The sequence below is a fragment of the Ruditapes philippinarum genome, unplaced genomic scaffold (assembly GCF_026571515.1).
Source record: "Ruditapes philippinarum isolate M1 unplaced genomic scaffold, ASM2657151v2 ctg1759_1_1_1_1, whole genome shotgun sequence".
In the NCBI taxonomy this organism is placed as follows: Eukaryota; Metazoa; Mollusca; class Bivalvia; order Venerida; family Veneridae; genus Ruditapes; species Ruditapes philippinarum.
The window spans coordinates 410,668-527,371 of record NW_026856458.1 but is presented as its reverse complement, the minus strand read 5'-3'; the positions used below and the strand labels follow the sequence as shown (position 1 = coordinate 527,371).

The following is a 116,704-nucleotide window of genomic DNA, read 5'->3' as shown; positions in this document are numbered from 1 at the left end:
AGGTATAGGTTAGTGTTTAATAATATGTATTAACAAAAATAATTGGTCAAGCCTGCCTGCGGCAGGCGACCAATTATTTTTGTTAATGCATATTATTAAACATTAACCTATTTAATGATCAACATTATTTTTTTCACAAAAAACAAGGCATTTCTCTAAATCACTGATAGCTCCGCCCTTTCGCTCTACAAGATGTCTACACCTTGTCAAGTTTCTAACATTTCACATTTAGATAAACTAAATAAATGGCCCTTTCAACATATAATCAGGCACATTTTTACTGAAATGTCACAGAATTTATACCTTTATCTACAGTAAGACTATCATGTTTCTATAAAATATCTGAAGAGGAAAACGATGCAATTAGGTGCAAACAATGGAGTTAATGAAAAGTGTATATCCTTTTAAAATAAATGGAAAATGTGAGAAAAATACATTAAAGATTATAAATTGATACAAATTCGTTATTAGCTTCAAGTTATTCACTAACATTTAAAATCCCTATTGATTTGCTCATTTGAAAAACAGTTATTTTTTTAATTTTTTTCTGTGTATCAATTTAGGTTTACAGGTGGGGGGGGTCCATTTACAATGAGTTTTCCAGCAAAAAAATGTAATCATTGTATTCTTAATATCAATGATTGTTAATGCAGTTCATTCCTATCAAGTGAAAATTATTTTTTTTGGAAAATATAAAGTTTATAACACTCTATATTTATAACAGACATTTATCTTAGAGTTAAAAGGATATGAAAAAGTTACTATGTAATCATTTGTCTCTGCGTGCCTAACATGTATTATCTATGTAATAAATCAATTGATTGTATACTCACATTTAGAAACACCTGACCTCAACTAACTTTTTTTATGTTGGCATTGTTTTGCTAACCTTCACATTTTACAAATCAAAGTGTAAACCATACCTCTAACTCCTCCCTAATATAATGCATTATTGAAATTTGTTAGACTGGTTAGACGACATATTAAGTGAATTTTATTTAGTTAGTACACATTAACCAAAGTTAGACTTAGCAGAAATTTGAAAAATACTACAATTTGATTGGACAAAAAATAATGTTGATCATTAAAAAGCAGGACTGCAATTGGCATAATTATATTTACCAATTTTAAAACTCGTAGGGGGCGGGGAGGGTCAAAAACATCGTTAAATTTCCGCTGGGGCTATGGGCTGGGGGTGATCAATGATAAATATTAACGCTGGGGGCATTGTGTCCTGGTTGGAAAATGTCCCTGTTATAGGAGAGGTGCTCTGGTTAATGTATACAACATAATATGGTTTACTTACATACATAAACATGTTTATCTATTACCCTTGCGGCACATTCCCTTTGAAGTGTTACAGGCCAGACAGCAGTCTATCCTTATTTACGTAATTTTCCGCATTTATCGTGTCAATTTTCATACATTAGGTATAATAATCGTGCATGCAAAATAAATGCTTAAACTTAAGTTCTTTTCAACAACTACTGCTCATTTGCTATTTATAATGCAAAGCGAATGCCGCAAGCAAAATAATGTTACTAATTTTGATTGAATATTTAAAAGGACATTCACTCGACATTGAACTGAATGCACCAAGATAAATAAAGTTTCTTTTGAATTGATGTTATAAAAAATATGAAGTATATGGAAAATGACGTCATTTACGTAAATGATTATTGAATAATAATGATGTTGATTGCCATGATGAGGATAATGATGATGATTGCCATGATGATGATGATTGTGGTGATGATGATGATGATGATGATAATAGTTGCGATTATAATGAGTGTGGTGATGATGACGATGATGATGATGATAATAGTTGCGTTGATGATAAGTGTGGTGATGATGATGAGTGTGGTAGTGGTGATGATGATGAGTGTGGTAGTGGTGATGCTTATGTTTGATGTTGATGATGATGATAATGGTTGCGATGATGGTGAGTGTGGTGGTGATGATGATGATGATGGTGAGTGTGGTGGTGATGATGATGAGTGTGGTAGTGGTGATGCTTATGTTTGATGTTGATGATAATGGTTGCGATGACGGTGAGTGTGATGGTGATGATGATGATGATGATGGCAACGATGATGATGAGTGTGGTAGTAGTGATGATTATGTTTGATGTTGATGATAGTGGTTGCGATGACGGTGAGTGTGGTGGTGATGATGATGATGAGTGTGGTGGTGATGATGATGATGAGTGTGGTGGTGATGATGATGATGAGTGTGGTGGTGATGATGATGATGACAACGATGATGATGAAGATCCTGCAACTAAATAAATGATGAATTTCAGTTAAAATGTTTAACGCTGTATTTATAACTACATGTACTTGAAAGTACTTGAAATAAAAGTATGAAAAATATACTATGTATTAGAAATCAGTATATCAGAGGTTGTTTCTTTCACCAAAAACAGCTGTTGTGTTTTGTTCAATTATGTGTGAAGTAAACAAATAAAGCATATTATAATTAAAGAGTACGTTTACCTCACAATTCGTGCATATTTAAGGATTTAGCTCCAAACATATATACCGGAATACGGTATTTAGTGTGGTGCTCCAGTCAATGGTGTCAAGAGGAGTAACCTATGTAACATTGTTTTATTTGTGTTTGCAAGATTTGTTTCCCTTTAAACTTGAATATAACTACACGGATAAATCTCTGTGACACAGATGCCCTTGATGATATACAAACCGTTCGATATTTGTATTAAAATGAGAAAATTCAGTTCATGTCAGTTATATAAATTAACTGACACATTTGCACTGGTACATCAAGAGAAAAGAAAATGTAACATATTGATTTGTTAAAACTGTCCTGTTAACACTAGCATAAAATTTTAAGTCATGCGTTTAAACATTATTTTTTTAAATTTTTTTTTGCTTCACAGTAACTGGCAGGACAGTCCTCCTATAAATTATATTATTTCATTACCGTAAACTTGAAATAGTTATATTGTGACCATTCTTCATGCTTTACTAGAACAAGTCGGCCAACCTGTATAACTATTTTGCGGCATATTTTTTTCCCCACTAGGGTTTTAATCAGATACAAAATTATACAGGAGGAAACTAAACACGTATATGCAGTCATCGTCAATAGTAACCTCGGTCCACCCCTCCCCTCCCCCCGCGGAGAAGAACGGATTCGGTGGAAAGAAACAGGCTGCATTTTACATTCCGTCCACCTTCCCGTACCGCCGGGAAAATCTGTTGGCTTCTGTTTTTTGCGCAAGAATGGCTTGGGGTATTTCCAACGAGGTTTTAACGACGATTTTTTTTTCATGAGAGAGGGTGCAGAGATTTTGTGAAAACATATGTCTGGTTTATACATAACTGCATATCAAGAGGTTACAAGTTTTATCCCCGTACTAATTTTACAAATTTTAGGCGACACTTGAAACAAAGACCACTAAAGAGTCGTCTGAAGAAAGAATTAAGTCGCCTATATACGTTTCTAGTAGCTACAGTGAGACAAAATACACCACGCACGCTTTTTCGAAGTATTAAAAATGTACATGTACGTGCATAAAGGATTATATCGATACTGTTAATTGCTATTTGATTCTTTATTAAAGGGATACTTTCAAAATACCTTTATGAAAGAAATATACTTGTATATTTATCTAACAGGGAAAGGCACACGCATGAACAGTTAAAACCCGACTTAAAAGGTAACCATTATAATTATACTACTTAAAATGAAAAAAAAGAAATAGAAAAAAACACATAGATATAGCTTTATTATACTGTGTAAAGGTTGTGTATATAGATGGGTAGGATTTTGATTTTTGCCCTTCAGATATTCGTTTCTTTTCACACCAGCGTTCATGAAAATATGTAAACTATTCCTTCTCTTAAATGGCACTTGGTAAGTTGGCAACGAGCGGTACTTTAACAAGAACTTAAAAAGTCATGATCAAGGTCAAAGTTTTCGGACGAAAACCGGAAACGCTACTATGACTTAAATAATACATCTAATTTGAGCCGCGTCACGACAAAACCAACATAATGAGTTTGCGACCAACATGGATCCAGACCATCCTGCGCATCCGCGCAGTCTGATCAGGATCCATGCTGTTCGCTTACAAACCCTATAACAAGTAGAGAAACTGATAGCGAACAGCAGGATCCATGCTGTTCGCTTGCAAACCCTATAACAAGTAGAGAAACTGATAGCGAACAGCATGGATCCTAATCAGACTGCGCGGATGCGGATGGTCTGGATCCATGCTGGTCGCAAACCCATTATGTTGGTTTTGTCGTGACGCGGCTCATTTGTTTTTTCGACACAAAAAACGAGCTAAAGGTCATGCTGGATATGTAACCGGTCACTTGCGGAGAAATTAGTCATTACTGGTTAGTTATCCATTAAATCCCGGAAGATTAACCGACCTCCGACATAATGTTCAAAATGTGTTGAAAATGATGTTTATTAAACTTACCAAACTTTTAACTTACCAAACAAACAAACTGGTCCTTATAGGACACAGTAGGTCACGAAACTTTCAAAAGTATATACATGTACCAGGGGTGCGTTTCATAAAGAATCGTAAGTCTAAAACATAAGACTAAAGTTAAGACTGGAATAAAATTGTATTGCACTTAATGGCGTTTCAAGAAACTCTCCTAAGTCTTGTACCTAGGAAAAGTCATAACTCAGTTTGTACTTAGGACTTTTCGTGAAACGCAGTTTTATCCTTCTTTTGCTCTTACGACTTAAAATCGGTCCTAAGATTTTTTATGAAACGCAACCGTGATTTCAGACCAAAATTTAAAACAACACACGTGTATTATGTTTAATTCTCATTTATGCAATTTTAACATTTTACATAAACTTTTCAAAAATTAACAATATGAAATCTTGTTTCTCCATTTATATGTGATAGATATAATAATATATATAATGCAATGTATAACATTTCGTACATGAGTAAGAAAAAAAAGTACAATTACTAGCTGATAATAAATTTCAAATGCCATTTATCAATATATTGTGTAGAGTGTGTAGAACATGTTTAGTGGGCATACACATATTTAGCGTTTTAATTACATTTTATTTCATTAATTTGAAGTTTAAGGCATAAGGGCATAACACATAAACATTCTTTGCCAATTCATGCATCAGTCCCCCCACCCCCCCCCCCCCCCGAGAAGGACGTAGTAAGGCGGCGGAACGGACGTTTTACCTTCCGTCTCTCCCAGTAACGCCCGGACAATGCGGTGGCTTTTGTTTTTGCGCCAAAATGACTGGGGGTTTTCCAACGGGGTTTTAGCGACGATTTAACCAGTAAACAAGGGCGTGACCTATAATCTAAGTCCATGTTGGCTTTTCCCCGTGGGTGGGGGTCATGCTTACGGTAGAATGCTGCATAACTATTAACCAATAAAATTTGTCGTTATAAAAGCACACAACTTTAAAATGCATTCAGACAAGCTTAACAAGTAACGCTGGATGGCTGTCAAAGGCTTACAAAAATATGTTTAGTTACAAAACCAACACCTTTGGCACTCTTACATACTGTTCTCCTGTGTTTTAAATATAATCTCAATTGATGGGTTTCCATTTTGTTTAAAATTCAACAATTCAACACGTCAGTTAAGAACAGCCATCGTAAGTGTTCATCATATCACACTAAAAGGCCCAATTTGCCCCAGAAAAACTTTACTTTAAATTTCTCAATAGCATTTTTGTAATTGTAGCCCTATTGTGAATATGTTTATTAAATTAAATTTTAACAATGAGAACCCAAAAGAAAGCGACCGGTAGGGAGCGCCTATTTGTTGTTAATTGTTATAATCTTCACTACCTTGCTTCAATAAGTAGTGACAGTGATTAACTGTTTTGTACGGAAGTCAAAATACTAATTTGTTTACATTTTGATAATTTCATGACTAAATAATTTTACATTTAATGCTACTTTCTTTAAATGATAAGCACCCGACATGCTTTAAAACCATACTTTAACCGTTATAAAACTCTCGTTTGTTCTTTCATAAACAAGTAAAAATTCATTTCTGTGACATGAACCTTAAAAAGTTGATTCAGCACATACAGGCAGTTATGAAAACTACTCTTTGAATTATTCAAATCTAAGTACAGTCAAACTTCTGTATACATGGTATAAGACCACCTCCGAGTAAATACCACCCTGCAAATAAATACCACTCCATGATAAACCTTCATTGATAAAAGTACAACAGCTTAAACTCCAAATTAAGACCACCTTGTCTATAAAGGTCATTATGATCTTCCTTTAGATGGCCTTTACTTACGTGTTTGACTGTATTTTGAAAATTGGAATCCCTTTGCCAGCTTATGAGCTGTTCTCACTTTAAACCTTGGCAACGTTATCATAGGTAAGAATTAATTTGTTAGTGTTTGTTATTCCAGATATTAAATGTATATTAGTGCTCTCATATTTCATACATATAAACAGGAGTGGCAAACGCAATGAAGTCTTGTCCTTTATGATTATTCTCCACCCCTACCGTTCTTACACGTTCCATTACATACATTAATTACATACGTACATATTTTAACAAAATATAAGAGTTGAATATCAATAAATATTGCACCGTGATAACTCACGATTTCTTCATTAAACCCCATATACCATTGTCCACATATGTTCATGATATTTTGGCCCTTTATTCCTTTTATTGTCTAATAACAGCACACGATATTCTCCAGTATTACATGAGTACACTGGGGTCAGCTTGAAGACTCGCTGTCAATTTCAACATGTGAGTTGAGAATACCGTCCAGGTATAAAGTAGAGATCCTGCGTAAATCACATAAAATTTCTACAGCTTTTGCAAAAATAATTGTCCCATCACCATGGCTCAAAATCAATTGACATTTTAGTGCGATACATAAATCCGTCTCCATGGATTCAAGAGCAACATTGTGCGCAAGACCTTCACGATCTGAAAGAAAATCACATGAATAATTAAAGACAAAACGTAACTACACAAGACAGCCATGATGGCCCTAGTTCGCTCACCTAAGATTCATGCAAGAAAATGGTAAAGCCAATAACATTGTAACATTGGGTTTGTCTTTGTTTTTCTCTAGGTCGCGTGATCTTTAAAATATTTATAGTTATAATAACATTGTCTACGTCTGTTGCACTCTGTGAATTGTAAACTTACGCATAATTTTCACAAAATTAAATCTTAAAATACAGAAGGTGCATGTTAAGGTGAACCTTACTAAGTCACATGTTGCAATATGGACCAGATCAGACTTCACGGGTGTGCTAACTGGCCTAGCTCTATACCTGCGGCAAATACTAATCACTTTTGCGTCCAGCAGTTCCAGGGTTTTTAAAAGGTGGTGAAATATTTATGTATTCATTTATCAAAAGACTGAAGAAAAGGCATACATGCTTACCTGGACAGAAGAGCACAATAGCAGACAAAAGTGAAAGTTCTACGTCTGTAAAATTTAGCTTTCGAAGTTTTCCGATCACGCTGCAAATGTCTCTGAACATATTCCCTAGTAGTCCTATATCGTCCAACTTGTCTTTGCGGACAGTTATATTCAATTTATTGCTCACAAAATTGTCCTCTTCCAATTCCATATATAACGAGTCATTAATGGTTGAAATTTCTAAAATTCCACTTTTTATTAGTAGTCTTTGATCGTGTTCGGTTAAAGATTTGAACAAGGGAATTTCTTTAGCGAACGCTGTTATAAATCGAACAGTTCCCGGTAAATACCGGAAGTACAAATGTTTGGCGTCTGACTTTTCCTGAATGATTATCTGAAAATAAAACAACATAAAAAAGTAACAGGGTGAAAAAAAAACTGTTTGAAATCGTAAGAGATTCAAACTTTAATCTTAATATAACTATTCCATCAAGTTTTATCTTCAACAAAATAAATCATTTTGTACTAATTAATTCAAGTGTGTTCTTTTTAAAACTGTTTATGAAATATTTGGCTAGTAAACACAATTCTGTACCCATATTTAACACAGATTTTTACTACCATCATCATCGTTATATGAACTATGCGATCTGAACTAATGGCATTCTCTTTAGTTCAAGAAAACAAAAATACAAAAGGAACTTTTTAAATATTTAGTTTTTGTAAATCAGAATCTGTCAAATTATGTTTAACATACATTTTTATCAGTGAATAATGCAGCAAAATCATCAAAATCCTCGCAAGCTTTCCTAAATGCTGCATGCACTGTAAGTACCATTTGTTCGGTTCGAACCTGCCGGTCCAGGTCCGTGGTGGAGTCTCTTGGCATGTACATAAAACTCGTCTTCGCTGGTCTGTCTTTCTTTGGGCACCTGCCGAGTCGCACAGCTGTAATAAAAAGGATATTGTATATTTTATATTCATCTGATTACTATACTCAAGCAACCATTGCCTTTTTTTTTATAAATGTAAACATACATTTATTAATCCTTTTCTCAACAACCTCAACAACTTAATAATTCTAACAATATTTGAGCCGCGTCACAGTGGGTTTGCGACCAGCATGGAATCAGACCAGCCTGCGCATCCGCGAAGTCTTATCAGGATCCATGCTGTTCGCTAATATGTTCGCTATCAGTTTCTTTACTTGTTATAGAGTTGGTAAGCAAACAGCATGGATGTGCAGGCTGGATCCATGCTGGTCCAAAACCCATTATGTTGGTTTTGTCGTGACGCGGCTGATTTGTATTCAAATCTAAGAAAACATTAAAAAATAGGAAAATGTCAGACGTAGAGGGCGCCACCTCTCTATTCCTACCTTCGTGTGACATGCCCACGGAGATACATTTTTGAAGACGACAATACTGGCATCGATTCCTGCTGATTCTCATGATTAAACAACCTTTCGGATTCTCGCAGGCTTTATATTCCATTTTCTGTCGGACAGTACGTCTAAAGAATCCCTAAAAATAGGCAAAACACAGAGATAAAATATGAATAAAAGCTTAACCGTATAACTTTCAACCTCCTGAAATTGTGAAATGGGTTTGCTCATCTTTAAATTTGGGAAAGTCCATTCAAAGTTAAACGGATTTAAATATATAATATATAAGTACAAATATTGAGAAATTGAGTTTCCATACAGTATAGAGCCTGGTCAGACTGAACGCAATAATTATTGTTCGTTCGGACTAAAGTTTAAGAATTGAAGATTAAGTTTCTACTATACAATATTTAAATAAGCATTGCATTAAAATAAATCAATAACCATTAAAGAAGATTTTAAATTTTAATGGGGCGTCCGTGGCCGAGTGGTAAAGTGGTTAAGATTGACTTCAAACCACTTGCCCCTCACCGCTGTGGGTTCGAATCCCACCAGGAACTTTGGGTTCTGGATATCAAGCTAGCTTACGGAAAGTCGGGAATTTTTGCTCAGGTGCCCGTTCGTGCCTGAAATAATGCCTGAAACGGCACCACAAAGGAGTACCTGGGGTTACTGGTAATAAGTTAAAGACCTGATACCCTCTTACCTTACAGCCTTCACACGAGAAGACCCCATAGTGGAATCCAGACGATTTATCCCCACACACTCGACACAGTATATGTTCATTGTTGCCTGAGCCGTATTTTTCTGAAGACAAAAATTGAGTCGCGTCACGACAAAATCAACATAATGGGTTTGCGACCAGCATAAATCCAGACCAGCCTGCAATACCGCACAGTCTGATCAGTTTCCATGCTGTTCTCACCCAAAATCTATATCAAGTAGAGAAACTGATAGCGAACAGCATGGAACCCTGATCAGACTGCGCGGATGCGCAGGCAAGTCTGGATCAATGCTGGTCGCAAACGCATTACGTTGGTTTTGTCATGACGCGGCTCAAATGATTGACACAATAAGACTTTAAAAATATATTTTACAAACTCTTGATAACAGAGAAAGATACTCGTAATTGAATTAACATCGATTTTTTGTGCGACTCTTAGCCGATTTAGCGTTACAACGCTTTTCATTTTCTGGTCGCTTTGTGCAATAAAATGATTATTCTTAAAAACGGGGAATAGAGAAAAACCTGAAAATTTGCACACAAGTTATCGGTCCAGACGTTCATCAATTTGTACACAAATCACGGGCCCGGTGCGTATAAATGCCTTAAGTAGTGAGTCCCTATAATGTTACAATAATTCTTAGTGGTTGAAAACATATTTCGGTCAGTGAGATTGTTCCATTTTTCAAATTCTGTGGGAAATTTGGTTTATTTAATCAGCGACAACTCATTTTATACATGTACAATCACATTAAATCAGCGCATCCTATATCATAACCGCACATAATTACTGATAAGTTCAGCCACTTAGTAAGTGAAGGTGTTTGCTTGGTCAGCATTTATTCCGCAAAATATGTCGCCCGACTGTGCTAGTTCAGACAGGTTCAATTTTATTAATGCTGACGGACAAACGCAAACCTATGCTTGGAGAAGTTACTATATAATTCTTGCAACAACATAATTTAACTGTTTATAAACATATAAAAATCACAAGGTATTAGCTATATACCTTTTAAGATAAAACTTAATCACAGATTCTACAGGATCTGAAATGTGAGCTGCAATACATAATGGTCACCTTACCAAGACTTAGTTACTATTAGTTATTTTATCCCATTCTTAAAATGTAGTGCATATATAATACACCATTATGGCATATTGTACTACTTTATCATGAACTTGCGGTGGTAACTGGACCATTACAATTGATCTACATAAAGTACACTTGTAATGTCAAAGAGTCATTTATCGGTTAATATACCACAGGTAGACTTGTCTTACTTAAAACCAAGAGCTGTTTAAAAATATAAAAGATAAAAAAAACAATCATGGGCGCACGTAGTACAGATGTATCTAGTTTGTTTTTAACAGAACCAAACAGAACAAAGTACTAGTTAAATTGACCTTCATATATTTAAAGCAGCACGCCTCCAGGTGATTCATGCTAATTTTCATGAAAATTTGAAGTATAATATTGTTAAGTTACCAAAGGAAAGCAATTTACACATTATCAATGGCACTTACAACCTATGTAAATTACTATAAAGATGTCAAAATATGCAAAAAGAGCCCTTACTCCGTTAGTAACGTAGTAGAAATATAGTTATTAATACTGAAATATTCGGTCATTAATCGCACATAACATGTAAATTTTTACTAGAATTTTGAGTCTTTATACATTCCTAAAATCATTATACATTTGATTTTTTGATTTTATCGAAATATTTTTGCTCATCTGGAGGCTAAAGCTTTAAAACGATTTAAGTGTTTGAAATGTGTTGTGCCCAATAGAATTGAAGTATTCTAAATGAATCATAACACATTTACTTCGGTTAATCGGCTAAATCTAATCAGTCTGGTAAATCGACAGTTTTCACCGTTCTTGACCGATTTAATTTTCTAAATACCTACTAATAAACACTGACCTAAACTTTAAACTGATTGGGCAATAGAACTTTATTGATTGATAAGTGTTCAAAAAATAAATTGGTCAAGAAAAGCTTCACCTTTCGATCAATTTAATTTCGTAAATTCCTAATTTTTAATTTCGTAAATTTTTAATCATGAATAGTTTCAAATTCTTTATATAAATAGTCTGATTACTGGACAGCTTCAAAGAGTACAATTTATGACCTAGTGCGGGGTGATACACTATTTGGAGTGCAAATGAAAGTTGGTCACTAAATAAAGTAGGTCAGATATTAAGAACGTGAATAAAGTCTGTACTAAACACACGATATTATACATGTTAGCTATTGTAGATAGGGAAAAAAATAGATTAAAGGCCCATTAATTATGCCTCAGAAATGATTTTTAATATCTCTCAACAAAAGTGTATTTTCTTACTCAGTGGCCAATTACCTGACCCATATTTTTCATCTGTTGCTTTTTAGCAATGAATACAGTGACATTGAATTAGAATTGTGTATGGAAGTCAAAATAATACTTTGTTTACATTTTGCTATTTTTATGACAAAGTATTTTACATTTATGGCTACTTTCATCAGATAACAAGCATTTAACATTCTTTTGTTGGCCATTATTTCAACATTATAAAACTCATGCTTGTTTTTTTTCTAAAGAACTAAAATGAATTTGTCTCTGGGCATAAAAGGCCTTTAAAAATAATCATTAATGCTATTTTGCATTCTTTCCCCTATCAATTTTGAAGTTTTAACCTCAGATAAAAGAAAAAAAGGAACAATCCCAACATAACGTAATGCATTTGAGCCGCGTCACGACAAAACCAACATAGTGCGTTTGCGACCAGCATGGATCCAGACCAGCCTGCGCACCCGCGCAGTCTGATCAGGATCCATGCTGTTCGCTATCAGTTTCTCTACTTGTTATAGATTTTGGTAAGCGAACAGCATGGATCCTGATCAGACTGCGCGGATGCGCAGGCTGGTCTGGATCCATGTTGGTCGCAAAGGCACTATGTTGGTTTTGTCGTGACACGGCTCATTTAAAGATTTATTTGGTAAACTCACCCTTTTTCTTCGGCTTTTCAGACATCGCAGTTTGGATGTTAAAAAGAGTTCCAGCAACCATTGTTAGCAATTACAAGGCTCTGAAATAAACAAACACAATCTTTTCATTAATACAAATTCAATACTAATTTGTTTAAAGACGAATATTTAATATATTTTAATCTTTATTCCAGTAAATGGTCGCCTGAAAAAATATATTGATAAAATATTCCATTTTGAAAGGGAAATAATTATGTGCACAAAATGCGTAAAAAGAAGTATTGATTACCTCCCTTGTATTACGCATAACGACTAAATCATCAAATAAACTTTTTTTATTTTTCAAACAATTTACAATATCAAAATTCAATGTCAAACTGGATTGACCAAAATAGATAATATTGTCTCATATGTTATTAAATTCGATTTCCGTCTAAACTAAAATATACTTAAATGGTTCGAAACATTCCACTTTCTACTCAAATGAAACATCATTCAATCAGATGACAGCTATGATATAATCTTTTTTGTGTGTGTGTGTTAAAGCACACTTCCTGAATATTTCAATACAAAAGTTTCATCACTTACATTCGACGCAGACAAATTTATCAAACGTTTCAGAAACATATTCCTTATAACCTTCAGAAGTGCATTTTACATTATTTATTCGGAATGCGTCAGACTTTTGCAATCCATAACTGTCTCGTAAACCTATTTCAAGAATCAAAGGACGTTCACGTCTTACATTAGAATTTCCATGTATATACACGCAACGATGCCTAAACCACGTGACCTTTTCAAGGTCTGCGTTGGGAAGAAAACAAAATGTGAAGTCGCCCAGGTTTCTATTTGATCTTTAACAAAATTCCATTATTTTAATGGGATAAAATGTAGAGTCCGCTCAGTCAAGTGAGTAGCCAATACATAGAAGGTCAGGATCCATGCTGTTCGCTTACCAACTCTATTACAAGTAGAGAAACTGATAGCGAACAGCATGGATCTCGATCAGACTGAGGTGCAGGCTGGTGTGGATTCATGCTGGTCGCAAACCCATTATGTTGGTTTTGTCGGGACGCGACTCATTTTTTCCCTTTACTGTTCTTTTCTTTATATTCTTTAATCTTCATCGGCGTGTAAAGTAATTTTGTATTATTTTTACATATTAACAAATGTATATTATATTATCATAGAAAAAAAATGACACCAGACTTGTGGGCGCCGTACAATATATAAATCAGCATAATTCATAGCATAAAAGCTAATATTTCCTTTTCTGTTGTAATAATTTTAATTATAAATAATGGCGAAAACTTCTTGAAAAATGGTACATAAAGAAAATTGTGGTTAAGTAAGTTTTAATTTTGAGTTAAAAGTAGTTATTTGCACCCATACATTTGTATATTTATCTTTTAATGTTTTAAATAACGAAACCTATCACACTAAAGGGGATTGGTCTACAACTCCTACATTTTCATTAAAGGGGATTGATCTACAACTCCTACATTTTCATTAAAGGGGATTGATCTACAACTCCTACATTTTCATTAAAGGGGATTGATCTACAACTCCTACATTTTCATTAAAGGGGATTGGTCTACAACTCCCACATTTTCATTAAAGGGGATTGATCTACAACTCCTACATTTTCATTAAAGGGGATTGATCTACAACTCCTACATTTTCATTAAAGGGGATTGGTCTACAACTCCTACATTTTCATTAAAGGGGATTGGTCTACAACTCCTACATTTTCATTAAAGGGGATTGATCTACAACTCCTACATTTTCATTAAAGGGGATTGATCTACAACTCCTACATTTTCATTAAAGGGGATTGATCTACAACTCCCACATTTTCATTAAAGGGGATTGATCTACAACTCCCACATTTTCGTTAAAGGGGATTGGTCTACAACTCCCACATTTTCATTAAAGGGGATTGATCTACAACTCCCACATTTTCATTTAAGGGGATTGATCTACAACTCCCACATTTTCATTAAAGGGGATTGGTCTACAACTCCCACATTTTCATTAAAGGGGATTGATCTACAACTCCCACATTTTCATTAAAGGGGATTGGTCTACAACTCCCACATTTTCATTAAAGGGGATTGGTCTACAACTCCCACATTTTCATTAAAGGGGATTGATCTACAACTTACATATGTAAACTAATAGACGTCTATCGTTTCAATATCACTATCAAACATATTCATAAATATATTGTTGTAGTGAACATTTATATAATTAATAATAATATTGCATAGTAGAAAATGTATTTTCCGCAATACAGATCAGAACAGAACAGAACATACTCTTTATTTGGAAGACACAGATTACAAAATATTGAATTTTGCAATAACATGTTCGTTTATTTTTTAAAGACTCATCTAGATACTGTACAATATAATACAACAAATAAACGTATCATAAGAACATTATATAGCCATTCTATATATATACAGAATTACAAGAGACTACAATTGTATAAAGCACATAAAAATATATAGCATTTTATAACAAAGACAATTTACATAACAGAATCTCTAATCGTATGTTAAACAAAGGTATGAATAAAGCAGTACGACTTTGTAGTAAAAAGAGAAGCACTTATGTCATATAAAATAAGTTAACTGATAAGCATCTTTTCCTTATTTAAAACATGTGTGCAAATTTATAAACACGATTATAAGGAAAAAACTTACAAATAAATCAATTATACAATAAATATTGCTTATGGGTATTGTTATGACTATATTTGTATTTCTTATAGAGATACCTGATCTTACATTCAAAAATAGTGTGTCATTTTTTCTATTATTATTTTTTCTTATGAATGGCGTTTTCATATTTTATCAATGTAATTCGACTGAAATAAAAGTTGTCTGTGGATGGACATATAATTTATAGTGAAACGTAACTAAAATTGGTAGATTTGGTGTTAATGATGAGAAAAAAAGAAAAAAGGAAACCAAAATATGAGAAAAGGGAAAAGAATGAAGAAGAAAAATCCATAGATATGTAATATCAGACCACGTATATCACGTTGACAAAATCATTATAATATGAGCCGCGTCACGACAAAAACAACATAATTGGTTTGCGACCAGCATGGATACAGACCAGCATGCGCCTCCGCGCAGTCTGATCAGGATCCACGCTGTTCGCTATCAGTTTCTTTACTTGTTATAGGGTCTGTAAGCGAATAGCATGGATCCTGATCAGACTGCGCGGATGCGTAGGCTGGTCTGGATCCATGCTGGTCGCAAACACATTATGTTGGTTTTGTTGTGACGCGGCTCATTATGTAATTATTTCGTGTCATGTGTGATTCTGAATATTATTAACACAATTATTAATTGTTTATCAGACATTTCATTATGAAGCAGGTCCCATTAAAACTAAACTTTCTACATTTTACCCAAGGTTCATGCTATTCTTTTAACAAAACTATGTATAACCTGACAAAGAAAATATTTGGGCAGGAGCTCACAATATTTTATTTCAGTCTTTAAGTCATAAAATTTATTAATAAAATAATATATATAATGATATGTAGCATAGATATGAAATATATATACTTCAAAGTTATATATAAATATATATTTTAAGAAAACTCCAATTGTTAACACAGATGGCGATGATACATTAATAATTATATAAAAAAATATATAATAATTTACATTATACAGATGTGTTTATAATGATTGAAATACAACTATTACTACTATTACAAATAATAATTTATCATCACCATTATCATCATCATTGTTATTATTATTACTATCATTATAATAATAATAATTATTATGATTACATTATATAATTATCATTACTATTGTAATCGTTTGTTATCATTTACATTATTTTAAGATATTCTAATTTTAATTATCGTTGTTATTGTTGTTATTATTATAATCATTATTCTTATTATTACATTATAATTACTTTTACAAGTTTTATTGTTATTTTTGCTATTATTATTTTCAATAATAATAATAATAGTAATAATAATAATAATAACAATTAATAATATTATTATTATTATTATATTATTATAATTATTATTATTATTATGTTTTTTTGTAATTATCTTTATTACTTTTTATCATTATTACATTCATTTTTATGTTTATTATAATATTATAATTATCGTAATCATTATTATAATTATTATTTTTACATATATTAATATTTTTCATAATTAAAACATAATAATTTTAACTGCCATTATTTATTATTATATAATTATTATTATTACATATATTAATATTTTTTATAATTAAACAAAATAACTTCCATTATAATGATTATTATATTATTTTTATTATATTAAAATTATAAATGAATGTAAGAGTGAATTACGAATATTAAATATATACATACACGAAATTTTAGGATAATAACTGGACATTTTTAATTCTTTATTATAAAATTTATCTTTACATCTCAATATATTATATATATATATTTAAATATTCAGAAAGGTTAGTAATTAATAGGATAATATAAAATACATTTGATGTCCATATAAATATGTCATGTATGCTTATTTTTTCTTTTAATTGCTCTTTAAATAAATATTCTTTATGTGTAAGTAAAAATAATACAACATAAAAGTTTAGATATAAATAATTGTATAATAAAATGCATGCTAAATGAAGACAGCATTTTTACATACTTATTATTTCTAACTATACTGAATAGCAGTAATAAAATTAAACGAGAAAAAAGATTGTCTTCTTATATCGTTAATATATATGTGGTAGCTAAGTTTTCATCAAAAATTATTTAAAAATATATATAAATAAATAGACGCTGAACCTACTTCTAACTGACTGTACCTTTTTTGTTAAAATGATCTGTAAAAATTTAAGAGAAATGATCGTTTTAATGAGCATCTGTTTATACTGAAAAAAAACACAGGGAAAAACAAGAAAAATCAAAAAAAAAAAAATCACTACCATGTGTAACTAAATAAGTTTTACAAAGAAAAAGAAAAAATATAACAGATTTGTTTTTCTCAATCACAATTTCTCGAAAGGCTTTTCCCCTGTTTCGCATTGTAATTCAAACACGTATTGCCAACAAATGGTTGCGTCAGGTTACGACATCCTACACCAAACAACATTATATAACAAATATATAATTGCTCGTATTCACCAGTAACACCAAATTTTAAATTCAACATATAATTTATCATGCTCATCTGTGGGTAAAAAACTTTCATTGCCAAAATTTATTTAAATGAAGGAAATTCTTGCTCAATATGTCTAATTTGAATAAGAAAAGGTATAAAGTTTGTTCTAAAAGATGGATTTCCTATTACTTGTCAAGTTATATTAATAATAAAAGAGACTAATAATATTATCAGTATTATTTAGCATAATATATATTTCAAACTTTGATGTAACCGTTCCACAGAGGAATATGGATGATTTTAAACGTTAGCGTTACAAAAACTTTAAGATGTCGTTTAATACTCTGAAAAACGATTCACAATTAAGCAATTCTATTTATTTATTAAAAATTCTATTGTTAGCTTTAATTCAATAAAATTCTATTTTGATTTATTTGTTCTTTAAAATACAAAATATCAACATATCACATAAAAGATTACAAATAACGTTTTACGTCGAAACAAAAAAAGTGCGCAACTTTAATTACTTATCCAATTATACTTACTAAACACCGAAGTTTGAACCCGGGCATACTTTCAAATTTCCTTAAACAGCATGGCATCCAGCGTTTGATAACATTAGAATAGCCCACAAAGTACATCAAACTTTTTATATTGCAAAAAAAAAGACAATATACGAGTTAGTATACGCATATCCTAGATTATAGATACACCTATTTTGTGCCTGTCCGATATCTATTATCAGTGTAGTTTAAACATTTAGCATATAGTGCACTTTATTCCCATTACACTAATTCGTTAACAATTCAATATTGTATCTTTGTTACGCCCCATGTTACAAAGAGACGCCCTTTTTCGCGCCAAAAAAATATTTGTTCGAATTAAAACTTTTCTATAGACTGCATTCTTCATAAAAACATATAAAGCATTATGCCATTTTTTTTACTGAAAGTGCATGACTAAAGATGTACACTTTGAACGGTACTTTTCATGTATCTAAAGTATGATACCATAAAAGCTCCCATCTCCATTTCTGAAACAATTTATCCAAGGATTTTGTTAAGATTTAATAATTACGCGGAGTTACGTAGTTAAGACCTCTTAATTCCTCATGCATAGTTTCAATATGAACACTTTTCAGAAGAAAATGCAAAACAGTATCATTTATATAGACCGCGATTGAAATTTTATTAATGACTTTTAAAATATATGGTTTATATCTCATGCGCTGGAAAAACACACATACAAGGTATGGCTTTTATTGAGTAATTTTGGGTTTGTATTTTTTAAACAGCATCAACAAAACTTAAATCAAAGACAAGTTTGTGAGATGCAAACTCATTATACGCTCGTAGGACCGAAACGCAACTTTTCGGCGCTTTCCATCATATCATAAATTTACGAATCATTGGCGTGGAGCTTTCGTAACAAATCGGTCATTTCCATGTAAGAAAAGATTTTGGTGTAACAAATATTGCATACGGAAAATAATCAAACATTCTAAATCACTACGAATTTTTTGATAAATTGATGTAAACCTTGATATAAATACTTATTCAGATCATAACAAAGCAATCGCAGCTAAAATATCTTTTTGACTCATCTTTTCTTTGTGTTTCATTTGGCTGCTGCATGTTAATGGCGAACATTATTTAAAATATACATTCCTTGATAATGTACAAACAAGTTTGCTTTTATGTTAATTTTTCACAAGTAAATTTTGTCTAGGAAAGGGGACAAATCGTTTTTGAAATATCATAATACATCATTAAATATGGTAATGTTAAATCACAATGCCTGGTGGGTTTATTTTTAGTCAAAGACATAAAGCTTGACGGGATAACTCCTATTTTGAACAATGAAGGCCTAATGCATGACATTTGGAGCATTTTCTACATTTGCATTGTATTATCTAGCAAGTATTTTGCAACCAACAATGCAGAGCTTCATGTATATAGATGCGGTAACCTCGGGCTAGTATTTAGGTCAAAAAGTATCAAATATATTTTCAAAAAAACCCGGTTACTCATTGGCCAGGTTTGTGTGTGTTTTTATATAGCCTTGTCTGGGCTAATGCTCTATCAGGACGACACCTAGACGAATACTTTGTGGAACACTCAGGCGTAACAAACATGTGAACAAACCACATGCTGCAGCATGTTTTTGAAGACAACTTTTATTATTGCTTTCTCAGTCCCATACAGAAATCATACATAAAGTTATAACGAAATTTGCTAGTTTGCTCGCCTTACATTTTGCATGTGCCTTTATTGAAAAAAAACTTATTATTTCTACAGCGATTCGTCAGTGTGTGTATATGAGTTTATTTATACTTGCCAACGGCTGCCCATATGGGCGAGTCTTCAAGAAGAGTATTAGTCATTTTATATTTTGGAGGATAGTGCAAGATACAGATACAGAAAGATGTCCTAATTTCATAAGCTTATCCTGGTTCTTCAACGTGCCAAGACTTAGTGTTTAAGCAAGTCATACACGGGACCTCGATTTAAAGTGTCATCTGAAAGACTGATTGGTAATTTTAGTTGGCCAGCCCGAGTATCGAACCCACAATGTTGAGATATAAGTCTGACCCTCTAACCGGGCTGGCGATTCGTCAGTAATTGTTGTACAAGCCATTTATGTGATCAATAAGAGTTTCAAGTATCTGGTATATTATATTCTTATTATGGTCAAACTGCTGCAAAATAACCACCGTATTCTAAGGAATTTCCATAAAAAAGTCGCCGCATCTTAAGACAATCGAAATTAAATTCATTTCGCTAATACTAAGATCAAAATTTGATATCCCTTTTAATCTGCGAGAGTTATATATTGAAAATCTATTTTCATGTTCATTATCGTTTTCACCGTCATCATCACCATCATCATAATCATCGTCGTCATTATCATCTTTGTAAAGCTTCTTTTATCTTTAAATTTCATATTCAAGATAAAAATATTGAATGCTATTATTGTATTCAAAAGGGTAGCGTTGTGAACAATTTGCAAGGTCTCTATTTAAATGCAATCTCTAAACCGTTTTTATTACCATGTGACCTTCTCTATTGGTTCATTCTTGTACTAAATTACAAGACAAACAAAAAGCGCATTGAAAAAGATATATTAACGCAAACTAAATAAATTGTTTTACATATGTTCAGTATATAATACATGTTCATGAACAAAGGGAGGAAAGAAAACATGACTAGTACGGATAAATATCTCAAATCCAAATGACGTCACATGTTTTTCCCCCACGTCATATTCAACACTGACGTTCTTTTTTTTCATTAAAAATAACATATCCTAAACATATACTATTTCTTTTTACGATTAAGTTTTTGAAATTATATTTTGTTCAGTGAGAGAGATCTATTTTCAATTTCGGTTTTCTCAAATTGTTTGGTTATTCGCCCAGGTTATAAGGCAGTGTTCGTTCGCAAGAAAGTAACGCTCTCTTTCAACTTCTTTTTATTTAGTTCCGCCCATTGCACACAAGCATACTTTTACTTATACGCCGCTTTTCATGGAATGGCACTACTGTGTCACATTGAAGGTTCCATGATAACCGCCGTATGAACACATCTGCGGATGTTTCTAAATTCAAAATTTCACCATTTTCGTGTTAAATGTTGACTTCTGCTTAAGCCGGTGCTAGGGGGCGTGGACGGTAACTTGCACTTTCCTTTACCGTCCATGAACAGGCTCAATCAAACCGAGCCTGCAACATTTTCAAGTTTGCCGTGTTAGGCTTTCTTTAGGGATTCTGTATTTCTCTATTTCTGTAACCTTTGTCTATACCTGATTTAGATTGTTATCAGTTGGAAAAAATCGGACATTTCAACTGTTTAAAATTAGGCACATGGAAGCCGCCATTTTACCATGTGACTGAAAGTAGTTCCAATATGTCGCCTTATAATGTCAGAGGTCATTTGCCAAGCATAATAGCCGAGTTAGTTGGCACATTAATTTATTACATAAGTATAAGTATATAAATTAATCGACACTAAGATCAACTATCCCACTGACATCGCATTGAATCGATGTATCGTACATACAATTCGGAACACCTTGACCTTTATTCCTATTCATCTCGGATTCTATATGGAATAAAAATAGTTCTACCTTGTGACCTTTAATGTGAACAATAGCAGAGGTTATAATCTTTTTTTAGCAACAAGTTACGTTCACATCTTCCATGGGATATACTTTGATCTGACAGTTAGAATCAATTTTAAAATACGCATGACATACCACTATAACCAAAATCTAGGTAAAATATGATAAACAAGATCAACAAGAAAAGGCGGCGTTCCATGAACGTAGCCCCCACCCGACCCAGTAACAAGAGCCAGTGGCAAGGTGCCCAGGAGGACCCCAAACAATAAACAGGACAGGGCACAAGGCAGAGCACGGGCAGGCAAACCATTGTACTTCCTGTTTCTACAAAAATAAATGACTAGTATATAAAAACGTAGTTCTTATCCGAAGATTGAGGGAAGGGCCGGTATGTTGCGAGATTCACCAAAAGAGGTTTGTTTTTGATAAGTCAGCATAAATTATCTTGAATATGTCGCACGGGTGGGCCGCTCATGACATTTTATTTTATTCAATTTAAATGGGCTATTTCCATAAATTTAAAATAAGGAATTAACAACCCCTACACAAGATTACGAAAGACCGGTAGGGCCATTTCAACTTCACGAATTCCCGATCCATCATCATGAATTCACAACTTTAACTTCATGAATTCCCGTTTTCAACATACGGAATTCATGAATTCACGATTTCAACTTCATGAATTCACGATTTCAGCTTCATGAATTCAACTTTTTGAATTCACGATTTCAACTGCATGAATTCACGAGTTCAGCTTCATGAATTCACGATTTCAACTGCATGAATTCACGATTTCAACTTTACGAATGACTACAACCGTTCAGTGTATAAACGCGTAAACATGTGGTAACTCAGCTTCTAACATATGTGACTTTATTGAGACATATCTATATAGATATAACTATATAAATCTACTAAATAAAAAAATAGATAAATGAGAAGTGCGCAGGTACTTAATTAATTAAATAGAGTCAATAAAACAAAAGTACGAATTTAACTTGACGATCTAATTCGTTGTATTTAAAGCGTATCCAAATTTATCCACCGCGCACAAGAAACAAATATTTTTACATGTTGCACCTGATAAGCTATTTTATTGTGCATATACCCGATTTTTGCACCAAAGAACTTTGACCTTAAATAACCTCTAATTTCTTTCCTAGAAGAACGATTTCAATTCCTAGTATTGATACTATATTAAGCAATAACCTGACCTACTTTATCAAACGCTTCGCGTTGATAGGCCGATATTTACTTACTCGTGGTATGGGCATAGCCTATATTTACTGATGCAATAAGGTAGTAAAAATTTAGCGCGCGTTAGATTATTTCATGTTTAAAGTAAGTTAAAATTGAATGACACATTTTTATCGCTTTAACAAGCAAAATAAAAGGTAAATATTCTTAATCTGCATACACAAGTGCATGTCTAGAACTTTTTTTTAATGACTTAAAGTCAACATAGATCTATGCCAAGGTTGAATGTAAAATTGTCAAATAAGGTATGATAAAAGTCATAAAAGCTTAAAGACAAGGTCGTTATCATGTACGAAAAGAATACAAAAACCAAAACAACAACAACAACAACAACAAAATAACACCCACACACACGCACGCACACACACATATAAAAAAACACGCACTAAAACAAAAAAAAAAATCCGAAAAACAAACAAAAACGATAAAATAGATCTACAAAAAGGCAGGGCAACGTTTGCGCATGCCGCAAAACTTAAGGAGATTGAACATTTATAATTAAAATGAAACACTTTTTTCTGACAAAGAGTGATCCGAGAAACACATAAATAAATTAAAATAATGTTCAAAGCAAAAAGAAAAAAGAAGAAAAAAGTTGCATCTTCTTGGGCTTGAACCCATGCCCCTCAGTTTCAATGCAGTTGCTTCAAAGTGGCGGTAACGCATTTATAGGTGGTTCATACTCGGAATCTCTCGCCGATATCCAAGCATAATATGACGCATTTTGCGATTTTGATTGTAATTAAAATATAACTAGCGCTATATATCTATACTTTCTTTAATCAACACTTACATATTGTGCAAACGATAGTCTTAACCTTAGCTTTGAAATGCCTTACTTGTTTTAGCCTTGGAAAAAATGCTACACCAAATAGATCTAATGTAAATTAAAAATTAATGTATTGGATTTGTACCGCTATATATTAAAAACTTTAGAAATCAATATTTTACTTGCTCCTAAAGAAATTGAAATCAAAATTTATTTAAATTAGTAAGTTTAGTCCATGTGACCTTGAAATTAACCTCGGTGACTTCATATCGGCAGTGCACCTGCACGGTATCTAGGTTACATGTACTAATTAAATGCCTCAGATATCGCTATAAACGGTCAATGGCGACATGCTTAAGGTTGAAATTGAAAGCGGAAGAAGAAAAAAGTTTTGTTCGGATTTAAACAATCTATAACAAATTTTGATTGACTTTTAAGACCCCTATCAGTGAAAAAAAACATTCTGTTTACTTAAGGCTTTAACAAATGAATGGGTGACTCATCCAAGGCAATGCCTTTTTAACAAGATTTGACGAAATTAATGAGCTTACAAAATGCACTTAAATTGTTCAGTTCAATATATAGCTTAGCCTATGCACTGAACTCCCAACCTACATTTTCCAAAGTGAAGTTACAATTTTTGTGACGCCTTCTACAGAGTAGCGGCGACATAGAGGGATCACTTCTCCGTCAACCGTCAGTCCGTCTGTCACAAAGTTGTCCGGACTACTATTCAAAAAGTGCTGGTGCAATTTCATCCAAACTTTATAGGCAAGATCGATACCAAGTCTACTTTTGCATATACAGTAAATAAAACCAGTTAAGACCACCACCGGGACTTGGGTCTATTTTAGTAATTTTGTATGAACAAACAGTATGTTTCTTAAGTCACAAATACAATATTATGACACTATAAAAGTGTGCTATGATATTTAATTTTATGAGAGGAAAACATCTCTTATAAGTATCTGGATAATTTTATATCTATAAATATACTTGATATAGGTGGACTTCCACTCGTAATTTGTATCGATTTAGTCATCAACTCGTATTGTTTGGTTTTATTAACCTGTCAATTACATACTGATTACACGGTCGTTGCACACAGTATATTAATCTTCGGTAGATGTTCGGTAAATGCCGTGAGATGTACGCGGTACGATGGAATTTAATTTAATTTGTATCTCTAAACTAAGTGTACTCATCGTTATAGCGCAATAGGGTAAATCACGAGTTTATAATCTAAGTGCCACACGTGTTTTAAGTTCGAGGCCGCGTTGGTCCATGTTTTTTTCTTATTAATACTTTCAACATTATTGAATCTATATATGATTATTTTATGTTGTTCGTTTTTTTATTATGTTTTACTTAATTTTGTTATGTATATACTCTTTTTAAATTACATGTTTTTTAAGAATTCATGTTTAAAATTAAAACGGATTAAAATCAATAAATGTCTTTTCAATGCCATAAAACACACTACAAATCTGTTCCGTTAAAATATACTGCAAAAATAAAGAAAGAGTACTAAAACAATGGCAACAGTAAGAATCGAACCACATACCTCTCAATTATCAGGCATTGTCTTTACCGACTGTCCTATTGTGAATTAACGAAAACCTTCACATTAACCTGGCGTGACTTTCAATCCATGACTAATATACTCCACATTAATTCTCGTAAACTACACGGACCGAACCGAAGTGGGATCGAATATTTAAATGAGTCCTATGATGTATTCATAATTGACAGGTCAATAAAATCAGACTATAGCATCAAATTACTTTTTGTTTACAAGCGTAGGTTAGATCCGTTGTGTATTTCGAGTTTCCTATCCGAAGTTTGACGGAAAGGTCCGAGATGATGCGACTGGCAAGCGACACAATTGATCGTCGAATAAAGAGCGTTTTTTGTGAGGATGACAGAAATACAGTAATTGATATACACTTTCGATAATTTTCACTATTTTCAGAATCTGTTGTGGTCTTAATATATTTTCAATATGGAATCTAATATAGTCTTACTATATTTTCACTGCCTTTGTCTTGTCATATTTCAAGCGTGGGATCTGCTGTGGTCTTATCATGTTTCCAGTGCAGACTCTGCTTTGGTTTTAATCTATTTTCAGTTCAGATTATGCATAGTATTATATGTAGAAATAGAATTTGCTATGTTCTTATCAAATTTTCAATAAGATATTTTTTTAGTAAATTTCTATTGAATATGCTATTTAGTTATCATATTTTTAATGCACAATCTTCTATTGTCTTATCATATTTTCAGGTCGGAATCTGCTATGGTTTTATTATATTTTCAGCACAAAATATGCTATGGTCTTATTATATTTTAAGTACAGAATCTGCTAAGGTCTTATCATATTTTCAGTACGGCATATAAACGGAATTCAATATGACCTTATCATGTGTTCAGTACGGACTTCGATATGGTCTTCTTATATTTTCAGTATAGAATTTGCTATGGTTTTATCATATTTTCAGTACGGAATCTGTTTTTATCATATTATATTTCCAGTACGGAATTTTTTATGGTCTTATTATATTTTCAGTACGGAATTCGATATGGTCTTATCATATTTTCAGTACGGAATCTGCTATGGTCATATCATATTTTCAGTACGGAATTCGAAATGGTCTTATTATGTGTTCAGTACGGACTTCGATATGGTCTTATTATATTTTCAGTATGGTATTTGCTATCGTTTTATTACATTATTACATTTTCAGTATGGAATGTGCTATGGTTTTATTATATTATCAGTGCATAATCTGCTATGGTCTTACTATATGTAAAGTACGGACTCACCTAAGGTCATATAATATTTTCAGTACGTACTTCGATATGGCCTTATCTTATTTTAAGTACAGAATCAGCTAAGGTCATATAATATTTTCAGTACGGAATTCGATATGGTCTTATTATATTTTCAGTATGGAATTTGCTATGGTCTTATTACATTTTCACTATAAAATTTGCTATGGTTTTATTATATGATCAGTATTCGATATGGTCAAAGTACTATTTACTATGGTCTTACAAGTATATACTTAAAGAGTCTTGAACCCGTGAACTGCATATTTTCAGTACGGAATCTGCTAAGGTCATATAATATTTTCAGTACATAATTCGATATGGTCTTATTATATTTCAGTATGGAATTTGCTATGGTCTTATTACATTTTCAGTATAGAATTTGCTATGGTTTTATTATATGATCAGTGAGGAATTTGCCATGGTCTTATCATATTTTCAGTACGGAATCTGCTTGGTCATATTATATTTCCAGTATGAAATTGTCTATGGTCTTATCATTTTTTCAGTACGGGATTCGATATGGTCAAAGAACTATTTTCTATGGTCTTTCAAGTATAGATATAGATAAAGAGTCTTGAACCCGTGAACTGCATTAAGTTTGTGCACTGCACGGAACCAGTTACTTAATATTATCATTAAGTCTATTGTTTTTAAAGAAAATGTGTTTTCGGATGTACAATGTATTTACCTAGACACGAAAACAATAACAACATAAAAACAATTATTCCTTAATAGCAGATAAATACTTATCAACATAGTTCAACTGTTTAATAGACTTAAGTAATGCCACACTCTGCAAATCGCATAAAGGGATATAATAATATAATACAGAATAATTTTGATATTGAATAAAGAAAATGTTAATATGTGCTCTTTGGCTTGCAAATACTGGCATACTATGATATGCCTTGATGCATTCTTACTGGTGTTATTTTCCATTTCTGTTCTTGCATTGATACTCCGATCAATCACACATGGATGCTGATTCAATCTAATCATAATTTAGAGGTTCTTTTTTTAGATGTAAAGCAAACGTAAACTAGAACTCCGCGAGTCGGAGAACAATATATTTAAGGAGAAATGGCCTGGACAAAAATGAAATTTGAAAATCAACAAAGGGCAATAAATCTAAAAAATAAGAAATGCAGAGCAGCAGTTTCTTTGCACTGCACTTCTTATCAATAAGATCAATCATCCTATTAAGTTTCAAGTCTAAACCTTTTGTAATTTATGAGAAATGGCCTGGACAAAAATAAAGTTTGAAAATTAAAAAGGGCAATAACTCCAAAAATAAGAAATGCAGAGTATCAGTTATTGGGCACTGCACATCTTCTTAATGCGATCTATAATCCTATGAAGTTTCATGTCCATAGCTTTTATCACGGGGGAGGAAGTGTTACACGAAGGATGGAGTTCTTATGATAACTTGTTTGGAGTTCTTATGATAACTGTCACGGAGTTCCTGGAAAACGTTACGGATTTCTGTGGAAAACTTTTCTATATACTTGGAGAACTCGCCTAAAAAAAGGTTATTTTTAACTTTAAATGGGGAGTTTGAGGTGCTAAATTAAACTTTGATAATTAAGCTTGCCCTACATATTGTATTATGTTTCAGAACAAATCTTTTAGTCCATATTTCGTCGCCGTTTAAAAAAAATCTGGAAGTTTTGAGAAAAATTTCCAAATTACTTGCTAATTCGTACATATTGACCTTTTCATTTGTGATCTTCTTCGTTGCTATACATAATCACCTATTTATAGTGGAGAGTTGCAAACATAAAGCCCGGGCTAATAAATGTATACCCGATTTTTCAAATGTTACGGAGTTCTTGTGATAACTCAAAATATGTCCTGGAGTTCTTATGATAACTTTTGTTACTGCCAGTGTGCTCTTGTGCTAAATTACGGCACGTTTAAGCGTATTTTATTAGTCAGTAAGTGTGTAAATCATTATGAAGCATAGTACGCTTATCATTTGCACAAAAATTTGGTTATATAACGTTGGCTTTGATCGTGTTTTAGTTCCTAATTAAATTTGTGCGAAATCATATTGACATTATAAAACCCAACGAATGCACTAAATGTTTCTGTGTACGGAAGCTTCAAAGGGTCACCTCTTACGCGATCTTTTGTGAGAAGATTTACGCAAGTGGAAAAAAATAAGGCGCAAAGGCATGATATTGTCAGTGTTTTCGCAAAAAAATAATTCGAATAAACGAGAAATTTTTAGCTAATTGGCCAAATTTTTTGTTGCAAGAAACAGAAACATTGCACATGACGAGTAATATTTTGACGAGAAATTAATAAAAGGTCTTTTTCGAAAAACATGTAGACGCAATACGTGATACATTTCACTTTCTCGATAAAAATTATGACTCATTACCTAATACATAACACCTTGTCGCAAAAACTTTTGATGCATTACTCTAAAACATTTCATTTGATGAAAATATTTTTTGCGCAATTCCTAAAGTGTAGTCTGGTTTTCGTTATATTTTTGTCGAGAAATGACATAATTATATTAAGATACACAGCAGCGGTAATTTTGCACGACCGTAGGGAGTGCTTTATTATCCACGTGAGAACAAGTGCATATTTTATCATACCCGATAAATAACCCTTTTATTAAATAATTATTTCAAAATAGTATACTGAGTTAAAAATAAAACCTTCATTGTTGAAATATTTTTAAAGATGTCTTTTAATAATGTAAATGTTTGGTTTGATTCAATATCTAGCCAACATGAGAACGTCAACGCGCACATTTGATAACAACGTTCATGTGTGAGTTGTGTGTAATGTCTCTGGACACGATGTGCATCTAACACAACGGATATAACTTGATTACACACCGTATATTATTAGTTATAAAGATTGATGACAGGTTATATGGCCATATATAAACGGTTGTTTGTAAATATAATCCGAGCCGCCAAAGGAATCTTAAAGTCGAAAAATATAGGAAGTTTGAAATCATAAAATTACTGTGAGTCTGTCACGACTTTAAATACTAGATTTTTTAAAAAAAAATCAGTTTCACGGAGCTAGTGATCAGTATATTGCTTTTAATATTTGTGTCCATCTACTAGCCCCTTACCTTTTGGGTTCGAATCCCACAAGATACTTAATATTCTCTTTTACATGAGGAAGATACTTTAACTAATTTACGGAACGTCACTTGTTTTATTCAAGTTCCCGTGTCTGAAATAATATGCGGAGAGGCACCTGAGGTCTTTCTCCACCAGTAAGACTGAAAAGTCACAATTAATGTTCCTGACGTAAAATCCGACAAAAATCTATTTGTATCAGACTGCTTATTTTGTATATATTGTTGTAAGTACTAGCGTTATCCAATTAGAATATCAACTTGGTTATTTTTAGGTTATATAAATACAAATTTATTTTAGTTCTGTCGTTTTGGAAGCTCGATGCGTGATAAGACACTGGAACTGAAAACCAACCAGTACTAAGCAATGATTGTAAAATTATTTGCTTACAGTAAAAACGACTTGCCACTGACTGGGTACGAACCCACGTGGCCAGCAATCGTTAGATTACTAGTCTGACGAGTTAATCATTGGACCATACCACATCTAACTTGATTATTTAAATGAAGTCTCATTAATAATCTTATTACGCACATTCAATGTGTTCGATGATATCAAGACCCAATAAAACAATAAATGATTATAATTCGGTCATCTACGATACATGTACGCGTGTGTGTACGTGTGTGTGTGCGTTTATGTATAATTGTGTTTGTGCCACAGGCAAAAAAATATGAGATCACTTCCATTTCCTTTCTGCAGGCCTTATCAGTTTGCCACGGCTAGCCGCTATTCATACTGAATAACGCAATAGAATACATGTGTATAACCTAAAAGTCCGTGACCATCTACATACTTGCCCATGCTTGAACTCCACCTAAATACCTTATGACCAAATGGCTCAAAAATGATATCAATGTCAGTCATAATAGATGTTTATGATTTATGAACTTCAATTTTTCCAAATAGTGTTAAATATAACATATTTGATTTAGATTTGCTACACAAAATACACTAGTTAATATACATTAGTTTACCTACGTCTGGCATATCATTTTACCTGCCACGCGAGGAATTAATTACCGCGATACCATGCCATACCTTAAGCTTTTTTTTTCTAAAACACATTCACCCCTTCAGACTACATACCGGCAAAGTCTTGCAGAAATGAGATGCATAATATAACCAGTGGAGATCTTCTATCTACATGTACTTTAGTTAGAACTTATTAATACTTTTGAAAACAAGGCTTTTTTACATTAAACTGCTACTGGAATCCATGCTAAAACCACTGAAAATGCGATTGAATTTGTTTGTGTTGAATTAATGCGCAACAGTTTCCTATTACATCGCTATTACATCGCTTGTTGCCATTTAAAAATACGAACCAAAGTAATAAGAATCATATTATATTATTATTAACATCTAAGTAAATCATCTAATCACCAGTCTGTCAGGTTAGACCAATAAGTAAAGTGTCTGTCATTCTCCTTCGCTTTTTTCTAGATGATTTAAGTTAAAAAAACATATTAAACTGGTGATAAAACGAATATGTATTTTTGTTTTTCATTTAGCAACCATATGTGAAAGATTCAATTAAAATTTAGATAATTATTTTTATACTGCGTGTTAGCCTTAATCTACAAAACATGTTTTATAGACCTGTATTATAGGTATTATACTATCTATGTATCACAATTTGATTAGTTTTATAATTTCATTGATGTAAACAAATCTGATTAGCTTTTCGCTCTTCTTGTTTTTTTCTTTTCTTTCATTGGAAGTAAAAAATAATTATTATGACCAGTTTAATATGATTTTGAACTTCACCTAAATCATATAACGGCGCCACAATGTCCGGCGTCCGTCCGTTTGTGAGTCAACAGAACTGCTGAGCCAATTTCATCCAATTTTTACAGGTATGTTCTTGCTATGTATCTCTGCTAAATGTGCTCAAAAATTGATTGAATACTATGCAGAACTCTGGTTACCATGACAACCAATAGCAAAAATCTTAAAACCTTCAACTCAAGAACCAGAAGATCTGGAGCTTAGATATTTGATATGTCGCATTGTCTGGTGGACTTCTACGAAGCTTGTTCAAATCATGTCTCTGAGAGTCAAATGATTCCCACAATAGGGTCTCTTAGTTTTGACATAGAATTGTTTAGGGAAAATTCAAAACTCCAAAAGAGCTGCAGTTTATATTTCTGATATGAAGGACTTTCAGGCGGACCTCTACCAAGTTTGTTCAAATCATGACCCCCGGGGTAAAATGGGGTCACTTAAGTTTATAGACTTATACAGGACAAACGTCAAATATTTTCTTCTCCAGAGGAACAGGGTGTAGCATTTTCTAGTTGAAGTCTACTACGTTTGTTCAAATCATGATCCCTTGGGTCAAACTGACCACACCTGAGAGTCACATATATTTCCGATAGGAAAAAAAATGTTCACTTCATCACCAAAGAAGCTACAGCTAAGATATTTGATAAGAGTATCATTGCAAAGTAAATCTCTGTTAAGATTGTTCACATCATGGCTCGATGGGCAAAAATGACCACACCACAGACCGCTGTCGTCTGAAAACTTAAACATTTGTCATAATCTTGTTACACCTCTACTCCCTAGACACAACATCACTATGGACAAAACCTTGAAAATAATCCATATGAAGGTGACCATCTTGACTTTAAATTTTCTTGACCGTCACTGTCAACATTTCAAATTTACAAATATCTTTGATATAAATTAGTTTATTTTAGTCTTACTTCAACAAAACAATCTTATGGAGTAATATAAATCTGGTATTGGCTGACTTGAAGCAGCCAGGTAAGCGGTTATTTAGGGCCATCATGACCCTCTTGTATTTCATTTTGTCTTCACAATGTCGTCATTTAACTTCGTAAGTCATTGATTTTTTAGGGGAGACAAGTTTTTTTCTCAAATAAAAAAAAGAAAATAACATATTGAAAAACAGCATCTAGTTTCATTAGGAATCATTTACAGTGCTTTAAAATGTGCTGAAAACAATAAAATGTCTCAAATCAGTCATAACTTATAATCGTGCTCATAAAATTAAAAAGGCTATTGGTATTTTGCGGAACGGAACGGAACGGAACAAGGTTTGAGGCACCCTATGGGATATAACTGCAATGCTACAAAATATGGTCTGAAAATTATTAAATCTTCAGTAATGAATAAAAAAAACTATCAAGCTGAGTTGCATAATATAATAGCATAAATTCACTTAATAAATAATATTAGTTTTATTTAAAAAATAAATTTACCAAGTTCCGTTCCTTTCTGTTAAATACCATTACCTATATGGGTATTGGTACTTTGCGGAACGGAACGGAACCAAGTAAAACTATATCACATAAATGTGTTACCTCAGTTTAATATATGAACCCCTGTAATTTCCAACACTATCGACAAAGATTTGTCCCTGAAAACACCTAATACAAGCATGAATATTCGTACTACAAATCACCTAAGGTACATGTATAGCTGCAATTGTACAAAATTTGGGAAACCAGCACCTATGAATAAAACTATTATGCTTAGTTCCATAATACTATAAATTCACTTAATTAAGTAATAGAAAGAGCACCGAAACACGAGGCTATCTGATTTGTACGAGGGGGCGTAGCCCCCGAGTATTAATCAGATTGCCGAGTGTTTTGGTGTTCTTTCTCTTTTGTATCATAGTCAAACATAAAAGCACGTTCCCTGTTGTCACAATATGAAACCCCGGCAAAAATGAACCAATGAACGAACATCTGAATATGACATTTCTGTCGCTTTCCCTTTCTCTGCCGTCAAAATATGTAAACCCCAGCAAAAATGAGCCAATCAATGGGCATGCTCTGGAGTGCGGGTAACTAATACCCGCACTCCAGTTAACGCACTGTGCATGTACATGTATACGATTTAACCCTGACACATTTTCAACAGAAAGGTCTCCAAACTATGATACAAGCTATTTAAATAGTCTTATTAAAATATAAAGTTATCCTGTTCCGTTCCGTTCCGTTAAATACCATAACCTATATTGGTATTAATACTTTGCGGAACGGAACGGAACGAACAAAAAGATATCAATTCATCTGCAACCTCAGTTTAATGTGACCGCCTGTAATTTCCAACACTATCGACAAAGTTTTGCCCTATGAAAACGCCCTATAGATACATGAATATTCGTACTTCAAATCACCTGTGATGCATGTATAGCTGCATTTGTGCACAATTTGGGTTAAAAATTATAAAACCACCACCTATGAATAAAACTATTATGCTTAGTTCGATAATATTATAAATTCACTTAATTAAGCTATTTTAATAGTCTTATTAATATATAAATTTATCATGTTCCGTTCCGTTCCGTTGAATACCTATATGGGTATTGGTACTTTGCCGAACGGAACGGAACGAACAAAAAGATATCACATTCATCTGCAACCCCCCCCCCCCCCCTGTAATTTCCAACACTATCACTATTCTTCCGCAACCACAGTACAATCTGACCAGCTGCAAAATCCAACACTATCGCTGAAAACGCCCAGAAGATAGACGGTGTATAGCCGCAATTTTACAGATCAATGCTTAAAATTAATCTCATTTATAATTCTGGCGAAGAGCGTTCAATTTTAGGAGCCTTAGTGTCTGTCTTGTGTGATATAGAACTATGTCCAGCGAGTATTTTTTTAATTTCGGAAGAAAAAAATGTCGCAAGGGGCAATATATGGTGAATAAAAAGGGTGCAGTAAAACTGTCGCTACCTTGAAGGTCAAGGTTACAGCATGACCTTGCAGCAAAATCGTATCCAGCCCATAACTTCGTTATTTGAAGTAGGATTTTACAACTATTTCACAGAAATGATCACCATATTGAGACAATGTGTTGCGCGCAACATTTGGGTTATTTTACACTTTTAACTTTGTCTGTGACATTACTCTGACACTACCTTCCTGTGTCCAAAACCTGTTCGGGGAGCATCACCCGGTTCAACCGGCTCTTGTTTTACCAATGTCTCATATTCACAAGGAACATACCATAGGTGAATCTTTAAGTTTGTTGTCTCTGTGTTCATTGTAAAGTCTTGTATTTATATATTCTTGATAAAGTTAAATATTTTTAAACTTCATCACAAGTCATTGCAATGACTTGACAACAATTTTTTACATTTACAATAATTATATAACTATATTTACAATTTTTTGACAATTTTTCTGTCCACAACTGAATGAATGGGTGAACATTTTTTGAAATATTGTTACTCAGACAAGAATTTTAGCCAGGAGAATTTGTGTTTAATAAACACGTTCTTGTTAAATTCTTAACGTGCCACTAGGTGCTACTTCTTTATTATGCCACCGCAGCATCTGTAATGCGGTGGCATATAACGATTCACCTGTGTGTGTGTTCTATAGATTATATAGTGAATTTAAAAAATCTTCTTATGAAAAACCACTGGTCCAATTTCAACCAAACTTGGCAGGATTGATTCTTGGGTGAAGGGCTTCCAACGTTGCTCAAAGAATTTCATTCCATGCAGAAATCTGGTTGTCATGGGAACCAAAAGGAATTAAAAGAATAAATTTAAAAATCTTCTTGTAAAGACCAACAAGGACTAGAGATATTTTGCATACGGCATTGTCTGGTAGACCTCTACCAAAATTGTTCAAATTTTAGCCCTTGGGTCAAAATTGGCCCCACCCTGGGGGTCATTGATTTTCACTATGTACATATAGTAAAAAATTAAAAAAATCTTATTGTCTGAAGGTACAAAGCTTCGAGCTTTGATATTTGGTATATGATATCATCTATAGGTAATCTACCAAAGTTGTTCAAATTTTGCCTCTGGTGTCAAAGTTAGCCCCGCCCCGGGGGCCATGGGTTTTCCATTTATGTATATAGTAAAATCTTAAGAAATTCATCTTCTTGAAATTGACAAATGCTAGAGGTAAGATATATTGCATGAAACATTGTGTAGTGAACCTTTAGCCAGATTGTTCAAATTATAGCCCTGGGGTCAAAATTGGCCCCACCCAGGGGGTCATTGATTTTCAGTCACTATGTACATATAGTAAAAAATTATAAATCTTATTTTCTGAAGGTAAAAGGCTTAGAGCTTTGATGTTTGCTTTATAATATCAGCCATTAGGTCCTCTACCAAAGTTGTTCAAATTTTTTTGCCCCTGGTGTCAAAATTGGCCCTGCCCGGGGGAATTGATTTTCATTATGTACACATAGTTAAACAAATGTTTTCTGAATTGGAGAAAGCTACAGCTTAGATATTTGACATGAAAAAATGTTGTTTGGTGGACCTGTATCAAGATTGCTTGAATTAAACCCTGGGGTCAAAATTTTGCCTTGCCTGAGGGGACAGTGACCTATTTTCTTGTCCTCTGATGTACAGCCATGAAATGTGGACTATATGCAAAGTTTAAGTTGTAAAATTGTACTGTGATATCAGGTGAACTAGATTTTGATGATGTGACCTACATGTACTTTCTTGTCCTTTGATGTGCAGTTATGAAATTTGAACCATGTGCACAGATTAAGATATAAAGTGAACTTTGTAATCAACTGGCGTAGATTTTGACAAAGGGTCTTACTGTGCTGGCCTTTGATGTACAGTCATGGAATTTTGGCCATGTGAAATATGACCGTCACCACCAAATTCACTAGACTCAACTGCATTGATAGATTTCTACTCTGATCTTTCATTTGAATTTTGAATAACAATCGATTTAACCACTAATCTGATAATAAGAGTTAGATAGGTCGGTGATCTATACATTATGGCAATCTTGAATTGTATAGAAACAAAAAAAATTGTTCCTACATTACTATTTAGTGTTGTACATGTATTAATGCGGTGGCATAGCATTTTTCACAATTGCAATCTTGTTTAGAACTGATTTAAATTTTAATATAACAGACGCCATGTGTTAAAATTCTGAAGGTAAAGTTAGTATCTCACTTTTACAAGTTCTTAATTTCAAACATCAATTCGAATATTAATTTCCAATCAGTAATTTTAAAGTTACATTTTTGTTTGATGTGTGATGGCAAGTAATGCCAATATTTTAAAGTAACTACAAAGTCTTAATTTTTAGTATGCTCTGTATTTTATTCTCATATCTTTATTGTAATAAAACAGAAACAAAGTATATAAACCTGAGTCTTAGTCTTAACTAGGTGAAGAAAAGAAAACCAGTCTTATCCAATTAGTAATTTTCTTTGATGTATGATGGCAGGCAATGCCAAAATTTGAAAGAAGCTACAAAGTCTTAATTTTTAGCATGCTCTGTATTTTATTCTCATACCTTTATTGTGATAAAACAGAAACAAAGTATATAAACATTTTGTTGAGTCTTAGTTTTAACTAGGTGAAGAATAGTAAGTCAGTCTTATCCAATTAGTAATTTTGAAGTTACATTTTTCTTTGATGTATGATGGCAGGTAATGCCAAAATTTTAAAGTAGCTACAAAGTCTTAATTTTTAGTATGCTCTGTATTTTATTCTCATATCTTTATTGTGATAAAACAGAAACAAAGTATATAAACATTTTGATGAGTCTTAGTCTTAACTAGGTGAAGAATAGAAAGTCAGTCTTATCCAATTAGTAATTTTGAAGTTACATTTTTCTTTGATGTATGATGGCAGGTAATGCCAAAATTTTAAAGAAGCTACAAAGTCTTAATTTTTAGTATGCTCTGTATTTTATTCTCATATCTTTATTGTGAAAAAACAGAAACAAAGTATATAAACATTTTGATGAGTCTTAGTCTTAACTAGGTAAAGAATAGAAAGTCAGTCTTATCCAATTAGTAATTTTGAAGTTACATTTTTCTTTGATGTATGATGGCAGGTAATGCCTAAATTTTAAAGTAGCTACAAAGTCTTAATTTTTAGTATGCTCTGTATTTTATTCTCATATCTTTATTGTGAAAAAACAGAAACAAAGTATATAAACATTTTGATGAGTCTTAGTCTTAACTAGGTAAAGAATAGAAAGTCAGTCTTATCCAATTAGTAATTTTGAAGTTACATTTTTCTTTGATGTATGATGGCAGGTAATGCCAAAATTTTAAAGTAGCTACAAAGTCTTAATTTTTAGTATGCTCTGTATTTTATTCTCATATCTTTATTGTGAAAAAACAGAAACAAAGTATATAAACATTTTGATGAGTCTTAGTCTTAACTAGGTAAAGAATAGAAAGTCAGTCTTATCCAATTAGTAATTTTGAAGTTACATTTTTCTTTGATGTATGATGGCAGGTAATGCCTAAATTTTAAAGAAGCTACAAAGTCTTAATTTTTAGCATGCTCTGTATTTTATTCTTATACCTTTATTGTGATAAAACAGAAACAAAGTATATAAACATTTTGTTGAGTCTAAGTCTTTACTAGGTGAAGAATAGAAAGTCAGTCTTATCCAATTAGTAATTTTGAAGTTACATTTTTCTTTGATGTATGATGGCAAGTTCTGCCAAAATTTTAAAGTTACTACAAAGTCTTAATTTTTAGTGTGATCTGTATTTTCCTTTTATATTTTTATTGTAATGTAACAGAAACAAAGGTTTCGTATATATAAATATTTTGTTGATTTTTAACCTTATATATATTAGGAATAGAAAATAAGTTTTCTTTAATTAGTGCCTTTGATGTTACAATTTTCTTTGATGTATGTTGGTTTGTTCTGCAAAAAAATTAAAAGTCATAAACTTTTTATGCGATCTGTTATATTTTATTTGAAATAAAACTAGAAATCATTCTTTGTTGTATTGTTTAGAAGTTGCATTGTCAGCATTGTTTTGAAACCAATTTGGAATTCATAAAAAGCTAGTATCCGGGTGTGTCTTATGTAATAACATTAAAGCCCTGGCATGGACAATGAAATAGTTAAGAGGTTTTAAGATTTGACATTGAATTGTGACTGTAAATTCTATTAAGTTATTTTTTATGACAATTTTATCATACAGAACCAATTTTCAGTTCTACTTTTTTCTAACCTTTTATCATAACAGTCAGGTTGTGATTTCCATTGCAGTCCAAAACTTTATTGTTGGTCAAATTTTTAGCTCGACTATTCGATAAGAATAAGAGCTATTGTAGTCACCCGAATGTTGACGTCGGTGTAACCACTTATGTTAAAGTTTTTGTAATACCTCAAATATTTTCAATGTCCATTGACATATGGCTTTGTACCTTTACACATTTGTTCAACATCATGACCCCAACCTGTAGACAGGAGGAGGTAAGTGTATCAAGCATTTGTACAGAATTATGCTCCTTTTTTAACTTAGAATTTACATTAAGGTTTGCATACCACCTCAAATATTTTTATATTCTATTGAAACAAGTTGAAATTGTATACTCTTCTTTGAGAGCATAATAGGACTCTCTCCAAGGCCTATAACTGTAACGTGTATTAAAGAAAATTTCCATTCGTTATTAACACATAAAATTTTACATTTTCAAGGCCCTTTTACTATCAAGCATTAAGAATAGTCGAGCGTTGCTGTCCTACCGACAGCTCTTGTTTATTACGGAACCTATTGCTTTTATATTTGGACATCCTTTTGCACAAAATCTTTAATTATGATCCATAAATGACACGGTTCTTCAAAATTGATTAAAAATAGATTCAACTTTCTTATCGAGATGAAATCAAAATGACGAGGCAGGTCCTTTAAACCCTATATTCTATATCAATCATTAGCACATATTTTCTTGATGATGTGTGGTAACAGAAAATTTTAATTGGTATCAACCTTCAAATACATGTATAATAAATAATAATATAAACTTAATTTATAATTATGTATACCTTCAGTTGCCTTTATAGTTTTTCTTTAAGACCGCCTTTAAATATGACCTTGACACCTAAATGACATTGATCGTCTTGGTCATTTTTACCTCGACTTTAAAAAAAAAACAAAACAGTAGAGGTATTGTTATAGTCCTGGCGGCGCTGCCGTCTGCAAACTGGTACCTAGATCATAACTTTTTGAGTTCTTGGTATATTGTCTTCATACTTGGCCACACCAATTCTTGGGACAAGACCTTTCAGAAGACTACACTACCCTTGACCTTTATTCATAAATGACCTTGATCTTCAAGGTCAAATGTCCAAATTTTGCTTGTTCTTGCTGTTATTGGCTGTTACTTTGTCATTTTGGATCGATTGTCTTCAAACTTGAAAATAATAATCTTCAAGGATAGCCCTTTTAAATAATCAGACAGACCATGACCTTCACTTATAAATGACCTTGACTTTGATTAGTGCATTACATGACCAAATATATTTATTGGTGTGTATGTACGTACGTACGTACGTACGTACATACATACATACATACATACATACATACATATTTTCTTCTGTAATACACATGCGGATATATATATGGACAGGATTCATACAAACAAAATTATAAAAAGGAAACGTTAAGATTTGTGAAAACATTTCTTTGTTTGCTTTCAGAAAAAGTAAAAAGTCGAGAGTTGCCCCGCCCGGCGGTGGCTCTGGATTTAATTTGTCCTAAATGGTCCATAATTTTATTAATAGATCGATTTGATTCATAAATCTGAGTTTGACCTATGATTGACCCTGTTAACTCAGCTTGTGGTCATGTTTTGTTTTCCTATCGATATATATTTGCGTAAGAAGCAGCCTTAAAGTTAGCAGTCGAGCTGCCCAGTGGCCTAGCATGGGGGAAATACATATCATATAGCCACAAAATAGTTTAAGAATAATGTTATGTATCAAAAATGCCTTTCTCAGACTATAAGAAGAGATGTGGTTCATCGGTTTCAAAGGAAACAACTCATAGCAGCCTTACGTTAACTGCCTGGCAGTCTAAGTACTAGAGGTGTTCTGTTGTGTGCCGACTGGTGCTTCGGGTGGCTGCAAGGCGCCACAATATTGTTATGTCTGGAGCAACATGAGGGGCTGTCTGCACTGTAAAGTTTCTAGTGACTTCCGATGACATTTGTGCAGAGCGTTTTTATTTTCAAAAGCGACCTACATTAAATTCAATTTAAAAACTAACATGTGACTTTTACCACCATTTGACATTGACAGTCTTTTCGTGGACAGATGTGTAAGACATGATGCGTTCCTTTGTTATTTTATCCTCCAGAAGGGGCATTTTGACCTTTCAATCTGTCAGTGCTATAAATTATAAATAAAAAACTGTTTGCAAACCAAGCACTTTCAAAGCACGGGAAAAGTTTGATAGTTTCAGGTGTCTAAAGGGTCGATATGCAACAGTGAAAGCATTCACCGTAAGGAATGAACTGTCTTTGTTTAGTAAAAACAGTTTTGCAAATAATTTCGTCTTATTACGGTGACTTTATAAACAAAGCTGTGTATACTAAATACTAATTTAAAATGTTTTATTGTGGACATGCAGAAGTCGTTCCTACCATTTCCTATTACGTGTCTTTTAATTTTTTCCAATATAAAATTATTGGGCCTTACAAACATAAAGAAATACCTTAGGGTGTCATTATTAGATTTTCAGCTGAGCATTACGTTGGCTTGACAGGTTTGACAGATTAAGTGTTCACTTAAGCTCTGGTATACCTCTAGGTAAAATCTACAAGTGTTAGGTTGCTTTGAACTGCTTATAAACTATAATCTTTATTTGATTGAATTATGTATTAATAAAAAGTAAGTTTCGTATGTCAAGGAAAATAAAATGGGTTATTCATCACATTAAAATATAACTCTAGTCTGTAACATATTATCACCATAAAAAGTTTGAAAACAATACTTTTCCGTTTTTATTTAATACCTCTACAAATGTGACAAATTGACATTAGATATGTTTCGATATTCTTAATCTATCGTTACCTTACAAATTATCAGATATATGTACACAAATGAAATAATTTTAGGGAAATTAACACATTTCGATTCCATAACATTTTAACAATTATCAAATATACATGTATTTGCATGTGCATAATACAGACATAATAAGAACAACTCCACGTGGCCTATTTACTACCGTTGTCATATACCCCATGAAATGTGTCCCACTCACTAAAAACCTAATTCTGTAGTAATCGACTATGAAGCGATGATAATATGTTTTGATAAACATCGCTTGCTTGTTCTGCAGTGTTCAGTTGTTGAAAGAAATGTGCATTTAACCCCATCCAATTTTCACTCAACTGCAACAACCATGGATAGGTGGTTCCTCGGTATACACCCGCACCAGATTCTCCAATTCTTCTTCAGAACAATTTATTGCAAACGAACAATCTGTATAACCAAACATCCTTGGCTGATAATACATCATGTTGGGTTTACCTGTTACAGTCTCGCAATAAGTTTGTGCCCGAATCGTATGTATATTCCAGGATTTCTTAAAACTGTCAAGATGATTTTGAATGAGAGGCATAAAACAAAGTCTGAGGCATTCGATATGCAACTGATCGGTATTATCAAATAGGTTTTGATCAATCAAATCTTTAAAGAAGTTCCTCCAATAACAAGTAAAGTTTCTCGAGAGGAAACTCCAAAGCATTTCAATTCCTTGATTTGCAGTTGATCTCCCAACAGAAACAGAATTGTACCCTGACATGCTATCAGTATGTGACATTCTAAGTGCGATCTGAAGGTTCTCTAATGTACAGTTTTCAGTCCCTGCATCAACCCTTACCATTCTTGGTACATGACCACGTTTCTTTACATGTTGCATGAAATAAAATGCAATTAAAGCAGGGTTTTAATTTGATGGTGCAGCTCTCAACCATAGAATTTTTCGGGAAAATCCATTTATAGCTCCATGAATTAATATTCCAAATGGTTTTAGTTTGTCATATCCGTCGACATGAATTACGAAGTTTGGGCCTCGATTGAAATATTGTCTACGTCTTAATCGTCTTGCTTTCCTGTTGACTACTCCACAAGAGTCTAACGCCTTAAGACAAATCCTCACTGTATTTTGATGTGCTCTGATTCCATATCTCAAAAAAGCATTCTCCATGCTGCTCTGTAACCTAGTTCAGAATAACCCTCTCGATGTAGCTGCACTATTCCACGAGCAATTTCCTCTGGGTTGCTTTCTTCACGTCTACGTAAGTTTAAACGTCGTATAATTCTTTTTATTTTAGTTTTGGAAACTACAATATGGTGAACAAACCAGCCATTTTCGAATGCGTATAACCAAGATTGAAGTATTTTTGGACAGTATCGTGTAGGCTCAGCTCATCTCGTAGCATACCATAAGACAACTTGATATGAATTGCCACAAGAAGTATCTGAAAGTAATCAAATAGCAAAGTAAATTATTAGAATTTTTCACTGAATACAACAACATTAAATAGCAACATGCCTCCAGGTTCTTGCTTATTCTTATGAAATTTTTAAAAATGTATCTAAAAGTAAAGTTTTGTAAAATGAACAAAGAAAGTCATTTATACATTGCAAACGGCATGTACAATCCACGTTTATAATAAAAAAGACGTCAAAATATACAAAAAAAAATCTCTTACTGCGTTACTAACGCAGTACTAGTGATTAATACTGCAAAAACAGTCATTAAACGCTCATAACATGTAAATAATTACTTAACTATTAAATCTTCTTACTTTTTAAAGATCTTAATAAATTTTTCCAAAGATTCAATTTCTTGAAATATTTTGGCTCATGTGGAGGCGTCATTCAGTACTTTTGCAAAGAATATTATCTATTTCTATTAATATATGTAAAATAAAAGATTACGACTAACGACAACAACGATGACTACGACGACGACGCATAAGACTAAGACGACTATTAATATAAATACTACTTCTACTACTTAACTACTCTTACTACTTTGGCTACTACTATCACATGTACTTCTACTTATTATTACCTACTTCAGCTACTACTACTACTGCTGCTACTGCTACTTATACTGCTTCTACTTCTTAGGCAATTACTACTACTACTGCTGCTACTTATACTACTTTTACTACTGCTGTTCCTACTACTACTACTGCTGCTGCTGCTGCTGCTGCTGCTGCTGCTGCTAGCAATACTAGGACCAATACTACTGCAACGTTGAATGGCGCTTTTCCAATTATCGGGGTATTTTAGGGGGTTTAAAACAACAACAACAACAACAACAACAATCGACTCTTTCAAACAACTATGTAAATAATAACACACATCACTATGAACTTTCTTAAACACAACTTTTTAAACCGTTTGGAACATCGAATGCGAAATATTTTTGAATGCATGTACCACCCATAAAGATATTTACTCAAAACAATGTTCGTTATCAAAGTCGGAGTAACAGGAAGTATTCGAAAAGATTTGCTTATTATGGAACTGGATGTAATAAATTTTAGTAATCAGTTATTTCATTATGTCATTTCCTCGAAGTACTCGAAGTACTAGAAATGCATAATTTTAGTCCGGAATGCGTCACGGTACGCTGATTTGGGTATACTAGTAGGCAGATCCAAGATTAGTGTCTGTCTTTTATCATATAGAACTATTTCCAGCGGTTTTTATTAGTGTTTTTTTTATTTCTATTAATTTCGGAAGAACAAAAAGTCGCAAGGGGCAAGGTATGGTGAATAAGTAGTGTGCAATAAAAATGTTACCTTTCTTCTGTATAATGGCAGATAATGAGCTTGGGCATTGTGTAGAAGTATATTTTTGAAACCGGTTCATGGCGGCCGTGTTTTAAAAGTATCTTTTCATTTCTTCAATACTGCATTTTTATTGTACTTTCTAGTGAATTGCAACATGTTCACAAGAGAAGAAAATTGCATACAACAAAACATTTGCACTCAAGAAGCGTTTTAGCAATAACATGCCTGTTGGTAGCTTTGCAGCCAATATTGTATTTCCAATTGTTCGTATGGTTCAAATAAATGCACCCAAATTTCATTCATATTATTACATTTGCAAATTACTTTTTATCATATTTTGGTAAACTGTTCCAAGCATAGTATTATGTAAAACAAATTATCATAATTTGTTGATTTTGTTTTCAAAGTCACTGTGACCTTGACCTTCACCCGACATAATCCATTGTATAAAATGATCTACCTTACATTGAGATTCACTTTCTGACAAAGTTTAGTCAAAATCAAAGCAAAAATGAAAACGCTAGAGCGGTAACGCCAACTTTGTTTACGGAAGATGGACGGCGGAAAAATTGACCACAAATGCTCATCCTGTTACGTGGCAGGTGAGCTAACACATTATGAAATTTGACCTTGATATCGGTATGACCTTGAAAGGTAAACATATTAGTGATGATATTACATAACTTTTTTTTTATTGAATTTTGTATTATTTTCAAAACTTACCTCAATAAACACGTTTGGCAAAACCTCCATATGGAATTTCTTTAATATGACATTGTACTGGCAATTAAATTCTTTATAATGAAACAGAGATATGCTTTGTTAAGTACTTCATTGGTTACTGTTGCCAGTCGCAATACAACTAGTATATTAAGTACTTTGATTTTACTTTTAATGATATCATATATATTGATAATTATGCATCCTTTTTTCTGAAGTAAATACTAAGGTTAATTAAGATTCCTAAAAATGCTGTGTTTGGTAAGTGTTTATCCTGTTATTGCATGCTTACAATCATTTTAAACCATTTTTTAGGGAGGAGGCCCACATAAATTTTAAGGTAATTTAAGAATACTGTTAAGTCTGGATGAACAAATAAATTGGAGTAATATAGTTATTTTGTCGTTTTAGCATTTTTATGCCCCCGAAGGTCGGCATATAGTAATCGCACTGTCCCTCTGCCCGCCCTTCCAAACGTTTGTCGGATAATCATGTCCGCGCTTTAAGGGGCGATTTCAGTGAAACTTCACAGGATTGTTTGTCACCAAATCTAGTTGTGCATACTTTATTGGTTTTCCTCTTGAATCTTTTTTTGCACAGATATGGCCCCTTTCTGGTCATTTTTCGAGTAAAATAAGCTTGTCTGTGCTTCATCAGGAAAACTGAGGAGTGATTCCAGTGACACTTCACAGGAATGTTTGTCACTATGCCTAGTTGTGCATAGTATCTTGATTTTCCGCTTGAATCTATTTTGGGACAGTTATAGCCCCTTAATGTTCATTTTTTGAGTAAAATAAGCTTGTCCGCGCTTCATCACCAAAGCAGAGGGGGGGGGGGGAGATTATTCACAGAATTGTTTGCCACCAAGCCTAGTTGTGGATTGTTCCTGATTTCAGTAAATTAACTTTGCCACTTGGAAAATTTCAGTGAGCATTTATAAAATTGTTTGCATGCCAAGTATAGTTGTGCATTGTGCCATGATTTTGTACATGATTTTTTTTCGCACAGTTCTGGGCCCTTAATGATGATTTTAAGTGAAAATTGTTTAGACTATTATAGGAATGATATTTATCAAAGGAGGTCGGGTATATATAACCAGTATTTTGGCATATATTGAGGATTTTATGCCAGAGCTTCCTATCGGGGGCATAAGTCACTTCAGTGACAGCTCCTGTTTAAGAATTTGTTTCCGTGGATTAAAATGCAAAATGAGGTAGGGAATGGCAACCGTAAATCACTGACTATGAAATAAGCTATCATGAAAAGCCAAATGAGTGAGAATCTAACAAAGCGTGTAATACGACATGTACCTACTTAGACTGATACTTGCTGGGCTGCTACAACCACCGCCGCCAGCACCGCCACTTCTACAACTCCTATTACGACTAATTGTAATACTACTAATAATGACGATGATAAAAATTATAACATCATACCAATACTGTTAGAACTTTCTCCATGACTTCGACAAATACCTGCTGTAGTCTTGAATATCACAATTTTATTAAAACTTATTTAACGAAATAATAAGCCATCGTATGCAAAACGGAAGACGATCTCGACAAAATTTATAACGAAAAGCGGAATACACTTTAGGCATTGCGCAAACTTTTTTTCATCAAATGAAATGTATTATGGTAATGCATCAAAAGTTAATGCGAGAAGGTGAAATGAATTAGGTATTGCGTCATAATCTTTTTCGAGAAAGTGAAATGCATCATGTATTGCCTCTATATTTTTTTCGAAAAACACCTTTTATTAATTTTTCGTCAAAATATTAATCGTTATGTGTAATGTTTCTGTTTTTGCAAGAAAACATTTGGCCAATTAACTCAAATCTTCTCGTTTATTCGAATTATTTTTTGCGAAAACACTAAAGATATCATGCCTTTGCACCTTAATTCTTTCGACTTGCGTAAATCTTTTCATAAAAGATCGCGTAAGAGGTGACCCTTTGAAGCTTCCGTATCTGTGTATACTGTTCGTCAACAAAAGTTTTATGTCATAAGTTTCCGCAAAATGCAACATTGAGGTCATGTGGCGAAATTAAAACACGATCATTCAATATATCTGGGGAAGACATGAAACTGCTTTGGTGTACAGTCTACATAGGATAAACAGGTGCTAAGCTATCTTCAGGAACGACCGCCTCCATGGTCGAGGGGTTTGAGTCGATGACTTCTAATCCAGTTACCTCTCTGGCGTGGGTTCGATGCTTTTATTTGCGTTAATCGTTAAGTATGTATGTAATATTTCTTACTTGTATGTAAATATTACATACTTAGCGATTAACACATAAAAGTATATGTCGTGCTCGTGCCTATGTGTTAAAAAATGAGAGGGTACATGTGATATGAAAATTCAAATGAAGAGTGGTAGCCCGTGCCGCTGCAAAACCGAAAGTAGGGTGTTTTTATGAATTTTTCATTTATTTTTGACAATATACTGCCATTTGTCCGAATATGATATGTATATGAACATATTAAATATGTGTGATGATGCAAATATAATCAAGCCAAAGGTTCATTTCAGCCCGAAAAATATGTCGATGTGATGGGCGAGGCAAGACATGTCGATTTTTTTGTAGCTTATTGTGAATTTGCAGTACATGAAAAACGTGCACATGGCAAATCAGCACATAAATAAAACATTCTAGTGTTCCGTGGTATACATCTTTTCTACGTGTCATACCTCCTTTCCTTATTACAATGAATTTTTACTGGATTGTTATCCATCGCTGGTTTGTTTTTAGCAGAGAATGACCTGTGCATGTTCGAAGAGGGTACCGTTGAGCAGATTTTCGCAAAGAGGGTACCTATGGATATGCACCGTGTAGTTGGGCTTCCCTCAAGAAGCGGCTAAGTAAATTGTATCATTATATACCATGTATCGTAAATAACCTGGATATCCTTCACACCCATGCACCCGAAATGTATGATCTTTTTATGCATAAAAATCAACCGATTACTACCGATCTCATCGACAAATTTGCACGTGCCCTACGGGTTCGAGCGAAAGAAGTTCGACAATATATTTTTGTAATCAATTACAGCAAAAGTTGTTGCAAAATTTCCACAAGGACTCCAACTTTGATAAGAAAAAATGTATGCAATAATATTCCGCAATATGGGGATTTCTGTACGTCACATGATGCTACGTTGGATTTAATAGAGAAAGGAACAAGGTCGATAAACGGCATGAACGTACGGTGACTCACATATATTATTAAAGACTTACTTCTTATTGTCATATCATTGTCATAGAACTTTATACGTTTCTATGACAAAAAACTGATACCTTTTTAGAAATTGAAATACCCGTTGAAACATAAAGACGACACCCACCTCATTAGATTTAGATAAAAGTAGTGCATACTACCTCCTATTTTGCTGAAAACCATTTACATGCATACCGATAGCATAGTTACTTAATGTTCTCTAAAACTGCCAGGAATAATGTATATATGACGAAATCATGATTCAAAAGCGCTTTTTTATCCTGTAAGTAAATGCTCTACATCAAGTATGTTTACAGTCATTCCAATAAAATAATAAAAAAAAAAAACCAAAAAAGACCAAAACAAACACAAAAAAACACAAGAAACGGAGGTATGAAAAAATATCTCTTGAACTGAAAAACACGATCAAAACCAACGTTATACGAGGGCTGTCCGGAAAGTTCATAGACAAGGCTATAAAATTATAACAAACAGTCATATCAATATGATGATTGAATATTTTGCAAAAGTATTTATTTGCTACATATTTCTAAATTAAAAGACTAATAAAATAAATATCTGTAAAGCGCCGATCACTATGGCAACATGATCAACGAATCACGGAGCACTTTGATTTCATAACGATAGCTACTCGAATAATAAGTTGCTAAAAGTTGTAATTTTAACGCATAATCTCTTTTTAATTTTGTGGCATCATAAGATACTATTACATAGTATTTAGTGTAAATTATGACGTCATACGTAAACAAACAGCTTGTAAAAGACGATTATAGGCAATGAAGGTGCGTAAATTTTGTGTTGGACGGAGCAACATAATGATATTTAACTTCATAGCAACGCTTATATGGCGCCAACTTCAATTTTAATCTTTATCTTTAAAAACAAAATCAACCATAAAATGTTTAAGGCAACTTGTGTTTAAATGTCAAACAAGATTAAGAAGCGGTGATGACAGGATGTCGTATAAGAAACGCTCTAGACGACCAAAAGTAGCATGGCCGAAATAATGTAGATTGCGTTACAATTTTTGAAAAAGGCAGACATCTCACACACTGGGAACCAGTGACATCTTTGATTTTAAATAATAATTTTGAATATGAAATACATGAAGTAATAGCAAAGGAACATTACATGTATTAAGTATACGCCAGACAGGTACCATGGCTATTGAAATAAAAAGAAATTGAATAGTTGGTAAACATGACGTTAATTTGACGCCGTTGACGCTGTCAAGGTGCGCCATGACGATGTATATATGTTGTATGTAAATATTGTTAAAATACAAACGTTAGTCACAGTTCAATAATATTTGATAAATGTGTTTGCTAGATATGTATATTTATGCTGACAAAATTTGTACAGCGTATGTATTGTTATACAATAAAAAATGAAGATGTATATGAACTTTCCGGACATCCCTCGTATAACCAAATTTTTGTGCCAATGATAAGCGTACTATGCTTCATAATGATTTACACACTTATTGTCTAATAAAATACGCTTAAACGCGCCGTGATTAAGCACAAAAACACACTGGCAGTAACAAAAGTTATCATAAGAACTCCAGGACATATTTTGAGTTATCGCAAGAACTCCGTAACATTTGAAAAATCGGGTATAAATTTATTAGCCCGGGCTTTATGTTTGCAACTCTCCATAATAATTAGGTAATTAAGTATAGCAACGAAGAAGATCACAAATGAAAAGGGCAATATGTACGAATTAGCGAGTAATTTTGAATTTTTTCTCAAAATTTCCAGATTTTTTTTAAACGGCGACGAAATATGGACTAAAAGATTTGTTCTGAAACAAAATACAATATGTAGGGCAAGCTTAATTATCAAAGTTTAATTTTTTCACCTCAAACTCCCCATTTAAAGTTGAAAATAACCATTTTTTAGGCGAATTCTCCTAGTATATAGAAAAGTTTTCCACAGAAATCCGTAACGTTTTCCAGGAACTCCGTGACAGTTATCATAAGAACTCCAAACAAGTTATCATAAGAACTCCATCCTTCGTGTAACACTTCCTCCCCCGTGTTTATACTTTAGGAGAAATGGCCTGGACAAAAATAAAGTATGAAATTTAACAAAGGGCAATAACTCAAAAAATAAGAAATGCAGAGTACCCGTTCTTGTGCACTGCACTTCTTCTTAATGAGATATATCATTCTATGAAGTTTCATGTCCATAGCTTTTATACTTTAGGAGAAATGGCCCGGACAAAAATAAAGTATGAAAATTAACAAAGGGCAATAACTAAAAAAATATGAAATGCAGAGTACCAGTTTTTATGCACTGCACTTTTCCTTAATGAGATCTATCATCCTATGAAGTTTCAAGTCAATAGATTTTATACTTAAAGTTAACCCTTATATCCGTGTTCAAATAGGTTTATGCACGTAGCTGTGCAAATGCATCGTACATGTTGGTACACCCAGTTTGACATGCAATAATAATTTTCTCGTTCAAGAAAATTACGTAGAGGTACACGTAAATAAAGTTTTTTTTTGTGAAATTATAATAAAAACATTTATTTGATGTCTAATATAACTAATCCGAACACTGAAATAATATCCTTTAAAGCGGCCTTTAGCTTTTCTAAAGGGTTATGAAATTTTTAGTTATACCGTTTCATAAAATTGTAAAATCAACTGAATTCATTGGAAAATAAAATTTGCCGGTGATTTAATACATAAATAATATGTAAAACCTCTCCATACCTCTAAACTAACGGTCCACTCTAGATATATTTTAATAAATAAAGTGGACGATTCGTTTCCGGTTGTGCTATTTTTAGAAACTTACGTCACTGACCCGTTATAAATACCTCTCGGGGTAGGCTTTACAGTGATGATGACGATGCACTTTTCCAAGATAAAATTACTGAAATACTTAGTTGGAAACAACCTGAAATTGTGTCGTTGTTTTTTTTAACTGAAAACTGCTTTAAGAAAGAACAAATCGCCGTCAATGACCTACACATATATTTGTGCCATGTTGGGTTTCGGGTTCAGCAATAACCGATACCTTACATGTATGACTGTATCAACCAAGCGGAGCCTGCATTATCTTCAGCAGGCAGTCCAGTAAAAATTTCCCGTATTTCCCCTCGTTTCAGTCAAATAAAATAAAAATATGTTCCTTTTAATGAACACAATTTTGTTATGTCTGTTACACAACAACCCGTTTTTCCAATACAAGAAATCCTTCAGAAGTTATTTATATATAAATAACAACATACCAGAGAAAACATTCGCTCTATCAAGTACATTTCTCCAGTCATCATAAAATGGTGTCGTGACCTTTATCGAAGGTCTGGAAAAGGTGAATAACCGCTGAACATTTAATCAACGCTATGACCGGGTTAGAATGCCGCGACCTCGTCGAAAATAAACACTTCTATTTACCTAGCGAGTTTATAGAGACATATCAAGGTATCTTTTAATCGGCTGATATATTAAATGACCTTTTTATATACAACTCAAGGGGAGAACAACAAAAACAACCTGGCATAAAGATACAAAATATATTAATACTTTGCGCGTTGTAAATGTATATAGTCGATTTTGAGTGGCGTTAATTTAATGCCTTGTCTACAGGAATTATATGACAGACATAAAACTGCAACGTTAAAAAATTATATCAAGTCTGATGATCATATAATATACAAGAGTCTGTGACATTTACCGACCACCTGTGTTTCCAGCGTTTACTCGACATAAATTTGCCTTTAAAGCCGCGTGCCTTTAGTTGAGCCAAAATATTCCAAGAGTATCAAACTTGATTAAAAGTACTCAGGTGTTAAGAAAAGTGAAATGATTCATTATTGTAATAATAAGTTACACGTTATATGCGATAAAATACTGATTTTTTTGCAGTATTTATCACCATATTTCTAATGCGTGACTAACGCTGTAATAACTACTTTTGCATAGTTGGTACCTCCTGGGTACTTTACGTGAATAAGTTCCATTGACTGTTTTTGTTCACTTCACAATATTGTTTTAAATAAATTTTCAAAACTTTCATGAAAAATAACCACGAACATGGGGGCGTGCTGCCTTAAAGTTTACTTTTATAATATCGTTTACAAGTTAGTAGTAATATTAATCTGAAGCAATGTTGAAAGTTATTAATAATTTCATAAACAACTCATTTATATTTTTCTTGTCCCCGAAATGATACATACAGTACAAATATCAAATATTGTTTTCAGATATATAGAAATTTCATATCTAGGATGTGTACCAAATCTAGCGATAACAGTCACTTTTACACTTATTATCAAGTGATAAAACAAATATATGCTGGTAAGTTAAAATCGGTGAACGGGTTAAAACTTAATTTACTGATTAAATTACATAAAATATCCATGATACCTTCCACATGAATACAAAATGTTTCTATCTAATTTTTCGTTAAGCATGCGTGTTAACGCGAAAAAGGGGAAAACCAACAAGCAAATATAAAGAAAAATAAAAGCACAATAATTTTAAAACAAATAAATTGCTTGCCAGAAAAATTTGATATTTCATAATAATCCTAACCCCGCTAAAACTCTTAAATAGATTCGCCCATCTTCCAATCAGGACATTTAAAAATGCAATGTATATATGTGTATATATAATGACAGAATAGCGAGTATTGCAGACAATGATATTCGGTCTGTGACATCAGGCGGCACAGACACGTGCAGACAAATCCTGGTCTGCACAGGTCACGTGCATGGAAGTATCTGTTAAGCGTTAAACAAACCGAAAGAACAGTTTTAATCGCTGGTGTAAATTTCAGCTTACGTCATTTAAAAAACACAGGGTCATTCATATGTATCGAATGATCCTGGGTAAAAAAAATGCAAATTTTAAACAATTTCTTCCGACATGTATATATAGCAATGTGTACATGCAATTTCATTTTTTTCTGTTTAAATCTAACGTTCTTTTGCTTCGCGCCATCAAAATTGCGAAATAAAGAATATATTCAACACTTTTCATATTTCGCATAAACTTTACGCACATTTAAAATGGCCTATAAGTCTTCTATGAATAAGATAAATCTAAAATAGCTTTGACCAACCTCATTTTATTCCAAATTATTGAGCAGAAAACTGGACAGCGTCTTTCCAATATCAGCTGTAAAGTGCTCTTATAACCTACATAGAGTTTGTTTACGTCTTTAGTAACAGCGGTCAGTGACTTCTGACCATTGAAGAAGTCATGACCGCGGTCACTTTGTTATGTTACATAGTTCTATATTGATATATTTAGCCTACCATATCGTTCCATTTCTGCACCTTTTATTGTCATACAACAAGGTTATTCATGACAGATTTATTCTACTCTTAATTCATTTGGTGCATAAATACGTTTGTCCGTGCCCGTTCGTTCACCCGTTCGTCGATAGCAAATGTAAAACAGACGATATGTCTCGGATTTGTCTTCTTATTCCGCGTCACTATGGATACAAACGAATATATATATATATATATTAAGAGATACTTTATTTAAGCTATTTTCAAAACGCGCGACTGCAAAGTTATCGGTTTTCATTATCACAGAATCTCGTCGTTTCTCGTTCCTTCAGTATATGTACTTTAAGAGATCTTTGCGAAACGTCTAGCCTTGGCGAAAATGTCAATACCAAACAATTTTATATAAAATTCATATCATGACATATTTACATAATGTTAAGGTGTCTTCTTTATGGAAATATATACATATAATTTCCATAAGTGGATTCGTTTTAAGATCAGGAGAAGAATGCAAGCATTGAAATTTTCTCGATGTCGCTTTTAATTGACCTTCAAGAAAACAACACTAACATAGTTCCGCTTTGAAAATCTGTATATGTATTTTGGCCTATGTCCCACGGATCCCCGAAATCCCGCCAAATAAGTCCGACAAAGAACGGACAAAAGAACGAAAGAAAGGACGGGAAAACGCGCGAACAAAGGATGGGAGACCAGGTGAAAGAATGGACCAAAGAACGGAAGAAAGGACGGGAAAACATGCGAAGAAGGAACGGAAGAAAGGAAGACACGGCACATTTTTAAATATATATGTACTCTATGTAAATTTTAAGGACAATGCAGAAAGCATTTCAATGCTAACATATTGAACAATTTCAAAGCTTAGTTTTTCCTACCTATCTACTCTAACTTACTTATCAATCTACATCACTGAAATATTGCAGTTCTAAAGACAGATTTAGAGATTTGTCACGGGTTTTCAATGTATCCAAAGTATCCGTTTTTTACATAAAATAAAATCTAAGATCATTTTATTTACCTTCACTTTACGATCTCCTTCTCCAGAAAAAAAATCTTAAGAATGCTTTTGACTAATTATTGCCCTCATAAAAAGGTGAACTATAGAATACGAAATTATTATCTACCGCCCTTTAATTTCTAAGATGAAGTTGAATTGTAAGATGGGGGAAGTTCCCTACCCTAATGCTAAAACTATATCGGACAAGACGGTCTGATGTGGGTTTTGCAACCAATCTCAAGAAGGAAACACATGATAGTATATATTTTTTTTTAATCAACAGTTATAAAACTATATCTTTATATAAGATGAAGTCACTTCGCAGGCAATATGGATTTGATATGCAAATTTTGGACTCGGAAGGTGAAAACGAGGCTAGATAATGGTACAATATGATTTTGATATTGATTTTTGGACTTGAGAAATGAAGGTAATGCTAGATGGTGTACATTGTGAAATTGGTACGGCTCAGTTTGACTCGGGTAATTAAAACGAGGCTAAAATCCTACTATGGTTTAGTGTGAAATGAAACCTTGTTCTGGAAGGTCATTGATTACATTTTAGGGTAACATTTTTTATAGGGTGTGAAATAAAAAATAGAAATGAGAATTATATATCGTGCAAGCTATCGATTTGATCGAAAACCGGTACATCTCGGTTATTTTGCTCTATCGAAAAACAGTCGGTTTCAATCATTGTAAAATCTAAACAGATGTGCATTTGTTTTACATTTGTGTTGTTCAATGAAAATATCATAAAATAATAATATGAATGATATCAATGATGTGAAATCTAAATTGACTTTCAGCAAACGTGTTTTATTTATTTTCACAACAACAGTTAATATATTGATATAATGATATCCCTATTTTCATTGCTGTTCAATACAATTTACTCCATAACAATCCGTTTGTACGTAAACTGATATTATAAATACATGTATGTTTAGTTGGTTTTTTTTAATGGACCAGTCATTTGGAAACACGCCCTCAACCATTCAATCTCGTGGAAAAACCCTGTGAGAGGTGTATCCCCACTTTAAGTCCTTGCAGTTTGTTGCGGATAATCCAAGCTATTTTGCGCGCAACAACAAATAAAAGATATTGACATTTTATTTTATTCCAGAGATAGGAATCGAAAGTTTTGTATTCCAGAGAAAGGTGTTGACGTTTCGTTCTACTTATTAGAGATAAATATTCATGTGTTTTTATATATCTATTTTAGGAGATAGGTATCTTGACATTACATCTTCTATTTCAAATGTAGGGCATTTTATTTTTTTTTCTATTGGACATACTTTCACAAAATCATATTGTTACTCTTTATAATAATTTCAGAGATATATATTGGCATTTTATTTTGATTCCTAGAGATAGAAATTGACATAATTTTTGTTCCAGACGCTTGTAACTGGGTTAAAATTTCATTTTCGATAAAAACCACAGATAAGGTTTAAGGCAATTAACAGTAACAGTTGTCATGCACTTGTAACACATATTTGCTTTTTCAGAAGGAAATGTCCAAAAATTGATAGATATAATTCATTAAACAACTATGTGTACATTTATAGCTATTTAACTCAAAAAAATATCATTGGCCTTTTGCCGTATCAAGAAAAAATGACGTGCAAATTCATAAATTGTACAAATGGGACTTTATTTGTGTACAGTATTTATCAGGAGAAAATAAACCAGCTCAATTGTAAATTGCAGTTTCATTCAAATACTGCTTAGACACGTATTATTTTGCTGAATGCTGTAGTTTCGAGACAGTATCATGTTTCGAGACTTATCTGAAACTTTTAATTAGGCACAAGTTTGTTTTGTAATCTGTCCAAAGTTTTTTAATAACCCCAAAAAAAAGTAAGTCTTAAGAGCTTTGACTTATGAAACGGTAGTATTTTATGTTGATGTTTCGAGGCTGTCTAAAGTTGTGAACCGTCTAAAGTTGTGAACTATACATAGAAAGCTGCATAAAATTGTGAACTGCATAAAGCTATGAACTGCCTAGACTGCTGCCTAAAGTTGTGAACTGTCTAAATATTTGAACTGCCTAAAGTTGTGAACCGTCTAAAGTTTTGAACTGCCTAAAGTTGTGAACTGTCTAAAGTTTAGAACTGCCTAAAGTTGTGAACCGTCTAAAGTTTTGAACTGCCTAAAGTTGTGAACTGTCTAAAGTTTAGAACTGCCTAAAGTTGTGAACCGTCTAAAATTTTCAGATTGTCAAAAGTTCTACATCAAAAGGAAAAAAGCAACAACAACTAAAACAAAACAAAACAAAAAAAAACATATATGTATATAAATAAAATATTCATAAATTATTTGTACGAATTTGAGAACCCAATCATCTCATAATATATAAGAAAAAAATCATAATTTTATTTTATTCAATATAAAAAGTACACGAATCTTGAATCTTAACAGTTGTAATTATAATTATATTAGTCTATACTATTATATGAGACCATATACGTTTAGAAATTTGAAACAATTCGAAACATTTACCTAGCACGATAGAAAACAAACGCTGACTAACTCGTTTATTGTTAGATCTAGATTGAAACATATCATAAATAACTTCTCTGAAAATGTTTTGTACTGCATAATGAACAATTCACTGTAAACACGTCTTATTGTTTATTGTAAGATCTTACACGAAGATATATTGTTAATAAGGTCTCTGAAAACAGTTTGTTTTTACCGTATTATAAACAATTGATTGAAAAATAATATCTTCTTAATCTTTATCATGACTTTATGCTATATGTAGTTTAATGCTAAAATGAACATTGAATTGAATTGAATAAGGTTGAGAAACCATTATTTTTTGTGTCAGTCGTTAATGAAAAGAAACTCGTTTTAATTAGGAAGTAACAATATTGTGCTTATAAGTGAAAACTTTCTTTCTCAACATTACGCGCTTCCAATAGTTTAAAACCCTCTTTACATTGATACAATGGAAATATTTCGGGCAAAATTCGTGTTTTTGTGAGACACGCACACTTTTTTTAGTGAAAAATACTAAGGTATTGACACAATGGGTATATTTCGAGCAATCTACGTGTGTTTACACATTTAGACACGCTCAAATATTTTTTTTTATTTTTATTTTTCTTTGGGGGGGGGGGGGGGGTTTAGGTTTACTAAGATTACACCAAAGCTATACAAACGCTGCGATAGTCATCTGTACTGTGATCTGGTAAGAAGACATGTTCAAATAAATCAAATATCAACCAAACCTAACGTGTCACCGCTACTGACTCAAGAAAATGCATCGCAGTACATGTACACTATCTTTTTGCTGCCTTACATGATGGATACGATACCTTTAAAGGGTATTGGTCAAGAATGGAAAGCCTGTTCAACTATATATAATTATGTTGATAGTATTTAGTTTTATACATGACAACAAACCAAGAAGATAATTTTATATGGATGTTGTGTGTGATAGATATATGATCCGATATTACCATATTTACGCATCACAAATAATAAAATGTTCTACACAAATAATAAAATGTTCTAAGAACAAAATATTATTATCATTCATATAAATGTTCATATCAAAATTGGCAAACCACAAAGAACTCTATCAATATCTTTTTTTCTTTCTCAAGAAATATGTCAAAGGAAATAATGAACAAATTAATTTCTATTGTTCTAAACAATATCTGAACTACTTATGGAAAAAGAACCCATTGTTAACCAGTGCACGTTTTCCTTACAATGGATCTATATCAATAAAAATCTGGAAGAAGTGTGATCCCTGAATCTTTAAAATAAAATTATCAGTACAAATCTGGAAAAACTGTGATCCCCGGATCCTAACAATAAAATTACCAATAAAAATCTGGAAAAAGTGTGATCCCTCGAATCCTTAAAATAAAATTATCAACAAAATTCTGGAAAAAGGGTGACCCCTCGAAAACATTGATAACAACAAAATAAAATGAAAATTGAAGACACGGTTCGACAGAGTTACAACAAAAGGATAATTTTATGTGTTCATATGTTTAAAATAAACATATATTTTTCAATTTATCATTTTATATATTGCTTTTTTTTAACAAATGTAAGTGGATGATAATAATAATAATAATAATAATAATAATTATTATTATTATTATAAATTATTATTACTTATTATTATCATTATTATTATTAATAATAATAATAATAATAAATATAGATGATGATAATAACAATAATAAAGAATAATAATTATGATAATAATTATTATTTCATTAAATTTTAATAATTAAAATTAAGATAATAATAATGATTTTGCAAATGATAGAAATAACATGTGTCGGAGATTCTATTTAAATAAAAAAAATCATTATCATTTTGGTATCCTATTCATTTCTTTTACATGACATACATTCATTTACTGTTTGATTGATTGATTTTTATATCTCCATATATCTAAGAAATTTTTTTGTCTGTAAATTTCTTCTTTATTATATGTAAAATTTTATTTAAAAAATTAACTTTTTCCCTGTGTAAGATTCCTTCTCTTTATTTATTTATTTAATCGTTATTCATTCATTTATTCATTCATTCATTCATTTAGTCATTTACATTTTATTTATATACGTATTTAATTATTTATGTACGTATTTATTCTTTCTTTTTTATTTATTTACTTATTTTTTGCTTTTTTATTTATTCATTCATTTTTATCTATTTATTTACTTACTTATTTATTTTATTCATTTATTCATTTGTTTATTCGTTTAATTATTTATTTATTTATATCATTTATTTTCTTTAATTTATTTATTATTTCATTTACTTATTTTTTTCTTTCTTTTTCTTTCTTTCTTTCTTTCTTTCTTTCTTTCTTTCTTTCTTTCTTTCTTTCTTTATTTATTGTTTCAAAGAATGATCGATTGATTGATTGATTGATTGTTTGACAGAATGATTGATTGATTGACTGATTGGATGATTTGCATGTATTCGTTAAAACAGTAGTTTATAAAATAAATTTTGAAAGTACAATGATAAGCATCAATTCTGAGTCGCATTTCAGAACATTCCAGTAAAAATATCATTGTAAAAATAAATGAAATAGGATAGTTTCAATTACAAATTCAGTTATTTTGATTTATTTCATTGAAATGTAAAAAAATATAATAAAATACGTTACCATTTTAATGTGATTTGTTCTTATCTAACATGTATAACTTTTTGGAAGCAGTTAATATGATTTTCACGCACACCATTCATTCGTTCGTTCGTTCATTCATTCATTCATTCATTCATTCATTCATTCATTCATTCATTCATTCTGCTTGTTTGTTAATTTAATTATTCGTTTATTTTATTCTCTTCTATTTTATTTATTTATTTATTTATTTATTGCTAGTATACACTTGATTCATTTATTTCTTACACCTAATTTACATTTAATTGTCTATCCGTTAATAATATATCTACAGATGTGTAAATTTTGGAAACAAACATACTGGCGGTAATAAAAGTACAAAAATTCAAATTCGGTAAAAACTAAAATATATTATGCTTCCTGTAAATCAATTAATTATCTATTGGTTTATTTATATCAAAAGAACTCATATTATAAACAAACAAACGCACATAACCAACTTATTGCTCTATTATTATAACGTCATGTGGAATAATAATCATTCAATTCCAAACAATAATCATATAAGAGCAAAATTATCGATAGGAAAATTGCAGTATTAGTTTAAATTATAATAAAAATAAAACAATAAAGAAAGAAATTCTAAATACTTACCCTACATAGTTACGTGCGTTAAAAGTATCCTACCACATTTAAATCTGTATCACTTTTACCTATACCAAGCGTTTAACATCAATAGTTCGAACACAATGTACTCTTAAAACAAAATTAGTAAATCAAAATGTACGCAAAGCAACCATACAGACGATTCGAATAGTTTGGTTCCCGTATCACAGCGAATACATACATACTAGGCGCAGAGAAAAACGCTAGGTCGATTTGAACTGGGTCGTTTGTGTCAATGCGACCTTAATCACGGTCATTCACCGCCTTTCTGCGGCGAGGCAATGGCGCATGCGCACTAAAATAGATCTAACAATAATCGTCTGCTGAATAACGCACGGCCGACATACAGTTCAACTGCTGACAAGGTTACTGACTCTCTGATTCTTGTAATTCACCGACGAGTGGAACGTAGATATATCTATATAGATATATACATATATTTATGATAAGTCAACAAAAAACAATACGAAAGATAAAATAAACAAGTATATTGATTCAAGGAGAAAAAGTTGATAAGAAAATATGCATGCGACTGATGCTGAGAAAGTACAAAGTTAGCATGAAAGCTGCCTATGATAATCAATCAAGCGTGTCTAGGTTTATTTTTAAACTTTCTTTGATTTTTGCAAGACGATAAGTACAATAGATATACTTCTTTTTGATTATATATAGTATTAAACCAACACTTTGATATTTACTTAAGTGCGTTACCGGAAGGTATACATTTTGATTGATTGTCACGTTTTTGTTTATAATAATGAAAATAACATGAAAGAATTACGAACCGAACAAAGATGCAAAGAGTTAAATGCGTTTTTGTTTTGTTTCCGTTTGATGTGAGAGCGTGCCTGATTTGTGAATATGTAAGTTGCAGTTGCAGAAACAATACCGTTTGAAATATCCTTATCAGGGCTATGATCAACGGAACGCTGTTGCAAATGAATAGCATGAATCTTTCATGTTTACTTTTCATATGTAGATCTAAAACTAAATATATTTAAATCATAAATGATGATATGATGAAGTCATTAACAGTCCAAGGGAAGTAACTACGTACGCTCGAACATTTTTTTTATATTTTTTTTTTTTTCATCTCGCACTATAAAATATTGTTCATTAATTTTTGTATTTTTCAAAAACAACGTAGGTCTGTTGTTTACAGAAACAAAGAGATCTTTTTTCTTTGACAATGTTAATCTATTGGGCCATTTTTAAGCGAAAAATAAAAGAAGGTAACCTGCGTTGCAGACGATTATTTTAGCGGGTAAAGCAGCGAATGGAACTGATGGAACTGGGAGGGTGGCAGGTATAATAAGTAGGTCTACATGTTTTTTCTAATCGTTATTAATCTATCGTATGTAGAAACCATCTTCAATTATGTCTATTAATCTTTGTGCTTAAAAAAATGAAACCAATGTCAGGAAAAGGGAAAGTTACGCTTCGTTAGGTTTCATGAAATGTCAAGGATGCCACTGTTCTGTGCTTACATTATCACCTGGTATTTTTTTTAAAAAGAGAAATAGAGAAATCAGCGTGTCCTGAATATAGAACTCGTGTCATGCCACATATTACATATAATAATATATAATTACCGCCGCTTGTTGAAATTTGTCAGAACACATAAAAAAGCAGAAATACAGCCGCGCTTGTTTAAATTTGTCAGAACACATAAAAAAGCAGAAATACAGAGATACAGATTAAAAAGGGGCTTAAAAAGCTCAGATAGAGCAACAAAAAAAACAAAAAAAAAAAAAAACACTAACACTGACGTTCATTATTAAAGACCTACCACGACTCTTCGACTCTTTAAAAACCTTGTAAGAAATGACATGCTAATAATTCTATAAATAGAATATAAGCACAACGTGCGTGTACTGAAAAGAGTACATCAACATTGATAAACAATCGAATCGAGAATATATTGAGTGTAACATGTGTCTATCATATAATCTGTTTTTCTATTTAAACATATAATACAATGAATAATAATGTACCAAGGACAAATATTCAGATGTCAGCCAGAAACTTTTCTGCACGTAAATGAATTGATTTTACGAGATTTTTTAGCTTTCATACTGAAAATGGGCACGTTAATTTAAATAACGCTAACGCTTTAATTTCAGCGTAAAATGTAGGCCGACTTGTACAGGTCAAAATGAACTACATTCCTTTTTTGCATATCTAGTCTACTGTACATGTACTTTGTATCGGTTTCGCGGTTATTTTTGTAAGGCCAATTATAGTACATGTAGTTTATCGTATGCTTTTTATTTTATTAAATTATGTAACTAACGGTTGATTTTATTTTCAAAATGTTACGTTGTAATTATTAGAATATACATTCACTACAGCCTAACTAGAACTTATATTTTGGTTTTAGATAAAAAGGCCACATGAATCAATAATAGGGGCGTCATAAATCAATATTCAAATAATGGGCGTGACGTTTAAAACATTTTCTAAAAATATTAGGCGAAGATGAAAAAAAATGACACAAATATATGGAAATTTTGGCAGTATCCATTCTTATAATCATAATATTTATTAAATTTATATATAGACCTATGTATTTTTGCAACAACTATGCGAAGGGAATTAACCTTCAGATATGCGTCTTTACAGTTATACCTTGATTTATCTCCCTTCGTTACGAATGAATTAAAACGAGATCTATTAAATTAGATATTAAATACATTGTTTAATTATCTAGATATAGATATTCTACATGATCATATTATGAATTCATGAATGTCTTGATTGTCCCATCTTTTCATTTATGAACGATCGGAAAGTCTGTTAATTTCAAAGACAATATTCACCTAGAATGAAACACTTGTCTTGAAAAACTGAAGCCTTAGTACTTACAGTAGACTCTATAAATATTGATTTACCTTCTTAGACATAGATTTAGATTTACATCTTTTTTGATTTAGATCTCACCATAAGTATCATCATTATACATGTATATATAGAATCTAACAAACAATCGTTGCAAGTTTAAAGTGAACTGGCAAGGTTCTTGAAGACACAGGTCTAGGTAAGTTGAGTTGCAAGGAAACGTGGTAATAACGTGGATCAAAACTTCATGATTTAATGACGTCATGTAAATGACGTCAAATTAATTTGTATGACGTCATACAAACAAAATGGCGTCAAGTGACATACCAGAAACAATGAAACTACTAATGCTGATTCTATATTTGTGCGGTAAGTTACGATGGCTTCCATAGACGTCACGTAGATATTTTTTAAAACACACTTGACATACTCGGCTAATCTCTATATTATGGAAGTGTTCATAATTCCGATGTAAAATCACATGAAGTGGCGTAGCCTAAGAAGGGGGGGGGGGGGATAGGCTGATTGTCCTTATTGTGAAGTATGACGTTGACCTTCATGCCGTAGACACTGATACAGCGAACAAACTATCAAACAACAACGGGCAGTAAATTTTCTGCTCATTAGCCGCTGATATTATGTCTTGTTTGAAGTGTTTGGAGAGTGTTTGGACCGATTCATGGCATCTCGTCGCTCCACCATGTGACCGGCAGTTCTTAAAATGAACCCTTCCTTTAAACAGCGTTGAGGCCCTTGTTATAAAGCGTTTAAAATAATTATTTGAATATTTACTGTTTATAGTATACTTCAATTACTTTTCTGATATTTATTTTTCATTTCTACATTGTCTGTCCTCTTGCTGAACTTCGTCAAACCCATAGTGGCGAGAGGCAAGTGATTTGATGCCAACTACCTTAACCATTTGGCTACAGGCGCCTTATCCCCTCAGAACTATATATATCTATAGCTGTAATTAGATCTCACTTTATTAAACATTTGAACAAAATTACTTTCTTATTGAGCAATATTATTCTTTATTCAGAAGAATATTCTGTTATTTTCAAAGCTAAATTGAAGCTCTAATATTATATATACAATAATTACTCTTCTGCAGTATTGGATATTATTGAGCCGCGCCATGACAAAACCAACATAATGTGTTTGCGACCAGCATGGATCCAGATCAGCCTGCGCATCCGCATCCATATTAGGGTTTGTAAGCTGGATCCATGCTGGTCGCAAACCCACTATGTTGGTTTTGTCATGGCACGGCTCATATGTATTGATCCGTGTGAGGTTACTCAGTTCTAAATACTGTATTTATCTAGATCAAACGACGAGTAACAACCTATCAACGTCCAAGTCTTCCTCAGCAACCTCTCCCAGTGCCGACCAGACTTTACACCAGAAACTTCTCTCTCGTCGACGAGGTCTGATTCCCAATTCTCGCAGACGCGGTGATACCTTTTCACAACTTTATCAAAAGGCACAGTCTAAAATTCTTTGGAAACAGCTTTTACTGAAACGTAAATTATACGCAGCTGCACAAGGTCGGTCAAAAGCAACAAATCTTTCAAGTCACATGAATAAAAATTCTACTCAACAATTTCATGACATCGGCAGTACAAATAAGAGCTTATTGATACAAAATGCTGAGCAAGAATCAAGTCTTAGGCGCCATAAACGATGGGATTATGAAGAGAACTACGATTGGGAAAACGGAGGGAAAGATTACGTTATTCCGGTACTTTGATTATTCTTGTACTTTGATGAGGGTAGAAAATACTGTAACAGGTCTGGGTTTCAATAAGTTAGATCTATGCCTATACTTAAAGGTCACATATTCAATATTTAGAATTTATTTTAGTTTCGATTGCGTTAGAAGCTATATAAGGTCATATACACCAGAAAAAACCCAGAATTCGTTCTTGGAACCATCCAGTATAGGTTCTACTATGCAATGAGTGTATTTAAAGTGTCTAGCCTAAAGGATGGGGTTTGAACCCACGCCGCCAGCAAATCCTTAAACTATATAACCCGACTCATTTACCATTCGGCCATGCCGCCAGCGATAGATCATTGTAAGAGATCGTGATCACGTGATATTTGTTATGCTGCTAATGATGCCATAAATGCAATAAATGTAATCGTATAGCAGACAAAATAAAATGTTAAATTATTGCACATTCCAGTGTTTTAGAAACTTGAATAATTTTACTTTTAGGGTGAAGAGAAAAAGGAGACGAAGTTCGAAAAGTTTGCAAAAAGCTGGCAAAAGCATGCCATCAAAGTGATATTCCTGTTTTCTTTCGTCTGCATGTTGTTGTGTTGTTGTTTGGCAATATGCAAGAAATTTTGCGATAAAGTATGCGAGACGGTATGCTGGCACCTTAGGGACTATCGTGATATATGTTTAAACAGAGATCCACGTAAGTCAATATCTTTAAAATCTATATTTTTATGAGCCGCGTCACGACAAAACAAACAAAATGGGTTTGCGACCAGCATGGATTCAGACCAGCCTGCGCATCCGCGCAGTCTGATCAGGATCCATGCTGTTCGCTATCGGTTTCTCTACTTGTTATAGAGTTTGTAAGCGAACAGCATGGATCCTGATCAGACTGCGCGGATGCGGAGGCTGGTCTGGATCCATACTGGTCGCAAACGCACTATGTTTGTTTTGTCATGTTGCGGCTCTGCTCATATCATGACATTTTAAATGACTCCATGGTAAACAATATAACATTTCCATTACTTAGTGTTACACATTCGGAAAACCTCACCGATTGTTCACAATCACGGCCCATACCCGCAGTGTAACGGAAAAGTCCGAGAGAACTTATGATTATCCACAGGATAATATGCTATTTCTTTATGTTTAATGTGGTCGGATTAAGAAATGTTATTATTTAGATGACGTCAATTTTCTTTTTGTAGAATATTTTTTGTTGATTTTTGTTTTTATTTGCCGATTGTCATATCTCGATAGCCGATCCGCCTCAACGACTTTCCTGGATAACTAACCAGTAATTACCAATTTCTCAGCAACTGCCGGGCCTACTCATCTAACATATTATAAGATAAATTTCCGTTACACTCCATGTCCAAATCAATTGACGATTCGCCCGAAGTTCAATCCAGCGTCAACTGGGTTCCTAATACGATGCTCTCCCTATTTGGCTAAGCGGGCGGACCATTTGGCAGATCTATGACAATGGTGGTGTTGATAGTTTACCCTCTATAGATTACGACAGAACGCCACTTTAAAATTATCAGAGCATAGTTCACTCACTGATTTGTTCCCTGGGCATGCTGTCAAGCAATTTATCAGTACTAGTTGCCTTCACTTTTGCAAGGAAATGATTACTTCTGTACAAGCCAGGGTAACTTCTGTACAAGCCAGAGTTGCAGAAGTGCGAGTAATTGTGTATATAAGGATTTCATGATAAATCAGAACGATAGAGAGTTGTCCGTTTAGCTCAATTGGTAGAGAATTGGACTGTGAATCGGGCGACTCGAGTTCGATTCCCAGACGGCGCATGACACTTTCGTTGCGATTGGTCATGGAATCCTTTCTACGGTCATTCGCACAATCATACAATGTGGCCTACTGCCATGATCCGGAGTGGAACCTACCAGTGCCACCACATCACAACGATAGTGACCGCGCCGTCCGGGAATCGAACCCGGATTTTTTTTCTTATAACTGATAGCAATGTATTATTATTGCATTGTATAAATTCAGGTTTTCGTAGTGTACGGAAGATGGCAGACGAGTATGGGATAGAGTTAGATTATGACCAGTATACCAAAATCAAGAAAGGTTACGAGGAGGGATTCCGTAGTGCTGGTTATGAGGAACATAAAGACCTGTCTGGTAGATGAGAAATAGGAGAACATGGAGCAAAAGAATGGCTGATTAACCGGATATAACTGTATCAATATAAAAGAGTAACTTTACAGCCAAACCTGTGTAAAAGAGAACATTATTTCTGATAAAAATTACTACATGATAAGCCAGTTATATAACTGACGTAATCTTTCCAGTGTATGGACTGTTTTTACGGATATAACTGTATTTATATAGATGAGTTTCTTTACAGTTAAACCTGTGTGTCAAGGATGCTCTCTGAATAAACACCTTTATATATTGAACCTGTCGCTTAAAACATATCTTTTTCATTTTCCTACTGATTAATTAAAATGCAATTTGGCTTTTTTTAAAGAGTCCGGCGCACCCTTCATCAAATATTTTCACATACAGGTCATACGTGGAAGGTTCGTCTGTAATACTTTATTTAAGACAAGTATTAAACACCTTAAAAATAAAGAAAAGAAAATGTATTGCAAGAAGTAAATAATCCAATGTCTGAAATCTAGTACATTATTTGTTTTGGTAATATATCCGAGAGAACGAATTACGGTTTTCTTTTTGACAAGAGAAACCATTAAAATTATCTATCTCGCAAATAGGTTATTATTAATAGAACTTTATTGAATCGTTCAATATACTTAACTTGTACACAATGCCCTTGATAAAAGACAGATATAACTGTAATTCTAAACTATAGAAGACCTAGAGATTTGAAACGGAAATAACAAGTCTATCATTGTCAGCATTTTTGTGGTATTCTCTTTTTATATAACACTATTTCACACCTTATAAAACATAATGTAACCATAGAACTTTCAGCGTGTTTCTGAACACGTGATGTTCCAAAAGAAGTCATTATCCAATCTTATCAAATAAGCCTCGTTTCCATTTCCAGCGTTTCAGATGCATGATGCACACCATGCACACCTAAATTCTAGCCTCATTTTTATTTTTCAGGGTAAAAAAAATCATATGTAAAACAGCGGTCCGTCCAATATAGGTTTGACAGCTGTATGCTCCTCCAATGGAATTCAGTATTGTACTCAACAAAGTATAATAATCTTATATTATTTCGGTTAGAACAAATAATGAATCAGAAGTATCATATAACTGCATGTTTGTAAGGTCAATTTTTTGTAACATGACGGTTTTTATTCCCCCAAATAGATGTGTATACAAATGTACGTATGAAAGTACAGGGCCGCTGTAATTTCATGGTATAATTTTCATTTTCTGCTCAAATAAAGGAAATTTCCTATATTGCATATTCAAAACAATAATACAAAGATTTATGAAAGGTTATATGGTTTGTGTTGTGATTTGTGAAAGCTATATTGTTGTGTTGCAATTTCCCCCCAAAGGTTATATGGCTGTGTTGTGATTTGTGAAAGGTTATATGGTTGTGATAGGTTATATGGTTGTTGTGAATTTGTGAAAGGTTATATGGTTGTGTTGTGATTTTTGAAAGGTTATATTGTGATTGTGTTATGATTTATGAAGTTATATGCATGTGTTGTGATTTGTGAAAGGTTATATGATTGTGTTGTGATTTGTGAGAGGTTATATGGTTTTGTTGTGATTTGTGAAAGGTTATTGGTTGTGGTGTTGTGAAAGGTTATATGGTTGTGCTATGATTCGTGAAAGATTATTTGGTTATGTTGTGATTTGTGAAGGTTATATGGTTGTTCTGTTTCGATTTGTGAAATGTTATATGGTTGTATTGTGATTTGTGAAAGGTCATATGATTGTGTTGTGTGTAATATAACCATAGCTAGAGACGCTTCAACCGCTTATAATGAGCCATATAACTAGACTTGGGTTGTATGACCCAACTCCTATACAGCACCATAAAACCTGTTATATGTCATTATAGCAAATGACTAAATGAGTATGAATTTCTTTTCTTTGATTCAAATATACAGTACAGATTCATACTATTTCACTCATTGCGTCTTTATGGGAGTGCCCTCGATAATGTCCATATGTAACTTTTGGCCCAACCCTTCTGTATATATTTACATTAATGCATGTATATATAATTTGTGTATTTTTGCGAAATTTTATGTACGAATATATATAAAAAGTCAATAAATATGATTAAACTAAAATAAATAAATAAAAATATACTAGGAACATGATTACATCATAGTTATCCAATGATAAAAAAAACATGTTACAATCCTGCAGTATTTTCATATTTAATAAAAGGGAGACAACACAAAAAATAAGAATCAAAACTATTCAAGTTAACCTTTTAGTTTATTATTCAATAAGCTTAGCAGCTTACATATCTATAAAATATACATTAAACAAATACATCCAAAAACAGATTTTCCATTAATTTTGTACAACATTTTCTATAAATTACAGGTGCAAATTGTGAAAGTTCAGTCAAACTATGTTGACAATACAGCATTAACATGTTTGCCTAATTACTGCACTGAAAATTTGTGAAAACTTACTCAACAGGTCTCTTGAAATCAAAACATCATATTTTAACCATTACAGATAAACTTGCTTTTGAAATCATATTAAGGGGTAATTTTGTTTTACAGTACTCAGAAAAAAAAACAACAACAAAAAACAACACTGCCTTTCAGGAGATCAAGTTTCAATGTGTCTTAGATGTAAAGACACCAAAAACATTACAAAAACCAAATCAGTCTTATTAATTAAGGCCATTATTTTTTTTTTTCCTTTTCTTACAACAATGTTAACAAAAACTATTTGTTTTGTGCATAGAGCTATATAAATATGTCTGTAATAAAAGTTCTGGCTTTGGGAGACTAAGTTTTAAAGATAAAAACTTTTCAGAATTTTAGAACTTGCTTACATTATATAAAGCACATGGGAAAATGTTGCATGTATGCTTAACAGATGCATTCATTTATTTCTGGAGATAACATTTATTTCATGTTTATATGTAGCGAGTATGATGTATAGCTGATTGAGTATTTTTAGTTCTTTGATAATAAAAAACAAAGCCCCTGCAAAAATATTCTTTTTTCTTAAGTTAAACATAATTCCATTGAATTTTCATGTCACATTGTCCGAATTCAATAATTTTAAACTTAATTAAAGTGCTATACGACATAAATATACTTTGTATCTTATTTATATATAAATTACTTTGCTAGTGCTATCAAAATTTCTATGTTTCAAAAAAAGTAATATGCATTGTAGTTATATGCTCTGTACATTTGTACACTAATGACAACACAGACCATCAGACCGTGGCACAAGCCTAAAAGGTGTAAGCTACGTGTGTACATGCAAAACTAACTAAATAATGTACAAATACTTTGGGTATTTTTTCACTAACAACAATATTTGAGAGAAAAAAAATGTAACAACATAATTAAATAATCGGACTAAATTATAATTATCATAATGAAGTGTATATTAAGTTATATAAAGAGGATTTTAAACAATAATAGTTTCTGTAGCATACTGAATTAAATGAACAAATTGAAATTTTGTATTTTACGAGCTTCTGGCGTGCATTTGATCATTTTATATATGTTCAATAACTTAAGTAATAAATCATTGGGAGTATATTATTTTGCATGGATGTGCAGGTTGGCTGGTCTCTTTACTGTTGTCAAAGGATAATTCGTAACTTAAGTCTCCAATTGGTTTCAGTCTAATACCCTAATAATATTGTAATATATTAATCCAATTATCATATCTAAATGTCATGACACCAGTACTGGTTGGTTCCAGGAAGTGGACACGAAAGTGATAAAGATAAGTTGGCAAGAATTTTCCATTCGCATTATCGAGCTAAGATGAAAGTTAAAAACCAAAAGTCATGAAGTCATATAATATCAATGGTCTGATATTTTTGTAGAAAAGTCACTAAGGTAACACTTTGCAACCATAAGTTCAGGGGTTGCAAGTTTGATTCTCCATTACATTAAGTATATTATTACAATTTTTAAAATATTAGCCAATGACAGGTTATTAAATTAAAAGCCAAGCGTATAGCAGAAAACACAATCTTCCATAACCCTATAAACATTAACATCAAAGCAATTTAGTTATAAGCAGGTCTCTCACAAGATATTTCATCAAGTTCAAAAGTTAGTTAAACTGAACCCTCAGCTTTTGTTGTGTTGTCATCACTTTAGTTTGTTGTATATTTTGTTGATGATTTTAACACATTTTTAGTCATCATTGTAGGGAAGAAATGAACACGAGATGTTAGAGAAGACAGCCTGCTTGACTAATTAAACACTAGGTGCAGAAAACAAATCAATTAAATTACAAATATATCTTCATATATTTAAAAGAACCCCTCAAAAGTAAAAAGTATTATTTTGAACCAAAATTTTATGTTCAAAGTGGAGATAACTATTGAAAAAGAAACCCCTAGAGTTATGAACCTTGTTATTCATGATGTGAGCGATGACAAAGATTTATTATCTCTACAGTAAACATTAGATGTAAAGTAAAGTAAACATAGTTTTCTAATAAATTAAATGTTCAAAATGTAATAATATAGAAAAATATAGGTGCAAGAGTTATGGATACAAGCTGAAGGTGAAATGTAGCTCTGGATAATAAAACAGTTTAGAGTAAAAATAGGGGACCAGGTTAAGGTGGGGGGGGGGGATAATTCTAGAAAAATTGATACAAAAGTTATGAGCCTTATGGCATATGATGCGAATGATGATATGGAAAATATTTTTGAAGAACAAGTAAATCTCTAATGAAATAAAGAAATTAGAGTAAAACAATAGGAATTCTTTTAAGTAAAATTCTTTAAAGATAAATCGAAAAACAAGATTGCATTTGAGAAAAATGCTATGCCACCGCATTTATACAACACTAAATAGTAGTGTAGGAACAGATTTTTTTTGTTTCTATACAATTGAAGATTGTCATAATGCATATCTAAGTCTTATTATCAGATTAGTGGTTAAATCTATTGTTAACTCAATAAAAGATCAGAGTAGGAATATATCAATGCACTTGAGTCTAGTGAATTTGGTGGTGAAGGTCATATTTCACACAGCCTAAAATTTCATGACTGCATCAAAGGACAACATGTAATACACTTTGTCAAAATCTAGGTCAGCTGATATCAAAGTTCACTTTTAATTTTGACACTAGAGGCAAACTTTGAACAACTTTGGTAGAGTACCTATAGATGATATCATTTTAACAAATATTAAAGCTCTAAGCCTTGTACCTTCAGACAATAAGATTTTTTTTGATTTTTTTACTATATGTATATATTGAAAATCAATGACCCCGGGGCGGGGGCAATTTTGACCCCAGGGCTATTATTTTGAACATTCTTGCTAGAGGTTCACTTCACAATGTTTCATGCAAAGTATCTAACCTCTAGCATTTGTCAATTGCTAGAAGAAATTTTTTTAAAGTTTTTTACTATAAGTTTTTACTATGTAAATATGAGGAAAATCAATGACCCCCGGGGCCGGGCCGATTTTTGACCCCAGGGCTATAATTTGAACAATCTGGGTAGAGGTCTATCAGACAATGCCTTATGCAAAATATCTAAGCTCTAGGCCTTTTGGTCTTCACAAGAAGGTATTTTAAGTTTTTACTATATGTACATATAGTGAAAATCCATGACCCCCGGGGCAGGGCTGATTTTGAACCCAGGGCTATAATTTGAACAATATTGGTAGAGGGTCTACCAGACAATGCCTTATGCAAAATATCTAAGCTCTAGGCCTATGGGTCTTTACAAAAAGGTATTTTAAGTTTTTACTATATGTACATATAGTGAAAATCAATGACCCCCCGGGCGGGGCCGATTTTGACCCTAGGGCTATAATTTGAACAATATTGGTAGAGGTCTACCAGACAATGCCTTATGCAAAATATCTAAGCTCTAGGCCTTTTGTGTCTTTACAAGAAGATTTTTTAAATTTATTCTTATAATTCCTTTTTGTTGCCATGGCAACCAGATTTCTGCATGGAATGAAATTCTTTCAACAACTTTGGAAGCCCTTCACCCAAGGATCAATCCTGCCAAGTTTGATTGAAATTGGACAAGTGGTTTTTCACAAGAAGATTTTTTAAGTTCACTATATAATCTATATAACACACACACACACAAACAAACAAACAAACACACACACACACGCACACACACACAGGTGAATCGCTATATGCCACCGCATCGCAGATGCTGCGGTGGCATAAAAATGATGCTACATTTTATAAACTCTAACACATTTGATGCTGGTGATAATAGAGAACATATAGTTGAAGTTTTCTTTACAAAATAAATAAATTCCGGTAAAACATGAAAAGCTTGAAATTTAAAAAAATATAAAGTTAAGGGGAAGATAATTCTGAAAATATTGGTGCTAGAGTTGTAAACCTTAATCTATAGGATGTGGGTGATGATAAGGAACATATTTAAAGTTGGCTTAAAGAGATTTTAAAAAATATAGTAAAATTTTACAGCACAAGCAGTTATCTCAAAGTGGATGCCATTATGAGACGGAAAGCTCTCCATATACTTTAAATAGTCATTCTAAAAATGATTTCAAAACTAATAGCAAGGGTCTCAAAGCAAACTGATCCTTCCAAAAAAAATAAAAAAAATATTTTTCCCTTAAACTAAAATGGGAGTCCCCTAAAAAAAACGACAACAATTAAGCAAACATGAACTAAACAAGGAAAAAAAATGCTGTAAGTTGATTTATATTTATATATTCATGTGACACTCATATATGTGAAACTCTTATTAACAATATTATCTATAAAGCACTATAGAACATATATAAACATATATATATATAAATAAGTATAAATAAAATAAGCATCAAAAATCGTAAAAACTTCATAAATATTGATTTAATGATTTAATTTTACGATAAAAAAAGTCTTCCCCCCCCCCCCATTAAGCAAAACATCATACAAATCAATAGTTACTAGTTAACTTAATATACAGAATATTCAAAATATATACCCATCTACATACATCAAAATATTTTTCTCTCTAGTTACCAACAATTTGTCCATCATTTTTACATAACATACAAATTTCACAAGTAAGTTTCACATTTGTATCCGTAAACTTGTAATAAATTTGAGCCGCGTCACGACAAAACCAACATAACGGGTTTGCGACCAGCATGGATCCAGACCAGCCTGCGCATCTGCGCAGTCTGATCAGGTTTCATGCTGTTCCCTTTCCCAACCCTACTCAATAGGCTTCCCATGGATCCCGACAGACTGCGCGGTTCGCGGGTGTCTGGTCCATCTGGGCACAAACCCCTTTAAGTTGGGTTTTTTCATGGCACGGCTATTTGTGGGATAATGTAAGTAGTTGCCAAAAATCGGATCAATATATCGAACGGGAAAATAAAATTTTTGTGCTGTTAACTTTTTGTCACAAACACAGGGAGCAAATGTGTTTTGTGGGAGTCAATGTTAAATAGGGGCCCTTACCCGCGTAGAACCAAAAAACAGCTTTTTGGGTCAGTTTTGAACCCGGCATGCCCCCCAGTCATACCCTAAAAGATTTAATTTTAAGCACAAAAATGGTGATAAATTAAACCTCCATGCAATTTCCATTGAGAATTAGCCAAAAAAAAAGGAATTTTGAGCCAAAAGTAGGTTACTGTACGGCGGCCAATGAGAACCTAAATGTACAGTGAACAGGCAGAAACATCTTGTTGGCATTAAAGCCTTTTAACCCTTTGACCTGTTGAATTTCTATAATGGATTTGCCTAGCTTTGAATTTGGAACAGTCCATTCAAAGTTTTTACATGTTTGAATATTAAAATTAATACAAAAATTGAACTACCAACATATTATCTACCCTGGTAAAACTTCACAGGCTGGTCTGGCTCTTTATTGGTGGCTTTTATCTTTTAAATCCAGGAGGGTTATGGGTAAATCTATTTAAAACAAATTAAAACAGCCTTTCAGTATAAGTCAATTTTAAGCCCACCCACAGCCCCCAAGGCAGTGAAGGGGAAATAACCTGATTATTTTCTCCCTTCTTTCTGTCCCTGCATGCCAGTGCCAATAATTTGGTTATGTTTGGCTGCTAATATAATAGTATACAGGAGATATTTCCAACTTGCTATGAGGGGACATTTAGCATAGATTTTACTATCTGACCATCCCCATTTTACTATGACTTCATAAGTCAAAATCCCTGCTACATTTTCAAGAAGAGGAAAAGGTGGTGAGGATCAATAAGGGGAAAATGCACCAGATGGAGTTGGGGTGGGGGAGTCATGATTAAAATCAACTGCCTCATTGCTGTAGGGCAATCTTGTACTATTCTTATTCACGAAAGCATTAACAAATATTACTACATAGCATTTCACTGCCTTAGTGCAGTAACAGGTTAAGTCCTTCTAAAGTTAATAGGAGTAAACCAGTTATTGCACTAAGGTGACAATATATTATATTCTTTCTTTGATGCATCATACAATGTTTACAACATCAAATACATCAATAAACAAAAATTTGACCAAATTTTACAGTAAAAAAGACAATAACTTATAAACTTAATTTGTTAATTAACAATAAATTACAAATTTCTTTGGCACAACATCTTAATATACTATATACAAAATTAATCAAAAACATACATAACACAATCAATATTAATTCATGAAAAAACTAAAATTTTGAGATAGTAACAAATTAAATACTAAATCCCTTTATTTTTTCTCCTAAAGATAATAATATTATTACAATCATACAATATGAGACCAAAACTAAAAGAGGAAAAGCCACATTTTTTTATTTCATTTGGTAGTGGTAAAAAAAGTTTTCAACATTGTTAATTTGTTTTATTAAGTGGGGTCTAAAGTCAAGGTCAAATAGTAAGTATACCTTTCAGGTACCTGTCCAAGCATAATTACAGTACAAGTATAAGCCATGTACAGGATGTAGAGCCACCAACACTTTTTGATCAAGCTGGTAAAATTTTCTCACATGAAAGGATCCAAACTCTCTGGTTTGAGGTAGGCGGGGGAGGGATATCAAACCCAAGGCATCGAGAGGCAAGTTTATTGAAGTCAGTGACCTGAATCATTATTATTATATAGAAGGGGTTCTTATTTAAACCACAATCAAAGGAATTTCCAACAATTCTTAAATCTATACATGTATATATTTATCTAGGAAATAAACACATTGCGTAGATTGTGACAAGATTAATGAAATTATTTTCATAATTGATAACTTGATTCTTATGTTACAAATAACAATGCACATTGACATTGGGCAATCTTAACAGCCTTTTAGCCCCTTGTTCTGCTCGGCTGAGTAACAAAACATAACAAATTTATAATAAAACCTTTCGTTAAAATAATCAAAATTATGTTTCTTTGATGGTTTTGCATTATTTCTAAAAAAGCAACATCCTTTACTTAACAAGAGCTGTCGATAAAATGGTGTGCTCAACTATTTTCAATGCTTCATAGTTAAACAAGAACCTGGATAATAGAGAATTTTCTAAGTTCAAAATTCTTACAAATTCCATGTTATAGTTATCGGCCTTGGACAGTGACATCCTATTATGCTTTGAAATAAGTGTGTGAAGTTGCAACCAATTTTCTGTAGTAGTTTTCGAGAAGCTAGCTTGCACGCAAAAATTTAAATCAAAGTGTAATACTGATGCCTGGGTGTGAGTGCAACAGCTCACCCTATTTTTTAATTGGTCAAGCTAAAAAAACATGGTATTTTAGCCTATTCTAATTTTTTTTCTGGAAAAAAACCCCCCAAAGTTTAACATTTTCTAACAGCTTTTTCTTGCCATAAATACATGTATATATTTACAAATACAAATCCTTTTTAAAGCACAATTCATCCTAGTAATATATCATTTAACAATACAATCCAAAATATCATAAACAAATAAATAGAATAAACACAGCAACATTTATCAAAGATATGTAGTTATGGCCCCTTTTTTATATTATTTACAGCACAAATTATAATAACACTCATATTTACAATAATATTTTATTATATATTACACAATATATGTTACAAACAATCTTCCTCTCAATGTGAAAGTTAAAATTTTACTAATTTCTTTTAATTAAAACGTAAATGTAATGTAAAAAGAGTTAAATGGCATGCTTCATACAGATTCATTCCTTTTGTTTATTTATTTAAATGCAATACTTGTCGGATATTGTGCAGTGTTAAAGGTCTTAATGCCAAACTACACTGTTTAAAAACAAATACCAAAAAAACCCACAATTACTATAGAACCTTTAAGTTAAAGGTGTTAACTTTTTAAGTGCTGGAACTGAAAGCGTTAAGCCTTTGCCACCAGTATAGTCAGGCCAGTCTGCACATTCTTGGTAGTCTGACGAGGCTCTATACTGTTGGCTGACAAACTTTAAATATTCAAATAGATATCCCTAAAATTGATAATGGACAGTCCCAAAAAATGAAAGTGGGAAAAGTCCATTAAAAATATTCAGCATGTTCAAGGTTAAGATGTATATTTTTCTAACAAACCATATAAATTATCAAACATACCTTTAAACTTAATATGGCACTATCATATTTGTGTTTAAATAATAAGCAAAATGTCAGAAATTACAAGTCAAGAAGTCTAAAATAAGAATCGAGAAGAGAAATAAGAAGTCAAAAGGGCAAAAATAGAACTCAAGATGTGAAAATAAGAAGTCAGAAATAAGGAGTCAAGATGTCAATACCAAAAAGTCAGAAATGAAATTCAATCTTGAACTCTTGGTAACTTTCAGATGTCAAAGCAAAACATCGCAAGCCTTTAATATCTAAAAGGGTTTATACAGACCTTGTAGAGAAAATCATATGCGGTTAACAAAACATTTAAACCAAACAATATTATGGCAACAAATTTGTATCATATAAGTTTATATTTGTAGATTGTTTTACTGACTTTGTACACCATTCATGATATCAGTAAAGAATAAGACTATTCTAAGACAACTGTGTCTGCGGCCAGGAATTTCTAGACAATAAAATTAAATGTCTGTGACTTGTACAACCTGGGTTTTCATTTTTATCTGTGACAACAGATCCCCTAAAGGAAACAACCGATTCGACCAAGGCCCACAGATGATAATTTAACGTACAGGCTGTAAAAAACAGATGATATGGATCGCCAATCTGTTAATAATGTAAACCCTGACATCAGATTAATGTACCATCTTGAACATAGTGGGAAATTTTCAAGAGATTTATTTCTGCTTGAAAATAAGATTATGATGTCAGTTAATATCATAACTAAATCTTTTTTTCATTTTGATTGAATTTCTTATATTATTTTTTTGAAGTCCTTTGTTAAAATTACTTATTTAATTGAAACTGACATTCACTTTTTTTTAAAGGGTATAAAGCTATATCTCACAAAACATTTTTATAAAATGTATAACCAGCAAAATTATATGTTGTTCCCATGAATTTTGGCCATTCTCAAAAAGACTTTTAACAAAAAGTCTCTGTTATTTAACATGCATGTACGTTAACAGATTAGAACAGAATAGAACATCAGGCACATAATATTATGCTGCTAATTTAAGTAGGGCTTTAACTAAATCTGACTCAAGTTCAGATCTACCGAAGTTATTTTTGGCCTGATGCGTAGCGTTAATTAGGAGCTGATTTTAATCAGATTGGGTTTTTACTGTTTATCAATGATTTTTTTACATGCACAATCGCTCTTAAGAAAATACTATAGGATGATATTTCATACTGACAAGTTTGGGAAGAAGTCGTTTTCAAAATTCAAGCAATAATTTTGTAAAATATAGGTAGCAGATATATGGTTTTACACACTATAAACAAACAATATAACATCAACATCATAATTCATCTAAATTATGTAATAACAAATGTAATACTATGAAAAAACTTTTTTTCGGTGCATGCTGGTCATTCAATTTTAACTATGATTTGAAACAAAAATTTACTATAACTCCTGAGGTACGAAAAAAAATCAAAATGCAAAATTGTGGTATGCTTAATATATCATGACAGATCTATTATCTTCGATACAAAAAAAAAAAAAAAAAAAAAAAAAATTGGGCACCAAATTCTCTTCATGCAGGAAAAAAAATTGTTATTTATTTAAACCCCATTTATCTACATCATGTTTAAAGAAGAAAAACCCTATTTTTGAGATACAAAAAAACATTAAAAGAGATCCCAAATTAAAAATTATTACTTTATTTTTAAGATGAAAATAAAATATTTTTAAGAGATACTTTCTGAACAAAAAAACAAACAACGACAACGTATTAGCTTTGAGATATAGATAAAGGTATTGTAAAGGATTTAATTATACATGAAGATCTCTTCAGTCGTCGAGACTTTCGACGTAATACTGCGCCTCCTTCAAATACTGTTTTATTCTCGTCGGGATGGGAAGATGATCGATGTGGTCCCGGCGTGCAAGCTGTAGAATACGGAACCGGCACATATGCTGTAGAGATCGCATCTGTTTGAACCTATAAATATCATAAAATATAGGTCTATAAAATATTACGGTAGATCTACTGCACCGTGGCTTATACAGATTATTCAGGGCATATGGCACCGTGTTATATCAATAAGTAACATAATACTGTTAAGGTCATATGATGACATGTAAACTTATGAAGAATAACAACCCTATCTTTTCATTCATTGAGTTATCAGTAAGTATCTAGGTAAGGGCATTTAACTCTTAAAAGCTTGCTCTGAATCTACATCATGAAAGAATTCACTATGGTAACTGGATTACAGTCATCAGCAACTTTTTCACTTTATTCAAATAAGCACAGACTGCATATGTTATATACACCAATCCACAGGCTCTAGATGCTATCCTACATTTATATTCCAACAAGAGCAGTAAATATTTCAAAGTCAACTTCTGCTCTACAGGCCATGCAAAACTTTTGTCATTCATAGCCTAATAAAATAATTAAACCCTGACCTATAATTATCCTACTCTGTACTGTAAAAAATCCTTAGACAACACCATCATATGGTGGTATTAGCTATTCATTTAAAAACAGAAATAGTTATTAAATGAACTGTTCTATTCTGAGTTTGTACTTCTTAAGTTGTTCGCCTAAAATTGTAATCTTCAGCCTCAAAATGAGAATGCAACTTTAGGCAATCACTGACAGTATTCAGAATGCATAGAATGAGTCTAATTTTCATACATTATTTGGTTGGTATTTATGCCAATTACAACATATTTGTGGTCATATCTTAGTAGTAAGTCCATCTAACTGGTTTTCCTGGATAACTAACCAGTAACTACCATCTTCTTAGTAAGTGACCAACTACTTACGGTCTTACCCCACATGATTAGGGAGAGACAAAGAAGCGAGATTTCTTCATAAATTGACAGCAGCCTTGTATATAAAACTATATAAACATTTATGATTATAGAATGAAAAGCGACTTTACAAATGTGCGGTATTATAAACTGTAAAATGAGAGTATTTTTAGGACACATATAGCTATAAAATAAACACTGATATACCGTGACACTGGGTTAAGTAACTGTATCGGCATTGGGGGACTCCCGGGACCACTTGGCCTGATAAAATACAAGAATCGTCCATTCCTCGAGTTCTCTACACATTGTTCTATAAACTCTTTTATTGTAGACTTTCCATGACTGTCCGGCTGTGACCAGAAACTAAAATGACCTGAAACATGAGTAAATATAACAAATGAGAGAAAAAGAAAAAAAAAAATCTTAAATACAACAAGAGCTGTCAGTCTGACAGCATGCTCAATTATCCACCGTGCTTAACTGAATGTAAAACAAGATTCTGGATAATGTAAAAAAAAAATAGGTTCAAAAAGGCTCATAGAGTTGTTAAAGTCCATGTTAGAGTTTAAGTCCTTGCATAATGATCTCCTACTATGCTCTCAAAAAGGTGTGTGAAATGTCAACCCAGTCTCTTCAATAGTTTTGGAAATATCAACTTAAATTTCATGCGAAATCTAAACCAAAGTGTGGAAGCTATGCCAACACTTGGAAGAGTACAAAAAGCTCTAGTACAATTTACCACAAAAGCTCTATTCGTATTCCTCAAATATTTGAGCTAAACATTACACGTATGTTGAATCAAGTTTTTTAATATATTAAATCCACAAAATAAATATTAAATGATTATATCAATAAAAGGTTACCTTTATGGTGCTCAATTCTTGTGTGGTGAACTCGACCTTGATTTTTGAAGGACAGACTAAGTATGTAGTGTTCATCAGAGCTGTCTCTCACAAGAAACGTGCCCTCCGGTGACTTGCCCAGCTTGTGCTCAGCCTCCTCCCAGCTGAGAGGTCCCCAATACCAGCCACACTGAAATATTTAGCATGAATGAAGTGAACTTCACCGGCAATCCTGTTCTATAGACTTTTGTTTGCTCTTAAATAATAATGTTACAAATAAAGCATTACCACATACCTGTGCCGATTTTGTGACTCTGTAAATATGGTATTGCACGACTGTGCATATATTTTGACGTGACGTCATTAGCGTTATACAAACATAGCGTAAAGACGCGCAAAATGTTAGCGTTATGCTATAGGCGTGTCAATGCAAAATGACTCTTATTTCACTTTAAACGGTCTTTATTTTGGGTATGTGATAAACAGAATATTAAATTCGTGTAAGTTCATCACTGAATTTATTGCACTCATTGAATAAAATAATATTATGCTCTTCAGAGGCTTGCAAAATATGATATTATTCAATTCGTGCAATAAATTCAGTATTGAACTTATACATATTCAATATCCTCTAAGTTCTTAGAGCAATTTTCAAGTTTTCTTGGCAACAACCCCAACATATAGGGTTATCAGTAATGTCTATATCAATGATTTGATAAGTTAAGGTTGAAAACTGCAACATGTCTCAAATTTCTGCCTAGCTGACTTAGATCGAAGGGGTCATTTTACATACAATGTAAAAAACACTCAAATAAGAACTTCAATGATGAAACTTTCTCTGGGTAATATGTATGTTATTTTTATGAACACTTCCACGTTGCAAATTCTACCACTTATCCAGTACTGGAATAAACATTGCATGTTGAAGTATATCAACCACTCAAAGGCTTCTCAAATCTTGATGTGTAAGAGAAAAATCTGAAATGAACTTACATCCTTTAGTTGCCTCATGCTCTCCATAAAATCCTGAGAATATGACACTGAAATATACATATATTACATATTATGATGAAATATACATAAAGAATTTAAATACATATACTTTGAATACACTGAAATATACTTATTATACATTATGATGAAATATACATATATTATACATTATGATGAAATATACATATATTATACATTATGATGAAATATACATATATTATACATTATGATGAAATAAACATATATTATACATTATGATGAAATATACATATATTATACATTATGATGAAATAAACATATATTATACATTATGATGAAATATACATATATTATACATTATGATGAAATAAACATATATTATACATTATGATGAAATAAACATATATTATACATTATGATGAAATATACATATATTATACATTATGATGAAATAAACATATACTATACATTATGATGAAATATACATATATTATACATTATGATGAAATAAACATATATTATACATTATGATGAAATATACATATATTATACATTATGATGAAATATACATATATTATACATTATGATGAAATATACATAATCAACTGAAATATACATGCTAATACACTGAAATATACATATTATACATTATAATGAAATATACATAATGAATTGAAATACATAAACTTGTACACTAAAATATACATATTATACATTATGATGAAATATACATAAATATACATTATCACAGAAATTTATTACCATAGAAATATAAATATTACCATATTAACTTGCAGTGAAAAATGAATATAACCATAGTGAAATATACATATATATTACCATAATGAAATATATACATAAACACAGAAATATTAATATTATTAACCACCTAGAGAATATAAATATTACCACAGAAATATAAATATCATTAAACATGTAAGTCAACCTACAAAACGAAGTGATTATCAATGTACATGTAAATATAATTTACATGGAACCAGCTAGATCTATCATTTAAATGTTTCCCTTAATTTCCAAACATTAGCATAATTAATTTCACTGTTAACTAACTAACCAATTATGTGAGTGAGTGTCATACATATTAAATTGACAACATAAATTATACAAGGTCCTTTCTTTTATATACATGTACATTAATTATTAATAGAAACAATAACACTGATATCGGTGTATTATTGTACAATATCAATGGCCAACAAAAATTAAAACAAAACATTTATCTGCAAAAAAAATTCCCACCATTGATTCTTTAATCTTTATAATAAAAAGCCAGTTGCCCCATATTTTTACTATTATGACAATACTTTGGCAATGAGCCAATATTGTTTCACAAAGAAAACTAGGTGAAAGAAATTGAAATATATATTATATACATAATACAAATATTATATAATGAATAGTGTGTATCATAAAAGGAATATTTAATTGTTACATTACATTAAGAACAATGGATGTCATGTGATATGTATACATGTATGTATCAATTTTAACTTCATTTATCTTTATAAAGGACGTAACTGTGGAGTGTAAAAAAATGACTAATAACAATGAAGGTTTTAATTATGCTTTAAATTTAAACTCACTGCTAAAAAGTTTGTCAAGTTTTTACACTAACTGTCAAAGAAATGTACATTATCTTTTATAAAAATATATAACTAGATATAATATGATATAATTTCATATTACCTTGTTTGTAACATTAAATTTCATTGGACAATTTTGACATCTTTTAAATTTTTTTATATACACAGCAGCAGCTTTTTTACCATGCTGGTGTGAATTATAAACCCAACCAAGGAAAATCTGCTTATGTACAGCCCTCAATACTGGGCTATATAGTTTGTCAAAAATCTTTTGAGCTGAAAATATTTGTGCTAAAATTACCTGGGCGTCCTGGTGTTCTTGGTGTCCTGTGTCTTGGAGGTATTGCAGGCGGGGCTTCTTCCTCGGATTGGTCAGTTCTCATGTATGATAAACTGAAAGGGGAGGGGACTTCGTCAATGGGCGTGACTGCTTTACCAACCTCTCCTGATTGGTCAGTTACACAAATCCTGCTTTCTAATTGGCTGGAACTAGCTATAGGAGGTGGCCTTGGAGGCGGAGTTACAGTTAATTCTGATTGGTTTTCAAATTGAATATTTGGAATGTTTGAGTGAATGAAGGCGTTAGGACTGGCTGTAAACAAAAGGCTATGACCACTACTATCAGAATGTGACCTTGTAACTGGATTGCTAGGTGATAAACCCAAAGCTTCTTCTAAAGACATGTGAGTTGGTTCGGAATCCTCATACAGATTAGGATGTTGTTTTTCATAAATCAAATGCAACTCTTTTGAGGTAACGTTCTCTGTTGAACTATTGGCAAAATCATTAGAATTGTTTTTGTCCTGACTAGCATCAGTGTCTGATTCAGAGTTAGTAACTTCGTTATGGTTGAGATTTTCAACTTGTTGAAAGTCATCAATATTCCCTATTGCACTATCATCACTTAACTCTGGATCAACCCTCGCTACCACAACCTCATCATTAAGGTCATCAATTAATTTGGATAAATCAGATTCACTCTCCTTTTCTGATTCAATCACACATAGTCTGCTTTCAAGAGTAGCTTTTCTGTCACTTGACTGACCTTCAATACCATCCACAACATCATCACCCTTATGTTGATATGTATTTATAACTCCATTCTCTTCACTTACACTAAGATCAGCTCTATTGACTAAACCATTTGAACACAGTGGCTTGTTTGTTTCTACGGCAAACAATGAGCAAATAGTTTTTTCAGATGACTTGTCCTCCACATTTGCATTTTCCACACTTACATCAACTTCTTTGCAAGTTTGGCCAGTACTATCTAAGCAAAGAATTTCTGCAGAGCCTATTTCAGCTCTAGTGTCTTCTACTAAATTAGAACTGTCTTCCTTTAATTTAGCACTTTCTTCCTTAAACTTAGAACTGTCTGAACAATGACTAATCTCATCTTCAGTTTTTATTCTTTGAGTTAACTTATCAATACCAGCACTTTCAGTTTCAATATCTACATGATTCGAGTTATCACTACTGTCAAATGGACTCTCCAGATCACTTTCACTGATTTCTAGTTTTGGTAAATCCTCAGTGTTAATAAAATCACTGTCTGAATCAACTGATATACATTTCATTTTGACTGCCACTGTAAGAAAATTACTATTTTCCACTTCTGAAGAATCACGTTTGTTACTAGTATCAGAATAGTTTGAATGATATGCATTTATATTTCCATTTTCACTCGCTATATTATCTACAATGTTAGCAAAAGTGTGATCAGTTTGGCTGACCTTCAACGAGGGATCAGACTTAGTTGTTTCTGAAATAAATGCACAACCTTCTTTAACATCCTTCTTATCTTTATTACACTCCACTCCACACACATGATCAATATTGTCTTTGGTATTCAGCAAGTCTGTACAGTTTGCCGAAGTAAAATTTGTAGAAAATGGCTTTAAGATTTCTCCCTCTTTGGTATGACTGAGACCTTCTTTGTAAGAATATCCACTTGAATTATCACTATTAATAAGGATCTTTTTATCCTCGAGTCCATTCTTCTCATCACAGGGTGGTGCACAGTTGTTCACTTTCTTTCGGCTACTTTCTCTTCTCCTCTGGAGGTGGAAAGACTCTTGTTTCTCCACAACTTTGAGCACTCTTTCCGCACCACTCTCATCTTTAACAACAACATGAAGGCAATTTTCTTCTCCCTCTGTTTCAACATTTACAGAAGAATTTCCATGAGTTTCATCACAACAATTTGAAGATATATAATTATTACAACTTTTATTCAGTACATCTGTGTTAGGAGTCACATTTTCAGATTCTACAGAGTAAACTGTTAAATCATGTTTCACAGCTTGGTCATTTTCTTTAGTTATATCCAAGATGTCTTGTTTTTCCTTTTCTGACTCATTATCAGTTGGTTCTGCATCTTTTCCATCTGATTCTTTATCATTCTCTTCCAGGTTCTTTTCTACACTAGAGACCTTTTCTGTTTTATCAGTTCCTAACTGTTTTATTTCCTTGCATAATTTGTCTCCTGCTGATTGGTTAGTACTTGTTTCTTCTGTGGCAAATGCATCATCTAGACTAGAAGCATCAATATCAATACCTTTCTCACAATCTTGTAACACTTCTTGTACAACTTGTTCCGCTTCCTCACCGTCTAAATAAAGACTATAATTCCGGGCAGGAAGTGGCGGAGCTTCTGGAGGTATATCCTTTACAACTTTCGCTTTCTTCGATTTCTTTTCCTTCTTTTTACCACTTTTATTCACTGCAAGACAAATTTCCTCTCCAACTAGTTTTGTCTTTTCTTTACTTTCTTCAACATTTTTGTTGTCTGCTGCAGCATTTTCTTCATTACTGTCTTCAATAAGCTTTGAACGTTTTCTAAACAATATCTGCGGATTTGCGTATATCTCTGAGCTGATTTCACCTTTGACTTTATCTTCATGCTTGTGACCTACAGTTTGCTCAACCAGTCTCTCATGTGACACAGAGATTTTCTTGATCGCACCTGATTTAATTGCGTCTGCACATTCTGCGTAGCCTGGTTCTAGAGCAAAGTCTTCTGCTGATAAATCTAGACTGGTACAACTTGACATTTTTGAACCACTGCCCTCAGAATATATGGAGTAAGGAATGACACCTAAAATGAACAAAACAGATTTTTATGTTTTAATAAAAGAAAAAGACTCAAAATATTTCAGTGATAACTGTTCACAGATTGTACCATTACACATAAATACAAGAAAAATATACCACACAACTTCAATCTTAAGGATGTCATCCCCTCAACATACTTAAACAACACTTTCTTGAATGAACATTTAAATGTTTCTCAGAACAAAAATTATCAGCTTGATTCATTATTGAATACACTTAGTATGAGAAGGAATGTCAAGTTATCATTGTTATTGTGAAAGTTTAATTGAATGACTTCATCAACACTTAGCATTCTAGCTCAATTAAGACTGTTACTGAATGAGGTTTGGTACACTTGCACTACATCTCTTTAGTATTATGAATAATGGAATGAACTTTCTTCCTCAAATGAAGGATTCAGTTTGCTGTAATATGAATTTGTTATAAAGATTCCTGACAGGTTGTAAGGCAGTATAATAAAATCATGAACAGATTTGTTTTACAATATTACCCTTGCCTATCTGCTCTGGCTACAATTTATAATATTGGTCCTCTGTCAAAAATCTTTATAACTTATATCATATAGAAATGGATGGAGGTCAATTAATGAAAGCTGTGTAAAAATCTATTATAAGCATTAATGACATTGGTCCCAGTGACTTACGTGCCAAATATAAACGCAATCATTGAAGTCCTTCAAAAGTTACCCTGTAAAAACTTACTTCTATAGACAGACGGACAAAGCTATATAATACATCCCATTTCTTCTGGCACGTAAAAATCTATTGTAAGAACTAATGATCTTGACCCCAGTGACCCCAAACTCCATAAAACACTGACCCCAGTGACCCCCAACTCCAAAAAACCTGACCCCAGTGACCCAAACTCCAACCAATCTTACAGCACAATCCAAGGTTTCTACCTACCTTACAAATACTCTTACACTCTCACAAATACAAGGATATTGGTCAATAAATCCTACTTTTAACAGCAGAGAAGTGTAAAGGAACACGAAACTAGGACAAGGCAATGCGAAAACTAAATGTATATGTTCCAAAAATATTGTCAAGGAATCAAGGAACATGAAAAAGGTGGGAAACAGAGCACAATCATGCTTGGAAAGTGATCTACAACAATGACCGAAAAAGAAATGGGTGAACATTTGAAGATTGTGAAGAATGAATATGTACATAAACAAAATTTTCATTTTATATTTTATCCATTTGTATGTTAGCGGAACTCTTCACATGATTTTCAAATTTAATGTTTTTATCAATTTGTACTGTAGAGGTACTCTTCTGAATAATTCAACTCTTAAACCATACCAAGTCTCAGTCCACCAGTATAAAATCTGCAATTAACCCTTTATAATCATACCTACTTTGCATAATGGATTTATTAAGCTTTGAATTCAGAACAGTGCATTCCAAATTAAAGTGAATTTATCAGAAAAGTACCAATTTCGCGCTACCAACAGTACTGAGACTTTGCGGTCTGGCCTAGCTAAATACTTGTGGCAAAGACTGATCTGACTTTCAGTTTCAGAGAGTAACAAGCTTCACAGTGACTTCAATATTGTTTGTAAAACTGACCTAATGTTTACAGTCTCACAATTGCGAGTATTGACCAAAACCTTTACTATAATACCTCCATCTTGTCATATACCAAGTACCCATAGAATATAACAAGAGCATTGCAAAGAGCGAAACAATATATACACAAAATCAATGCATGGGTGCAAGTTAAAATTATCAGAAATCCAGAAAACTCTGAATTTAGTATTATTTCAATTTTTTTTAATTTGGTTTTATACAGAAAGAGAGAGCTTTCAGAAGCTTTTAGGAGTAGAAAAAAACTTATTTTCTGGCTATTATGCCTATAAACTTGAACCCATTTTATAATGCATTAGATTGAGTAATTAAACTCATCTAAAACATAATTTATGCTAATCGTCCTATACTATACTATTAGACACCCCCACACCTCACCACAAGGTTATTTAGTCTTTCTTAATAAACTTAAGCAAACTACTTATTTAAATTGTGTATAACAGGCCATGTACACCTTCTTATAAAATCAATGCTATGTTTTTCTTATATTGTACATAGTGTATTAATTTTGTAATTTTGATACATTATTACACCATCTACATTGTTGTACTGTCAGTGTCTTTACCGTCGCTTCTTTCCTGTTTTGTATGAATCATTTTCTTGTACAGTTATGGCAAGAATTGTTGCCATATATATATATGACAGTATCATTTTTTTTTTGGTTTTACGTCACATCGGCACAGTATAGGTCATATGGCGACGTTCCAGCTTTACTGGTGCATTATTATTTCAGGTACAAAGGGGCACCTGAGTAGAAACACCGACGTTCCGTAAGCTAGCTGGATAGCTTTGTCAAAGGAAAGAAGAATTCATAGGCCCTGCAGGAATTCAGACCCACAGCGGTGAGGAGCAAATGGTTTGAAGTCAACAGCCTTAACCACTCGGCCATGGACACCCAACCAGTATCATTTCATTATTTTAAAGCATATTAATTTTAAGTAAGATCTTCAGTTACTTAAGTCCCATAGAATTATTGTTTAAGAAATTTGGATTAATTAATAAAATGGAATTATGCATTGTGCTATTATTAATATAAATTTGAAAGGATACTAAAAGATGAAAAACAGTGAAATGTTGTGTTTAAACTGATTTTTAAGTTAAAATACAATGGAACAACCCCACAAGAGGTTTAGGTTTTTTTGGCAATGACCTAAACTCTGGAAAGAACGCTTCAATATTTTCTGATTACCGTATTTCCTCTAGTATAAGACTGCCAATTTTTCTTCCGTTGTGAAGAGAAAAGTTGTTTTTTTTCCATCTTGTAAGTGGTTCAAAAATATAGATTTATAAAAAAAAACATTCTAATTACCTATTACATCTGGCCAAAGATTAAATGTTCTTTAGCAATGCTAAATTCAAAGTCTTTAATAAACATGTTTGAAAATGCGTACGTGTAACACAAATAAACATATCAAGAAATGGAGTTTACCTTTGATAGCATCTGCACATTCAGCATAACCAGGATCTAACATAAGCTCTGCATCGCTGTCATATTCATCTACAACTGCTTCTATAACAGGCAAAATAGTCAGGTGTTCAAACAGCAAGCAGGAAAAGAAAGAAGACGTTCAAGAAACAAAGTCAAATAATGCAGTGTTCACAGACCAAAGAAATGTTTTGGTATTCAGACAACAAGAAGTTGAAGAACAATACAACATGTGTCATACAAGATATGGTTTATGATGGGCATGCATATAAAGAAACAAGTAAAGAATTGGTGTTTACAGAACAAGCAAAATATGTTTTATGTATCATGAACTGAACAAGAGCTGTCGGTAGGACAGCAACGCTCAACTATTCTTTGTGCTTGATAGTAAAAAAGCCTTGATAATGTAAAATTTTCTAAGTAAAGAAAAGGGTAAACATTTTCTTTAAATCCATATTACAGATACATGCCTTGGAGAGAGTCCTATTAAGCTCTCAAATAAGACTATAAAATTTCAGCTTGTTTCAAAGCCATAATATGTCAATGGACTTTGAAATATTTGAGGTATTACAAAAACTTTTAACGTAAATTCTAAGTCGAAAAAGGGGCATAATTCTGTCAAAATGCTTGATACAGTTACCTCCTCCAGTCTACAGGTTGGGGTCATGATGGTGAACATGTGTGACAAGTTTCAAAGCCATATGTCAATGGACTTTGAAAATATTTGAGGTATTACAAAAACTTTAACATAAGTGGTTACGCCGACGCGGACACCAACGCCGACGCTCGGGTGACTACAATAGCTCTACTTATTCTTATCGAATAGTCAAGCTAAAAAGTAGCTAAGGAAGTTCAAAGAACAAGAAAAATATTTTGATGCTCAATGAACAGAAATAATAATTTGAGCCGCGTCAAAACAAAACCAACATAATGGGTTTGCGACTAGCATCCGCGCAGACTGATCAGGATCCATGCTGTTCGCTTACAAACCCTATAGCAAGTAAAGAAACTGATAGCGAACAGCATGGATCCTGATCATGATCAGACTGCGCGGATGCGAGGCTTGTCTGGATCCATGCTAGTCGCAAACGCACTCTGTTGGTTTTGTCATGATGCGGCTCAATTTTATTATCCTCATTATTATCAAAGAACAAGCAAAATATTTTGATTTTTAAGAAATAAGAAAGAAAAAAAAAACAATTAAACATTAATAGAATAAATAAAATACAAAATACATGTATATATATCTCTTTTAAGAACAAGCAAAATATATATTTGTGTTTATGTGACAAGACATCTTGCAAAATGATTTCAAATTGATATTTATCTAGCATTAATTTATGCATGTACCATTTGTGTTTAGCATCCAGTCATAAACTATATTGGGAGAACAGCAGTTAATATATTTGAGCCGCGTCAACACAAATCCAACATAATGGGTTTGCGACCAGCATGGATCCAGACCAGCTTGCGCATCATCCGCGCAGTCTGATCAGGATCCATGCTGTTCGCTATCAGTTTCTCTACTGGTTATAGGTTTTGCAAGCGAACGGCATGGATCCTGATCAGACTGCGCAGGCTGGTCTGGATCCATGCTGGTCGCAAACGCATTATGTTGGTTTTGTTGTGACGCGGCTCATTTATATTATTACCTAATGCCTTCTATAATACTTATTTACAACTGTTTTAATTGAACCTTTGAACTCCTGTGCATGCACTATGATGAAATGAACTGTTGAACATTCAATATTTTTAACTGTTACACCTTTGTTTTCGGGTATTTCCGTTAACATCGCCCGCTACTATTCGGTAATCAAACGTGATAAGCTTTACATACAGTAGTGGTTCGTCAGTAAGATTCAGTTGTAAACAATTAAAGCAGTTGTAAAAATGATACTTGTATGTTGTTTAAATATATATTCTAGTTTGAATGCAAAGTATTAGGTAATAAAACAGTAATTTCATGGGTGTTTGTGGAACAGAAAACTGTTGTCTCTCCGAATCAGGGATGACATTTGGAACTGCTGCCAGACGCCTTTGGCCATGTTTATTACTCCAGTAATGTGAAACCATGTCAGTATCACACTTAATTTGAGCAGAACATAAATATCACCCATACTGAAAATACATGTACATTTATTACATGCTTTTTGGGGGTTTATAGAAACATATCAGTGGAATATAAAACTGATATTTTCACTGTTTGAAACAGTGAAATTATCAATTTGATAATTTCACTGTTTTAAATTAAAGACCCTTACATTGTTTCAGAGAAATACCAGCGTGCACAGTACTGGAAACCAACTTACTGACGTGACGTCGTAAATGACGTCACATTGTATTATTATTTGGCGCGCTTTTCATTTAGTATTAATTTTGGTTAAAATTTCTTTTAAGCATTTCTTTGCAGATAATAAAAAGAACATTTGCTTACTTTAATGTAAGATGGAAACATATTTCACCTCGTAAACACCAAAAGTTCATACTTCACTTGTAACTGCGCCACTCGTGAAATATACCTTTTGGTGCTCACTCAGTGAAATATATTCCTTTCTTACACTGAATTAAACAAATATCCTCTATGTAATGTGCGTACCAGGACCAGCCACATGTTTGTCTCCAGTTTCCGGCTGGTCTACTGTCGACAGTTTTTTCTCCTTGTTAACAGAACTATAAGGTGTCTCGTCATCATCTCTCTTTGTCTTGTTCACACTACTGTACAAATTTTCTGTAATGTATTGTAATCAATTATAATATAACAAAGTTATAATCATTATTTTTTTTATTCGAAACAAGGAAGGATAGTCCATCAGGTTAACAATATTTCATCAACTTATAATGCTCTCAAAAAAGAATATGAAGTTTCAACCCATTCCCGTCAGTAAATTGGACATACATGTACCTAGTTGAAGGAAAAAACTTGACCAAAATGTAACATCAATGCTGACACCTTTGAATAGTGATGCTAAATATTCATGTCAAGGGTTCTACTTAGATGCCAGCTTGTGCCTGAAATAATACACCGATGGGGGCCAGGGCTTACTCCACCAGTGAAACTGAAATGCCACCATATGAAAGTATTTAAAATGACTATGTTGGTGTGACTAATAACCTAACAAACAAACAAGCAAACAAAATAATTAAGCTATCACCATTATTAAGCTTGGCTCTAGTCTAGGCTTATTTGTATTGCTTTAATAGTATTTTAGCTGTCAACATACCTGCTTGTTCGGAATCTAAACTTCTGTCTTTACTCTCAAACCCACTATCCTTACTGGTCCCTGAGGCTGTCAGAGCTGTAGCCACACCAGTCAGACTAACAACTGCTTCGGCAAATGCTTGCAGGCCGCGCTCACTCTCTAGTTGAGTTAAAACAGCCTCACCCGACACTGATCTTCTTTCACGTACCTCCATCTGCGGCAAACTTTCTGACTTGGGAACCGAACCTATTGCCGAGTCATTGAAGTACTCATCTGTTTCAGATGAGCTTAAAGAAAAACCATCAGTTCTGGTCCCTGTCCGTTCCTCACTTTTAGTTATAGTTTTACAACCACTTTTGGTAAAGTTTTGCTCAGCTATTCTCTTTTTAACGTCATTTAATGACTCATACCCTGGTTCGTCTAACGATTCTATGGACTGGTTTTTACTGTATGTTTTTGGTGGTCTGATACCTTTATTTACAGTCTCGGTTGTCTCACGTTTCACATCTTTTACAGACTGGTATCCTGGATCATTATCTATATACCAACATTCATCTGTTTCCAACTGTTCCGACTTGCTCTTTGCTTTTGCCTCATCAACACTTTCATAATTCGGATCAAACTCGAGGTCAGTTTTGCCTTTAATTTTATCTTTCACATCCTGCACAGATTCGTAATTTGGATCAAAATCACTACCTGGTGTCACACAAGTTCCCTCCCTACTGCTACTGGGTCTTTTTTCCGGCAGTTTTTCATAACCAGGATCAAAACCTGTATCAATGTTTACAATTCCAATATTGTTCCCTACAGATTTTCTAATGTGTTCGACATCTGTATCCAAATCAATGGCACTATCATCGTGTAAAACGCAGTCATTAGTAAGAGTACTTTCTCGTATCTTTAGAGATCTATCAGTCACATTTTCTTTGGTATCGTATGTAAGAGGACTATATTCATTGGTTGATTTACCTTTAGCCTTAGCATCAAAGCTGCTCCTTTGAAACGAGTTTATTTCTGAACTTGTCAGAGATCTTGTGTATGTTTCCGGATTAGATAACTTTCGTTCTTTTCCTTTTAAAGCTAAATGTTGCTTATCACCAGGTTTACCTAACGTAAGTTCAGACAATTTCAATGAGTCTTGACTCTCTGATGCCGGATCCCGCAGCTTCCATGGAGATTCATCCTCAAGAACTTCACGACTCTGTCTCTTTTTAAATGACACTGCAGAAATATTTTCGCATTCTCCAGTACTTACGTCCACATGATATCTTCCTTTCTTAAGTCTAAATTTCTTCTTAAGTTTTGTAAATAGCCCTTCCTTCTCTTCGGCATGCGCTACACTATGACGCAAGTTTGATGGCAATGTTGCAGAGCGCTCGTTCTTGCCTGCCATCTCATGAGTTTTCTACAACAGAAATAACGAAAACATTTTTACTCGATCATGAAATGAGCTGTGCCATGACAAAACCAACATAATGGGTTTGCGACCAGCATGGATCCAGACCAGCCTGTGCATCCGCGCAGTCTGATCAGGATCCATGCTGTTCGCTTACAAACCCTATTACAAGTAGAGAAACTGATAGCGAACAGCATGGATCCTGATCAGACTGCGCGGATGCTGGTCGCAAACGCACTATGTTGGTTTTGTCGTGACGCGGCTCAAATCAATGTATACAAACAACAGGATTTTGTCACAAAACCAGGCTTTCAGAAAAATACCTGTGTGAAAAAAAAACCCAAAACAAACAACAAAGGACCATAACCACATTTTTTGATGTTATAGTTAGTGTGTAGTACCTAATTTTTTTATTCTGTTAAAGGCCCATTATGCCCCAGGAATGTTTTTATTTAATACTGTTCCAAAATTTTTTATTTTTATGTTTATATAAATTTTTACTATGTTTATAGTTTCCTCAAATGTACTTGTATGCACCTGACATGCTCTAAAACCGATATCTAAACATTATAAATCTCATGTTAAGTTTACCCTTTCTAAAGAATGAAAAATTTATTCCTTTCTGAGACAGGATGTGCCTTTAAAATAAATGCTTTAAACACTATGAACATCCAAAGCTGTTTGATCTTTGATAGAACACTGTCAAGGTTAGGTAAGGTCAGGCATAACATTCATTACATACATGTAAGTTCACAATCAGAAGGATAATGTCAATATTAATTAATAAATGAAAGTTTTTAAAACAAGGAAGATTAATTTCATTTTTACTATCAACAAGGTCGAAAATAAAATATTGTTTGTTTCCCCTCCCACTACATTGTATCTACCCACACAAATCACAGCTACCCCGAAAAAAAATTTTGTCAAGCCAAAAAAAAATAATTTTTTATTTACTTTACATGGCAGCAGAGAGTGTCAATGAGAATCACATCTTTATATCTGTCTTATGATTTAAATTTTTTTTTATATACAAACTGGGATATATGTTGAATTCAACTGAAAATATGGTACTTATCTTTTAAACAGATGCTAAACATTCACTTTTTGTTTTGAATTCCATATAATTTTGAAAAAAAAAAAAAAAATTTGGATAAAAAAAATATTATTTTAACAACCTTACCTACCCTACTTGCGGAAGGGGAAACAAAGATGATTTTAAGGCTTGCCGAATAGATTAATTTAACAATAGCACTACTTTTTCTTGTTTTCTAATTATAATTATACAATGTAATATGCAATGCAAACATAACAAAGGGCTGAATTTTATATTTTGTAAGCTGCAGAAAAAAAAAAGTTTTAACTTTTAAGGGCCTACCATTAATGTATACATGTATACATAGGTAATTTTACATACGTGTACTGTGTGAGTTACACTTTTTTGTGCAATAATTTGCTCCACATTATTTTCATACTTATCAAAAAAAAAAAAAATCACACAAGTCTGTAAAATGTTTTTTCATTGACAAAAACAGTTTTAAATTTTTCTTTAACAGAAACAGGATTAAAAGTTTTTGCATAGATGTCATTTTCTCTGAGAATAAACCAATTGAGCCGTGTCATGACAAAACCAACATAGTGCGTTTGCGACCAGCATGATCCAGACCAGCCTGCGCATCCGCGCAGTCTGATCAGGATCCATGCTGGTCGCAAACCCATTATGTTGGTTTTGTCATGACACGGCTCAAATTCACCAACAATGACAAAGTTGTGGCAGACTGAGAAAAATCTTGACATTTTAGATACCTCTAACAGTCCAGAATCTTCACTCAAAACAAGGCTTCTTCATGAATTTATAACTTTTATATTTATACATTTAGTTTTTAATGAAATTATGCAGTAGCAATAAAGTCAACATGAGGTGATAATTACACTAAAAAATAGAGACACACTGAGAGTGAGACTGAGTCACTTAGCAGGTATATTCACTATAACAGGTGCCAGTGGTTTTTCTCACTTAATTGAAAAGCTATATTTTAGGATGAATTGCTATTTGGGGAAGTAAAAATGCTAATCATACAGAAACGTGAGTACCTGCTAGATAGTGATGGTTTTGAACTTTCGCCGGAAGTACTGCAAAATTATGGGTAATACATGTAGACCAATTGCAACTTTTCAACTCACAAGATAAGGATAAAAGCCGAGGAATTCCGATTGAAAATGGATGCGTAGACTGGCCTCCAGCACACTTCTAAAGGAACCATAATAGGACAGGGAACCAGATTAAACGGAAGCAGTGCATAAAATACCGAATGGCACTTTTAACATGGAAAGTGTAAAATAAGAATGAATGATTTTTTCAACCGACTTCCCTCTTCATAGGCTTTGCCTGATTACATATTAACCTATCTATAATGATAATCTGGTTTCCTGTCCAATTATCATATTGTCACCTTAGTGCAATAACTGTTTAGTCCTTCTAAATTTAATAGGAATTAACCAGTCATATTGCTCTAAGGTGACAATATGGTTCCCATCAATTTCTCTGACGATGGATTCAATTTAGATATCATATTAAACATGAAATGGCTGTATATATAATGTGTGGCTCGAAAGTGTGCAGTTTTCCTAAGTGTATTGAAAACATAATTATATATAAAATAAGTAGCCACCAATGACTTTAAATTATAAGGTAATTTCTGAGAGAGTTCGTTTTGAAGCTTTGCCTCATTCATACATGTATGGAAGAGGTTAGTCTATTTACCCCAAGACTACCCCAAGTCTACCATAGACTATCCAAAGACTATGCCAAGACACCACAAGACCACCCCAAGACACTTTTACTGACATCTATTTTTTTATACAGTCTTAATTTTACTTTGTTTATGTGAGGTAACTATGCGATTTCACATGTACACATTGAATTATCCCTCTTCATTTATTTCCCTGTATTTTTTAATGTAAGATTATAAATATATTCTTTTTTGTGCAAAATAGTTTGCAACAATGAAATAACTCCAAGATTGCGGGGTTTTGGTGTAGTGCAAGTTTAAGTCTGCGACAATGTCATTTTATGAGTGACACATTTTTGATGCCTGATTATTAAATTGATCATATTCTGTTTCATAATATATTATGTTTTTATTTCACCTGCCCCACATTTCGTTAGATTAACATAGTCTTATTGTTTCAGTAAAATTTATTTAAATCACAATATTTTTTTCTATAAAGAGCATATATTTGAAATATTTTAGTGATGAAAAAGTCCATACATAATTGACAATATTTGATGTATTGAACAGTAACAAGATAACAGGTAAATAATCAGTTATAAAACTTTCTTAATTTACACAATATATAAGTTATTTGGGGTAGTACTGGGACTAAAAATGTGTATAGTTCTGTCCAAGATTAGTCTTGGGGTAAATACAATGTAGACCGACCCGTATGGAAGTCAAAGGCTGGGCTTGCCCGGCTATAGACTACATGTACACATTAATATTTAAAAGGAAATCAAAGTTCTGTAAAACAATTAAAGAATATATAGAATTGTATAACTATCAATGAAATTTTTAGTGTCAGTTCTAGTTGGCCGCCGCCATTTTCAATGTACATGTAACTCAATGATAATAGACCTGTGGGGTGAATCCGGATCAGCTCGGCCCTAAAACATATTCGGCCTCCGAGTCAGCTCGGCCCTATTCCAACTCGGCACGGGTCAACTCGGCCCAGTTTTCAATTATTAATATTTTAGTTTGTGTTATCACTATTTATTGTAATTATTGTAATTATTTATAAAACACCTATTGACAGCTTCCGAACTAGGAGCAGACAGGCTTTTCTTATCAGTAGAATTGCGAGTAAAGATAACCGATTGCGTATCTCACTGTATTTCTGACTTGTGGTAGGTTTAACCGTAAATTTAAATACCTTCAGTGTCAAACAATGTGTTGAAATATATATTGTTACGGGCTATTATTATCAATCAGTGTGTATGTTAAGGATACCGATTAATTAGGTGATAATTATGATTGACTCATTCATTCATTTGATTAGTGACCACCTGCAATTAATTAGAAGCTTATGATATGAAGTAAACACGTTTTTGTTTCATTTTTTTTTAAATATTACTTTACAAACAAAATGCATCTAAGGAAACACATTTTTATTAGATCTATATTAATTTTATCGAATCTGCAAGACAAATAAAAAAAAAAATTCTAAATGTACTTATTTCGGCAGAAGTGTAATTATATAATAATAAGATATTTCTCATTATTCATTTACCTTAACAACATGCAAAGCAAAGTTAATACGTTATATATATTTTTGTAAAGTGGGCCGAGTTGACCCGTGCCGAGTTGACCTGTGCCGAGTTGGTTTAGGGCCGAGTTGGACTCTTTTCCTGTGGGGTAATGATAATAGGCGGGACATTCTGATAACGCGTACGGTCGCAAACTTTCCGATTAATAATACGAGGAAAGTCCGAGCGGGGCCAAAGGCCCCGCGAGGGCTGTAGCGCTCTTAGATAACATGTATGACGCGTATCAATTCAAATGAAATCAAATTAAAAGTAAATGCAAATTTCAAAAAAATATATATCCTATACCTAATGAGCTGTGAAAAAATCCTTAGTTAACTGGGCGCCGCCATTTTGAAATCCCTTTGAGCTAAAAATAGATATCACAGCGCTTTTAATGAGCGTCTACATAATTCAGACTATTGCTAGCAGACGCATGCTTAATAACACTTCCGGTGAAAGAATGATGTACAAAATCAGAAAATAAACATTCATTTCATTCATAAGAACTATAGTAACGATGATAAATGTAAAAAGTTACTTTTAAATTCTTTTCGATAAATCAGCACATTAAAAATAACATAAAAAGAACATATGTGATTAGAGATTAAATGAAAATGGCGGACGGGATTTTCCAAACGCCGACGCATGCGCAGTGGTCCCTCTTCCGATGATAGGTTGAACACCGCCAATTTATTTGTTTCTGTTTACGGTACAAAATACCTGCATTTACTTATTTAACGAGTTGCATGATAGATCTATCTGGTTAACATGTACACTAAACATGTAATGCTTAAATAATAAATCATACGAGCTTTCCGCGTCAAAGGTAGCACCTAATTTCATATTAATTGTCAAGTGTTACAAGCGAAAATGGAAGCAGTGTCTTAAATACCGAATGACTCCTTTAAAACGGAAAAATGAACATTTTTTTTTTACCAACCAGACCTGGGGTAATCACTAATCGTAATCATCGATTTTTTAATTGATTACATGATTACACTGTAATCATCATGTAATTGATTACCTTGCTCAAAATTGATTACATTAATTGTAATTAATCAATTACAGCTCAAATTCAGTCTGTAATTATGATTACAATTTGATTGATGTTGATTACTTTCAGATTTTACATGAAACTATTGAAATTCAAATGATTCATTTAACATGTTACAGTTTATAATGATCTTTAATCACAAATTGTAGAGTGTAAATTGATTGATTTTGATACACAATAGCAACATTTTTATTGAATAGAAAGAATGTTCTCTATTGATATCCATATTTGAAGTAAATGATAGAAATTGTCATAATAAACAATGATAATCCATAAAGGTAGTAAAATATCAAGTGAGATGTTTTAAGACATCACTCACAATGAAGAAATAAGTTTTAATCCATACAGTTAACCAAATTCTAACTGAAAGATATACATCATTGTATTCTAACCAAAATGTCAAATCTTTGGATTTATGATGTCTTTGAATTTCCTAAAGAAACATCTGGAAATGTGACAGCACAGTGCAAATTGTGCCATAGGAAGATAAATGGAATCACTAAGTCACATTCAAATTTCATTACCCACATAAAAGTATGTTAAATTTTGTTTCACATATGTTGGTTTAACCATGTTTTAAAAGTTTCAAACAATGTAGATAACTTCTTTACTTTATATATTCCAGAGTTTATGTCAGATGCATATTACCATATTTTAATTATAGACAACAGTTATTTTGTAAGGTGATAGATTTTGTAAGGTGTCTATATTATAATGGATACTGTTGTACCATTGAAGTGTTTGTAAAAAAATGATAATTTCTTTGTAAAGCCTATTGTCTCTTTGAATTCCCATACAAAAATTTATTGTTTTCACACCTGTTTTAACACCTGTATACAGCATACTGTACAATTGACACTTTTATAAAATTTCAATATGCTTGATAGAGTTCATTATGAAACCTACACCAAGAAGACTGAGGACCATTCCTGCATCATTGGCCCCTGTAGAGCGTTTGTTTAGTGTTGCGGGTAAATTTTTCGGTCCTGATAGATGCAGTCTGACTGACAGACGGTTTCATGAACTTATGATGCTAAAGTGCAATGCTAAAATATGATAAAGTGAATTGACAGTAACTAAAAGTGTGTTAAATTGATGACTGTTGATGAGCTGGAAATCCTTTGTGTTTATAATGTATATAATATATATATTAAATAGCATTAAGAAACTTTTGTTTATAGTTATAAATTGAATGTAATCAATTATCAATCAATTACTTTCTTAAAGTAATTGTAATTAAATTGATTACAGAGGCAAGTCTGAGTAATCAATTGTAATCAATTACAATAAAATCTGAAAGTAATTGTAATTAAATCAATTACTGATCAATGTAATCATCCCCAGGTCTGTTACCAACTTCACCATTCATAGGCTTTGCCTAATTTCATATTATTACATTGTATCATTATGATTAACTTGCATATGTCACTGTGATAAAGTACCTTTGAAGAATGTATACCCCTGTTCTATCAATAGTATATTGACTTATATACAGATGGGTCTATTTCGCATATTCATACTGTCATGAAAAGAATAAAACAAATTGTAAAACCAATCAAATTAATTCATTTACAGGACAGGAAATTATTCTTTATTTCAAAAATTTAATGCTGGGCTAGTGATTTTATTCCCATATACATAAATTGAAGTGATATGTACCGCGGATATACGAGATACCTATATATACACCTTATGAAGAAAAACGGAAACTACTGTTCAAATTAGAGATGTATCCGAATTGTATGTCACTTTTCATAAATTTACATCGAGGACAACTTCTTAAACATCTATGAGATAATTTGAAGAGACAGTATACAGTAATTACCTATTAAGAAAGTTTTGTGCCCGTTATATGTTCAAGATATTAACATTATAATGTGTTAAAATGTCAAAACAAATAAATAATCCAATTTTCTACAGGAAGTGTTGAAGTCTCGTGATGTCCGTCATTTCGCGAGACGAAATCACCGAAATCGAACAGAAAATACAGAAAAGAGCTTGCTAAGAATAATACAAAAGTGCGCTCTGGGTATATAAATTCTTAATTATTTCATATTTTTCTGTTCTGATGATCTATGTAAGATATTCACACTTTATGTATTAGGCTTTGGACTTCAGTGAAGTTCCTTTATTTGTCTTGATGTCAAAAACTATTATATATATTGATACTAAAGGCATCTTGAACGTTTCTAAAGGTTTCGACGAAACAGGACAATTTCATCTTCTCTCTCTCTTTTCCCCACTTTGACAATGATAACAGTTGTTAATTTAGACACAAAATAATCTGCACTTTGACAAAGGGAACAGTTTTTTAGGCACATAATTTTCTTTCACAGTCATGTTAGGCCTATTTATATGGAAGTGACAACATATCAACATTAAAAATGTTGTATGATTTACAATCTCGTTGAATAATAAGAAAAAACGCTAAAACGTGCCGTGATTTAGCGCAAGAAACACACTGGAAATAACAAAAGTTATCATAAGAACTCTGTGACATCTTCAGAGTTATCACAAGAACTCCAGGACATTTGAAAAAAAAAATCGGGTATAAATCTGGTAGCCGGTGCTTTTTGTTTGCAATTTTGCATTATAATTAGGTAATTATGTATGGCAAGGATGAAGACCAGAATTAAAGAGGTCAACACTTGTGAATTGGCAAATAAATTGAACATTTTACTCAAAACTACCAGATTTTAAGCAAGAGGCGATGAAAAATGGCCTATGAATTAGTTTTTGACACATATAATACAAGATGTAAGACAAGCTAGCTTAATCATTAAAGTATAATTTAGCACATAAACCTCATTTTTAAAAGATGAAAATAACCATTTTGACGAGTGTTTTTGTAGTATATACAGATGTTTTCCGACGAACTCCGTGACAGTTATCACAAGAACTCCTGAACAAGTTATTATAAGAACTCCATCCTTCGTGTAACAGTTCCTCACCTATGTATATGGAGTTTCAGCATTTTACGTATTTTTCAAATGGGGGTGGGAGGTGGGGTCATGGGTCAACAGTTATTTACTTTTCTGCTTGCTTTTCACTAGATTTAAAAACACTTTATGAATTGAATGTAGTTCGACGAGGACGACGACAACTTCGATGGGGGGGGGGGGGCTTGAGATGGTTGATCGTTTTGATTATCTTGGGGTTGAGTTTTTATTTAACGAAAATTCTTTGGGCACAAGAAAAATCTAATTGATCAAATCCGAAAAGCTAGGTTTTCTTTGTTAACAAAGTTTCGTAAAATTGTCGTACCATTTGATATACAATTGAGTTTATTTGATGTGATGGTGGCTCCTATTATTTTATATGGATCAGAGGTCTGGGGAGTAGAAAACATAGAGATAATTGATCGTTTTCAATTAAAATAAATCAGATTAGTTTTCGGACTAAAGCATTCTACCCCGTCTCGTATAATATATGGTGAGCTAGGAATATTGCCTTTGTCATTGCAAATTAAGTCTCGAGTTCTGAATTATTGGGGCAAATTGATTAATGATAAAATAGATAAAATTTGTTCTATGCTGTATTTCATACCAGAGAAATTATACTCTGATTTTGATATGGATTTTCCTTAGCTGAAATTTGTGCAACCTTCTTTAGATTCTCTCGGTTTGTCAAGCTATTGGATTTTTCAATCAGCAAATTCCGTGCCTCATTAAAAAATTCTGTTAGAATTAAGGACCAGTTTATTTAATGTTGGCAAACTTGTATGTATGAATCCATTAAATGTTTGTATTATAGAATTTTTAAAAATCGATATGGTTTTGAAAAATACTTTAACATTTGTTATCAGACTTAGCAATAGCTTTTTTTCAAATTTTATGTATGAATAACTAATTGCCAATTGAAACAGGTATATTTTTTTTTAAATTTGAATATTATCCATTCTTGTACTAAAAATGTATAATAACTTTATAATATTTGTCGATAACAAAGCATACAGATCATTATGATATATTGCTTTTAGGCAATATCAGGATTTATTTACTCACATAGCCCGATTAATTTACTCACATGGTCCTAAACTCAAACCAGGCACCTGCGACAAAACATTGATAAAAAAACCAACAACAACAACAAACCACAAGCTTTTTTTCTTCATTAGAAGATACTTGTTGATGAAGAATGTAATCTGTTCATACACTGATAGCGATCATTTAAAGCAAGAAAGCGACTGGAACATGATCATAAAAATTATATAATCAACGAGAATCCCATTCTGTCAACTAGTATACGAGAAAGAAAAGTTGATTCCCTTTAACATTATAAAATAGTATATCACTACAAGAGTTATTCCCCTTTATCAATTGAACGCCATTGAAGCTTTATTTCTTCTACAAGAGTTATTCCCCTTTATCAGTTGAACGCCATTGAAGCTTTGTTTCTTCGTAAGCAGACGACTGTTATTACAAATTGGAGAAGAAGAACAAACAAAAAGGCTCCAAACATTCCCCAGAATTCCTCTTCACTGTAGGTTCTGTTATCTTCAGCAGTAACTGAAATACGTATGTTAAAATTTAAAAATAAAATAAAAATAAATAAATGAAATATATAATAATCAGTAAATAATGGCTTCATTGATATGAATGAAATCAAATATTATTATCATTTTAAACATGTAGTGGATAAAACTACATTTTTTTACGAGTTTATTTATTCGGTTACATTGCATTATTAAAGGTTCTTTTATATCATTTTCAATAGACTTTAAGTTTTAAGAAATTAAGAACCTATATTTCAAGTTAAACTATAATACTGAGCACTTTAACATAGAATTTATTTTGTCCAAACACAAAAGTTACCTTTTTGATTTTCTTGTGTTGTCGATCGAAGTCCCAACTGTCGTAGAAACTGGGTTTTTGTTTTTTTCGGTCGTTTTGAATTGGAAATTCCTACATTCTGGGAATCCGTCTGGTGGTCTTGGAACGCGCGAGAAGGAATCATTTAAGAGTAACCCTAGACCTAATAAATTATAATAAAATGTTATAAAATCATACTCAACATCATTATTACCGGTCCATAGTCTGACATAGAACCAAAATTTGAAATCGAAAGAAACATAAATTTGATATATAGTTACTTGATAGAATACTTTTTTAAAAAAAAGATATTAATAACTCAATGTTTTTTTCACCAGACAATTGGCCGATATTTTACTTCGTAAACGATGAAAACAGAAATATGAAAACATAAAGTGAAACAATACTGATACTCTGTTGAAATACTGTAATGCTAAATAAAGAGAATGACCCCAATGAACAAGAAAATATTTTTGCAACATTTCTAGTATCAGTTAAACGATCTGACAGGATAAAACCACAAGCCGTTGAAATAACGTATAAACTTTTATCAGGTCTCTTCAGACAACATATCAACATCGCAGTACCTTTTTGACCATGGTATTCCTGGTGACAATGAATAAACCAAAGTCCAGGATTTTCTGCTTTAAATCTAATGACCACAAAACCACCAGCAGGCACGGTTACTGTATCCTTGCGCGGCAACTTGCTGAAATTTACACTTGGAATATTTCCATCTTTCCATGACTCCTCGGACCATGTTATGTTGCCGTAACATAACCCGGTACACTTGATATTATCGTTCATCCCGTATTTTGGATATAGTGCCGGGTTTTCTGTTCCATAGCCAATTTTCATGACATGAAATGAATATCCGTGAACATGTATTGGGTGACTTACAATATTCAAAGAGCCTGCACTTACAAAATTTATTTGCACTATATCCCCAAAGTCAACATTTAATGGTCGGTTACATGTACAGAATTTTCCAGCGTTGCAGTTATGTGACTCGGCACATATGTCAGTCACTTCTTTCGGTTGCGTTAAAGCGGACACAGTTGGCAGCTTGAGGCTAACTCCATTCATATGACCCATGACAACATTATCTTCGCGCACAGCAAATCCAACATTAACAAAAAATTCCTTAAATTTTCCTGATTTGTGATCTGGAGCCGATTCATTTTCAGAAGCACTACGCATTTGATCAGCATTCAAGCATGTCCAGTTAGGAAACGTTTCGAAAGGGCAATTAACAACAGCGCACGGGTCATTTGATGAACATATTTTTGGTGCTGTAAACGGATACTGTATGGGGGCTCCTGTGTATCTAAGTATTGCAAAGGCACTTCGGTTATGATATTTTTCAAGGGTCTCTGCACGAATCCAGAAGTTGCCGACCGACTGATTAGCTTCAAGAATAAAGTCAAACCGTTCCCCGGTACTCAAAATGATTGAATCTGTCACAATTCGTTCAATATCAGACCCATCTGCTGCAACGACAGTAAGTTTGTGACCATCTACGGAAACTTTGTATTGATAGGCAAATCCCCCTCCTATAACTCTAAACCGATATTGTTTTCCCTTTTCTACCGTAAAAATAGTAAGAGGTGTTTTTGTTAAATGTTCCCCTTGTTTGTTTAATACACGGCCTCTACCGTTGATCAAAGACGACGTGACTTTGATAATAGGTGTGTATGTTCCATCAAGTCGTTCCGTGTTTCCTAAGCGTTCACCTTCAGTATTGAAAAATCCTAGCATTGCTGAACTTACATACATCTCATCAGAAGATTGTGCATTATTATAGTCTTGGATCATCATCACTTTCTCTTCAATGTCGTCTGTTTTTCTCTCCTTTACAATAAAAGCACCGACTAGGCCCATGCTTACTAGAGGACCAGTGTGGGAATGGTAATAAAATGTTCCATGTCGGTTTGGTGTGAATTTGTATGTAAATGTTTGTCCAGGTAAGATTGGACACTGTGTAACGAAAGCTGCACCATCCATCCATGGAGTCCCTTTCATGTCAATGCCATGAAAGTGAACCGTCACACCGTGACTGGTCATGTGATTCCTAACATGAATAATCACTTCTTGATTGACATAAACAGTTATTGTTGGTCCTGGCATAGTTTTATTAAAAAGTATTAAAGCCCGTTCATGCGGAGAACCGTCGGCTAGCACTACATCCTCGGGATCAACAGTGGTATTTGTGGTATCTCCATGAATATAAAGTAGACCATCTGTTTCATTGATATAAACCTTTTCATTATTATTCCGTCTCATTGGCAACCATGAACTGACATCTAGATACAGCTCACAAGACTTTGCCTCCGTATGGCACGCGCCATCATGACCATGAACTCCACAAAACAGGCTAACTGTGACGACGATTATTGCGGTGTTTCTCCCGCTTGTCCATTCAGCAGTCATTTTGACTGAAACGGTACATAACAGTTAATGGATTATTTATCATCGGAATGTGGTACTTAAAACACACACACGCGCGCGCGCACGCCAATTGAAAGAACCAACAGCTTTTCATTTTTTGTGACATTTGATAAATATATACATAAATATTTCAAGAAATTTATGGATATCATAACAAGTAAATTTTCAATACGTTCACTTTAATGATTTACAATTAATGTTTTAAAACGAATCTTTTGTAAATTTTTAATAATACTTCTAAATATGATCAAAAGATGTTATATATTAATGATTTTATCATTATTATATCTTAATTTGTAAATTCAATCAGGTTGGACAATGTAATTAAGCATCTTCAATAGATAAAAGAAGAGTACCTAAATATAATTATTATAATAGTTAAAAGTTCCCTACAATCCGTATATTTCTCTTCCACTCGTGGATCGATGGGTTTTATTTTACACAGTAGATATCACGTGTGTGTTTTTTTTTTTATTTAACTCAGGTATGGAGAGCCAAAATACAGGTAGGTGATGGGTGAACTTTGGTTTAAAGCTGAAATTTGATTTATGGTTTAATACGTATAGGCATGCAATGCAACCAAACACACGCAAAAAACTAAATCGCATGATATTTTAAGTTACTTAAGTTACCGGATATTATTCAACTGCACATTTAAGACACGTGTTTTGATATGTAAATTGCATTTTTCCTTGTTAAATTACTCTTATCATATAACCGAAACGAACGAATTTTCAGTCCGCTTAAATGTAGCATGTATGGGATATGAACTCCATATAATATTTTTTTTTATCTTAATACATATGAGCCGCGTCACGACAAAATCAACATAATGGGTTTGCGACCAGCATGGATCGAGACCAGCCTGCGCATCCGCGCAGTCTGATCAAGATCAATTCTGTTCGCTTACAAACCCTATTACAAGTAGAGAAACTGATAGCGAACAGCATGGATCCTGATCAGACTGCGCGGATGCGCAGGCTGGTCTTGATTCATGCTGGTTGCAAACCCATTATGTTGCTTTTGTCGTGACACGCCTCATATCGTCCGATATCTAATTAAAATTTTACATTGATTGATAGCGTGTAAAGTGCTAACAATTACTTTCGGGGGTCAGGTACGTAGTGAAAAAAATCAATTATTACAATTTTAAATCATTATTTATTTATTATTACATGTATTATTATTAAGATACAGTGTAACGTTCAAGTTCATATTTTTTGCTTACTTCATTAACTTCTAGATGGCATGCACAAATTCGAAATTGAAAACTTAAAAGCTGATACATTGGAGAGAATAAGCAAAAAGAACTAAACGAATGTCTCTATGCAAACAAGACTTAGTCACAACATAAAGTATACACTTACTTGTTAAGTCTCCAGTATCGAATGCACAAAAATGTATTACAAACCTTGTATGTAATATCATAATGTGTTTTAACTATATTTTATGTTTACCACGAAGCTTTAGAAGGGTCCTATTTAAATATACATGTATTGTCATTTAAAATAGAAAATAAGACTCGGATGGGTGCTTTCAACCAGATACTTGCAATTGTTGTTTGCTAAAATGTCGTCTGCTTTTTAATTTTATTCGTTTTCGCATTTATTTTAAAATGATAAACGATAATTATAATGATTATCAATATATCTAAACCTGACGATACGCTGAGATTCTGACAGTCCTTTTTATGGCATTAAGTCGTCTGGAAAATTTATGTGGCTGCATCCGCACTACGACTGTCGTATCTTAGTATGTTAATGGTAAGGAGCTATGTTACAGTCATTTAATGTGTTAAATTTAGACTCCATCGATGCCTTTTACATGACACGACAGGAAAACTAAGTGTTCTTTTCTAGAATTGTGTACCATTTGATAATGATCTTGTCTAATGACCTGTGTGCAAACTTTTAGAGATTATGAACCCACTACAATTATTTCTCAGGAATGTTTATTATACAAAAATAACATAAATTAAAAAACCCAAAACGTTTAAACGCTTTAAATAACTTAAATCAGGCTAAGATATATATATCAAGTGCACCGATTCATCTATGTAATACTAGTAAATTGTAATGTTATTTGTATATACATTCAAAGACCTCAGTGGTGCTATGTTATGGTGAATAAATAATTTAGTGGCTTCTTTGTAACTAAATAATAAATAAAAAAAGCATGGGAAAAGGAGGGAACAATTAAGACAACGACGGCGACAACGAACAAAAATACTAAGATGAACATTTGAAACTATTGAATACTATTCGCATTCTTTTAAATAGAATAAACAGTTTACATTAGTAATCAATAACAACACGTGGTAACAAATATGTTATTTATTCTAATTAGTGCGTTCCTTTGATTTGCTGATACAGATATTATTAATTAAGGAACTCCACTGAGGTCTAAGGTCTAAATACATGAAATTTGAAAATATTACAAATATCAAGTGAAGCACTTAGGAAATGGACTCGACAAAGGTAAACACAGAAATATACTCAGAATTGAAATTGAATGTCGATATTTTTGTGCTCATTTTAGCCTAGCCGGATTTGAATAAAAAGCGTTGCAACGATTTTTTAATTCGGGTTATTTTGCACAATGAAAATAGTTATTCTTGAACAACGGGTTAAGAGGATGACCTGAAAATTTGCACACAAGTTAATGTTCAAAACTTTATCAATTGGAACCCATTTCGTTGGAAAATGTCCCTTTTAAGTAAGATTACGCCCATCCAAGCAAACATTGTCAATGAAGAGGTTAAATCAAAATAACCTGACACTTTGCCTACAAAATAATAAAAGATCCACGTGGCTAACGGAAATGTCTATAAATATCATTCAGAATATATATCGCTAACGTTCTATTTTAGTCGCTTTCATATTGTGTAATAAACATAGTTCATTATCCATTATTACTAAATCACAATTATAATAGTCAATCTTTTGAAATATATTACTACTTCTACGCAACATGACAGGGCATAATAAGCAATATATCACTAACATTATAATTATGTTATAGAAAGAGCATTGAATATCGAGCATCTGAATATGACGTCCCTATCATTACCCTTCCCCCAGGCACAATAAGCAAACCGCATGCATGACTAATGTAGGTGCGGGATCCCAGTTAACTTGCAAAACTGTAAAACTTTATTACTTCAATAAAAGGTAATGCTTATTTTTGCATGCCTTTGACTTTTACTGGTTTTCATTGGTTATTCTATTGTTTACTGTTTAAATAGATTTATGTTCAACGTGTTTTGCATTCAATATATGAGCCGCGTCACGACAAAACCAACAGAGTGGGTTAGCGGCCAGCATGGATCCAGACCAGCCTGAGCATCCGCGCAGTCTGATCAGGTTCCATGCTGTTCGCTATCAGTTTCTCTACTTGTTATAGGGTTTGTAAGCGAACAACATGGATCCTGATCAGACTGCGCGGATGCGCAGGCTGGTCTGGATCCATGCTGGTCGCAAACGCATTATGTTGGTTTTGTCGTGACGCGGCATATATATATATATATATAAGTAAAATCTCTAACTTGCCGTATATAAGCAAAAACGCTATTTAAATTTGCCGTAGCTTTCGGCCTTGCGGCCTTCTTCAGCAGCATTTATTTCACATACAAATATATCAAACAAAACAATGGAAGTGACGTAACGTCAATGAACGACGCCCGCCGTGGCGTTGGTTGCCGTCTGCCGCGTTATTCTTTTGTATTAACTCCATACGGTCTATAGGTTCTTAATTTATTTTTCCACAAATTTTCTATTGTTTTTCTGTATTGGTCATTCCCGTATAGCTTTTCCAGCCCCATTATCGAAAAATCTTTAACTGTGTGGTCATTCGTGTTTTGTTTGATATATTTGTATGTGAAATAAATGCTGCTGAAGAAGGCCGCAAGGCCGAAAGCTACGGCAAATTTAAATAGCGTTTTTGCTTATATACGGCAAGTTAGAGATTTTACTTTTATAAAACAACAACAAATATGAAGCAGACTACGGAAGCAGTGGAATTGAGCCGCCTACGGAAATTGATAGAAAAAATAAATCGATATGATAGTCATAAACATTTTTTGAAGGAGTGCTTAGAAAAACAATTAGTGCCAAACGGTTTTGATATCAAATGGAAATTGGACTTTGACATAAATGGAGCGGAAAAACGGCGGGTAGAAGATATACTTTCGTCAACTTCACGATCATTGATGAATGTAGCAGTAGATGTTTGTAACAGAGTAGTGTCTAGTGCAACAACAAAACACAATGAATTGGTAAATACATTTAAATTACATGTTAGTGAAGACATTTTCTCTACAGAAATGAGTAATCTCGAATCTATTTCATTACAATCGAAGATAAATCTTTTACGTTTGAAAAAGCAAAAAATGAAAAAACTTAAAACTACGCGACAGAATAATCCAAACGGCAGTTTGATAGAAGTAGAAAAAGATGGGAATTGTTTCTTCCGTTGTGTTGCTTATGAGATTCTGGGGGATTCATCTAAACATAGAGAAGTTAGGAATACGACAGTAGAATACATAGAAAATAATGAGTTGTACTTTTCAAATTTGATTGATGGCAGTTTTAGAGATCATGTACGGAACATGCTATTAGTAAATGGAGAAACGTGTTCATGGGCTACTGAGGCGGAAGTTACGGCTGCAGCAATGTGTTATGGTATCGACATATATGTGAATGTGATATGTGGTCTACAAAATAATTGGCTTAAGTTTCCTATGCAGGAGGGTGATTCATCAAGAAGTAGTTATTTATGCTTAAGACATATGAGTGATCATTTTGATGTTTTGCGCATGCCCCACAAACCGGAATTAGATGTACACAACCCCAATGACTTGATTCATTCCCCAAAACCGTTCACGGATAAATTAAAGAGGACGTCACCGGAAGCTTATGAAAATTTTCCAAATTCCGGAATTACAGATACAGTTAAACTTCGTTCGCTCGAACTCGGATCGCTCGAATACCTCCCTTCGCTCGAACTCATCGCCCAGTCCCGGCAAAATTCCTATATAATATATATTGTTCTACCTCGGATCGCTCGAACACCGATCGCTCGAACTCTCGAACCTGATCTCTGGTCCCTTCGGCAGAAATATAGTGAAAATCACACCTTTTCGGTCGAACACAAAAAGACAAGTCGGTATGTCCTAAATAAATGACAGTCGGCGACACATGTTTTTAACACCTCGTGATCGTGACAAAGGTAATTAAGGTTAATTGATACAAAATAAGAGGTGTTGTAACCGATTTATTTGTATGATAATATTGTTGATTTGCCGTTTATGGTAACGATAAAAAGAAAATAACTTGTGAAATAAGTGAAATATGCATGCCAATAAAGAATGACGTTTACCCGGACGGCTTTAATTACAACCGTGGTTCATGTAAAGTGAATCGTAACAGTGTTATCTATTTATAGAATGATACTTGTATGTGTGTTTATTTTAGTAAATGACTACAAATAGATGCTGCTGTAAATGTTTTTAATATATATTTCATTAATTTATTTTTTAAAATTAAATTCATCCCATTATAAACATATAAATATATTTTGACCATTGTTCAACAAGTTTGGTGTGATTGCCCAATCGAACTCAACCAATTACAATATGCATGAATATAGATTAACACAGCGTACCGTTAATACTTAATTAAAACACCGGCCAGGGATAATAATTCTGAATATGAAATATTCGACGAACAGATATACTGACAAACAATTATATTGACGCATTTATCATTCGACCGATGTAAGCTAGGAAACCTTTTAGACATATGATCAACTATAATAGTTCAACCTCGGTTGGCTCGAACTACCGATCTCTCGAACAAATTTGCACAGGCCCTTCGAGTTCGAGCGAACGAAGTTCGACTGTATTGGTAAACAGGAAGCTGTTGTTAACGTGTCGTCAACAACGCTGAGTGACGCACATCTATCTCTACTATCAAAAGGATTGAAATTTGTACCGACACGGAGAAATATAGATAAAGGCAAACTTATAACTGATTTAAACACGTGGGAACGCCGAATGAGACTACAAGAGTATTTTCATGACAAGAAAACAGAAAACGATACACAAAATGAATATGACAGTAAAAAGAAGCAGTCAACGTGGACGCCAAGTGCGGGTAGGGATAAATGGTTAGACTCATACATCAAGAAAGTAAAAGATGATATAATTAATGGGCTAAAAAGAAAATTCAAAACAAATATTACAAGAACTGAAGAACAAGCAATGAAAGAGCTCTTAAATAATGATACTTTAGTTATACGTCCGGCGGATAAGGGGTCTGGTATCGTTGTTATGGATACAGAGGACTACAGAGGTAAACTTCAGGCCGACATGACTGACAATGCCACTTATATGGAGGTGAACGAAGATAGAACGAAAACTATTGAAAACAAAGTGAAAAAGATGGCAGATGATATGTGCAAGAAAGGATCAATTTCAAAAGATTTAAAAGGATATTTGACGTCGTCTGGTGGTACATCGGGTAAACTGCAAGGTAATCCGAAACTGCATAAAACAGGGGTGCCATTGAGAACAATAGTAAATGGGAGAAATCATCCTACGGAGAAAAATGGCAGAAATAGTAGAAATGGAGCTACGCGCCCATGTGACATCACTTCCTTCATATATTAAAGACACCACTGATTTCTTAAGAAAATTAGAGAATATTAAACAACCACTTCCGGCAGGAACAATTCTTTTCTGTTTAGACGTGAAAGCTCTGTACCCAAGTGTCCCACGGGCAGAGGCACGAGATGCGGTTGCACGTGCATTAAATCAACGTGCCAACCCTAACATACCCACAGAAGATGTTCTTAATATGATGGACACTGTCCTTGAAAATAACACCATTTCATTTGATGGAAGAAAATTTACGCAGACAGAAGGAACAGCGATTGGCTCACGATTAGGGATGAATTACGCATCTACATATCTTGGATAAACAGATAAACTTCCGCTTGAGTATTTCCGGTATGTTGATGACGTTTGGGGCCTTTGGACTCACGGTATCGAGTCGTTAAAAACATTTCATGAGCTTGGGAATAACCTTCATCCAAGAATAAAATTAGAATTAAGATATTCAGCTGAAAAACTTGAGTTTCTCGACGTAATGACGAAGATTCAGAATGGCATTTTAATAACAGACCTATACACTAAACCCACAGATAAACACCTGTACTTGCATAAAAATTCGTCTCATCCGGAATCGACAAAAAAATCAATACCATATGGACTTGCCCTCCGTGCTAAGCGAATATGTACTAATGAATCGACTTACAAACAACATAGAGAAAATATTAAAATTCAGTTACAGAAACGAGGCTATGAAGATCGACATATTGAAACAGAATTAAATAAAGTAGATAGTAAGAAAAGAAGTGACCTATTACAGTATAATGAAGATAAAGTAAACACTGAAAAAATCCCCTTGGTACTGACATTTTCCAGAGCGCTCCCGAATGTAGGACAAATAGTACGAAAACACCTACCTGAATTACACACCTCAGATAGAATGAAGGAAATATTCCCGAATCCACCAATTGCAGCATTTAGAAGAGATAATAATCTACAAGACATTCTCGTTCATAAGAAACATAATAAACTATTTTTTCAACAGCCGAATTCCTGTGCTCCTTGCAGATCCAAAAAGTGTGCGATTTGTCCGTACGTTATTGAAGCAGACACATTCATTGGTGTGAACGGGGCCTCGTATAAGGTTCGAAATCAGATCACGTGCAAATCTACGAATGTTGTGTATGCAGTTTATTGTAAGCGTTGCGAACGTTATATTTATGTTGGAGAAACAGGGGATACGTTGTACCAAAGACACCTTCTAAATTTATCCAGAATACGAACCAAGTACAACGATCCGTTAGCGGCGCATTTTTACACGAATGACCACACAGTTAAAGATTTTTCGATAATGGGGCTGGAAAAGCTATACGGGAATGACCAATACAGAAAAACAATAGAAAATTTGTGGAAAAATAAATTAAGAACCTATAGACCGTATGGAGTTAATACAAAAGAATAACGCGGCAGACGGCAACCAACGCCACGGCGGGCGTCGTTCATTGACGTTACGTCACTTCCATTGTTTTGTTTGATATATTTGTATGTGAAATAAATGCTGCTGAAGAAGGCCGCAAGGCCGAAAGCTACGGCAAATTTAAATAGCGTTTTTGCTTATATATATATATATATATATATATATGGTGGTACGTTGAAATTCATGAAGTGATATTGACCGAAATTAATTCATTGGTATGTAAAAGTAACTAAATCTAATAACTATTCAAATACTTTACAGTTACCAAACCCAAATGATAGATAAGTCAGATACATGATTATATATGTAACATAGCACCGTAGATAAATGTATTCTTTCTTTTTATTTTGTTCTTTGAAGTATTCATGCACAGCAGTTTCGCTCCTATGACAACCAAAATGCATTTGTACCGGTATATATAAAAAATTGTTTGATATTGTAAGTGTATTGCATATTACGTCTATGATTTTATGAGCTTCACAGAAAATCATTAAAACACTGATATTAACTATCTTTGAGTGATGTCAACTGACGTTGGTATAGAAGTTAAAATGTGATTCCGTACTTGGTTCATGTTATATGTTTTCCATTTAAATTTGATTTCTCGTGGGAATTAATATAGTTTAATACGATGATATAATCCATTTCGTTAATACATTTTCATTTCACATTTCACCCAAGAGAAATGAAAAGGAAAAAAATTGTTATCTGCAAAATATTCTGTAAAGTGAACAACTAATTCCAGCGCGTTTGTCCAAAGAAGAATTAGTTATATAGATGAACACGTGTGTCAAAGGTTTGTCTAAAAAGAGCCAACGATGCAAAATATTTCTACTGTGGACTTATGGTATTTTAATTGCACAAACAGAAATACAATGAAATGTAATTTTGTTTACTTTGCATGGAGATTCGTGCCCTTTATTTTGTTTCTCATAGGATTTTGTGGTAATATTCTAAATTTTATCGTGCTTTCAAGACCTCGAATAAGGGCATATTCAACAACTGCATATTTACTGTTTTTAGCCGGATCGGACATAGTGTTTCAAATAACTGTTGTTTTAAACGATACATTATATAGTATCACTGGGAAAGAAATTGCCAGTTTTTCAGCAGTGTATTGTAAGCTCAATACCTGGCTGCGTTATACATGTGCCGCATTCTCTGTATGGTTGTTGGTTTTAATGACCATTGAAAGAACAATTATTGCGAGGGCTCCATTATTTGCAAGATCTAAACTTACACCGAGAAACTCAACAGTTATTGCATCGGTTACTTTAATTGTCGTGTCACTGTGCAATGCCCATTTAATTCCTGGATCATCTTTCAGGGCTCTTCCGAATGCTGTAAAACAAGGAATATGTACCGATTCTAGCGAAGATTATCGTCGGTTCAAACGAGGAATTTGGAATATTCTTGTTTTAATATTTTACACTGCCATACCAGCAGTGTTAATATTCATAGGAAATGCAAATATAGCAATTGTGCTATTGCTAAAACGCCAGTCTTTCAGACGGATTCAGCCTCAGTCTACCGCAAATATTCAAGCCACTGGAACTGACAATCTTCGAGGTCATGATGGTGTACGAATTAAAACCATATTGCAAGAAAACCATGACAAACGTACAGG

General features: G+C 32.9%; 4 protein-coding genes across 7 annotated transcripts; 1 reads left to right on the top strand and 3 right to left on the bottom strand.

Annotated features, from left to right (window-relative positions):
- Positions 1–6,139: 6,139 nt before the first annotated feature.
- LOC132746620 (ecdysone-inducible protein E75-like) lies at positions 6,140–60,502 on the bottom strand. 2 transcript variants are annotated; one of them, XM_060735831.1, is made up of 7 exons: positions 60,234–60,502; positions 12,485–12,564; positions 9,477–9,577; positions 8,765–8,909; positions 8,144–8,334; positions 7,408–7,780; positions 6,140–6,941 (listed from the first exon to the last, which is right to left on the bottom strand). In XM_060735831.1, exons 2-7 carry the CDS (start codon positions 12,543–12,545, stop codon positions 6,727–6,729), a joined length of 1,086 nt encoding a protein of 361 aa, XP_060591814.1. In that variant the 5' UTR covers positions 12,546–12,564; positions 60,234–60,502; the 3' UTR covers positions 6,140–6,726. The 2 variants fall into 2 exon arrangements, with proteins under 2 accessions (XP_060591814.1, XP_060591813.1); XM_060735830.1 differs by lacking the exon at positions 60,234–60,502 and adding an exon at positions 18,152–18,337.
- Positions 60,503–63,318: 2,816 nt separating this feature from the next.
- On the top strand, positions 63,319–67,241 carry LOC132746608 (uncharacterized). Its single transcript, XM_060735814.1, has 4 exons — positions 63,319–63,452; positions 64,412–64,827; positions 65,308–65,512; positions 66,829–67,241. The coding sequence occupies exons 1-4, from the start codon at positions 63,392–63,394 to the stop codon at positions 66,966–66,968; spliced, it is 822 nt and encodes a 273-aa protein (XP_060591797.1). The 5' UTR covers positions 63,319–63,391; the 3' UTR covers positions 66,969–67,241.
- Positions 67,242–74,537: 7,296 nt separating this feature from the next.
- LOC132746619 (uncharacterized) lies at positions 74,538–101,683 on the bottom strand. 2 transcript variants are annotated; one of them, XM_060735828.1, is made up of 9 exons: positions 101,560–101,683; positions 93,006–94,389; positions 92,381–92,512; positions 89,788–89,868; positions 83,957–86,752; positions 82,073–82,119; positions 81,101–81,269; positions 80,442–80,610; positions 74,538–79,413 (listed from the first exon to the last, which is right to left on the bottom strand). In XM_060735828.1, exons 2-9 carry the CDS (start codon positions 94,375–94,377, stop codon positions 79,263–79,265), a joined length of 4,917 nt encoding a protein of 1,638 aa, XP_060591811.1. In that variant the 5' UTR covers positions 94,378–94,389; positions 101,560–101,683; the 3' UTR covers positions 74,538–79,262. The 2 variants fall into 2 exon arrangements, with proteins under 2 accessions (XP_060591811.1, XP_060591812.1); XM_060735829.1 differs by lacking the exon at positions 89,788–89,868.
- Positions 101,684–103,828: 2,145 nt separating this feature from the next.
- LOC132746615 (uncharacterized) lies at positions 103,829–108,450 on the bottom strand. 2 transcript variants are annotated; one of them, XM_060735825.1, is made up of 4 exons: positions 108,361–108,450; positions 105,133–106,980; positions 104,549–104,708; positions 103,829–104,242 (listed from the first exon to the last, which is right to left on the bottom strand). In XM_060735825.1, exons 1-4 carry the CDS (start codon positions 108,419–108,421, stop codon positions 104,233–104,235), a joined length of 2,079 nt encoding a protein of 692 aa, XP_060591808.1. In that variant the 5' UTR covers positions 108,422–108,450; the 3' UTR covers positions 103,829–104,232. The 2 variants fall into 2 exon arrangements, with proteins under 2 accessions (XP_060591808.1, XP_060591809.1); XM_060735826.1 differs by lacking the exon at positions 108,361–108,450 and adding an exon at positions 107,350–107,440.
- Between the last annotated feature and the right edge of the window lie 8,254 nt (positions 108,451–116,704).

Excerpts from the sequence above, each read along its gene's own strand:
- LOC132746620 (XM_060735831.1), bottom strand. The coding sequence starts at position 12,545 with ATGGTTGCTGGAACTCTTTTTAACATCCAAACTGCGATGTCTGAAAAG. Across the intron at positions 8,910-9,476 it reads TCTCGTGTGAAGGCTGTAAG|GGATTCTTTAGACGTACTGT; the intron begins GTAAGAGGGTAT and ends GCCTATTTTTAG. Across the intron at positions 6,942-7,407 it reads TATTGTGCTCTTCTGTCCAG|ATCGTGAAGGTCTTGCGCAC; the intron begins GTAAGCATGTAT and ends ATTTTCTTTCAG.
- LOC132746619 (XM_060735828.1), bottom strand. The coding sequence starts at position 94,377 with ATGGCAGGCAAGAACGAGCGCTCTGCAACATTGCCATCAAACTTGCGT. Across the intron at positions 81,270-82,072 it reads GCATGAGGCAACTAAAGGAT|TGTGGCTGGTATTGGGGACC; the intron begins GTAAGTTCATTT and ends TAAATATTTCAG. Across the intron at positions 79,414-80,441 it reads TTACTTAACCCAGTGTCACG|GTTCAAACAGATGCGATCTC; the intron begins GTATATCAGTGT and ends TGATATTTATAG.
- LOC132746615 (XM_060735825.1), bottom strand. The coding sequence starts at position 108,421 with ATGATATTACATACAAGGTTTGTAATACATTTTTGTGCATTCGATACT. Across the intron at positions 106,981-108,360 it reads CGATACTGGAGACTTAACAA|TCAAAATGACTGCTGAATGG; the intron begins GTAAGTGTATAC and ends GTACCGTTTCAG. Across the intron at positions 104,709-105,132 it reads GGAATACCATGGTCAAAAAG|GTCTAGGGTTACTCTTAAAT; the intron begins GTACTGCGATGT and ends ATAATTTATTAG.
- LOC132746608 (XM_060735814.1), top strand. The coding sequence starts at position 63,392 with ATGGCGTCAAGTGACATACCAGAAACAATGAAACTACTAATGCTGATT. Across the intron at positions 63,453-64,411 it reads GCTGATTCTATATTTGTGCG|ATCAAACGACGAGTAACAAC; the intron begins GTAAGTTACGAT and ends GTATTTATCTAG. Across the intron at positions 64,828-65,307 it reads GGAAAGATTACGTTATTCCG|GGTGAAGAGAAAAAGGAGAC; the intron begins GTACTTTGATTA and ends TTTTACTTTTAG.